The sequence below is a fragment of the Ovis canadensis genome, chromosome 2 (assembly GCF_042477335.2).
Source record: "Ovis canadensis isolate MfBH-ARS-UI-01 breed Bighorn chromosome 2, ARS-UI_OviCan_v2, whole genome shotgun sequence".
Classification (NCBI taxonomy): Eukaryota; Metazoa; Chordata; class Mammalia; order Artiodactyla; family Bovidae; genus Ovis; species Ovis canadensis.
In genome coordinates, this window is record NC_091246.1 from 110,657,884 (window position 1) to 110,802,062 (window position 144,179).

The following is a 144,179-nucleotide window of genomic DNA, read 5'->3' on the forward strand; positions in this document are numbered from 1 at the left end:
CTGTCTTAAGTCTCCCTGCAGTTTCTACTCACAGTACATTTCATTAACTCCACCTTATTATGCACTTTTTTGATAATTACTTGGTTATTGTCTTTGATAAATTTTAGCCTCCGCGAGAGCAAAGGCCTTGTCTATCAATTTTACTGTTATCCTTACCTTTTGGTTATTGTAATACCTAGAAGACATAAGATGATCAAAAGTTTGTTCTCAGTAAATTCACAGATGGTTAAATGGATGAATTTCATCACCATCCCCTGAACTCATTTGCAACTGAATTGATCTTACTAATATTGGTATCTTTTTAAAATTTTGAATCTGTTTAATATTAATCCATTCATTCTTTCACATTAATTGCTGAGCTCTGAATATTTTGTGAGGAACTGGAATAGGTAATGTAAATTAATTAAGAAATTAATAAACATAAAATCTCATGTAGTTCACAGTCTACTTAACAAACAATAGAATATTCAAGTGAGATTTTAAATCAGTTTAAAACATAACAACTGTATGCTTGAGTTGGATGCCTTTTAATCATGTGGATACAATGAGGTATTATCCTCTGCTTTTTTAAACATTTCCATCTTTAAATTGTCATAATTTTCTCTATAAATTTGCCCATGTGGCTTATTTTCTAAGGAAATTCTGTCAAAACAAAATGAAGCAAATTCATCTCTGGTTCTTAGTGGCAAATTTTTGAAGAAGACTGGTGGTTGTTTTACGGGAAGTTATAAGGAGAAAATGTCCTTAGGCTGGTACTCCATAGAAGAAGCTATGTAGGTGTGGCCTTATTAAATCATGGCTTGAGTCCTTCCTCAAGAAAGTCAGCTTGCAAACATTGAGCTGAACGTGAAAATCAGACTTTCCTTTTTAATTGCTTCCAATGTCTAATTTCCTTTTGTCTCCTTCGGGAGATGCAGATTAAACTCTTCAGGCCGTCTTATGGCTGGAAATTGCTGCATTATTCTCTGCAATTTTAGCTTTCTTTGATCCCTATTTTAAGCATTATTTTAATATCTGTGAACATTCTATTGCTTTAAATTTGTATTGTTTTATATCTTAGTTTTATATTATTAAGAAAAGCAGGAAGGGTTGACACAAAGAAACAGTTCATTACAAAGCAGTTGAACAAAAAAGAAAAGCCAGAGAATGGTCCCTTTTCCAATGTTTGTTGTTGTTTCTTTGTGTTGATAACTCATGTCCAGCTCTTTGTGATCCCATGGACTGTAGCCTGCCAGGCTCTTCTGTCCATGGGATTTTCCAGGCAAGGATACTGGAGGGGGTTGCCATTTCCTTCTCCTGTGATCAAAACATGTCTCCTACATAGGCAGGTAGATTCTTTACCACTGTGCCCCCAGGTAAGCATTTCCTTTGTTTACACCTCGGGGTTTTCTTTGCAGCCTCAAATAGATCATCCAAACAAGTGTCTGTCTTGATCACCACATTAAAAGAATAACTAAAAAAGAACACAACAATATGTACTTATCTTCCTCAGTGACCTCCAATGATCCTTAGTGAGGACATATAGTTGATGTGTACAGCTTCCTTAATACATAACTTTAATCAAGGTAACTGTATACAATTCTTACTCCATTGTAATTTGTGGTATTTTCAATGAATCATTTCTATTGGCCTTAAAATGTCATTCGCTAAAATAACTCTAGATATTATTATAGATAAGGATCTCCAGGCACTAACTGACCTTTGACCTTAAGAAATTAGCATCAACAAAAGAATTTATTTACAGAACAGAAATAGACTTTTATGATTACCAAAGTGAGGAAGGAGGTGGGAGGGATACATTAAGAACTTGGGATTAACTGATACATAACCACTACATATAAAATAGATAAAAAAGAAGGACCTACTGTAAAGCACAAGGAAATATATTCAGTATCTTGTTGTTCAGTCAGTCATGTCCGAATCTTTGTGACCCAATGAACTGTAGCACGACAGGATCTTTTGTCCTTCACTATCTCCTAGAGCTGGCTCAGACTCACATCCATTGAGTCGGTGAGGCCACCAAACCATCTCATCTCTGTTGTCCTCTTCTCATCCTGCCTTCAATCTTTTCCAACTTCAGGGTCTTTTCCAGGGAGTCAGCTCTTCACATCAGGGGACAAAAGGACTGGAGCTTCAGCTTTAACATCAGTCCTTACAATGAATATTCAGGGTTGATTTCCTTTATGATTGACTGGTTTTATCTCCTTGCTATCCAAGGGAGTCCAAGAGTCTCCTCCAGCACCATAGTTTGAAAGCATAGGTTCTTCATTGCTCAGCCTTCTTTATAGTCTAACCCTTACATACATGCATGACTACTAGAGAAACAATAGCTTGGACTATAGGGACCTTTGCCAGCAAAGTGATATCTCTGCTTTTTAATACACAGTCTAGGTTTGTCATAGCTTTTCTTCCAAGGAGCAAGAGTCTTTTAATATTATGGCTGCAGTCACTATCTGCAGTGATTTTTTTGGGCCCAAGAAAAGAAAATCTGACACTGTTTCCATCTTTTCCCCCGTATATTTGCCATGAAGTGAACTCCGGTAGTTGGCAATGGACATGGAGGCCTGGGGTGCTGCGATTCATGGGGTCACAAAGAGTCAGACACTACTGAGCAACTGAACTGAACCGAACTGAACTGATGGGACTAGATGCCATGATCTTAGTTTTTTGAATGTTGAGTTTTAAGCCAGCTTTTTCAACTCTCCTCTTTCACCCTCATCCAGAGGCTCTTTAGTTTCTCTTCACTTTCTGCCATTAAGGTGGTGCCATCTACATATCTGAGGTTGTATTTTGTAATAACCTATAATGGAAGAGAAGTGAAAAAAGTACATATATATATATAAAGTATTTATATAACTGAACCACTTTGTTATATACCTGAAAATAGCATAGTGTTGTAAATCAACTATACTGCAGTTAAAAAATAAATAAGTTAGCCTCATCAGAGCTAGACAGATCAAGTAGACAATTTGTCTTCCAGGCAAAGTGTTGGAATGAGAACTAATCATGCAGCAGGCTGTGTTTAAAGCTTAGGAAGTCCTTTTTCCATCCCCCTTGTCCTCACTGCATTATATTGAATTGTGTAACTTTCTTGTTCGTAAGGATCTATGTCCTTCACATTATTGAATTCTTGGTTTCTTTTAGTGAAAATGTCTGGAAGTAGGATATATATTATATATATCTCCTGAATTAAGTCAGGGAAAGCATCTTATACAGAACAGCATGATCTAGGCCTGTTACTTTTTTACTATCTACATAAATTTTCGGAGGAAGATGTAGGTAATTTTGAGATTCAGGTCTTACTTTTTCTCTTTCTCTCTTTCACACACACACACAGACATAAGACACACACATATATTATATGCTAAATTGCAATACTATTAAATGGTATACCAAATCTATAGTACAGATAGTCTAGTTTTAGTTTGTTAAAATTAGACATTTTTATTCAGGCAAAAGAGGAAGACAAGACATAGCTATGATTATGCCACAACTAATTTAAAACCAAACTGTGTTAATACCCATAAACAGAGACAAGCTATTTTAGCATGGTTGAGTATTTTCAAGACAAATTAGAACTACCTCATTTTTCTTAAGGACTGTGTGTACTGTTAAATATTTCACACTTTTTTTTTTTTTTGGCTGGGCTAAATTGTGGAGACATTTAGATGGAAAAAAGACACTATCATGCTGAAAACATACTTATGTGTGGTATGTTTGTGTGTGTGTTAGTCACTCAGTCATGTCCAACTCTTTCTGACCCCACAGACCATAGCTTGCCAGGCTCCTCTGTCCATGAGGTTCTTCAGGAAAGAATCCTGGAGTGGATTGCCATTCCTTTCTCCAGGGGATCTTCCCTATCCAGGAACTGAATCCAGGTCTCCTACATTGCAGGCAGATTCTTTACTGTCTGAGCCACCAGGGAAGAAATATTCCATGTGGAGCATTTCATTTCACAGAGAAATGCATCATTTGGATGAGTCTGTAAAAAAACAACCTAAATTACCTACTTGGTTTGAAATTTTGGTTGCTGTTACCAAGTCCTCTTTATTTCAATGTTAAAGAAAGCTCACTGTTTACAAAAGTTTTTTGTGCTTATTCTGAAGTTGAGTTTAAACAAAACTATCTGTCTTGGTTTCAGATATACTGAGTTGTAAGGAAGTTGGTTCACCCAAAACAAATTTGTGTAATGCTGGTTAGTTAATGATCAGTTGGTCTAATGATTTGTTCACCATGTAAATTCACTGCAAAAGTTCTATTAATCATATCTGCACTTCACATGTGGATGAATAGTCTAGCCCCGCAGCAACTGGAAACACAAGTGTCTATCAAAGCCAACTTTTGATACTTCCATGTATTTTAAGTAATTTTGTGTAAGTTTATGAGTTGGCCTCTAAGTACAATATTAGATTCATTTCTCAACTTTCAGACTTATACAGAATCCAGTATTTATATTATTTAAACACAGGATCATTTTCGACAAAGGAAATTTGTTGTTGTTGTTGTTGTTGTTGTTTTTTAAGCTTCCGCTGAACCTCAGAGTTTAGCTTAACTTTTTAGCATCTGAGACTTCTATTCTGGGTCCTAGCTAGTACAGAATCTGGGACAGAGTAGAAATGAATTCATAAACAGAGAGAAGTGAACTAATATGTATTTGTTCTCTTAATTACAAATGAGTGACTTTTATTTGGCATATGCCCAATTTTTTAATAGCCTCAATTTCTTGGTATAGTAGTTTGAAATTCAAAGGTAAGTATCCTTAGGTTAATTATCTGAGGGAAAACAACTGCCCAAAGGAAGTCCTTATCACCATATTATGTTATATATCAAAATTTGAATATGCTAAAGCAAGCAATGTTAAATTTTACCTAATTCATTTTTTTTTTTTAATTTTAAAATCTTTAATTCTTACATGCATTCCCAAACATGAACCCCCCTCCCACCTCCCTCCCCAGAACATCTTTCTGGGTCATCCCCATGCACCAGCCCCAAGCATGCTGCATCCTGCGTCAGACAATAAACAAATGGGATCTAATTAAAATTAAAAGCTTCTGCACAACAAAGGAAAATATAAGCAAGGTGAAAAGACAGCCATCTGAATGGGAGAAAATAATAGCAAATGAAGCAACTGACAAACAACTAATCTCAAAAATATACAAGCAACTTATGCAGCTCAACTCCAGAAAAATAAACGACCCTATCAAAAAATGGGCCAAAGAACTAAATAGACATTTCTCCAAAGAAGACATACGGATGGCTAACAAACACATGAAAAGATGCTCAACATCACTCATTATTAGAGAAATGCAAATCAAAACCACAATGAGGTACCACTTCACACCAGTCAGAATGGCTGCGATCCAAAAATCTGCAAGCAATAAATGCTGGAGAGGGTGTGGAGAAAAGGGAACCCTCCTACACTGTTGGTGGGAATGCAAACTAGTACAGCCACTATGGAGAACAGTGTGGAGATTCCTTAAAAAATTGCAAATAGAACTACCTTATGACCCAGCAATCCCACTTCTGGGCATACACACCGAGGAAACCAGAATTGAAAGAGACACATGTACCCCAATGTTCATTGCAGCACTGTTTATAATAGCCAGGACATGGAAACAACCTAGATGTCCATCAGCAGATGAATGGATAAGAAAGCTGTGGTACATATACCTAATTCATTTAAAATACTCTATGATAGCTACCCAACTTATGTCTTTTTGATAGTCTCTATCCTTTATTTTTCATTAAAAATTTTAGTATAATAGTTAAAATGAAGCCTAAAACACTGTTTTTTATTTGAAATATATCAATTTTATTGTACAGTATTACTTTAGTTTCATGATTATGTTTAAAGTGTACTGCATAATGATTTGACATTTGCATACATTATGAAATGATCACCACAATTAGTCTGGGCTTCCTGGTGGCTCAGAAGATAAAGAATCTGCCTGCAATGTAGGAGACCCAGGTTCAATCCCTGGGTTGAGAAGGCTCCCTGGAGAAAAAGAAAATGGCAACCCACTCCAGTATTCTTGCCTGGGAAATCCCATAAACAGAGGACCCTGGTGGGCTGCAGTCCACGGGGTCAATATGTCTAGTAACTATCTGTCCCCATGCAAAGGTTTGACAATATTGCTGACCACTCAGTAACTTGAGTGAAGCTAAAATAGACATATTTATCAAACTGACCAAAGGCCCATACCATATGATGAAGAGATAAATATTTGAACTAGTTAGGCCCTTAGAATTACTTAACATGAATTGCCCAAGTTCTTTCCATATCTCCAAGCTACATTAATCAGTTTAACTAGGTACCATTCTCAATTTTTACTGTTGTTTAGTCGCTCAATTGTAACCAACTTTTGTGTGATCCCACAGACTGTAGCCTGACAGGCTCCTCTGTCCATGGGATTCTCCTGGCAAGAATACTGAAAGGCATTGCCATTTCCTCCTCCAGGGAATCTTCTTGACCCAGGGACCAAACCTGCATCAGATTCTTTATCACTGAGCCACCTGGGAAGCCCATTCTCAATAGTTTCATTGTATTCTGGAGCCTCCTCCTCAAAACTGCTCATTTATAAGTACATTTTGCTCCATTTTCTTCTTTTATAAGACCTTGGTTTTCTCCTTTTCTGCCTGTACTCTCTCTTCTATGGGGATTTTGAGGAAACCTGTTAAGGCCATATCTTTATTTTGTCTCAATTCAGTGCTATAATCTTTTTATCAACTATTTTCAGCAACATGCCAAGTTCAAGCAGTTGAAAGTCCTCAGATTAGTCTTTTTAATCTAATGAACTTTATTTAGAGTTGAGTAAGAGGAGCCTGGTGGGCTGCAGTCCATGAGGTAGCTGAGGGTCAGACATGACTGAGCGACTTCACTTTCACTTTTCACTTTCATGCATTGGAGAAGGAAATGGAAACTCACTCCAGTGTTCCTACCTGGAGAATCCCAGGGATGGGGGAGCCTGATGGGCTGCCATCTCTGGGGTCTCATAGAGTCAGACATGACTGACGCGACTTAGCAGCAGCAGCAGCAGCAGCAGTCATTAAATACATTATGATATGAATTCACTGATAACTCATTCTTTGTATACATTTTGTGTGAATTGCCCAAGAAAAGAGAATGTGTATTTTACGTCTAGGTCAACATCATCTAGGGCTTTCCAGGTGGTGCTACTGGTAAACAACCCATGTGCAATACAGCAGACCCAGGTTCAATCCCTGGATCAGGAAGATCCCCTGGAGGATGAATGACAACTCACTCCAGTATTCTTGCTGGAAAATTCTATGGGCAGAAAGCCTGGGTCGCAAGAGTTAGACACGACTGAGCACACAGCACACACATCGTCATCTAGAATGGTGTTCATAAAAACAACTAACACATTAAGCACTTATTGTCTATGAAGGACTTTACACATTTCTCCTCACAACTCTGTAAAATATGAACTGTTATTGTCCACCCTGCACAAATGGGGAAACTGAATGAGGATCTGATAAATGTCTGTTTCCATCATTCTCTAATCTTATGCCATTAAGGAAGGTGGACCTATATACATCAGCACAATAAAAATGCTTTTATGACTGAATTTGAAGGAATTAGAAACTTTCTCAGTAGTCTATAACTTCTGTTATTTGACATTTAATATTTATTATATTCACTCCCTAAGATTCATCTTTAAAAAGAAAATACCCATTGGCTTAGATAATTATTGGTCATCATTGACTAATGGGACTTAGTAATGGCAGGTGAAATTATAATATCATGCATCAGAAATAAGGTAAATAGATTGGATAGATGGTAAAAAATCCTGATGTTCGGGAACATGTCTGTTTATGATGTAGAAAGATAACTAAATTTGCTACTTATATAAAGGTCTTCGTTTTTTCAAAGAGAAACATGGAGACATCCATCAGTTTCCCAGGACTTGTTTTTTTTTTTTTTTTTTTTAAGAAGATGTTGACTCAGTTTGAATCAGTTGGAAATTTCTAGTTGGATGACCGATGTTCTCAGAAACACTTCCATCTCTTGCTGGAAGTGTTATGGTAAATATTCATTCCACTGTGATCCCAGCTGGGGAGGGAAATGACAGCCTCCACAGAGGTTTTGCCTGATGTCTCAGACATTTAGCTATTTGTTTCAAACACCTACATTTCTAAGGCGTGCACCTGCACCCTCACCATCAACATGGAAGTTCATTCCCTGATCAATAGTAAGTAGAGTTGATGGGATTGCCAGGTGGAGCTGTGGTAAAGAATCTGCCTGCCAATGCAACAGACTCAGGAGATTCAGGGCAAGTTTGATCCCTGGGTCAGGAAGATCCCCTGGAGAAGGGACTGGCAGCCCACTCCAGTATTGTTGCCTGGAGAATCCCATAAACAGAGGAGCCTGGTGGGCTACAGTCCATGGGGTCACAGAGAATTGGGCACAACTGAAATAACAGCACACACACAGATCACATATATATAATATCCATTACTAAAATAACCTGTGTGTATTTATGCACTCATGTGTTTGTGTCTGTAATATGTATGTATTTATATATGCATCAATATTTCTGTGCTTATATCCCTTCTCCACATGATACAAAGAGTCCACTCATTGGAAAAGACCCTGATGCTGGGAAAGATTGACAGCAGGAGGAGAAGTGGGCAACAGAGGATGAGATGGTTGGATGGCATCATTGACTCAGTGGACAGGAGTTTGCGCAAACTCCTGGAGATAGTGAGGAACAGGGAAGCCTAGTATGCTACAGACCATGGGGTTGCAAAGAGTCAGACACGACTGAACAACTGAACAACAAGAAATCCCTTCTCCATATTAAGAAATATGTCACCTCAACATTTACTTGTTAACACAATAAATTTCTTTGTTCAATATCTCAGCCATGCCAGAATGACAGCTCTCCATCAGTTCTAGATGCCCCCCTCCACTCCTCACACTGACTTTGTGCCAATGCTTCACAGACCCCCCTGCACCCCTAAACCCCACCAAGTTTCCAAAGTTCACTGATCACCAGTTACAATGCTGATATCCTTGTATCAGAAAGAAAGGCCAATAATATTTTTAAAATACAAAGAAGCAGTAAGTGGTGAGATGCACTCACATTCTGTATGTATTTTTAAGAGAGTTGACAGAATTTTCGGATAAATTAAATGCATGTTGAAAGAGAATAGTCAAGGATGACTCAGACTGTTGGCCTAAGTGGATTATTACATTTCCATGATTGATATAAGGAATATTGTGGGAGACATATATTGGAGTAGATTGGAAACTGAAAACTCCTCTTGGAGCATGTTGAGATTAAGATGTCTGTTAAGTATTCAAATGAAATAACAGAGCTGGCAGCTGAGTAAGTGAGCATAGGCTTGACAGAGAAGGCCAGGGAAGAAGATGTAAATTGAGATGCAACAGAATACCAATGATACTTATCACCATGGACTAGACAATTATCCAAGGGAATGGTTGAATGCAGACAGAGAATAGAAATACACTGCCAGATGCTAGTGAGCAGTGAAGAGAGGACTGAGAATTACATTTTAGATTAGACCTCTAATCTGCTTTTGTTATGGTTAGGGTGAGAGCTTGGTTAAGTGATAAAAGGAGAATGAACGTGGGGAATTTAAGACAAAGTGAAACAAGCCTTATAAGGTATTATACTGAAGAAGGGCAGAGGAGTCTAAGCTGCAAATAATACAGTTTTTAGGAATGAATACTACCATAGCATATTGGTATACTGATGAGACAATACATTCATCAAAGGAAAATTGATGAAACTAAAGAAAGATTAGGTGGGATTAAGTCCTTTTCTAGAAAGGTGATCATGACCCATGGAGTTTTTCATTATACTGGAAAATAGGAAGTGCATCTTTTCTAAAAATGTGCGTGTGTGTGCTCAGCCCCTCAGTCATGTCCTATGCTCATTCATGACTCCATGAGTGTAGTCCACCAGGCTCCTCTATCAGTGGAATTTCCCAGACAAGAATGCTGGAGTGGATTGTCATTTCTTCTTGCAGGGTATCTTCCTTATCCAAGGATCAAACCCATATTTCTTGAGTCTGATGCATTGGCAGGTAGATTCTTTACTACTGTGCCACCTGGGAAGCCCTTCTAAAGAGGTTTGTGCATCTAAATGTGGGTGAGTTGTTAGATTTAGAAATAGGATGAAAATTCATGGTTATTTTGTTCAGTTTTCTAAGAGGCAAAGATCAGCTGAGAGTCAGGAAGGAGAAATCTGTTGAATATTAATAAGAAGATGAGAAATTTTAAGTAACTCTCTGAGAGTGGGTGAGTGAATGATTTTGAAAAATAACAGTGGCTTAGAATAGAACTAAGGGCACAGTGGAAGTTGTAGTGATGAATTTAAACTATTAAAAGCATTATGTATTTGTTCAGATTCAGAAGTGGGAAGGCAGGAAGTTGAATAATGAGGGTTGGAGTTTGGGGCACATAAATTCTCTAGAAAGAAGTGTGTGGGAATTGAGAAAGTGCACAAGGCTGTGCTTTTAATTATAAACACTGAGTCACATGAAAAGGGATATTGACTATGGTATATATAATGCCACAAAAGCTGTCAGCTTCAGTGGGTTAGAGAGCCCACTTGGGGTGAAAATTTTAGGAATATGAATTCTAGAAAATTGTACTGAAAAGACAAGTAGGAAGTGGTGAATTACTTGTAATTCAGATTTTTTAAAAAACATTTATTGGAATATAGTTGATTTATGATGTTGTTTTAGTTTCAGGTATACAACAAAGTGATTCAGTTATACATATACATATATCCACTCTTTCAGATTCTTTTCTCATATAGGCCCCTACAGAGTATTGAGTAGAGTTCATTGTGCTATACAGTAGATCCTTGTTGTGTATCTATTTACAGTAGTGTGTATATGTTAATCCAAAACTTCTAATGTATCCCTCCTCCTCTTTTCCCTTTGGTAGCCATAAGTTTGCTTTCAAAATCTGTGAGTCTATTTCTGTTTTGTAAATAAGTTCATGTGTACCATTTTTTAGAATCCACATGGAAGTGATACCATATGATATTTGTCTTTCTCTTTCTGACTTACTTCACTCAGTATGATAACCTCTAGGTCCATCTGTGTTGCTCCAAATGGCATTATTTTGTTCTTTTTATGGTTGAATAATACTCCATACCACGTTGCATTTGCCCAATATCATCTAAAATACAGATTTTTGATATGATGTGGATATTGGTAATATCCAAATGGTTATATCTGTAGGGCATCACAGGGGAGGCATGGTGAGCAAACTCACTGGACAGGATGAAGCCAAATCGGAGATGCTAAACTCTGTCAGGTTCTGAGATGGGCAAGAACAATGACTTTGACCCAGCCAAAGTGGATTTTTGTTTATTTAAATATAGATACTGCTACCACACATCCAAGGTAAGAGAAACCCAAGTAAGATGGTAGGTGTTGTGAGAGGGCATCAGAGCAGACACACTGAAACCATAATCACGGAAAACTAGCCAATCTGATCACATGGACCACAGCCTTGTCTACTCAATGAAACTAAGCCATGCCGTGTGGGGCCACCCAAGATGGTCGGGTCATGGTTGAAAGGTCTGACAGAATGTGGTCCACTGGAGAAGGGAATGGCAAACCACTTCAGTTTTCTTCCCTTGAGAACCCCATGAACAGTATGAAAAGGCAAAATGATAGGATACTGAAAGGGGAATTCCCCGGATCAGTAGATGCCCAATATACTACTGGAGATCAGTGGAGAAATAACTCCAGAAAGAATGAAGGGATGAAACCAAAGCACAAACAATACCCAGTTGTGGATGTGACTAATGATAGAATTAAGGTCTGATGCTATAAAGAGCAGTATTGCATAGGAACCTGGAATGTCAGGGCCGAGAATCAAGGTAAGTTGGAAGTGGTCAAACAGGAGATGGCAAGAGTGAACGTCAACATTCTAGGAATCAGTGAACTAAAATGGACTGGAATGGGTGAATTTAACTCAGATGACCATTATTTCTATTACTGTGGCAGGAATCCCTTAGAAGAAATGGAGTAGCCATCATGGTCAACAAAAGAGTCCAAAATGCAGTACTTGGATGCAATCTCAAAAAAAGACAAAATGGTCTCTGTTTGTTTCCCAGGCAAAGAATTCAATATCATGGTAATCCAAGCCTATGCTCCAACCAGTAACACTAAAGAAGCTGAAGTTGCACAGTTCTGTGAAGACCTACAAGACCTTTTAGTACTAACACCAAAAAAAGATGTCCTTTTCGTTATAGGGAACTGGAATGCAAAAGTAGGAAGTCAAGAAACACCTAGAGTAACAGGCAAATTTGGCCTTGGAGTACAGAAAGAAGCAGGGAAAAGGCTAATAGAGTTTTGCCAAGAGAATGCACTGGTCATAGCAAAAACCCTCTTCCAATAACACAAGAGAAGACTCTACACATGGACATCATCAGATGGTCAACACCGAAATCAGATTGATTATATTTTTTGCAGCCAAAGATGGAGAAGCTCTATACAGTCAGCAAAAACAACCCAGGGACAAAAACAACAACTGTGGCACAGATCATGAACTCCTTATGGCCAAATTCAGATTTAAACTGAAGAAAGTAGGGAAAACCACTAGACCATTCAGATATGACTTAAATCAAATCCCTTATGATTACACAGTGGAAGTGAGAGATAGATTTAAGGGACTAGACCTGATAGAAAGAGTGCCTGATGAACTATGGACGGAGGTTCATGACAATGTACAGGAGATAGGGATCAAGACCATCCCCATGGAAAAGAAATGCAAAAAAACAAAATTGCTGTTTGAGGAGGCCTTACAAATAGCTGTGAAAAGAAGAGAAGTGAAAAGCAAAGGAGAAAAGGAAAGATATAAGCATCTGAATGCAGAGTTCCAAAGAATAGCAAGGAGAGATAAGAACATCTTCCTCAGCGATCAGTGCAATGAAACAGAGGAAAACAACAGAATGGGAAAGAGTAGAGATCTCTTCAAGAAAATTAGAGATACCAAGGGAACATTTCATGCAGAGATGGGCTCGATAAAGGACAGAAATGGTATGCACCTAACAGAAGCAGAAGATATGAAGAAGAGGTGGCAAGAATACACAGAAGAACTGTACAAAAAAGATCTTCACGACCAAGGTAATCACGATGGTGTGATCACTCACCTAGAGCCAGACATGCTGGAATGTGAAGACACCTGCGCCTGAGAAAGCATCACTATGAACAAAGCTAGTGGAGGTGATGCAATTCCAGTTGAGCTATTTCAAATCCTAAAAGATGATGCTGTGAAAGTGCTGCACTCAATATGCCAGCAAATTTGGAAAACTCAGCAGTGGCCACAGGACTGGAAAAGGCCACTATTCATTTCAATCCCAAAGAGAGGCAATGCCAAAGAATGTGCAAACTACCGCACAATTGCACTCATCTCACATGCTAGGAAAGTAATGCTCAAAACTGTGCAAGCCAGGCTTCAGCAGTACATGAACTGTGAACTTCCAGATGTTCAAGCTGCTTTTAGAAAAGGCAGAGGAACCAGAGATCAAATTGCCAACATCCGCTGGATCATCGAAAAAGCAAAAGAGTTCCAGAAACATATCTATTTCTGTTTTCTTGACTATACCAAAGCCTTTGACTGTGTGGATCATAATATACTGTGGAAAATTCTGAGAGAGATGGAACGTCAGACCATCTGACCTGCGTCTTGAGAAACCTATATGCAGGTCAGGAAGCAACAGTTAGAACTGGACATGGAACAACAGACTGGTTCCAAATAGGAAAAGAAGTAAGTCAAGCCTGTATATTGTCACCCTGCTTATTTAACTTATATGCAGAGTACATCATGAGAAACGCTGGGCTGGAAGAAACACAAGCTGGAATCAAGATTGCTGGGTGAAATATCAATAACCTCAGATATGCAGGTGACACCACCCTTATGGCAGAAAGTGAAGAGGATCTAAAAAGCTTCTTGATGAAAGTGAAAGAGGAGAGTGAAAAAGTTGGCTTAAAGCTCAACATTCAGAAAACGAAGATCATGGCATCTGGTCCCATCATTTCATGGGAAATAGATGGGGAAACAGTGGAAACAGTGTCAGACTTTATTTCTGGGGGCTTCAAAATCACTGCAGATGGTGATTGCAGCCATGAAATTAAAAGACACTTACTCCTTGGAAGGAAAGACGATCAACCTAGATAGCATATTGAAAAGCAGAGATATTACTTTGCCAACAAAGGTCCATCTAGTCAAGGCTATGGTTTTTCCAGTGGTCATGTATGGATGTGAGAGTTGGACTGTGAAGAAGGCTGAGCACTGAAGAATTGATGCTTTTGAACTGTGGTGTTGGAAAAGATGCTTGAGAGTCCCTTGGACTGCAAGGAGATCCAACCAGTCCATTCTGAAGGAGATCAGCCCTGTGTGTTCATTGGGAGGACTTAAGCTGAAGCTGAAACTCTGATACTTTAGCCACCTGATGCGAAGAGTTGACTCATTGGAAAATACCTTGATGCTGGGAGTGACTGGGGGCAGGAGGAGAAAGGGACAACAGAGGATGAGATGGCTGGATGGCATCACCGACTCGATGCACATGAGTTTGCGTGAACTCCAGGAGTTGGTGATGGACAGGGAGGCCTTGCGTGCTGTGATTCATGGGGTTGCAAAGAGTCGGACGTGACTGAACGACTGAACTGAATTGAACTGAACTGCAGCCAGTAAGTGAAAGAGATGTAAGAAAGCGAGTGAGTACATACTGCCCTCAGATGACTCCCTAATTCCTCAAAGTGGTGACTTGACATGTGGCAGACATGCAGCCCGCTGGCACCAAGGAGTCTAAAGATGTTACCTTCTCTGTTAACAGAGTGAGGGCCAGCTTTGTCAACATCCAGGAGTGGTTTATCACCAAATAAATACTTACCTTTACATATTCTGCATACATAAATATACATTTTGTGATTTTTGTACAAAGAAAGGCAATGCCAAAGAATGCTCAAACTACTGCACAATTGCACTCATCTCAGAGGCTAGTAAGTGATGCTTAAAATTCTCCAAGCCAGACTTCAAGAATACGTGAACCGTGAACTTCCAGATGTTCAAGCTGGTTTTAGAAAAGGCAGAGGAACCAGAGATCAAATTGCCAACATCTGCTGGATCATCAAAAAAGCAAGAGAGTTCCAGAAAAACATCTGTTTTTGCTCTCTTGGCTATGCCAGAGCCTTTGACTGTGTGGATCACAATAAACTGTGGAAAATTCTGAAAGAGATGGAAATATCAGACTACCTGACCTGCCTCTGGAGAAATCTGTATGCAGGTCAGGAAGCAATAATTAGAACTGGACCTGGAACAACAGACTGGTTCCAAAGAGGAAAAGAAGTACGTCAAGGTTGAATATTGTCACCCTACTTATTTTATTTATATGCAGAGTACATGATAAGAAACGCTGGGCTGGAAGAAGCACAAGCTGGAATCAAGATTGCTGGTAGAAATATCAATAACCTCAGATATGCAGTTGACACTACCCTTATGGCAGAAAGTGAAAAAGAACTAAAGAGCCTCTTGATGAAAGTGAAAGAGGAGAGTGAAAAAGTCGGCTTAAAGCTCAACATTCAGAAGACGAAGTTCATGGCATCCAGTCCCATCACTTCATGGGAAATAGAAGGGGAAACAGTGGAAAGAGTGGCTGATTTCATTTTTCTGGGCTCCAAAATCACTGCAGATGGTGATTGCAGCCAAGAAATTAAAAAAGTAGAGACATTACTTTGCCAACAAAGGTCTGTCTATTCAAGGCTATGGTTTTTCCAGTGGTTCTGAATGGATGTGAGAGTTCGACTATAAAGAAAGCTGAGCACAGAAGAATTGATGCTTTTGAACTGTGGTGTTGGAGAAGACTCTTGAGAGTCCCTTGGACTGCAACGAGATCCAACCAGTCCATCCTAAAGATCAGTCCTGGATGTTCATTGGAAGGACTGATGCTGAAGCTGAAGCTCCAGTACTTTGGCCACCTGATGCAAAGCGTTGATTCATTAGAAAAGACCCAGATCATGGGAAAGATTGAGAACAGGAGAAGGGGGTAACAGAGGATGAGATGATTGGATCGCAACATTGACTCAATGGACATGAGTTTGAGCCAACTCGGGCAGATAGTGAAGGACTGGGAATCCTGGAGTGCTGGTTCATGAGGTCATAATGAGTCAGACACGACTTAGTGACTGAACAACATTAGCACAAGTGGACTTGGCTAATGTAGAGGATCTATGTGGATACTGAAATCACCTGGAATTTTTATGTTAGCAATCCTGAGAAAGAAGATGGATTCAGAAGTTAACATGAGAAGGAGTTGGGCTTCCCAGGTGCCTCAGTGGTAAAGAACCTGCCTGCCAGTGCAGGAGATGCAGATTTGATCCCTGGGTCAGGAAGATCCCTAGGAAAAGGAAAATAAAACCTACTCCAGTATTCTTGCCTGGAGAATTCCATGGACAGAAGAGCCTGGGAGGATACAGTCCATGGGACTGCAAAGGGTCAAACACAACTGAGCAACAAAGCATGTGTATAAAGATAAAGGTGAAGTTGTTGAAAAATAAACTCTAGAGTGACCTGAATAACTTAATATGTAAATCATGATGAGATTAGACTTGATGGTCTCTTACATGGAGGAGGAAAACAGATCAAGTTATACTCTTCTACTGAAGAGAAGCCTCAGAGGTAGTGGTTCAGGTGAGATGATGACCACTGGGTGGGGTGGGGGGTCTCATCATATACAAGGAGCGATTTGGGGATTTTATTTTCATTGCAGTCAAAGACAGTGCTTGGATTCGATGAAGGCTTGTCTTCTCAGGAGCCCCATTTCAGGATGACTATACTTCATTCAATTCTTAGAGTATATTCAGACTTCATTTTCCATATTTTATCATCCTCAGTGCTTAGTCACTCAGTCGTGTCCAACTCCTTGTGACCCCATGGACTGTAGCCCACAGGCTCCCTTGTCCATGATTCTCCAGGCAAGAATACTGGAGTGGGTTGTCATGCCCTTCTCCAGGGGATCTTCCCAAACCAGGGATCAAACCCAGGTCTCCTGCATTGCAGTTGGATTCATTATTTTCCAAGCCACCACAGTAGAAGCTGGATATTAAAATGCAATGCTAACCAGAGATCAGTCCTGGGTGTTCACTGGAAGGACTGATGTTGAAACTGAAGCTCCAATACTCTGGGCACCTGATGTGAAGAGCTGACTGATTTGAAAAGACCCTGCTGCTAGGAAAGATTGAGGATGAGAGGAGAAAGGGATGATAGAGGATGAGATGGTTGGATGGCATCACCAAATCAATGGACATGAGTTTGGGTGAACCCTGGGAGTTGGTGATGGCCAGAGAGGCCTTGGTGTGCTGCAGTTCATGGGCTCGCAAAGAGTCAGATACGACTGAGTGACTGAACTGAACTGAACCTTCATTTAGAAGGAACACAGGCTATGTGTGGCCTTGGCAGTTCTCTCCCAAGTGACTTCAGGAAGACTTTTCTAGGTTTTAAGGTTTGGTTGATATTTCTAACCCAAGGAGATCGCCTTGTAACATAGAAGAGAGGATAAGTATTCAAAAATAGACCTGGTAAGAAGCATAAAAGGCCCAGAATTGCCAAAGCAATCTTGATGAAAAAGAACAAAGCAAGAGGCATAACCCTCCCAAATTTCAGACTACAAATCTATAGTAATTAAAATAGCATGGTATTGCCATAAAAACAGATGTTTGGCTCAACAGAACATAATAGAGAGCTCAGAAACAAACCTGTATACTTATGGTCAATTATTCTTCAACAAAAACAGCAAGAATATACAATGGAGAAAAGACTGTCTTTCAGCAAGTGGAGGTGGGAAAACTAGACAGCTTCATGTAAATCAGTGATGTTAGAATACATCCTAACACCATATACAAAAATAAGCTCAAACTGGCTTAAAGACAGACAGAAATAGACTGGGTAACCATAACGTATTAAGAAACTGGAATAGAAGAGGGGAATTTTGTTCTAAATGATCTATATCCACTTTCCTAAATTCACTGCAAAATGTAAATCTTTCTTTAGCTTTTAGAAACAGAGACATCAAGGAATTTTATTTTACATTTTAGGTGATAAATTGTAAAGTAACAAAGCAGCTCTGAACTGTAACAAATAGTGCTTGGCAAAGAAAAATACACCAGAATAATTCAATTTCTTCTGTTTGTTAAAGTAGTGTTCATGATGAAAGATTTAAAGATCTAAGTCCTCATTTCACGTATAATTTTCAATTTGGGCAATTCATCTTTACTTCTGAATAAAGCACTTTAAAATATATACAAATGTATTAAACACTGATAACAAAAGTAAACACCCCATTAGTCACATTGCTGTGTTTGGATTACACAAGCTGTGTTTATAATCCAAGAGCATTGTAATTTGTTGTGAGGTGTTGGGATCCTTTAATGGACTGCAACCTGGTGGTATGGAGTCGACGATAAGAAAATGAAAGAAAGACAGAAGCTAATATTCCCTGGGTTATTCTGAAAACCAATAAAGCCCTCGGACAGAGCTTGTACTGCTCATGTAGGCGCAGGGCGCCCTCTCAAGAAGTCTTGAGACGTCTTGGAAGCCAGGGCAGGAAAATGAGCTTGGTAGGCCTCGGTACTCCAGGGAATCAGCCAGAAAGAGAGAGAGAGAGAAAGAAGGACACAGGGACCCAAGTCTCTGGTGGAACAAGGGTGCTTTACTGAATTCTGTGTGGATATATATACCATATTACAAGGTAGCTTCTTCAGATAAAGATCAAAAGACCAGACTTTACAAGTTACCAGGAAATAAGGAGTAATAGAGGCCATAAAGCTAAAAGACAATCCATATCAAAAGAGGGTAGTAGATAATCCCTTTCACCATATGGAAAAGCTAATGAAGGAAATCTTATGCAAGAATCCCATCTCTTTGATCTCAGTCCTATCAGGAACTGGTAAGGAACAGAGGGCTCAAGAGAGATAGGAAACAGCACCAGGAATTCTACTGTTAAGCATTCCCTGACAGTGAGGAGTCGGGAGAAAGTCAGATGGATATTATTATGTCCTCATAGAAATGAACATGGCACAGAACCATATGTTTTATCTTGTTACATAAACACACTTAAGGGCCATATCCAGTCTTCTGGTCTCCTTAATCATATTTTTGTTCTCAAGTGTTTTCTAATTTTCAGAACTCATTTTTGAAATTTATCATGTTTATTATTTCCTGCCAGCTTCTTAAATCTCTTAAAATTCTGTTTCATTCCGTCTTTTTTAAATGTATCTAACAGGCATGTAGAGGTGTCTTGGGGGAGGAATGCAGAACTGTTTGGGAGAGTCCTTCCTTCAATCCTATCCATTTAAAAAATGGTCAGGATTATTTCTAACAGCATTTGCAAGGGCTCCATTTGTGTACACATTTTGAGGTTGTGTGGAGAGTTTATATTTCTAACAATATTAATTCCTTCTTTTTGAATATTTGAGCAGGGAATAAGGTTGGGTTCTACAAATACATAATTCTGATTCTGACACTGTATATTTATAATTGTGTGTGTATATGGGGATAGGATGAAGCAGTCATCAGGTAAGTATTCAATAAGGCAGACAAAGGTACATGCCACAAATTGAGGAACAAGATTTCATTTGGGTTTATCTCACAAATTTTAAAGATGTTAAAATGTTTTCCACTTTGGTTTTATTCTCATCTTACTATAAATGCATCTAGTAGGTTTTCTGAACTTTTTTCATATGAACAGTGACATTCTGTTACTTCTGAAAAATATTCTGTGAGGAGGCATTTCATTTAAGTGTGTTAAGGAAATAATAGATGAAGTGAAGCTAAATAGGTTACTTTTAGCTAAGTGATAGAATTGACCTTCCTGCAATCAGTGCAATGCCTAGGAATCATCCCAAACAACCTACTGGTAAAGAGGGCAAAACAATTTACGACATGACAGCACCTCTGTCATGAAGCTTGGTCTGATGAGGTGCAGCTAGGGTAAAGAGGTATATGGTTCTAGGTACATAGGAAAATTCTTATTCACTAGAAGCTGAATTTAAAGTATTACTTGAAAATGCCCTTTGATATGCTGAGACAAAATTGTTTCTCTCATATTATAAATGTCTCTACAACATTAATATTTTAATTACTTCCTCTGACAAGATTTTGTATATTAAAAAAAAACAGTTAGTGGAAAGTGTTTCACAGATTTGAGAATGTCACTTTAGGAGACACTTGCAGATAAAATATAAAAGATAAAGAGAAGGTAGACATTGTTCTTTCTCTTAGCTAGTATGCGAGGTAATACAGATAGCATAGTATATAACATAACATGTCAGGGAAACGCTACTTCTTTTTTTCATGTATGCATTTGAGAAACGCAGCAGGGAGTTTGCAGCTTCAGACTAAAGTGTGGAAAGCTAGAAAGAGCTTTGTTCCTCTTTTAACAGAGACAAGTTTGTACAATATACAAAATCTTGACTTTATAAAAATTTGTCAAATTTTGAAGTGTTTTTAGAAAAATTGTGCTTCAAATGTAGTTGATGTACAATTTCATGCGTTTCAGGTGTACAGCAAAGTGATTCATGTATATTCCCACCAGATTATTTTCCCTTATAGTTTATTAAATGCTATGGAGTATAGTTCTCTGGGCTGTATAGTAGGTCCTTCTTGGTTGTCTGTTTTACATTTAATAGTGTGTATCTTAATCCCACCCTCCTAGTTTATCCCTCCCCTCTACTTTCTCCTTTAGTAACCTTAAGTTTAGTTTCTGTGTCTTTTAGTCTATTTCTGTTTTGAAAATAAATTCATTTGTGTTTCTTTTAAGATTCCACATATAAATGATATGATATTTGTCTTTCTCTGTGTGACTAAGTTCACTTAAAATGATAATCTCCAGGTCTGTCTATATTCCTGCAAATAATATTATTTCATTTTTGGATGAGTAATATTCCATTGTATATATGTACCGGATCTTCTTTATTTATTTATCTATTTATTTAATTTATTTATTTTAATTGGGGGCTAATTACTTTAAAATGTTGTAATGGTTTTTGCCATACAGTGACATGAATCAGCCACATGCCGCATCTTTTTATTGATTCCTCTGTCAATGGGCATTTAAGTTGTTTCCATGCCTTGGCTCTCATGAATAGTGCTGCTATAGCATGTATCTTTTTGAATTATTGTTTTCTTTGGAAATATATCTAGGAGTGGGACTGCTGGAACATATTATTTCTATTTTTAGTTTTTTTAGGACACCCCCATACTGTTCTCCATAACGGCTGTACTGTTTTACATTGCCACCAGCAGCATAGGAGGGTTGCTTTTTCTCCACACCCTCTCTAGCATTTATTACTTGAGGAATTTTTGATGATGGCCATTCTGACCTGGGTGAAGTGATCCCTCATTGTGGTTTTGATTTGCATTTATCTGATAATTAGTGATGTTGACCATCTTTTCATGTGCCTTTTGGTCATTTCTATGTCTTTTTTGAAAGTGAAAGTCACCAGGAGTGAAAGTGAAAGATTTCCAGAAGTGGGAAAAAAATGAAAAATTGCTGGGAGAAATATCAGTAACCTCAGATACACAGATGACATCACCCTTATGGCAGAAAGCAAAGAACCAAAGAGCCTCATGATGAAAGTGAAACAGGAGAATGAAAAACTTGGCTTAAAACTCAACATTCAGAAAACTAAGATCATGGCATCTGGCCCCATCACTTCATGGCAAATAGATGGGGAAACAATGGAAACAGAGACTTTATTTTTTGGATTTCAAAATCACTGCAGATGGTGACTACAGCCATGAAATTAAAAGATGCTTGCTCCTTGGAAGAAAAGCTATGACCAACATAGACAGCATATTAAAAAGCAGAGACATTTCTTTGCTGACAATGGTCTGTCTAGTCAAAGCTATATTTTTTCCAGTAGCCATATATGGATGTGAGAGTTGGATCATAGAGAAAGCTGAGCACTGAAGAATGGATGCTTTAGAACTGCAGTGTTGGATTTGACTCTTGAGAGTCCCTTGGACTGCAAGGAGATCAAACCAGCCCATCCTAAAGGAAACCAGTCCTGAATATTCATTGGAAGGACTGATGTTGAAGTTGAAACTCCAATACTTTGGCCATCTGATGTGAAGAACTGACTCACTGTTAAAGACCCTGATGTTGGGAAAGATTGAAGGTGGGAGAAGGGGACAACAGAGGATGAGATGGTTGGATGCATCACTGACTCAATGGACATGAGTTTGAGCAAGCTCCGGGAGTTGGTGATGGACAGGGAAGCTTGGTGTGCTGCAGTCCATGGGGTCACAAAGATTCGGACACAACTGAGCAACTGAACTGACTGACAGACTAATGTCTTTTTTGGAGAAATGTCTATTTATGTCTTTTGTCAATTTTTTGGAGTGGGTTGTTTGTTTGGATATTGAGCTGTATGAGCTATTCATATATTTTGGAAATTGATCCCTTTTAGATCACATCATTTGAAAATATTTTCTCCCATTCTATGGATTTTGTTTTGGCTTTATTTATGGTTTCATTCGATGGCACAAAAACAGAAATATAAATCAAAATAACAGGACAGAAAGCCCAGAAAGAAATCCACTCACCTATGGTCAATTAATCTGTGACAAAGGAGGTAAGAATATGCATGGAAAAAAGATAGTCTCTTCATAAAGTGACTGGGAGAACTGGACAGCTACATGTAAAAGAATTAAATTACAATATTTTCTAATACCACACACAGAGATGAATTCAAAATGGATTAAAAACCTAAATGCAAGATCCAAATGGATTAAATACCTAAATGTGAGCTATTTTTAGAAATTAAAGAGAAATAAACACTATTTTTTAAACAAATAGAAAATGAGAAATTTCATTATTGAACTGAATAACTATATGGTTAAATTTTCAAAAAATTAGATAGAAATAATATAAGATAAAACTGGATCAATGCTAAGATATGAAAATCATTGTTAATATTTAAGTTATAAATATAAAATATTTGGCTTCTTTTTATTTCTCTGATGAAATATTGAGTACAGATAAAAGTAGAAAAATGCAGTGGGCTTATAAGATACAAAAGTAAAAATTTATTTAAATAGCAACTAAAAAATAGAAAAAAAGAAATTAAGAGCAGTTGACTAAAATTCTTACATTACATGTGAAGTCAGATCATTATTAAGGAAGGAGTGAAAAGTGTACTTTATAGATACATGATCTATACAATCATTAAATTTATTTGAAAAAAACAGTAAAATTAATTACCAAATCATGGAAATGTATTACAACTTATTGGAATCATAAAAAATATTAAATTAGTTCATTTGCAAGAAGAACATGAGGCAAGGCAATGAAGCAAATTTTTAAAAAAACTAGAAAAATGGCAAATTCTGTTTCACCAAATCAGTAAATAACTATAAATACTCTAATATTTACATCTAGATGCTCAAATTAGATAAAAAATCAAGACTCAAGACTCTTATGGATTATAATCCCAATTTAAATACAAATACACATGTAGATTAAAAGTAAAAGTCTTTGAAAACAATATAAAATGCCAACATGAATTTTTAAAACTAGAGTAAATACATAAGCATAAAATTAACTAAACATTTAAACTAGTAATACTAGTGCAGATTAAGAGGGACATTATGTAATGATAAAAGGACTGAATCAATACAGTAGAAATCACAGTCTTGTGTTTGTGCCTAACAATTTTCAAATAACTTGAGTAAAAAAATGGTAAAATATAAAGATCAAGCCACAACTCTCTCTCATAACTTATTGAAAAAAAAAATAAGTAGTTTGAAAATCAGTAAGGCTATGAAACAATAGATCACTGCAATTGTCAAACTAAACCTAAAGGACATTTATAGATCCCTTGAGTCAAGATCCCTTGGGCTGGAAGAAGCACAAGCTGGAATCAAGATGGCCGGGAGAAATATCAATAACCTCAGATATGAAGATGACACCAACCTTATAGCAGAAAGTGAAGAGGAACTAAAAAACCTCTTGACAAAAGTGAAGGAGGAGAGCGAAAAAGTTGGCTTAAAGCTCAACATTCAGAAAATGAAGATCATGGCATCTGGTCCCATCACTTCATGGGAAATAGATGGGGAAACAGTGGAAACAGTGTCAGACTTTACTTTGGGGAGCTCCAAAATCACTGCAGATGGTGATTGCAGCCATGAAATTAAAGGACATTTACTTCTTAGAAGGAAAGTTATGACCAACCTAGACAGCATATTAAAAAGCAGAGACATTACTTTTCCAACAAAGGTCCATCTAGTCAAGGCTATGGTTTTTCCTGTGGTCATGTATGGATGTGAGAGTTGGACTGTGAAGAAGGTAGAGTGCTGAAGATTGATGCTTTTGAACTGTGGTGTTGGAGAAGGCTCTTGAGAGTTCTTTGGACAGCAAGGAGATCCAACCACTCCACCCTAAAGGAGATCAGTCCTGGGTGTTCATTGGAAGGACTCATGCTAAAACTGAAACTACAGTACTTTGGTCACCTCATGAGAAGAGTTGACTCACTGGAAAAGACTCTGATGCTGGAAGGGATTGGGGGCAGGAGGAGAAGGGGACAACAGAGGATGAGATGGCTGGATGGCATCACTGACTCGATGGACGTGAGTCTGAGTGAACTCTGGGAGTTGGTGATGGACAGGGAGGCCTGGCGTGCTGTGATTCATGGGGTTGCAAAAAGTTGGACACGACTGAGCAACTGAACTGAACTGAATTGAACTGAGTCAACACATGATAATAAGCATTCTTGACACATGCACATAGAACATTTTCAAAGATAGATGATATTCTGGGCCATAAAACAATCATTTAAAAATCAGCAAGAACTGAGATACTACAATGTCTATTTTCTGATGATGAAAGCATTGTATTAGAAATCAATAATAGAAGTTATATGCTGCTGCTGCTGCTGCTGCTGTGTTGCTTCAATCTTGTCTGACTCTTCGCAACCCCATGGACTGTAGCCTACCAGGCTCCCCCGTCCACGGGATTTTCCAGGCACGAGTACTGGAGAGGGTTGCCATTTCCTTCTCTAAGAAGTTATATGAAAGATCCCTAAACATTTAGAAATTAACATCCTTCTAAAAGATGTATGACTGTATAGGCAAATTATAAAGAAAATTAGAAAATATTTTAGATGAAGTAAAACTCTGTGAATCAAAATTTATGGGATGCACAAAGAGTAGTATTTAGTAAGAAACATAACATTAAATGGTTAGATTATGAAAGAAGAAAGTTCTGAAATTAAGTATTTATATACCACACTAAGAAAATAGAAGGAAAAAGGTAAGCAGAAAGAATAAGATTATACAGATAAGATGAGTCAATCAAATTGCAAGAGGAAAACAGTAAAGAAAAATCCAAGAAAACATTTCTGATTCTTTGAAAAGATTAATTAAACAAACTAGTATAACATTATTAAAAGACAAAATAATCAAAATCAGGATTGAAAGATTAGAACACAACCAATCCTAATAATATTAAAAGAATAACTTTATGGAATTATTGTGAAGAACTTTATGCCCATACATTTGACAACTTAGATTAAATGGACAAATTCCTTAAAAGGCACTAACAAAGCTCACCTGAGAATAGTTAGGTAACTGCTGCTGCTAAGTCACTTCAGTCGTGTACAACTCTGTGCAACCCCATAGACAGCAGCCCACCAGGCTTCTCCATCCATGGGATTTTCCAGGCACGAGTACTGGAGTGGGGTGCCTATTGCCTTCTCTGATATATATCAATAAAAGTAACTGCACTTGTAGTTAAAAAGTTTCTAGTTTCTAGCAAGTTTAACTTTTTTCCAACATAGAAAATTCTCTTCCAGTCACATCTTTCTCCAGCTCACTTTCCCTTCCTTGAACATGGTAAATACAGTCTTTTCTGTGAGCTTTGCTTTTTTGCTTGAAATACCTTTTCCCCCAATACTTGGTTCACTAATATCTTCATCTCCTCTAGTCTTTGCTCAAATTATTGTGTTGGCTCAAGAGAGCTTATTTAATATTGTCTTTATCTCTCTCCCAGATCCCAGTTCCTTTTATTATCTCTTTTTCTTTTCCCATAGAACTTATTTACTTATATACTACAAAAATACATGTTAAGTGTCTCCCTTCCTTATCATCTCTCTCCCTTAGGGCAGAGTAGGATGGGAGACGGTCGGTGTCAGCGTGTCCTTTATTGATACACCCTGAGAACCTCAGTGGTGCCTGACATAGGAGCCAAATATGTTTGAATGGATGGATAAATTTCACTTTATACATTCCATTGTAGTAGCTATAATTTCATAATACAATTGTTGAGTTCGTTTGTGTTTCCTACTAGACCAAGGTCCCCTTGAGAAGATTTCTTTCCCACAGACATATATGAATTCAGAGTGCCTAGTACTAATAAAATTAGATATTATTTTTTGAATGAATGAGTGAGGAGAGAGAGTGAAACTGATTCTCTTATCTCCACTGGCTCTCATCTGCACAACGTACATCCTGTTTTAAGTTAAAACTTAAATTATCATTGTTAGAATTTATAAAATTACTTAGAATTGAAAACAGATTATTTCATCCAGTCAGTTTGTCTGCCTGCCTTTGATCCCTTTCTGAAAACATCTGTGATAAATTAGTATGAGTTTACTCCATAGAAATTACTTCCATTTATTCCAATGCTTCGTGACATTTCAGTGGTATACAGATTTTATCAGTTTGTCAGACATATACAATATAGCTAAGATACGTATGAAGAAAATGTGCTTTAGATGCAGGAGATGGGGATACTATACCACCTGACCTGCCTCTTGAGAAACCTGTATTCAGGTCAGGAAGCAACAGTTAGAACTGGACATGGAACAAAAGACTGATTCCAAATAGGAAAAGGAGTACGTCAAGGCTGTATATTGTCACTCTGCTTATATAACTTCTATGCAGAGTACATCATGAGAAATGCTGGGCTGGAGGAAGCACAAGCTGGAATCAAGATTGCCAGGAGAAATGTCAATAACCTCAGATATGCAGATGATACCACTCTTATGACAGAAAGTGAAGAAGAACTAAAGAGCCTCTTGATGAAAGTGAAAGAGGAGAGTGAAAAAGTTGGCTTAGAGCTCAACATTCAGAAAATGAACATCATGGCATTCAGTCCCATCACTTCATGGAAAGTAGATGGGGTAACAGTGGAAAGAGTGGCTGACTTTATTTTTCGGGGCTCCTAAATCACTACAGATATTGATTGCAGCCATGAAATTAAAAGATGCTTACTCCTTGGAAGGAAAGTTATGACCAACTTAGACAGCATATTAAAAAGTAGAGACATTGCTTTGCCAACAAAGTTCCATCTAGTCAAGGCTATGGTTTTTCCAGTAGTCATGTATGGATGTGAGAGTTGGACTATAAAGAAACCTGAGTGCCAAAGAATTGATGCTATTGGAGAAGACTCTTGAGAGTCTTTGGACTGCAAGGAGACCCAACCGTTCCAATCCTAAAGGAGATCAGTCCTGGATGTTCATTGGAAGGACTGATGTTGAAGCTGAAACTCCAGTTCTTTAGCCACCTGATGTGAAGAGCTGACTCATTTGAAACAGCCCTTATGCTGGGAAAGATTGAGGGCAGGAGGAGAAGGGGACAACAGACAATGAGATGGTTGGATGGCATCACCAGCTCAATGGGCATGAATTTGGGTGGACTCCAGGAGTTGGTGATGGACAGGGAGGCCTGATGTGCTGTGGTTCATGGGGTCCCAGAGAGTCAGAGATGACTGAGCAAATGAACTGAACTGAACTGAACTGTACCTATACAGTTTAATGGACTTGATAGTTTTCAGTTCTCCATATCTAATTTTTAAATATGCATGGGCTGGTTGAACACATACCATTTCAGAGAAAACTGGTCAAGTTCTTGGTATAGTCCTTTCTACAGCCCATCTTCACCAGATCACTAAAGGATTTCAAGGTATCCTTAGTGGGACAGAAAGGAATGACCTCTTTGAATGTTTTCAGGGTAAAATAGTAAAATGTTGCATAGATCTAAGCCTGGAGGCACATACATGGTATTTTGATATCAGTTAATATTTTATTATAACTTCCTTCTGAAAGGTTAATTGTGGAAAACAAGGCAATTTATTTTATTTGCATAATTTGCTCATTTTTTTTTAATTTTTCAAAAGTCTGAGTTCAACACAGTCATAGTGCAGCATAAGACACTTAGCAAAATTACAATGAAGATATTATGTTATGACTAATGCTATTCATGGAATTGTGGAAATACATGCTCGTTCAAATACACTTATGTTTGCAATGATGCTCTTATATTTAAGTTATTGTTATCACTTAGAGTCATAAGACTAAGAACTAAACATTTAAAATTATAAAATACTTTAGATCACACATAGAGTTCATCACATTTGATAGCACATTAGCTTGGTCTTGGGCAAAGTACGTGAAATAAAAATATCAGTGGCGTTACATTTTAAGTTTTTATTTTTTGCCAGTTCTTATTACTTTGATTATAATAGTAAAAGATAATAATTTTATGCATTTCAAATAATAAATATACAGATATCATAATTTTGGCTACAATAAATTTTTGTTTAAATTTATTTAGTATTTTAAGATTTCATAAGCCTCATTCCTTTCATCTCAGTTGTGGGATTTTACTAAAATCTGTGAGCCTGTAAAATATAGCTGTTCTTTTTTCTACTCCATGTTTTGGTCATCTTTAAATCTACTTCAAGTCATCAAAGTGATGCATTATTAGAATGAAATCTGAATTTATGGTGCAGTGTTATTTTTAAACTGAAAGAAACAAATTTTCCATTATCATTTTATAAAAGACCTGATAACTAAGTTATACATGTTAGCCAGCATACAACTGGGATTGTATAAAAATAATACAAATGAAATTGGCTGTATTGCTTGCAATTATTTCAAAATTTCCAAAAGTTAAAATATAAACAGAACACTCTATTTTTAACATACACACAAATGATGTGCTAATGCTATGATTCATATATGAAATCCAGGTACATTTGTGGATGGCTTATGATTCACTGTATTGTGAAAAACAGATATTATCTAGCTATATACAATCATTTCTGATTAGCTACATATTGATAGGAGAGCAGTCATAAATGGAAAACAAATAGAGACTTCAGCTGATATCTGGATTACAGGTTTTGTTTTGTTTGTCTGAGTGTTTTGTATTATGCCTCCTTCTTCTAAATTTTAAGCTTTTTGAAGGCAGGAACTGTGATTTGTTCTCAATATTATGTTCCATGTCTTTTACTGTTTTCAGCCAAAAGTGAAGATTTAAGACCAGCTGAAGAACAGTAGGTACAAAAGATAATGGAGGTAATTTATAGACATTAGAGCTACCAAGAGATAGTACCTACTTGAGTTTTTCTAGTATGTATACATTTGTGTTAGGAATATTGCAGAAGAACATACTGAATTGATAGAGCTGGATTTGTATGTTTCTCAACACAAGTTGTGTAAGAAATGTCTCAGACTTATGTAATGAAATGTGTAAAGAATGGAAACATTTTTCTCCTCTGGATCCCTGGATAAAGGAGAGGAAGTCTCAGCAGGCGAGGTATGATGAACCTTAATAGAAGAAGAGAGATATTTGTGCAAAAAAAAAAAAAGAGATAAAGAAAAGAAAAGATAATCATATGGTTTTTATTTTTCAATTTGTTAATGTGGTGAATTACATTGATTGATTTGCGGATATTGAAGAATCCTTGCATCCCTGGGATAAAGCCCACTTGGTCATGGTGTATGATCTTTTTAATGTGTTGTTGGATTCTGATTGCTAGAATTTTGTTGAGGATTTTTGCATCTATGTTCATCAGAGATATTGGCCTGTAGTTTTCCTTTTTTGTGACATCTTTGTCAGGTTTTGGTATTAGGGTGATGGTGGCCTCATAGAATGAGTTTGGAAGTTTACCTTCCTCTGCAATTTTCTGGAAGAGTTTGAGGAGGATAGGTGTTAGCTCTTCTCTAAATTTTTGGTAGAATTCAGCTGTGAAGCCATCTGGACCTGGGCTTTTGTTTGCTGGAAGATTTCTGATTACAGTATCAATTTCCGTGCTTGTGATGGGTCTGTTAAGATTTTCTATTTCTTCCTGGTTCAGTTTTGGAAAATTGTACTTTTCTAAGAATTTGTCCATTTCTTCCACGTTGTCCATTTTATTGGCATACAACTGCTGATAGTAGTCTCTTATGATCCTTTGTATTTCTGTGTTGTCTGTTGTGATCTCTCCATTTTCATTTCTAATTTTAATAAAAACCATATGATTATCTCAATAGATGCAGAGAAGGCCTTTGACAAAATTCAACATCCATTTATGATAAAAACTCTCCAGAAAGCAGGAATAGAAGGAACATACCTCAACATAATAAAAGCTATCTATGACAAACCCACAGCAAACATTATCCTCAATGGTGAAAAATTGAAAGCATTTCCCCTAAAGTCAGGAACAAGACAAGGGTGTCCACTTTCACCGCTACTATTCAACATAGTTCTGGAAGTTTTGGCCACAGCAATCAGAGCAGAAAAAGAAATAAAAGGAATCCAAATCGGAAAAGAAGAAGTAAAACTCTCACTGTTTGCAGATGACATGATCCTCTACATGGAAAACCCTAAAGACTCCACCAGAAATTTACTAGAGCTAATCAATGAATATAGTAAAGTTGCAGGATATAAAATCAACACACAGAAATCCCTTGCATTCCTATACACGAATAATGAGAAAGTAGAAAAAGAAATTAAGGAAACAATTCCATTCACCATTGCAACGAAAAGAATAAAATACTTAGGAATATATCTACCTAAAGAAACTAAAGACCTGTATATAGAAAACTATAAAACACTGATGAAAGAAATCAAAGAGGACACTAATAGATGGAGAAATATACCATGTTCATGGATTGGAAGAATCAATATAGTGAAAATGAGTATACTACCCAAAGCAATTTACAAATTCAATGCAATCCCTATCAAGCTACCAGCCACATTTTTCACAGAACTAGAACAAATAATTTCAAGATTTGTATGGAAATACAAAAAACCTCGAATAGCCAAAGCAATCTTGAGAAAGAAGAATGGAACTGGAGGAATCAACTTGCCTGACTTCAGGCTCTACTACAAAGCCACAGTCATCAAGACAGTATGGTACTGGCACAAAGACAGACATATAGATCAATGGAACAAAATAGAAAGCCCAGAGATAAATCCACACACATATGGACACCTTATCTTTGACAAAGGAGGCAAGAATATACAATGGAGTAAAGACAATCTGTTTAACAAGTGGTGCTGGGAAAACTGGTCAACCACTTGTAAAAGAATGAAACTAGATCACTTTCTAACACCGCACACAAAAATAAACTCAAAATGGATTAAAGATCTAAATGTAAGATCAGAAACTATAAAACTCCTAGAGGAGAACATAGGCAAAACACTCTCAGACATAAATCACAGCAGGATCCTCTATGATCCACCTCCCAGAATTCTGGAAATAAAAGCAAAAATAAACAAATGGGATCTAATTAAAATTAAAAGCTTCTGCACAACAAAGGAAACTATAAGCATGGTGAAAAGACAGCCTTCTGAATGGGAGAAAATAATAGCAAATGAAGCAACTGACAAACAACTAATCTCAAAAATATACAAGCAATTTATGAAGCTCAATTCCAGAAAAATAAACGACCCAATCAAAAAATGGGCCAAAAAACTAAATAGACATTTCTCCAAAGAAGACATACGGATGGCTAACAAACACATGAAAAGATGCTCAACATCACTCATTATTAGAGAAATGCAAATCAAAACCACAATGAGGTACCACTTCACACCAGTCAGAATGGCTGCGATCCAAAAATCTGCAAGCAATAAATGCTGGAGAGGGTGTGGAGAAAAGGGAACCCTCCTACACTGTTGGTGGGAATGCAAACTAGTACAGCCACTATGGAGAACGGTGTGGAGATTCCTTAAAAAATTGCAAATAGAACTACCTTATGACCCAGCAATCCCACTGCTGGGCATACACACCGAGGAAACCAGAATTGAAAGAGACACATGTACCCCAATGTTCATTGCAGCACTGTTTATAATAGCCAGGACATGGAAACAACCTAGATGTCCATCAGCAGATGAATGGATAAGAAAGCTGTGGTACATATACACAATGGAGTATTACTCAGCCGTTAAAAAGAATTCATTTGAATCAGTTCTGATGAGATGGATGAAACTGGAGCCGATTATACAGAGTGAAGTAAGCCAGAAAGAAAAACACCAATACAGTATACTAACACATATATATGGAATTTAGGAAGATGGCAATGACGACCCTGTATGCAAGACAGGGAAAGAGACACAGATGTGTATAACAGACTTTTGGACTCAGAGGGAGAGGGAGAGGGTGGGATGATTTGGGAGAATGACATTCTAACATGTATACTATCATGTGAATTGAATCGCCAGTCTATGTCTGACGCAGGATGCAGCATGCTTGGGGCTGGTGCATGGGGATGACCCAGAAAGTTGTTATGGGGAGGGAGGTGGGAGGGGGGTTCATGTCTGGGAATGCATGTAAGAATTAAAGATTTTAAAATTTAAAAAATAAAAAACTAAAATTAAAAAAAAAAAAAAAGAAAAGAAAAGAAACCACCAGAATTAGAGGGAAGGGATGTAAGACATGACTGATCCTAGGGTGATAAGTCTTTGGGGAAAAAGTCTGCAGAGAACCTGAGTCACCCACCAGCTCCCAAATTCCAACTGTAAGAGAAATCATCCTTAAATGTGAGACAATAATATGCAATAGAAATTATTTTTTTAAGTCATCGACTTGTTTTGTCATTTTATCCTACCTGATAAAAAAGAAAATTCAGCTTTGGCAAAAAGCCGAGGTCCTCAAGCTGAAGAGTGATAGGAAATGTCCTTGATGATTTTTGTATTTCTCAATTCTGGTCTCTAGTCTCAAAATCATCAAAGATACACAGTGTGATCTTACGTTAAGAAGTATTTTTAGTAGAGAGGTCTTGATCTTAGAGGTGAAACAGAAACATGGCTTCTCTAAGTTCCTTCTGTTTCCTGCACCATCCAGTCCTGCTGCTTCTCTTTCCAAGGATCCATCTCTCAGGACTTCATTATATGGGCTGTTTGATGACCCCTCCCCGGCCTTGCCTGCTGAGGCACCTGAGGCGTGTCGGGCACAGCTCTTTACATGTTCTCTTTTGAAATTGCCGAAGTCACACCTTTGACACCATCATCTCAGATGTCCCTGCTATACTCTTTCTGACGGTGCTACCTACACTTTCATCACATTCGACTTCTTTCTCTCAAGCTCCAAACTCTATGCCTCTCTCTTGTTTCCCACCCTTGACTCATTCCTCTTCCTGGCACTTCAGAATGTGCACGTGGCCTTCCCAACTCTAGGTGGTATTGACACAGGATGCAAATGTGGAGAGTCTGGTCATCATGTATAAATGCATTCTTTTGTCTGATTTCTGACTTTCCTTGATCCATTTCAATAGAAAATTGTGCAGATAATATGGAACTCAATTTTCTTTAGTATCTGCAAAGATATCAAAATGCTTTTGATGTTACTGATACCTCTTAGAAAAATTATATTTTTTAGTCTAAGATTTGGAAGTAAAACATTCCTAGTTAACAAATATTAATATATCTGTTTTTATTACACATGCCTACACATGTGTATATGCATATGCAACATGTGTCAATGTATGGGAACACATATGTGCATATAGAAGGCTTCATAGTTAAAATTCTACAATATAAGCTTCTATGAAATATTTTTGAAAGACACTCAGTTAGAGATGTGGTTGTGTGGGATTTTTAAAATTAATTTATTTACTTCAATTGGAGGCTAATTACTTTAAATATTGTGGTGGTTTTTGCCATACATTGACATGAATCAGCCACGGGTGTACGTATGTTCCCCATCCCAAACCTCCCCCCCCCCAACACCTCCCTCCTCATCCCATCCCTCTGGGTCATCGCAGTGCAGTGGCTTTGAGTGCCCTGTTTCATGCATCAAACTTAAACTGGCAATCTATTTCACGTATGATAATATAAATATACACATTTCAATGCTATTCTCTCAAATCATCCCACCCTCACCTTCTCCCACAGAGTTAAAAAGTCTGCTCTTTATATCTGTGCTTCTTTTGCTGTCTTGCATATAGGGTCATCATTACCATCTTTCTAAATTCCATATATATGCATTAATATACTATATTGGTATTTTTCTTTCTGACTTATTTCACTCTGTATAATAGGTTCCAGTTTCACCCACCTCATTAGAACTGATTCAAATGCTGAGTTGTGTGGCATTTTAATCAATCATCCAAAAGCAGAATTGCAAACAGGTTAATGAATTTGCCACTACTCAAGATACAGAAATTTGTACATTAATGACAGTATAATTTGCAACTTTTATAAATTAAAATGAGACCAGAAATGAATTAACACTGTTACCTAATAAATTTCATTGAGAATTATGATAAGTTATGGAAATAAAATAATATATAATTTGAGACTTTTTACAACTTATGCAAAATGTTCACTAAATATTATTCACTTTAATCTCAAGACAATTGAAAGCAGTGGGTAACACTGATTATATTTATAATTGAATATATTTTACTGTAATTCACATGGATAAAAGCAACAGCATTTATAATTTTAAAAATTAAATACAAGTATGACTATTATTTTAGGTTAATCCTTTTTATATTACAAATATAAATCTGGGTAATACACACATAAACAGTCCAAGTAGTACCTAAATTTCAATACATAAAGTATAGTAACTTGTGCTTTTGTATAACTTAAATTATACTCAGTGTATTCATAAATGTTTGATGTCCAAATACGGCTTTATGACTTCTCATTTATTTAAAATATGAAACTATATGTTTGTTGCTGTGCATAAAAATATGAGTATTATTAATGCATGCATGCGAAGTTGCTTCAGTCATGTCTGACTCTTTGTGACTCCATGGACTGTAGCTTGCCAGGCTCCTCTGTCCATGGGATTTTCCAGTTAAGATTACTGGAACAGGCTGCCATTCCCTTCTCCAGGGGCTCTTCCTGACCCAGGGGGTGAACCCAAGTCTCTTATGTCTCCTGCAATGGCAAGAAGGCTTTTTACCACTAGCATCACCTGGGAAGCACCAATACTAATAGTAAGAGCAAATTAATAAATTGGATTCTAAAATGAACACAGTTGTGATTAAAACATTGAATGCATTGTGTGTGAACTCTGTGTATATAATGGAGCAAATTTCTGTAAGTTCAAGTGTTCTTCCGTATACATAGAAAATCTTTACTTGAATTTTAACCATTGATTGATGATTGTTGATTTTGAAAACTGGAAAATTTAGTTAAAGGCAAGAATAGTATGGGATTGCCTGGAGAATGCCATGAACAGAGGAGCCCAGCAGGCTACAGTCCATGGGTTACAGAATCGGATATAACGGAAGCGACTTTGCACACTCATGCATGCATATAATATATGTATTATATACATTCTATATATAATAGCATGGCAGATCTTGTATTATGGACTAATGTATGTTTGTTTTAAATGATGTTCTACTGTCCACTGGGATCCTGGGCAGGTAGTTTAACTCACAGCCTAGGAGAGAGAGGACACATAACTCTCTGTCTTGAGCTGTGTCCCCTGTGACAACTCAACACGGTCAGTCTGAGGCCAAGTGAGCATCAGGCTGTCCGTGCAGCTCCGTGTTTCACTTCTGCAGCCACCTTTCTGCTGATTGGAGCTGCACCACCGACTACAACAGAAATTGAAGCACTCATAGGTAATCCCTCTTTAGACAAGAGTATGTCAAACACCCTTCTGGGAATATTTAAGTCAAAATCCCATATCCTCTCTCTCCCCTGTACTTTGACTATGACCATATGTATACTGCTGAGTGGACTGACCACTGGCTATTAAACCTACTTTGTTGGCAAAAAAAAAAATCTAAGTAATAAATGTAGTTTCTCCTAGTAGTGAAATTCAGTTCAAGATCCAAGGTTTATATATATAGAAGGGGTTTTGATCTCATTTCTATGGGGCCAGGCAGGTAGCCAAGTGGCACTCAAAACTGACATTCTACAATTAACTGTATATTTATGGCCCTGCCTTGCAAAATAAGAGAAAAAAATAGAATATATTTTGAGAAATTATTAATGGCCACATTAAGATACATTAAACAAAGTAATCACACCTTCAGGTCAGTGGGGATATTACCTTCCAGAACACTGTGCCCTGGCGCCAGCCCACATCTAATGGGACTCACTGGAAAATCTCAGACACCAAGAGTTGTTCATGATGGAGCCTAGCGGGGGAAATAAAAGAAAGAAACATATGACCAGTGGAAGCAGTATACTTTTCTCACAGGAAGGGGCCTGCACATGCCAGCAGCATCCACTGTGAAAACTAATCACTGACATAGTTCTAGGATCCTTTATTATTATTTTTTTTCCCCCAATGGACTTTTCTTTTTTTTCTTTTTTTTTTAATTTTAATTTTTACTTTATTTTACTTTACAATACTGTATTGGTTTTGCCATACATTGACATGAATCCACCATGGGTGTATATGAATTCTAGGATCCTTTATATCAAGAAGACTAAAGTATGATAGACTCGAAGTCTTACATGCTATTTGATTATTCAAATGCATAAAGGAAAGCTTGAAAATTCAAATTTAAAAAGTCAATTATTTTTCCATTTTTGAGAAAGGCAAAAATGTCATCTTAGAAGTACAGATTCAGCCCTTTGTGGCATTAAGATTGAAAAGTCTCGATACTATTTTTGGTAAGACTTCTTCTAGCTCTGTCGCTTAAAGGTGTGTGACGCTGGAAAATTACCAAACTTGCTTGGGATTCATTTTTTAAAATTAATTTTTATTGGAGTATAGCTGATTTACAGTTTTGTGTTTCTGCTGTACAGCATAGTGAATCAGTTATACATATATATATGTATATATATATATACATATATATATACATATATATGTATACATATATACATATATATGTATGTTCATTCTTTTCTAGGTTCTTTTCCCAGATAGGTCATTACAGAGTATTACATAGAGTTCTATGTGCTGTATACAGCAGACCCCTATAAGTTAGCTATTTGATGTATAGTAGTATGGCTATATTAATCCCAGTCTCCCAATCTGTCCCTCATGCCATTTCCGCCTTGGTAACCACAAGTGTGTTTTCTACATCCATGACTCTTCCGCTTTTGCACATAAGTTCACTTGTACCATTGTTTCAGATTCTGCATACAAGTGATATCATATCATATGTCTTTCTCTGTCTGATTTACTTCAACTCAGTATGAGTCTCTAGATTCATCCATGTTGCTGCAAAGAGCATGATTCTGTTCTTTTTATGGCTGAGTAATATCCCATTGTATACATGCACCTCATCTTCTTTATCCATCTTCTGTCAATGGACATTTAGGTTGCTTCCATGTCTTGGCTGCTGTAAATCATGCCGCAGTGAACACTGCAGTGCATGTATCTTTTCAAACTATGATTTTCTCCAGGTATAATTGGCTTCATTCTTTAAAAACTTCACTGGCTTATATACGGTGTATGGTTTCCTTCCTCAATAAATTATACCAATCTCTTTCCAAAGAGAAGTCTTACAAAGAAAGTCTTTGCCCTTTCTCAATTTAGATCAAATTATGGCAGGAATACTTTTACTTGCTCCATATGCTTCAAAGCATTTCTAGCTTTTTTCTTCCCTCTACTATAGTTGATAAAGTAAGTACATATTTTCCCAGACTCCCTTACATTTATACGTAAACATGTACAAAGATCTTCACCAGCATACATATTTATACCTATATCTGTCTATCCACTCGTCTATTCGTCTAGCTATTTACAACCATGAGTTTACACAAATACCTCCAATTGCAGTCAGACTCGACAGAATATCCCCTCGCCTTGCCCCTTCTGTGTCGGCAGGAAACTCGTATTTCATTACCACCACCGTACGCAGTTGAACGCTCACGCCTCCTTCTGTAACCAAGCGGCCCTCTAAGTCCCAGAAACCTCCTCAGCTGCTCACCTCCTGCCTCCTCACCCCGAACACCTCCTCAGCTTGGCCCCATCAGAGCTGCCAGCCTCCTAAGCTTCAGCTGTCCTCTCAGTATGCTCACCTGCGCCCTGGAGGACCCGCCACCTCCTGTCGCCTCACCCCCCTTCTCGTGCAGCCCAGGCGTCCTCCCCGCGCTGACCACATCCTCCGCCCCAGCCCCATATGCCAGGTCAGAGGCAGAGGCATCAAGAAACGCAGTCCTCAGACATTTAAGGGCTCACCGTGCCAGATAGCTGAAAGAGTATACAATCCGTAGTCACATTTGAAGCTAGATGTGGTGGTGTAAATAAATGCCTTTTAATTTAATGAAAATATTGTTTGGCAGTTCCAGAAATTCTACCTGTTATGTGGATATAAACACTTTCTTCAGGGTATCTTCCAACTTGATCCATTTCCACTGTTCTCAGCGTGCTCTGAGAGCCAGAAAGTTGGCTAGTACAGACTGCCTCAGTGGACTGGCTTTTATTCTTCCTCTTACCTTCCATTTTGACAGTTGGAAACCCTGAGGGAGAGGGAGGAAAACGCTTTTCCTTTGCTTTCCCCTCTGCCTGTCTGTGCAGCTGCCTCTGGTCCTTTGTGCCTCCTGCCTGCATGCTCCTCCATCCCACTAGGTATCTGCTCCTACCTTTCTCCAAGAATCTCTCTCCTGCACGTCAAAGACTGTTTGTCCCCCTCAGGCCTTCAGGTGTATGGACTGTAACAACTCTGTTTTACAAGTCCTGGGAGGTGAAATTTCAGCCTGTGTTTTACCTAAATCTTCCCCCCACATTTGCTCTATTCCTCTAATAAGTCCACTTTGATTATTCTGACGTGAGACTACCACTGTTCCTGTTGGGACATCTACTGATACTTTTATTGGTATCAAGTTGGCATCCAAGACATGGATCAGAACAGGCTTACCCGGTTAGGTTGCTCCTGTATTGGAGAAGCACAAGGATAGCCTATTTCCTGAGGAGATGAGGGCACTCCATAAACCCAGGTGGCGTCAAGTTTTGTGAAGTTACTACAGGCGGCATGATGTGTACTGCTCTGGAATGGTTGCCATGGCAGTAGCAATGGTGACAAAGATCATGTAATCACTGCGCTTCTGGCTGTAGCCCTAGGGACAGTTCTTAGAGAAAAAGAGGGACAAATACACAAGAATCGAGGTTAAAGCAAAGGACCAGTGATGTCTCCATAAGCAGAGATCACCTGGGGATTGAGACCAAGCCTCGGACATGATGATTATCTGGCAAAATGCCACTAAAGCCACTTAGGGTGAGATGGGAGTACTGGTGAGAAAGGAGTAAGGCACAGAGAGATGATATTGGGACTCTTGAGCAGACATAAATAATGTGTAGAACTGGACTCTCCAAATTCCCCTCAAATTATTCTGCTGGAAGAGGCAGCCCTGCCCCTCTCTAGTCTGAATCATCTGTTATCTGCACGGAAGCCTCTCAGTCATGACGCCCGGGGCACCTGCACCATTTCCTCTCAAGTCCCATCCCACACACACATCATTTTCTATTTCAGACTCCTGAGGAAATGTATATATTTAGAGCATCTAGACAGAGTTGTGCAAGGTCTTCTTTAAAAAGAGATAGCCTCTGTACTTGGGGACTTATGGGATATAATCCCAATACCATTGTATACTAAGGAGAATATCAGATGTGGAATCTAAGGCTAAGCCAGATGAATTTACTGGCAAGTGGAGATTCACTCAGGATTAAGGATTGGCTGTATTGTGCTCAATTTTGGGTGGATGGCATTGTGGTTTAGCAGGGGGCTAATTAAACTCATGACTAAATGTATAAGTTACCTAAGGAAGATGGTATAAGAAAGATGGTATAAGATGTATATGAAAGACAGTCACATTTTTTATTTTTTAAAGGAAAAAAATGCAGAGAAACAGGGAGATAGAAATACTAGCTGGAGCTGTTTGCTGAAACTTGCTCACGCATCCGTTAACTACACTTAGAAGATTTGATAGATACTCCATCCGATTTATCAAAATCAGCGGTAAGAGACAATCTTTGGAGATCTTTCTGAGAGTTGCCCTCTGTGAGCTTAAGAGGATTGAAAGAGATTTTGTAATACAAGTGGGTGTTTGGACTGGAGTCAGAATAAAGGACATCAGCATGATAGGAAGGGCTGGGGGAAGCTCCCGAATGACTCTGACTCCAGAGGAACTGCAGAAAGTAGTGCCATGTGAAAGGTACGAGTGGGGTATGGATGTTGATTCTTTTTATACCCCATTTAGGGAGTCTTTTTGCCAAGGGATAAAATTAAATGAGGCTTGGATGGTGACCATAATTTTATGAAATCTGATTCTGTGACTATAGCTGTGTTTCTAGATAGTTAAGACTTAATAAGTAACTGTCTGCCTCCCTAGTATTTATCCCCACTTATAAAAAACAGCCAGAGAAAGCCAAATATATGCAAACAGGCTCCCCAAATCAATCACATGCTATGATGCCCCTCTTAAATTAATCCACCTCCATCTTCACTGCTAGCAACTTCCACATCAAACGTGTTTGATGATCCGTTTCTTCTCACTGTAGGGCTTCCTTGGTGGCTGAGATGGTAAAGAATCTGTCTGCAATGCAGGAGACCCAAGTTTGACCCCTGGATTGGGAAGATTCCCTGGAGAAGGGAATGGCTACCCACTCCAGTATTCTTGCCTGGAGAATCCCATGGACAGAGGAGCCTAGTGGGCTACAGTCCTTGGGGTCGCAAAGAGTAGGACAAAAATAAGCGACTTTCACTTTCACTTTTTTTTTTTCTTCTCATTATAAGACTTTTCCATTCTTTCGCCCACCTGAGTCCATTATGATAGCTGACTCTTGCTGTAGCAAACGTTTGGATGGCTTCATCTGTTCTTATTCATAAGGTCTTTTTTAATTTCTGCAGGTTTCCCAGAGGCTCCAAGATGAGGTTTTTACTTTTTGCTGCTGCCTTCAGCCAAGTGTGGAGATGCCTTTTGAGTGGTCAATTAGCAGCCTTTGCTTTGAGTTCCTCAGTCATTTATTCTCAGTTTTGTTTCTGGGTTTAATTTTTGGTTTCCACTTTTTGGGTGCCCTTCTGAGAACCAGGCCATTTCTTTTCATCTCCTTTGGTTCTCTAGTTTGCTTCCATTTTGCATTTGCTGGGTAAAAATGTTTGTTGTATGGAGAATCACAGAGATTGGTAGATGCTGTGCTTTCTAAACTAATTAAATCCTCTAAATTTTGCTCAACTTCTTTCTCAGAGTAAACTTGTAACACCAGTGGTAAGTACTCCAATAATCCACAGACTCTCTATCTCCAGCCTTTAAACACAAACACTGGACCCTTCAGCACACATGTCCCTTCTTGTGCTTTAATACCTTCCCTGTAAGTCTAATAGGGGATGGTGGGGAGAATAATGCCCCCCAAGAATGTGAATGTCCTAATCCATGGGCAATTAAGGTCGCTGCTAGAGCTAAAGTTGCTTATAACTGACCTTAGTGAAAGTCAGTCAGTCGTGTCCGACTCTCTGTGACCCCATGGCCTATGCAGTCCATAGAATTCTCCAGGCCAGAATACTGGAGTGGGTATCCTTTCCCTTCTCTAGGAGATCTTCCCAACCCGGGGATCGAAACTTGGTCTCCCGCATTGCGGAGAGATTCTTTACCAGATGAGCCATAAGGAAGCCCATAACTGACCTTAATATTTGGAGATTAGCCTGAATGATCCAGGTGGGCATAGTTTATTCCCGAGAATCGTTCAAATGGGAAAGACAGTCAGAAGAGATTCAGAAGGAGACACAACAGAAGAAGAACGTCAGAGATGCAGCGCTGATCACACCGATGATGACAGAAGGGGACCATTGCTGAGTAGGGTGGGCAGCTCTGCCAGCTGGGAAAGGCAAGGAGACGTTCTTCATCGGAGCCTCTGGCACTGAACGCCTCCCAGTTGGTTCCTAGTCTTGAGTTTTTAGCTTGGTGAAACCACTGTCAGACTGCTAACTTATAGAACTATATGAAGTTTGAGTTGTTATATGCTACTAAGTTGATTACGTAAGAAATAGAAAAGTATTACATAGGGAGAGACTCGCTTTATGAATGAAAATTGTACATAGAGTGCACACTAGATGAGATATGGAGAAAGCAGTGACACCCCACTCCAGTACTCTTGCCTGGAAAATCCCATGGACAAAGGAGCCTGGTGGGCTGCAGTCCATGGGGTCAAAAACAGTCGGACACGACTGAGCGACTTCACTTTCACTTTTCACTTTAATGCATTGGAGAAGGAAATGGCAACCCACTCCAGTGTTCGTGCCTGGAGAATCCCAGGGACGGGGGAGCCTGGTGGGCTGCCGTCTATGGGGTCGCACAGAGTCGGACACGACTGGAGTGACTTAGCCGCAGCAGCAGATGAGGTATTGCTTTGAGTGTTTTGGATCTCAGGTTTCCAGTCTGCAGAACGATCAGACAATGAATTTCTGTTGTCTCAGGCACGTAGATGTGGTGCTTTGTTTTGGCAGCTTAACAAGCTAATGCAGTCACCAAGTGATTTCAAACAGATACTAGCTAAATTTCCCCATGAAAATGCTTATTATGGTGGAAAATTGGTTACCATTTTAACTTGACTTTAGATGAACTTTAAAAAGACAGGTGAAGTTATTTGGGGATACGTGTCATCTTTTAGAATTTAATTCTTCTTTAAAATTAATTTTTGTTGTAGTATAGTTGCTTCACAATGTTGTGTTGGTTTCTGCTGTACAGCAAACTGAATCAGCTGTATGTATACATTTATGCCCTCTTGTTTGAATTTCCTTCCTATTTAGGTCACCACAGAGCACTGAATAGAGTTCCCTGTGCTATACAGTAGCTTCTCATTAATTATCTATTTTATACATAGTATCAATAGTGTATATATGTCAGTCCCAATCTCCCAATTCATCCCACCCACCACTTTCTCCCCTTGGTGTCCATAAATTTGTTCTCCAAATCTGAGTCTGTATTTCAGTTTTGCAAAAGATATCATCTATTTTCCCCACATATGCATTAATACACAACATTTGTTTTCCTCTTTCTGACATACTTAACTCTGAATGACAAGCTCTAGATTATTCACGTCTCTACAAATGGCCCCGTTCCACTCATTTTTATGATTGAATAGTGTTCCATTGTATAAATGTACTGCATCTTCTTTATCCGTTCATCTGTTGATGGTCATCCAGGTTGTTTCCCTGTCCTTCTGTTGTAAATAGTGCTGTAGTGAACACTGGGCTACATGTGTGTTTTGAATTGTGATTTTCTCAGGGTATATGCTCAGTGGTATTGCTGGGTCATATAGTACTCCTATTTTAGTTTTTTAAGGAACCTCCATACTCTTCTGCATAGTGGCTATATCGATTTACATTCCCATCAACAGTGCAAGATGGTTCCCCTTTCTCCACAAAAAGCTATACAACTGCCACATTGTTGAAAACCAAAGCCTTGAGGATACTGTGACACTTTCAGATAGAGACAGTCTAGCTTCCAGCTTTTGTAGGGTTTGTCTGCTTCTCCTTCAGTTTTCAGATGGATTAATGTATTTCCCTGTATAAACCTAAGGCCCTGAGTGATGTCAGTAGCGTGGCAGAGTGAGGTGCTTTCTTTGACACTCCCCTTCAATCTACAATCATAAAACATCTTCATGGTAACAAAGATGCCTCTGCTCAGCCCACCAGGATGCTGGAGAATTCCACACATCTGTACATGGGCCCAACAGGGGAGGTGGGACCAGGGAAACCATTGAGGCAGTGCTTGTGATCCCTGCCCTCTGGGTGTGGGATCTGAGTCCCCAGCCCAGGGAACCTGGGGAGGTGACACCCCTGACCCTGACCTCCTTGTCACAGTAGCACCCACAGCCATGGGGAGTAGAAGCAGGGGCACCAGGGACCCCGCCCCTTCAGTGCAGAGCTGCCTGTGACTCCAACTGCTATCTCCACACCTGCAGCAATGGAGCCCACAAACTTATATGTACAGCCCTGCACATAACATAGGTGCCCAAGTGACCCTGGCTGCCCGCCCCCCCTTCCCCTTCCCCTGTGGTTTGGAGCTTGTGAAGCGGAGGAGGATCCCAGGCCCTGCCAAAGACCATCCTTGCGCTGCAGGCAACAATCCTAGTGGCACCGGCAGCAGCGAGGCAGCAGCAGTCCCAAAGGCAAAGACGCAATAACCTGGTCCAGCGACAGCTGACAGGCAGAGTGGAGTGTGGGACGTGCCAATGCCCAAGCATAATCAGAGACAGGCCAGGCAACAGAGGGCTTCCTCCGCAGTTCAGTGGGTACAGAATCCGCCTGCAATGCAGGAGACCTGGGTTCTATCCCTGGGTTGGGAAGATCCCCTGGAGAAGGGTATGGAAACCCACTCCAGTTTTCTTGCCTGAAGAATCCCCATGGACAGAGGAACCTGGTGGGCTACAGTCTATGGGGTCCCAAAGAGTCGAACATGACTGAGTGACTAAGCACACACTGTAATCTGTTAAATTCTTAAAATCAACTAGAAAGGAGTTGGGGCTTCCCTGGTGGCTCAGATGGTAAAGAAACTGCCTGCAATGCAGGGGACGCAGGTTTGATCCCTGGGTCAGGAAGATCCCCTGGAGAAGGGAATGGCAACCCACTCCAGTATTCTTGCCTAGAGAATTCCATGGACAGAGGAGCCTGGCGAGTTAAAGTCCATGGGATTGCAAAGAGTGGCTAACACTCTCACTTCACTTTTCAGAAAGGTGTTAGCTACTTCAGCTACTTCAAGTGCACCTTCAGTCAAGTATATAGAAATGAAGAACCACAGTAATACTAGGGTGCAAAAAAGATAATGATGGTTCTTAAATAGCCAAACTGAAAGTCGCAGAATATTGTGATCTAAATACTGATAGAGAATACAAAATAGCTATCATGAAGAAACACGGTGATCTGTAAGAAAACTCACAAGGGCATATCAGTGAGCTCAGGAATAAAATTAATGAATATGAAGGAGTATTTCATCAGAGATTGAAACTCAAAAATAATATGTTGCAGAGTTGAAGAACTAAATAAATGAGATGAAGAAGGTATTAGAGAGCATTGGAAATAAAGCAAGCCACATGAAAGAGAGCATTAATGAGTTCATGATAAAAACCTAGAAATGATACAAGGACAAGAGTAATGAGAAATAAGATAGTTTTCAAAATGAAGACAATCTATTACAGCTGTCTGTCTCTTCTAGGAACAGCAGCATTATAGAAATGGGGGTCCCAGAGGGAAATAAACAGAAAGGAGTAGAAAGTTTATTTAAAGAAATAACCAGAGAGAACTTCCCAAACTTAGGAAGGAAACAGACACATGTGGGTCCATGAGGCTGAGAGACCACTTTAATTACCTCAGTACAAAAAGACCAACCTAGACAGCATATTAAAAAGCAGAGACATTACTTTGCCAACAAAGGTCTGTCTAGTCAAAGCTATGGTTTTTCCAGTGGTCATGTATAGATGTGAGAGTTGGACTGTGAAGAAAGCTGAGCACTGAAGAATTGATGCTTTTGAACTGTGGTGTTGGAGAAGACTCTTGAGAGTCCCTTGGACTGCAAGGTAATCTAACCAGTCTATGCTAAAGGAGATCAGTCCTGGGTGTTCATTGGAAGGGCTGATGTTGAAGTGGAAACTCCAGTACTTTGGCCACCTGATGAGAAGAGTTGAATCATTTCAAAAGACCCTGATGCTGGGAAAGATTGAAGGCAGGAGGAGAAGGGGACGACAGAGGATGAGATGGTTGGATGGCATCATCGTCTCAATGGACATGAGTTTGAGTGAGCTCCAGGAGTTGGTAATGGACAGGTAGACCCGGTGTGCTGCAGTTCATGGGGTCGCAAAGAGTTGGACATGACTGAGCAACTGAACTGAACTGACTGAACTGAAATGAACTGAATGCAAAAAGACATTTGCTGAGATTATGATGTTAAAACTATCAAAACTTAATAACAAAGATTTTTAAAAACAGGGAAAATGGTAACCTACAAAGGAATGCCTCTTAGGTTGTCAGGAGATTTCTCAGCAGAAACTCTACAGTCCAAGAGAGAGAATGAGGTAACATTCTCAAAATACTGAATGATAAAAACTGTCAGTCAAACATACTCCATCCAACAAAGTTATTACTCAGTTATGAAGGAGAAATAAAGACTTTGCTAGGCAAAAAAAAAAAAAAAAAAGAGAGAGAGAGAGAGAGAGCGAGAGAGAGAGAGAGAGAGAGAGAGAGGCTAAAGGAGTTTATCAACACTAGACCTACCTACCTACAGATATTAGAAGGAGCTCTTCTATCAGAAACAAAAGTAAGTAAAACGTTGAATAAGATGATAAAGAGTTGCAATTTTCTATGTATTTGAATAAGCTTTAAAACACTGTATCACAGGACTTCTCTGGTGGCTCAGACAGTAAAGAATCTGCCTGCAATGCAGGAGACCTAGGTTCAGTCCCTGGGTTGGGAAGATCCCCTGGAGAAAGGAATGGCTACCCACTCCAGGATTCTTGCCTAGAGAATGTCATGGACAGGGGAGCCTGGAAGGCTGTGGTCCATGAGGTCACAAAGAGCGAGATACAGCTGAGAGACTAACACTTTTACTTTCATAGCATAACTAGGAGGGGGAAAAGCAGAAAAAAAAATATAGCTACTTCAGTTTGGATTAAAAAACTGCAACATAAAAAGGAACAATTTGCGACAACACCACAATAGAGGAAGAGGAAAATGATGGGATCCATATATGTCAGGGAAGAGAAGATTAATCTCAGCATAAAAAGGAGTGTTTTACCTATGAGATATTTTATATAAGCCTCGTGGTAACCACACAGCGTAAATCTAAAGCAATGACACAAAACATAAAAAAAAAAAGAGGAAATTGAGAAAAACATAGCAGCCATCAAAGCAAAATGGCAGACAGAAGCACGAGGAAAAATAAATTAAAATGGTGACAGAGAGCAATAAGAAAGTAAAAGGTAAAATGGCAGTATAAGTCCTAATGTGTAAATAACGGCCCTAAGTATAAATGGATTGAATTTACCAATCAAAACACATAGGATCTCTGGGCCTTCCCTGGTAGTCCAGAGGTTAAGACTTCCCCTTCCAACACAGGGAGAGCAAGTTCAATCCCTGGTTGGGAAACTAGGATCCCACATGCCTCATGGCTGGAAAACCAAAACAGAAAGCAGAAATAATATTGTTACAAATCCAATAAAGACTTTAAAAATGGTCCATATAAAAAAAAGCAAAAACAAAAACCACAGAGAAGTCTGAGAATACTGTCCCTCAAGTGCTAAGTTGTTTGTCTAAAGCAAACAGAACCAGATCCTAGTCACAAAGCAAACAGTATCAGGTAGAGATACATGGGGACCCAGAAAAAATTGTTCATGGGAACTTTTTTGACACCAGGTGAGAACCAAAGCATTATGTTTGCAGGGTTACATACTTGAATTTCTGTTACTTTTTTCCAGATAGTTTTGGCCCATCACCTTATGAAGAGTATTGATTTCAAAATCAGAATTGTGACTAATAATAGAATATATTTTGATTAATAGAATATAATTAATATATTGATAGAATATGTTTATCTCTTCTTTTTAATAGACATATGAACACAAAAAAAGTCATAGGTTGATTTACGGTCATTTGTCCATGTAGGTAATTTCCAAATGGAAATTTCTTTTGCTGTAATTATTAATATATAAAAAAGTAAAGATTAGTTGCTCAGTCATGTCCAACTCTTTGTGACCCCATGGACCATAGCCTGCTAGGCTTCTCTGTCCATGGAGTTCTCCAGACAAGAATGCTGGAGTGAATTGCCATTTCCTTCTCCAGGGGATTTTGTAAGCCCAGGTCTCCTGCATGCAGGCAGATTCTTTACCTTCTGAGGCACTTCCCAGGTGGCAGACACCAGAGTGCCTGCAAATAAATGACACCATCCAGCAGTTGGTGAGATTGCTGGCAGTGACTACAGGCTGGAATAATCTAAGAATAACCTTAGAATAATTATACCATGACTTAAGAAAGATAATAAAGAAGAAAGGATAAAACAGAGTGCAGTTCACGAGTCTCTTATGATTTTTTTGCCATGTCTGTGTTCAGCAAGGATGTTAGAAGTAATATCCTTATGTGTAGACTGTAGTTATTAATTCATAAGTGCATAACTGATTTTTCCACAGGTGAAGAGGCCACACAGCCATAAGGGATTTAGGTATATGGACATTTTAATCATTTTAATTCTTCTAATTCATGAGCAAGAATTATCTTTCCATTTATTATGTTTCTTAAATGTTTTTCAACAAGTTATAGTTTTAAGTGTACAAGTCTTTCACCTCCTTGGTTAAATTTATTTCTAGGTATTTTATTCTTTTTTTTTTTTTTTTGCTATTGTAATTGTGATTGTTATCTTATTTTCTTTTTTGGCTAGCTCATTGTTAATGTATTGAAATGCAACAGATTTTTGTATGTTGATTTTGTATCCTTTAAATTTATTGTATTCATTATTTTAATGAATACAGCTTTTTGTGGAATCTTCAGGGTTTTCTCTATTTAATCATATCATCTGTAAATAGTGACAGCATTACTTCTCTTCTAATTTGAATGCCTTTTAATATTTGTTCTTACCTAATTGCTCTGCCTGAAACTTCCAATATTACCTTGAATAAGGGTGCAAATTTTCCACAGTTTGTGGTGATCCACACAGTCAAATTGGAGAAGGACATGGTAACCCACTCCAGTGTTCTTGCCTGGAGAATCCTGTGGATGGAGGAGCCTGGTGGGTTGCTGTCTCTGGGGTCACACAGAGTCAGACACAACTGGAGTGCCTTAGCTTCAAAGGCTTTGGTGTAGTCAATGAAGCAGAATTAGATTTTTTTTTTTTAATTCACTTGCTTTTCCTATGATCCAACAGATGTTGCAATTTGATCTCTGGTTCCTCTCCCTTTGGGCTTCCCTTATGGCTCAGCTGGTAAAGAATCCACCTGCAATGCCAGAGACCTGGGTTTGATCCCTGGGTTAGGAAGATCCCCTGGAGAAGGGAAAGGCTACCCACCCTAGTATTCTAGCCTGGAGAATTCCATGGACTGTTGAGTCAACGGGGTTGCAAAGAGTTGGACACAGCTGAGCTACTTTCACTTTCCTCTACCTTTTCTAAATCCAGCTTGTACATCTGGAAGTTCTTAGTTCATACATTGTTGGAGCCTAGCTTGAAGGATTTTATGCATTACCTTGCTAACATGTGAAATGAGTGCAATTGTGTGGTAGCTTGAACATTCTTAGGCATTTCTCTTCTTTGAGATTGGAATGAAAACTGACCTTTTCCAGTCCTATGGCCACTGCTGAGTTTTCCAACATGCAATTAAAGTTAACCAAAATTATTTTAAGGGTTTGTTAACATAATAATGAGTTTAAGAGAGGTTAGATGTTGTGCATAGGACATTGTGATCATAGATACATTAAGAAAATTAGGCATAGGGATTTGAGTTCCTATGATAAGTATTAGTTACTCAGTCATGTCCCACTCTTTGTGACTCCATGGACTGTAGTCCACCAAGCTCCTGTGTCCAAGGGACTCTCCAGGCAAGAATACTGAAGTGGGTTGCCATTCCTTTCTCTGGGGGGTCTTCTTGACCCAGGGATCAAACCCAGATATCCTGCATTGTAGGCAGATTCTTTACAATCTGAACCAGATAGATTCCACCTAACCTATTTCCCACAATTTTCAGTGATGTTTGCACATTCAAAAATCATTTGTAAGCAGACATTGTCATGAAAACGTACTAAATGGGGATGACTTGAACTTTAGTTACTCTAGAAAAAAAAGTCATTGAGCAGGGAAGTATACTGATCTAGTGTGTTAGTCAATCAGCCATGTCGACTCTTTGCAACCCCATGGATAGCCTGCCAGGCTCCTCTGTCTATGTGATAATGTTCTGTACACTGAAACATTTGCTTGTAGGTAGAACCTCAAAGCCGAAAATAACCACATTAATGTGAGTTGCCTAGAATGGTCCAAAACTTGGGAAGTGTGTTGGAATTTTCACAAATAGTAAGATAAGGAAGCAAGACATCTTATGTGAACTGGGAGCTGGTAAACACAGCCAGTATGTGGGTTGCATTTCTCTCTTCTTATCAACCACCAGTACCCTAGACCAAGTTACCTTTGTTTCTTAACTAGACCACAATGGCAGATTAATAAGTATTCCCATGTACTTCTTTCTTTCTCTGATCCAGAGTTGGCAAACTACAGTCTGAATTCCCACCTACCTAAAATTACAAATGAAATCTAACTGGACTTTAGCCACATCCATATATTTACAGGTTTGTTACAGGTGTTTTCTTCTTCAGAAGCCTTGCTGGGTAGGTGTGACAGAGACCTTGTGGCCCAGAAAAGCCCAACAAATGTATGATCTCACCCTTTTCAAAAAGTGTTTGCAAACCACCACTCTAATCTATTAGCATTTCTGTAGTAGAGGTGATGCGCTTAAATGTAGATTTGATAGGCTGTTTACTAACTTGTTAATGGAGTTCCATTGGTCTTTGTGGAGAAAGGCAATGTCCAACACAGCCTTCAGGGCCCTGTTGCGCAATCCTCTGCACACACAGAGACTGTTCCCTGAGCAGCACTCTTCAAAGTCCCCAGGTGGGCATTGTCATTGCCGTTCATCACTGTTCTTTCTGTCTTCAGTTTGTTGGTTCTCTTGCATCCTCAGAGTTCAGCTATAATTTCCTCTTTTTGAAAAAAGACCTTCCCCTGAGTCACCAGATGTGAGCAGGTCTCTTGGTATGTACTGAATAGAACTGAATAAGTCTCCAACATGGCACTTATTGTCATCATAAATACCCTGATGTCCAGTGTGTATCTTCTCCACAAGAAATGAGACTCCTTTAGAGGAGAAACAGGGCAAGGAGCTTTGCCCGGGCAAGGAGTTCTGCCAGGGTGAGGAGTTTTGTCTGCTCAGTGCCTACGATGGTGTCTGGTAAACAGTCGAGTTTGAATGTCTGCATTTTTTTTGGTATCATTTGCCACTCCTAGGGGCTTCCTGGGTGGTGCGGTGGTAAAGAACCCACCTGCCAATGCAGGAGATGCAAGAGATGTGGGTTTGATCCCTGGCTGGGGAAGCTCCCCTGGAGACAGAAATGGTGGCCCACTCCAATATTCTTGCCTGGAGAATCCCATGGACAGAGGAACCTGGCGGGCTACAGTCCATGGGGTCAGAAAGAGTCAGACAGGACTGAGCACACACATACACCATTCCTAGATGCATTACTGGGTGTGCATCTTTGGGTGCAGTATATGCCCAGGAGATATTAACTGAATGAAACAAAAAACTTTTTATAATGAACCTTTATTTGAATTATATAAACAAAAAAGTCTGCAAACAGGAAGTGTGTGTGGCTTGAAAATTATTAAAAAAGTGATCACTGTGATATAGTTACAGCTTAGATCAAAAAGTGAAGTAGCACCAGAACTCCTTCATCTCCCTTCCAATCAGTAACACCTCCCACAACGACTCACTGTCATAACTTGAAATAACATGGGTCAATTTTACTTTTTAAAATTTTTACACTATCTTTAAAGTTTGTACTTCATTTACAGCTATTGCAAAATACTAGCTATTTCCCCATGTTATACAATAAACCCTTGTAGTCTACCTGTTTTGTTTTTGTTTTTTTTTTTTGTAATTAAAAAAAAAAAATTTGGCCACATGGTAAGTGGGATCTTAGTTCCCTGAGGAGGAATTAAACACGTGTCCCCAGCATTGGAAGTGCAGTGTCTTAACCACTGGTTAATGGTTTTAACTACAAGAGAAAATTCTTCTGTAGCTCATCTTATTCCCAGTAGTTTGTCCCTTCCACTCCTTGACTCCATATCACCCCCTGACCCCTGCTGGTAACATCTGACTTGTTTTTAAACTTTATGTAAATGGAAGCTTGCAAAATACATTCTTCTGTATCTGGCATATTTTGTATCTAATATGTGTGAGATTTATCTATGTTATAGCTACAATAACAGTTCATTCATTTAATTGCAATATATTATTCAATTGTAGGATATGTATTTCTTCAACTGGTGAAGAAAGTTTGTATGGTCCCAGTTTATCACCACCCCAAAAAAACTGCTTATAAGAATACTCTTGAAAATAAATTATGAAGTGTGTATATGTGAGTTTAGTTAAGTATGTTTCTAGGATTTAATTTTTACTGGGTACACATATATTCAAAATTTAGCAGATATGACAGTTTTTGAAATAGATGGTACTGATTTTGATTCTCACAAGCATTAGATGAGAGTTCCATTTTTGGCAGCACCTGAAATCTTCACCATTTAAATTTTTAGTTATTCTCATAGGTTGTAGAATCACATTGTAGACTGGATCTGTGTTTCCTGATTACTAATGAGGTTGAACACATAAAGTGAAAGTGAAGTTGCTCAGTCATTTCCGACTCTTTGTGACCCCGTGGACTGTACTCTACCAGGCTCCTCCATCCATGGGATTCTCCAGGCAACAATACTGGAGTGAGTTGCCATTTTCTTCTCCAGGGGATTTTCCTGACCCAGCGATTGAACCCAGGTCTCCTGCATTGCAGGCAGACGCTTTATCCTTTGAGCCACCAGGGAAACCCACATTCATGATTAACTGAAAGAAAAATCTATTTGGATGTGCAAAAAAAGTATATATACCAACCAGTTAGGCTTGTAGAATAATTCTATGAGCTAAGATTTTGCCACTTTTCCAGAGGTAAGACTTGAGAATCTTTCTGAGAAAAGTCAGGGAGATAGTGAGGGACAGGAAAGCCTAGCAGGCTGCAGTCCATGGGGTCACAAAGAGTTGGACATGACTTAACAACTGAATAACATTTTTTAAAAAATCTTCAGTTGATTTGTTTTGAAGGATAGCTGACAAAATTTCAAACAACTTTCTCAACAGATATTTTCACTACCGCTTATATTTGTGGTTCTCTACAAATGAGAGTGGTTATCAATACTTTAAGACTGTTTCTGATTTAGTGTCAGTGACAATCATGTGTTCTTTTTCATGAGGCAGGAGGTAAAGGGTGATTCTTAAATAGGAAAATGGCAGTTATTGAAAATATATAGCTATTCTGAATAAAAAATTAATTTTGAATTTGGCAATAAAATACTAACCATTCATTGAAACTTGTTTCATATATACATATGTGCTTAAATGAAAGACCAAACACTAGTCTTTTGAGGAATGAGTACACTATTTTCAAATAAGATCTGGAGACATAATAACTGTCAATTTTTTCTTGCTCACCTGCCCTGAGAGAGCTTATGTAGATTTGCCCTTTGCAAGCAATATAAACCTTGTTGACTACTCTCCCCAGTGAAATGGCCTTTTGTAGTCTTAGAAATATGTCAGTATTACTCATATTATTGAGCTTTATCCTATCATCCATAAAATAGAGGGTAAATGTGGTCTTTTATCTGCTTTACCTTTAAAGAAACTTTTCCTTGAATTTCATTAACCTTTTGGAAGTTTATTGTCTACTCATTATATTTCTCAGAATTTTCAGTCTCTAGGGAAAATTTTAGTTATGTATGCTGAGTATTTTTGTGACATTGTTATAAAGTATGCCTAAAAGGAATGATATTTTTTTTTTCAGTATAAGGGGAATAGATAGGTTAGATAGAAAGAAATAATAGATAAAAATAAAGATAGGAAACAGATTAATAGATAGATAATAGATACATAGAAGGGATAAATAGAAAGACAGGATAGATGATATAGATGATAGATAATATCTATACATTATATCTAATATCTATACCTATATTAGAATTTAAACTAGGAAGTCTGAAAATTTATCCCTAATTCTTCATCAGTAATACAGGTTGTTAGCAGGCATTCAACCGTGATATTTGAATGAAATAGTAGGAAAAAAAATGAACACATAAGAAGTGAAAGTTGCTCAGTTGTGTCAGACTCTAACCCACCAGACTCCTTTTGTCCGTGGATTCTCTAGACGAAAGTCCTGGAGTGGGTTGCCATTTCCTTCTCCAGGAGATTGTCCCAGCCCAGAGAGAAGGCCTGGGTCTCCTGCATTGCAGGCAGATTCTTTACTGTCTGAGCCATGAACACACAGGCCTGTCATTTAATCGCCAAACTACAGAGAAGCCAGCTGTCCTCACGGTACCCTGGTCCCTACAGGGAAGACCGTCAGTGCTGAGCCAGTGCAGGGCCTTACTGTAGTCTGTATTCATTCAGTAGTTTTCTACTGTATTGATTATAGGAGCACAAAGGTGGCACTTTTGTACCTGCCCCCCTTGCTGTCATGCTTCCTCTCAAATTAGCCATAGTTGCAGCCGGCACTTCTAGGGAAGCATTCTGTGCCACATCCCAGGCTACTCGGCAGGGGTTTCTGCTTTCTGTATCAGGGCTTTCTCTAAACTACTCCAGTCAGTCTGTCCTCAAACAAGTGAGATGCTGACAAGCCCTTTGCAAACCATCCATAATCAGGGGACAGGAGTGAATGGATATATAGTCCCATGTTACATGCATCAAATGCACTTGTCGTGGGCCCTCATTTGGCTCCCTAAAATGTCTCGTGTAGTTGAATTCTTTGTGCCCATTGTAGTAACTCAGTACTTCTCCCTTACAGAGACTTTTCCTTCTTCATTTGCTCACCTCTATTTCCCCAGGTTCACCTCTATTTCTGGGGAATCCCAACTGCACTCAAATCCATGTCTTTAGCTCTGCTTCTTTCAGGATGTTGTTGTTTACTCACTAAGTCCTGTCTGACTCTTTGCAAACCCATGGACTACAGCATACCAGTTTTCCCTGTCCTTCACCATGTCCTGGAGTTTGCTCAAACTCATATCTACTGAGTCGGTGATGCCATCCAACCATCTCTTCCTCTGTCACTCTCTTCTTCTGCCTTCGATCTTTCCCAGCATCAGGATCTTTTCCATTAAGTCAGTTCTTTGCATCAGGTAGCCATAGTATTGGGGCTTTAGCTTTAGTATCAGTCCTTCCAATGAATATGCAGGGTTGATTTCCTTCAGTGACTGGTTTGACCTCCTTGCTGTTCAAAAGGCTCTCAAGACTCTTCTCCAGCACTACAGTTTGAAAGTATCAGTTATTCACTACTCTGCCTTCTTTATGGTCCAACTCTCACATCCATGCATGAATAAAATTTAAAATATTTGATACTGGCTGTGGCCCTAGAAAGCATAACCTCAAGATGATATTATGGAAGTGTATCGCGGACACATGCAATGACCCCAGTGATCCCACTCTTAGTCTTAGTGTGGTACTGGTACCCCTCAAGATGCTTCAGCATCAAATAGATTAATCATCTAAAGTGATTTGTGATGAAATACAGGTTAAAATAAAAGCATTGGTTTTTTCAATGTTTCTAGAAATTGACATTTTTTAAATTGAAATTATAAAGATTATGAAGACAGCTGGCTTTGTTAAATGCCTTGTGAGCCTTAAAGCAAGAAGATGATAGACTCAGGTCATCCAACTCTTAAATCAGAGTGAGCTGTACAAGTCCCAAAACTTTCACAGAGGCATTTAAATAAATCATTGGCTTTTATGTCTGGAGGAAGATTTTGCAGAAAATCAAGCCCAGATTTCACTGTAAAGGGAGTTAATCCAGGAAAGTAAATTGAATGTACAGTCTTTATGCTAAATTTGGATCTCAAAGAGAAGAGTGGCTAACCGAGGGGTGAGATCAGAATATTTGGTGCTTGATAATATTGAATATTTACGATTTGCTTGTGTTCTGGGCCAAAAGAAACTTTACTGTGGGACGGAGTTTCCCCTCGTTTGTTCAGTTCAGTTCAGTCGCTCAGTCGTGTCCAACTCTCTGAGACCCTATGAATCGCAACACACCAGGCCTCCCTGTCCATCACTAACTCCTGGAGTTCACTCAAACTCATGTCCATCGAGTTGGTGATGCATCCAGCCATCTCATCCTCTGTTGTCCCCTTTTCCTTCTGCCCCCAATCCCTCCCAGCATCAAAGTCTTTTCCAATGAGTCAACTCTTCACATGAGATGGCCAAAGTACTAGAGTTTCAACTTTAGCATCATTCCTTCCAAGAACACCAAGGACTGATCTCCTTTAGGCTGGATTGGTTGGATCTCCTTGCAGTCCAAGGGACTCTCAAGAGTCTTCTCGAATACCACAGTTCAAACGCATCAATTCTTTGGTGCTCAGCTTTCTTCACAGTCCAACTCACACATCCATACATGACCACTGGAAAAACCATAGCCTTGACTAGATGGACCTTAGTTGGCAAAGTAACATCTCTGCTTTTGAATATGATATCTAGGTTGGTCATAACTTTTCTTCCAAGGAGTAAGCGTCTTTTAATTTCAGGGCTTCAGTCACCATCTGCAGTGATTTTGGAGCCCCCCAAAATAAAGTCTGACACTGTTTCCACTGTTTCCCCACATATTTCCCATGAAGTGATTAACTCTCCCCAGATTTCTCCTTTTTATGCCAAGCCCTTAAAACAATGGACTTCCCTGAAGGTCAGCAGGTAAAGAACCTGCCTGCAATGCAGGAGACACAGGTTCAATCCCTAGGTCAGGAAGTTCCCCTGGAGAAGGAAATGGCAACACTCTCAAGTATTATTGCCTGGAGAATTCCATGGACATAGGAGCCTGGCTGGCTATAGTCCATGGGATCACAAAGAGTCAGACATGACTGAGCAAGTACACACACACATGTGAAAGAGTAAGCTTATACCCCCAAAGAAAATACAGTCCTTACCTGAACAAAATAGTTTTCCCAGGGAAATAAAATTGTTGAGGGACTAAGATAATGAATACTGGCAGGAAAAGGTCAAGATAGGTGAGAGTCTTCCTTGAGGGTGTATGGATAGAACATCAAATGCAACGTAAGGATGATTTCTTAGCATCGGTTCAGTTCAGCCGCTCAGTCGAGCCTGACTCTTTGTAACCCCATGGACTGCAGCATGCCAGGCTTCCTTTCCCATCACCAACTCCTGGAGCTTGCTCAAACTCATGTCCATTGAGTTGGTGATGTCATCCAACCATCTCAGCCTCTGTCATCCCCTTCTCCTCCTGCCTTCAACTTTCCCAGAATCAGGTTCTTTTCCAATGAGCCAGTTATTCCTATCAGGTGGCCAAAGTATTGGAGTTTCAGCTTCAGCATCAGTCCTTCCAATGTATATTCAGGACTGATTCCTTGAGGATTACTGGTTTGATCTCCTTGCAGCCCAAGGGACTATTAAGAGTTTTCTCCAACACCACAGTTCAAAAGCATCAATGTTTTAGCACTCAGCTTTCTTTACAGTCCAACTCTCACATGCATACATGACTACTGGAAAAATCATAGATTTGATCAGATGGTTGACATATACTTGAAGTATACTTCAAAAGTTCAGGTTCAAGTATACTTCAAAAATTCAAGTTCAAGTATACTTCAAAAGTTCACAGTTCAAAAGCATCAATTTTCAGCACTCAGCTTTCTCCAGGCCAACATTCTTGCCTGGAGAATCCCATGGACGGAGGAGCTTGGTGGGCGCTAAAGTCCACGGGTCGCAAAGAGTCAGACACGACTGAGCGACTTCACTTTCACTTTCTCTATAGTCCAGCTCTCACATCCATACATGACTATTGGAAAAACCATAGCTTTGACTAGATGAACCTTTGCTGACAAAATAATGTCTCTGCTTTTTAATAGGCTGTCTAAGTTTGGTCATAGCTTTTCTTCCAAGAAGCAAGCGTCTTTTAATTTCATGGCTGCAGTCACCATCTGCAGTGATTTTGGAGCCCAAGTTGTGTGTGACTCTTTGCAACCCCACGGACTGTACCTCTGTCCATGGAATTTCTCAGGCAAGAATACTGGTGTGGGTTGCTTTTTCCTTCTCCAGGGGATCTTCCCGAACCAGGGATCGAACCCAGGTCCCCTGCATTGCAGGCAGACTCTTACTGCCTGAGCCACCAGGGAAGCTCATTTTAAGCATGCGAACAGCTTATCCTCACCTCAGAGCTGCATCTACAGTCTGTCCTATCATACTGCTCCTTAAAACTGGGAGCCAGTAATCCTGTGTAATTGAAGTGAGGATGCTGGAAATGATTTGGCAGAGTCTTGAAAAAGGAATGAGGAGGGTGGTGTGAATGTTAGAAGTGCTATTTATAGGAGACCAGAAAATCTATCCCCTGATGCATTCTCTAGAGGATATGCCCATCTCATTAATGTAGAGGTCTGGAAGGTTGCCTCTTTCTGTATGTCTAAGAACTCATTTTATGTTTATTCAGTTCAGTTTAGTTACTCAGTTGTGTCCGATTCTTTTCGACCCCATGAATCGCAACACGCCAGGCCTCCCTGTCCATCACTAACTACTGGAGTTCACTCAAACTCACATCCATCGAGTCGGTGATGCCATCCAGCCATCTCATCCTCTGTCGTCCCCTTCTCCTGCTGCCCCCAATCCCTCACAGCATCAGAGTCTTTTTCAATGAGTTAACTCTTCACATGAGGTGACCAAAGTACTACAGTTTCAGCTTCAGCATCAGTCTTTCTAAGGAACACCCAGGACTGATCTCCTTTAGTATGGACTGGTTGGATCTCCTTGCTGTCCAAGGGACTCTCAAGAGTCTTCTCCAACACCACAGTTCAAAAGCATCAATTCTTCGGTGCTCAGCCTTCTTCACATTCCAACTCTCACATCCATACATGACCACTGGAAAAACCATAGCCTTGACTAGATGGTCCTTTGTTGACAAAGTAATGTCTCTGCTTTTTAATATGCTATCTAGGTTGGTCATAATTTTCCTTCCAAGGAGTGGAAGTGTCTTTTAATTTCATGACTGCAATCACCATCTGCAGTGACTTTGGAGCCCCCCAAAATAAAGTCTGACACTGTTTCCACTGTTTCCCCATCTATTTCCCATGAAGTGATGGGACCAGATGCCATGACCTTAGTTTTCTGAATGTTGAGCTTTAAGCCAACTTTTTCACTCTCCTCTTCCACTTTCATCAAGAGGCTTTTTAGTTCCTCTTCACTTTCTGCCATAAGGGTGGTGTCATCTGCATATCTGAGGTTATTGGTATTTCTCCCGGCAATCTTGATTCTAGCTTGTGCTTCTTCCAGCCCAGTGTTTCTCATGGTGCTGCTATTTGTGGGAGGAGAGTGTCAGGTCTATAGCAGAGAAGAAGAGCACTTCACGTGTCCTCTGCTGTCAGTGAGGCTGCATAGTGATCCCCCAGCGTGCACTGCTGGGCTTCCCTGGTGGTATCAGCAGTCATCCTATCCAACCAGGGAGAAAGAGTGTACCTGGAAACCTCTGAATGCCGAGCTTGAGTCCCTTTCTTACATGGGTGAGGGAATCATAGACACTTGCCACTATGTGGTTCCTCCAGTGTGTGTGGTTGTGCTCAGTCACATCCAACTCTTTGCAACCCCATAGACTGTAGCCCACCAGATTCCTCTGTCCATAGGATTTCCCAGGCAAAAATACTGGAGCAGATTGCCATTTTCTCCTCCAAGGGATCCTCCAGACCCAGGCATCTAACCCCCATCCTTTGGGTCTCCTCATTGGCAGACAGATTCTTTTACCACTGAGCCACGTGGGAAGCACCAGTTCCTCCAGTACTGGGATCTTTAACAAGCTACCTTTCTCTCTCCACCTTTCCAGTTTCTCTTTTGTTTTCTTTTGCATTGCTTTCTCTTGCCTTGGTTTGGGGATTTGTAGTTGCATTTAACAAAGAAGAGCAAGGATAAATGGGTCTATGTCAACTTGTCCAGACTAACTAGCCTCTCTTATGGTTTCAAACCCCTGAAAAATATGAAGGTTAAATTATTAGTTAAGAGATATATTTTAAAACTTTAAGAGAAAAATTGGCAGATTAGCTAAAATGTGATGAACCAATTGAAATTTGCAGTGATGTCATTTAGCTGGTCATATATATATATATATATATATATATATATATATATATATACAGCAACAGTTTTTTTTCATTTTGTTCTTACATCTTAAAATTCTAGATCTGTCAAGAAAAGAAACAATCTAAAATATTTCACCATAGTACTCATATACACAAAGATGTTTGGATAATTCATGGTGCTTCATACTTTTGTGTTTCATTAACAAATTTATGTAAGGTAATTATAACATTGGCCATGGTTTAGGAGAGCCTTCTGTAAGAGCTTCCTTAGGTAATATTAATATATTGTGTGTGTGTGTTTGCTCAGCCGTGTCTAACATTTTTGCACCCCATAGACTTTATAAACCCAACAGGCTCTTCTGCCCATGGGATTTCCAGGAAAGAATACTGGCGTGGGTTGTCTTTTTTTTTTTTTCTCCTAGTGATCTTCCCAACCCAGGAATTGAACCCCTGCATCTCCTACTTGGCGAATGAATTCTTTACCACTGAGTCACCTGGGAAGCCCTGATTAAGAATATCCTCCTTCAGTTCAGTTCAGTTCAGTCACTCAGTCGTGTCCGACTCTTTGTGACCCCATGAACTGTAGCACGCCAGGCCTCCCTGTCCATCCCCAACTCCTGGAGTTCACTCAGACTCACGTCCATTGAGTCAGTGATGCCATCCAGCCATCTCATCCTCTGTCGTCCCCTTCTCCTCCTGCCCCCAATCCCTCCCAGCATCAGAGTCTTTTCCAATGAGCCAACTCTTCGCATGAGGCGGGAGAGTATTGGAGTTTCAGCTTCAGCATCATTCCCTCCAAAAATATCCCAGGGCTGATCTCCTTCAGAATGGACTGGTTGGATCTCCTTGCAGTCCAAGGGATTCTCAAGAGTCTTCTCCAACACCACAGTTCAAAAGCATCAATTCTTTGGCGCTCAGCCTTCCTCACAGTCCAACTCTCACAACCATACATGACTACTGGAAAAACTGTAACCTTGATTAGATGGACCTTTGTTGGCAAAGTAATGTCTCTGCTTTTGAATATGCTATCTAGGTTGGTCATAACTTTTCTTCCAAGGAGTAAGCATCTTTTAATTTCATGGCTGCAATCGCCATCTGCCCTGATTTTGGAGCCCATCTCCAAATCACTGTTTTCCCATCTATTTGCCAAGAAGTGATGGGACCGGATGTCATGATCTTCGTTTTCTGAATGTTGAGCTTTAAGCCAACTATTTCACTCTCCTCTTTCACTTTCATCAAGAGGCTTTTTAGTTCCTCTTCACTTCTGCCATAAGGGTGGTGTCATCTGCATATCTGAGGTTATTGATATTTCTCCCGGTAATCCTGATTCCAGCTTGCGTTTCTTCCAGCCCAGCGTTTCTCATGATGTACTCTGCATATAAGTTAAATAAGCAGGGTGACAATATACAGCCTTGATGTACTCCTTTTCCTACTTGTAACCAGCCTATCGTTCCATGTCCAGTTCTAACTGTTGCTTCCTGACCTGCATATAGGTTTCTCAATCTCCTCCTTAAAACCCCTAAATGAGCAGTTCACAGTAATAACTCTAAAATAAAAACCCCTTTTAAAAAACGAGTAATATTCAGTGTAATGGAAGTTGTTGAGTATGTTTAAATTGAGTTTAGATATTGAATTTTGTTTGCTTGCTTTGTCTTGAATAAGGTGAAAGTGATTTACTTATAACTTTCAACAATTTGCATCATGTCTCTTTTTATTTCAGTGAAATGGATCGTTAAGAAACAATTAATTCTACTTTCCATTTAAGTTAAGATTTAGTCACCAACATTATACATACGATTTCAGTGCAAGAAGGAAAAATATTCCAAAATTCTAGACTACAAATCATAGTGCTGGGTAAGAAAGAGAGTTTGTTCTGTGGTTAAATGATATATTTTAATGGTTTGATTTATCAATGAATTCTATCTTCTATATTGCTTTTACACAGTGTTTCTGGTACTCTGTTGTGTGCATTAATTTTTAGTACACCATTCCCTACCTTTCACTCAGTACTTTTTTTCTTTAAGATTCATTGAGCAATACTTTGCTTATAGAAAATTTCATCTAAGTATCCAACTCAATAATTTTAGTATATTCAAGCTGTCTTCATTGCTATTAATTTTAGAATATTTTTTATCTCCTTCAATCTTTCCTTGGGCATATTTCCAGTCAATCCCTGCTCCTCACCCTTCCCTCAACAGTTATTAGTCTGATTTTTGGCTCAATAGATTTGTCTTTTCTAGTCATTTCTCGTCAGTGCAATCATGTAGCTTGCTTGGATACCTTCATTTAGTGTAGTGCTTTTGAGGTTCATCTGCATCATGGCATGTATTAGTATTTTGTTCATTTCTATTGCTGAATAATACTCCAATGCATAGAGAACACATTTTGTTCACGAGTTCACAAAATGATGGATATTTGGGTTGTTTCTGGGTTTTGGTTACTATGAATAATGTTGCTGAGAACATTTTCTTCCAAGTCTTATGTAGATGTATTTTTAGTTCTTGGGGACAGATGTCCTAAAATGGGATTACTAGGTTGTATGGTAAGTTTTTTCTTCTTAAGAAACTGCCAAATTAATTTACAAAGTGACTCTATCATTTTACATTTTCATCGGGAATATTTGAGGGTTACAGTTTTTCTGTATACTTGCCAATACTTGGTACTGAGTATCTTCTTATTGTGATATTATGAGTGTATTATTGTGGTCATTCTAGGGGATGTGCAACCCATCTCATTGTAGTTTTAATTTGCATTTCCCTAAAGTCTAAAGGTTTTAGAAAAGGCAGAGGAACCAGAGATCAAATTGCCAACATCCTCTGGATCATGGAAAAAGCAAGAGAGTTCCAGAAAAACATCTATTTCTGCTTTATTGACTATGCCAAAGCCTTTGACTGTGTGGATCACAATAAACTGTGGAAAATTCTGAAAGAGTTGGGAATACCAGACCACCTGACCTGCCTCTTGAGAAATCTGTATGCAGGTCAGGAAGCAATGGTTAGAACCAGACATGGAACAACAGACTGGTTCCAAATAGGAAAAGGTGTACGTCAAGGCTGTATATTGTCACCCTGCTTATTTAACTTATATGCAGAGTACATCATGAGAAATGCTGGACTGGAAGAAACACAAGCTGGAATCAAGATTGCTGGGAGAAATATCAATAACCTCAGATATGCAGATGACACCACCCTTATGGCAGAAAGTGAAGAGGAGCTAAAAAGCTTCTTGATGAAAGTGAAAGAGGAGAGTGAAAAAGTTGGCTTAAAGCTCAACATTCAGAAAATGAAGATCATGGCATCCGGTCCCATCACTTCATGGGAAATAGATGGGGAAACAGTGGAAACAGTGTCAGACTTTATTTTTGTGGGCTCCAAAATCACTGCAGATGGTGACTGTGGCCATGAAATTAAAAGACACTTACTCCTTGGAAGGAAAGTTATGACCAATCTAGATAGCATATTGAAAAGCAGAGACATTACTTTCCTGACTAAGGTCCATCTAGTCAAGGCTATGGTTTTTACTGTGATCATGTATGGATGTGAGAGGTGGACTGTGAAGAAGGCTGAGTGCCAAAGAATTGATGCTTTTGAACTCTGGTGTTGGAGAAGACTCTTGAGAGTCCCTTGGACTGCAAGGAGATCCAACCAGTCCATTCTGAAGGAGAGCAGCCCTGGGATTTCTTTGGAAAAAATGATGCTAAAGCTGAAACTCCAATACTTTGGCCACCTCATGAGAAGAGTTGACTCATTGGAAAAGACTCTGATACTGGGAGGGATTGGGGGCAGGAGGAGAAGGGGACAACAGGGGATGAGATGGCTGGATGGCATCACTGACTCGATGGACGTGAGTCTGAGTGAACTCCGGGAGTTGGTGATGGACAGGGAGGCCTGGCGTGCTGCGATTCCTGGAGTCTCAACGAGTCGGACAAGACTGAGCGACTGAACTCAACTGAGCTGAACTGAAGAGAACCTAGGAGAATACCTCTGCCACGTGGCTTGTAGTCTCGGGTTTTATGTTGATGGAATTAGTTTCCAGGTTGTACTTAGCCAATCATTCTGACTCAGAGTCCTTCCTGGTGGCGTAAGCCTTGGCCTTGTTCAGACAAGATTGATGCCAGAGAGAAGGATTCTGGTAGGTGGTCAGACAGGTGGTGTTTCCTTTTGACCTTTCCCGAACTCTTCTGGTTGGTGGAGACTTATTAGTTCCCTGTTCCTCATCAGGACCTCCTGTCATAAAACAACTCATGTAAATGGTTAACTATGGTGCCTGGCCAGGGTGGGTGGTTTCAGTCAGTGTGCTTCCCCTAACAAACCCCCTTCAGAGACTTCATATTCAAGATATTTCTTGGGAATTGGGGTGGAGGTCTCTTTCTTCTGAACTTCTTCCTGCTGTGCAAGTGTCTATGCCTGCCTAGCAGAACAGAAGTCTCTCTCCACCTGATCTAAGTCAAGTTATTTTTTTGTCTTGACTGAAACCAGCATTCATTCTTGTAATAACAGCACTTTAGTTTGAAACTGTTGACTCCTCTCAGAGATGAAGTAAACAGGGGCCAAACAGGAGACCTAACAGGATAGTCATTACTGGTCCCCAGAAACAGGAGGCAACATTTGGTGTGAGGGCTGCAGGGATTGTGACTTTTTTCTTTTTTTTGATTGGTTGGTGGTTAAGCAACAGAGCTGTGCTCCAGGAATCTTGTGTTTAGTCTGAAGTTACCATCCTCCACCTAGGTTGGGGCTCCAGTTCTGTAGAACTCAAAGAGATTGTTATGCATATTTCTTTGAGTAGGAACCAGGATCCTGTCTGGAGGCTGTACAAACCTTTGATTGTTTCTCCTCTGTTTCTGTATCCCCTCCTTTCCCTAATTAGCAATTGTTTGAATCCACCTTTTGAAACTCAGGGAAGATCAAGGAGGCTGAATGAAGCCTATATCCTACAGACAAAAAATGGAGAACACAGAATAGATCTGTACTCCAGAGCCCCACAGAGTCCTGTTCAGTTTTAATTTAGGGAACTGGGCAACTATGACTGTGATAACTTCCTGTCAAAATGGGGCATAGGACTGCCTCAACTTGGAGAATAGACACTGAATTGGAAGTATATCTGAGCTCCAAGTCCTAGATCTGAGCCTTGTATGATTAAAATCTCAATCTCTTGATCTGCCATTTTGTTGTAACAGACCCTATTAGAAGTAACTGGAGGAGGGATAACTGGAATTTTAATAGACAAAATAAATCTCATTTCTTTTTAGAAGAATAGGCCTGAAACCCAGTCTAGACTTGGCACTTTGGGGAGACTTGTAGCCAGGTAGCCAGTTGCCTAGTTTTATAAAAAGTAAGGTTGCAGTTACTAACTTCCAGCAGACATTGTTTTGAGAATGGCGGCATCTAAGCCTGACACAACTCAGAAAACTCACGTGTTTAGCAATACAAGGTCTAATCTGAAATTACACCCATAGTATCACCTTGTTATTTCCCAGGATGTCTGAACCATACCTACTCTATATTGACTTTTAATTGTAAAATTTTTCTTAATAGCCAAAGCAGATGTCACCATTAATGACATCAGTGTTTCTCTAGGTATGAGAAGATGCAAGAATTGGAACTCATAAAATCTGCTCCTGAAAAGATCTAACTATCTGAAGGCCTGTCTGCCAGTTTTTCCCAGAGAACAGAGTGCCTCATTCCTGATTTTCACCCTGAACTCCTTTCAGGGGCGTTGAAAGTCAGCAGCTGCAGTGGGCATTATTAAATCTTTGTAGACGTAGATGGCAAGTGTCAACTTTCAGAGCCCCTTTTTCCTCATGAACTTGACCATGATTTTGAGGGGGGCATTTCATGACCATTTTATCCCATGGTGCTGAGAATTTCCATTCTCAGGTTTGGCAAAGATTTTGTTGATAGGCCACTCAATGTGCTGTTACTGGACTAGGCCATAAAACTGTCCAAAATTTTCTGGACCACCTGTCTTACTAGCCTTTTGGTCCAGGAAAATATTCCCTCTTGTTTCTTCCCATATCTAGAGTTACACTGTTACAATCATCAGTCTCATATGGAACTATATGTTATTTTATTAGAGGCCTCAGTCACACGTTTGTCAGTGTAAGAAGCAGCAGTTTTGTAAAACAGTTGAAATACAAATAACATAGCCAGCAGTATTAGTAAAGTCACAAGTAAGACTTAAGAGCTTCCATTAGAGGTAGCCCAGTATATCTCAGGTCACCTGACTTAGTCTACTCTGTAGAATCTTTATCTTCCAGGGAAATAATATATTGGCACCACTGTCTATAAGGCATATAGCCCAGTTTTCTAGTGTTACTAGGCTGATTATCCTTCAGTTCAGTTCAGTTCAGTTCAGTTCAGTTCAGTCGCTCAGTCGTGTCCGACTCTTTGCAACCCCATGAATCGCCAGGCCTCCCTGTTCATCACCATCTCCCAGAGTTCACTTAGACTCATGTCCATCGAGTCCGTGATGCCATCCAGCCATCTCATCCTTGGTTGTCCCTTTCTTCTACTGCCCCCAATCCCTCCCAGCATCAGAGTCTTTCCCAATGAGTCAACTCTTCTCATGAGGTGGCCAAAGTACTATAGTCTCAGCTTCAGCATCATTCCCTCCAAAGAAATCCCAGGGTTGATCTCCTTCAGAATGGACTGGTTGGATCTCCTTGCAGTCCAAGGGACTCTCAAGAGTCTTCTCCAACACCAGAGTTCAAAAGCATCAATTTTTTGGCACTCAGCCTTCTCCACTGTTCAACTCTCATATCCGTACATGACCGCAGGGAAAACCATAGCCTTGACTAGATGGACCTTAGTCAGCAAAGTAATGTCCCTGCTTTTGAATATGCTATCTAGGTTGGTCATAACTTTTCTTCCAAGGAGTAAGCGTCTTTTAATTTCATGGCCGCAGTCACCATCTGCAGTGATTTTGGAGCCCACAAAAATAAAGTCTGACACTGTTTCCACTGTTTCCCCATCTATTTCCCATGAAGTGATGGGACCGCATGCCATGATCTTTGTTTTCTGAATGTTGAGCTTTAAGCCAACTTTTTCACTCTCTACTTTCACTTTCATCAAGAGGCTTTTTAGTTCCTCTTCACTTTCTGCCATAAGGGTGGTGTCATCTGCATATCTGAGGTTATTAATATTTCTCCCAGCAATCTTGATTCCAGCTTGTGTTTCTTCCATTCCAGCATTTCTCATGATGTATGTGCATATAAGTTAAATAATCAGGGTGACAATATACAGCCTTGACGTACACCTTTTCCTATTTGGAACCAGTCTGTTGTTCCATGTCCAGCTCTAACTGTTGCTTCCTGACCTGCATACAGATTTCTCAAGAGGCAGGTTAGGTGGTCTGGTATTCCTTAATATGATTTAATTGTTTCCAACACAGAGGTGACTTTAAAACTAAATTACCATAGCCTGGTGTTATCTATATAAATTCATCCCATAATTGTGGGAGATTTTTTTCTCCTTTGCTGAAATTTTGCCTGTTGCTCTGATTGAACTTGAGTAATAGAAGAAAGCTCAAATTTATGCCCAGAGTCAGAGCAGGCATTATTAATTGGCCTGGTGAGGGGATCCCATCTAGTAATATCACAGTGGCCTGAATATGACTATAATTTTTTTAAAGTAAATTTTCTCAGGGCCAACCAGTTAGAGCCTTGTAGTATAGAAATTTACCAAGGTAACCCAGAACTAGACACAGGTAATTGGCCACAAACGCAACAATTGGATTGATTTCTAAAACTAGCATAGGATCTGGCCTATGATAGAAAAGCATTAGCTTTACATGCAAAGGTCTAAAAAGTCAAGAAAACATTATAAATGGTCATACATAAATGATCATAAATGAATCAGGTCTAGCATCTTGGACAAGCTGTCTACCTCTGATGTCATCGTCTTCTCATCCTGGTGTAGTGTAGTTTCTCCTCTGTTTGAGCATCATTTTAAGGTGGACTCAGGTCATCTGTCTTCTCTATAGACCAATCCAGTGTAGGGGTCTTTGGGAGTGGGAATTAATCTAAGAGTTAATTTCCCTTCAGTTTCATTGTGCATGTGCCAGTGAAGAGTACCTGATAAAAAATGTCCTTCCATCCAGGTTGGAAATCCTTAAATTATGTCATTTTTCAGTCCTGGTTGCAGGTCATGAGGCATCTGATCTTCATCCAAAGATAGATTACTGAGATAAGCTTCAGAAACACACTTAGGGTGTTCTTTAAGAATTCAATTAAATTTTACATTAATATCACATAACAGCAAAGAACTATCCAAGAAATGAGTCTTACTACATGCAGACCTCCATTAGCAAACTAGGATTTAACATTTACTGAAACATCTTTTTCTCCCTAAAATTACCCTCATTTTTATCAAATGTAACCAAATTAAGGCTAGCTTGTTTGCAAAATAGGTCTGTTCTCACTAATTTTGGTCTGATGATTTATATAACCATAATTGAGCATAGATTTTTTATTTTGCTGAAACATTTATAGAGTCTCAGACTGAACTTTTAAAATAAACCAGGGCTGGGAAACTCACATCAAGGCTTATCACAGATTTTGCCTAACAAATCTAGGTGAATTCTTCCCTTTTTAAGGTCTTAAAAATTCCTTGAGATTTTTGTACTTGTTAGTGAGATAACCTTCCTAACTCATTTGATAAACTTACTGGAAATCTAAGAGTTTCAAATCTCTGAAGGAGTCAGATAGAGACAAAATATAATTATTTTGTTTATAACGTATAATTTTACCAAATCATTGTCATAATTAGTTTGAGAGGAAGGTTTTTTCTACTCCCAGAAAACACAAGACTCAAACCTGTTGTTTTTCAGATAGAAACCATAAAAGTTATAGGCATATTCGTTGGTTCATTCAGTTCTTCGTTAACTTTTGTGAAGTCATTAGGTTTTTCATTAGAATACAAGGACATATCAGAATGTTAAGAGCTCCATATAATTTCTAGAATATCTATATTACTAATATTTACAATATATTACAACATAAAAGGATTTATTACTCATTTGATAATATTTTTCATGTAATTTAACCTACTAAGTAAACAGTTTAATATATTTCTTTGAGATGTTTCAGGGGCCCTCTGAAGCACCCCAAAGTTAGCTAGAGGTCAAAGGAACTTCAAAAGAATTTGACTTAGGAAGTTTTGTCAAAAAAAAAAAACAATTAAAAGGGTTTAGAACATTTGGTCATATTTAGTCAACGTTGATGGGTATATCATTTAGCTTATTGATGTGTCACGATGGGCATATATACCCAGATTCAAGGTCTAGTGAAAGTTGACTCTGCCCTCTTTAACTTAACCAGTTTTGGCTCTAACCAATTTTCTTATGACTGTATCATTCCTAACAAATCTATTTATCTAACTAATTGTAATCCAATTTTAAAAAATCCTGATCATGCATAACTCTTTTTAGCATTTTTTGTAACTTTTTTTTTTTACTGAAAACACACTTCCTACTTTATTTTAGCAACCAAGAAGAACTCTTACATTAGCATTTTATAGATTTGTGAGCATAAATACCAGTGATAACTTTTAAAACCCTTGCTTTCTTAAAACATTTTAGAATGGCACCAAACATTATTCATTTATAGTCCCAAATCTCTTTAGTTTTTCTGTAAAAGGAAATCTGTGTTTAGTAGTAAATGTTTCAAAATCTTATTTTATTTGGGAATGACCTAATTATTCAATAGACTTCCAATACTTAGTTTAGCACAACCCTTAGAAATTCAAGTTATACCAATCTGGAGAGACTATTTTAGATAGATATTCCTAAAGCATAATTATTTGTAATATAGCTTATCTAAAAGCTCATATCTCATTTACTTTTTTTTTTGGAAAGTTTCTTCACTCAAGGTAATGTCCTTGTTGACAAGCTTGTAACAGATATGATAATATTTAGCTTATACTAAACCTAGATATAATGAAAATATTCTACTTAATATTAATTACTCTAAGACATGTCTATACTAGATAGGTCAACAAACAAACATTAATATCAGGTATTTCATACTGAATATTTACCAGTTCACATGAACCTGGGATTTATTAATTTAGAATTATTTGATTTGTAAGTGCTTACCTTTTTTAAGCCAATGAAATAGGGCTCATTTACAAATTAACCTCAAAAATATTACCTAGAAACAAAGACATAACAAGACATATTTAGACAGACACAGTGCAAGATCTAGCTTCATTTCCTAAGTTTAGTCATGAATTAGATATTATAATATAAAATTTACTAGTTTATAAAAACCATTTGGAATAAATAAAAATTTTAAAGGCTTTTTCCCTCAGCCTTAGGAGTTAGAGATGGTTTAGATAAGTGTTCCTGAGAGCCCTGGTCTCAAGGCACAGGGAAAGAAAATCAAGTTCTAACAAAATGGCAGCAGGTCTAAATGAAATGGTGGCCAGACAAAGAAAAATGGCCATCAAAAATCACAACACAGAACACAGAGTTAAAACACACACATAACCTGGCAGTCTTCATCAAACACTCCCTTAAATACAAGAATACAGTCTCTCAGAAAACTTCCTATAAAGATACAGAACTTCAGATCCAAGTACTAACAAAGTAAAGGAAAATATCTCAGGTCATCAAAGATTTCAAAGGGAGGAAAGGGAGCCAGGTTGAAAGAAGAAGGGGGAGGAAGAGGGAGAGAGGGGCAAAAGGGGTAGCCTTACAGACGTCTCCTGCCATTTGCAGATAACCAGGCATCATGGGACTTTACCCTATGCCTCCAGAGAAGGGAGGATTGGAACTCGGCCCTACCAGAAATCAGACCAGCCAGAACCAGAATTTCAGTTCTCTGCCAAGAGGAAGTGATCAGTCTCCAATCCTCAGCTCAGGCCAAGGCCCTTCGACCAGATTCCTGCATCCAGGACCAGGGGACCAGAAAAACAGGGAAGGATAGGAAAGGTTAAAGGAGAGGAAAGAGAGAGGGAAGGGGAGAGAGGTCAATAAAGTCTCTTGTTCCTTACCGGTCGGGGCACTCTGGCCAGTTGTCTGCATCAGGAGGAGACCAGGGACAAAAAGATCCCAGTTGCAGCTGCTGAGTCTGGTCCATTGACAGGCAAGCTGGTCCCTGAATACCCTGAGTGGTCTAGATGTCAGTCTCAGTGAAGAAGAGTCCCCTCCAGAGTCGCCATTTGCTGCAGGAAGGGGGGCCACTACCTGGGCCCCAAACTGAGCTCTTGTCTAACACTCAGAAATGAATTATCTGAGGAGACACATGTGCTGACAAAGCAAGAGTTTTTATTGGGAAAGGGCACCCGGGTGGAGAGCAGTAGGGTAAGGAAACACAGGAGAACAGCTCTGCCACGTGGCTCGTAGTCTCGGGTTTTATGGTGATGGGATTAGTTTCCAGGTTGTCCTTAGCCAATCATTCTGACTCAGAGTCCTTCCTGGTGGTGCACACCTTGTTCAGCCAAGATCAATGCCAGAGAGAAGGATTCTTGGAGGTGGTCGGACAGGTGGTGTCTCCTTTTGACCTTTCCCCAATTCTTCTGGTTGGTGGAGGCTTATTAGTTCCCTGTTCCTTACCAGGACCTCCTGTCATAAAACAACTCATGTAAATGGTTAACTATGGTGCCTGGTCAGGGTGGGTGGTTTCAGTCAGTGTGTGTCCCCTAACAGAATCAGGTAGGATCATAGCCTGAGCTCCCTGGACAGACAAAGTCATTGGCTTGACTCTAAAATGGTCGGTCGGTCAGTCAGCTCAAGTGCTGGTGGGCTCTGCAGCTTCCCAGGTGCTCTGGCCAGGTTTCCTGGTCAGGTGGGGCTGGGGGTGGCATTCTACATGGGCAGGGCTGTGAATCTGCCTTCCGGTGTGGGCATGGCAGCCGAATAGGCTCTAAGGCTGCAAAGATTCATTGTTTGGTGCCTTAAATCAGACAGAACTGAGAATCAAGTTACCTGGCAATACAAGTCACCATCGTGGCTTTTCCTCTGGGCAGAGTCACTGGCCAGGCTCTTGGTTTGAGGGTATTGATCTGTTCAGTTTGCCAAGTGTGCACACCAGGCTTCTTGGTCCGGTGTGGCCATGAGGATACACTCAGCAGTAGGCAGGGCTATGAATCAGTTTCCCTTCTGGGTGGGGTGGCATACCAGGCTCCAAAGCCAGAAGACTTGCCACTTGAAATCCAAAATGAGGCAGAACTGGGCACAGAGCTCCCTGGTCAACCAGAGCCAATGTCTTAGATCTGCAGATGGACAAGTTCACTCGCTGAGATTTATACTTGGGCACCATTGTGAGTAGGAACCCAGTCTGCCAAGATGAGAGCTCTGGTTGCTGTAATCCCCTCTTCACATCTCTGTCACAGTCTCATCTCTGGCAGTCCAGCCCTGCAGATTCACCCCCAGAACCCCCATGAGGTGAGACCAGATGGGCCTCCAAGGAAGTGGCTCATAATGGTAGCTGAACATCGACCTTGGGCTTTCTTTTAAAACTTTTCTTTTAATTAATTTTTTTATTGCCAAATAATTGCTTTGCAATATTGTGGTGGTTTCTGCCACACATCAACTGTCACTGGTGGCTCAGATGGTAAAGAATCTTCCCACAACTCAGAAGACATGGGTTCAATCACTGGGAGGGGAAGATCCCCTGGAAAAGGGAGTGGCAACCCACTTCAGTATTCTTGCCTGGAGAATGCCATGGACAGAGGAGACTAGTGGGCTATAGTCCATGGGGTCGCAAAGAGTCAGACACAACTAAGCAACTAACACTACACTATGTACTATATATATCACCTCCCTCTTGAACCACACCCCCGTGTCCCACTCCAGCCCACCCCCTAGGGTTGTTAAAAAGCTCCAGACTGAGCTCCCTTCGTCACACAACAAATTCCCACTGGTTATCTATCTTACATATGGTATATGTGTATACTATAGTATATATGTTACATAGTGTATATGTTTCCATGCTATTCCCTCAATCGTCCCAGCTTCTCCCGTCCATACTGTGTCCACAAGTCTGTTCTCTATGTCAGTGTCTCCATTAATTCAGTTCAGTTCAGTCACTCAGCTGAGTCCGACTCTTTGCAACCCCATAAATCGCAGCACACCAGGCCTCCCTGTCCATCACCAAACCCTGCAGTTCACTCAAACTCACCTCCATCGAGTCGGTGATGCCATCCAGCCACCTCATCCTCTGTCATCCCCTTCCCCTCCTGCCCCCAATCCCTCCCAGCTTCAGAGTCTTTTCCAATGAGTCAACTCTTCCCATGAGGTGGCCAAAGTACTGGAATTTCAGCTTTAGCATCATTCCTTCCAAAGAAATCCCAGGACTGATCTCCTTTAGAATGGACTGGTTGGATCTCCTTGCAGTCCAAGGGACTCTCAAGAGTCTTCTCCAACACCACAGTTCAAAGCATCAATTCTTCAGCTCTCAGCTTTCTTTACAGTCCACCTCTCACATCAATACATGACCACTGGAAAAACCATAGCCTTGACTAGACAGACCTTTGTTGACAAAGTAATGCCTCTGCTTTTGAATATGCTGTCTAGGTTGGTCATAACTTTCCTTCCAAGGAGTAAGAGTCTTTTAATTTCATGGCTGCAGTCACCATCTGCAGTGATGAATTTATAACATGTTTCACATGCTTCCATTATATTTCTACTTCTTTATACCCTACAATGTACTCAAGACCAAAAATGTAAATATATCCCATTCATCACCACATAAGCATGCATACTAAGTTGCTTCAGTTGTGTCTGACTCTTTGTGACCCTGTGGACTGCAGCCTACCAGGCTCTGTACATGGAATTTCCTAGGCAAGAGTACTGGAGTGGGTTGCTATGCCCTCCTCCAGGGGGTCTTCCTGATCCAGGTATTGAACCTGAGTCTCTTATGTCTCCTGAATTGGCAGGCAAGTTCTTTACCACCAGTGCCACCTCGTAAGCCCTAGGTTAACTATTTTGCCATCTTCTCTGCTCCTTCACTTCTGGTAGCCTCTCTATGTGTGTTTTTCTTTTCTTTCCTTCTTTTTTTTTTTTTTTGGTTTGTTCATTTTGTTTTGCTTATTAGTTTTTTGTATCCCACATATGAGTGAAATCTTGTCCCAGATATGTTCCATATATGAGTGAAAATTTGTCTTTCTTCATCTTGGCAAGATTTCAACATATTTCTAGCTGAATATGGTTACATGGTGTGTAACCTCTCATCTTTTTTATTCATCTATTGATAGGCCTTAGGTTGAGTCCATATCTTGGGACTTGTAAATATGCTCATGAGTAACATGGGTTAACACCTAAAATATGTAAAAGAAACATTATAACTCAGTTGTTTTTACTGCTTAGTTGCTCAGTCATGTCTGACTCTTTGCGACACCAGGAACGGTAGCATGTCAGGCCTCCCTGTCCTTCACCAGTTCCTGAAGTTTGCTCAAACTCATATCTACTGAGTTGATGACTTCATCTAAGCATATCATCCTCTGTTGTCCCCTTCTCCTACCATCTTCAGTCTTTCCCAGAAACCAGGTCTTTTCCAATGGTTTGGCTCTTCACAACAGGTGGCCAAAGTATTGGTGCTTCATCGTCGCTATCAGTCCTTCCAATGAATATTCAGAACTGATTTCCTTTAGAATTGCCTGGTGGGATCTCCTTGCAGTCCAAGGGACTCTCAAGAGTCTTCTCCAACACCACAGTCCAAAAGCATCAATTCTTCAGTGCTCAGTCTTCTTTATGGTCTAAATCTTACATCCATACATCACTACTGGAAAAAACATAGCTTTGACTAGGTGGACCTTTGTTGGCAAAGCGATGTCTGTACTGTTTAATATACTGTCTAGGTTTGTCATAGCTTATCTTCCAAGGAGCAAGCATCTTTTAATTTCATGGCTGCAGTCAGCATCTGAAGGATTTTGGAGCCCTAAGTCTCTCACTGTTTCGTTTCCCCATCTATTTGTCATGAAGTGATGGGACAGGATGCCATGATCTTCATTTTTTGAATGTTGAGCTTTAAGCCAACATTTCACTCTCCTCTTTCTTTCATCAAGGGGCTCTTTAGTTCTTCCTCACTTTCTGCCATAAGGGTGGTGCCATCTGCATATCTGAGGTTATTGATATTTCTCCCAGCAATCTTTTTTTTAAATTTTTATTTTTACTTTATTTTACTTTACAATACTGTATTGGTTTCGACATACATTGACCTGAATCCACCAAGGGTGTACATGCGATCCCAACATGAACCCCCCTCCCACCTCCCTCCCCACAACATCCCTCTGGGTCATCCCCATGCACCAGCCCCAAGCATGCTGTATCCTGCATCAGACATAGACTGGTGATTTGATTCTTACATGATAGTATACATGTTTCAATGCCATTCTCCCAAATCATCCCACCCTCTCCCTCTCCCTCTGAGTCCAAAAGTCCGCTCTACACATCTGTGTCTTTTTTGCTGTCTTGCATACAGGGTCATCATTGCCATCTTTCTAAATTCCATATATATGTGTTAGTATACTGTATTGATGTTTTTCTTTCTGGCTTACTTCACTCTGTATAATCAGCTCCAGTTTCATCCATCTCATCAGAACTGATTCAAATGAATTCTTTTTAAAGGCTGAGTAATACTCCATTGTGTATATGTACCACAGCTTTCTTATCCATTCATCTGCTGATGGACATCTAGGTTGTTTCCATGTCCTGGCTATTATAAACAGTCCTGCGATGAACATTGGGGTACATGTGTCTCTTTCAATTCTGGTTTCCTCGGTGTGTATGCCCAGCAGTGGGATTGCTGGGTCATATGGCAAACTGACAAATAACTAATCTCAAAAATATACAAGCAACTTATGCAACTCAATTCCAGAAAAATAAATGACCCAATCAAGAAATGGGCCAAAGAACTAAATAGACATTTCTCCATAGAAGACATACGGATGGCTAACAAACACATGATAAGATGCTCAACATCACTCATAATTAGAGAAATGCAAATCAAAACCACAATGAGATACCACTTCACACCAGTCAGAATGTCTGCAATCCAAAAATCTGCAAGCAATAAATGCTGGAGAGGGTGTGGAGAAAAGGGAACCCTCCTACACTGTTGGTGGGAATGCAAACTAGTGCAACCACTATGGAAAACAGTGTGGAGATTCCTTAAAAAATTGCAAATAGATCTCCCAGCAATCTTGATTCCAGCTTGTGCTTCATCCTGGCATTTCACAGGATGTACTCTGCATATAAGTTAAAAAAAGCAGGGTGACAATTACAGCCTTGACGTACTCCTTTCCCAATTTGGAACCAGTCTGTTGTTCCATCTCTGGTTCTAACCGCTGCTTACAGGTTTTGCAGGAGGCAGGTAAAGTGATCTGATATTCCCATCTCTTGAAAAATTTTCCACAGTTTACTGTGTGGATAACAGGCTTTGATATAGTCAATAAAGCAGAAGTAGATATTTTTCTGGAATTCTCTTACTTTTTCTATGATTCAACAGATGTTGGCAATTTGATCTCTGGTTCCTCTGCCTTTTCTAAAACCAGCTTGTACACCTGGACATTCTCAGTTCACATACTGTTGAAGCCTAGCTTGGAGAATTTTGAGCATTACTTTGCCAGCATGTGAAATGACTGCAATTGTGCGGTATTTTGAACATTCATTTGCATTGTCCTTCTTTGGGATTGGAATTAAAATTGACCTTTTCTAGTCCTGTGGCCGCTGCTGAGTTTTCCAAATTTGCTGACATGTTGAGTGCAGCACTTTCACAGCATCATCTTCCAGGATTTGAAATAACTCAAGTGGAATTATATTACTTCCTGTAGTTTTGTTTATAATGATGTTTCAACTAAAGTTCACTTGCCTTCACACTCAAGGTTGTGTGTGACTCTAGTTGAGTGATCACACCACCATGGTTTTCTGGGTCATTAGGATCTTTTTAGACTTGTCAACTTTTCATACCATTTGCTACTTTTTGGTCCATACCATTTCTGCCTTTTATTGTGTCCATCTTTGCATATATAAAGAAACATTATAACTCAGTAGCCAAAACCAAACAATCCAATTAAAAATTGAATAGATGATTTGTATAGATTCTTTCCCAAAGATATACAGGAGTTCATCAGGTACATGAAAAGATGCTCAACATCAATAACCATTGGGAAAATGTAAATAAATTGCAAATATTCTTCAGCCTTCCCACTGAGTTTGAGGGTTTCATAGTGCTGTCTTTTCTGTAAGTGGTTGCTAGCCACCTTTCTTTTGAGGGAAATTGAAGTCAGGAACATCCTTAGTCACCACCTTGATGATGTCACCCAGACTTAGATTTTCTCTTGCTATTTCATGTAAACCTTCTGCACCTCTCTTTCACTGTTAATTGTCAATATTATTGTGGATGCAATCACTACTTGTTGTCTAGTCATTAAGTGATATCCAACATTTTGCAACCCCAGGGACTGACTAGCCTTCCCAGGCAAGAATACTGGAATGGGTTGCCATTTCCTTCTCCACACGATCTTGTTGACCCCGGGATTGAACCTGCATCTTCTGCATTGGCAGCTACTAGGGAACCCCAGTCAACACTAGCGTACTATTTTATCTTGATCTTAGAACTATACCCTTTTTGCCATCTTCAGAGATCTCTGAAGTTCAAGGCAGCATGAACTGTTATCTCCACTTGCTGCCTCTGTATTTTAAGCTGTATCTCCTGGTCTGTACAATCGCCAATTGCAAATACCTCAGGTAAATCTAGGGAGCCCCATAACTTGGAGCATCTAAAATCATCCCTCTCAGGCTTTCTTAGAACAGTAATCACTAATTCCTCAGAGATTTCCCTGTACCCTTACCAGTGAAGAGAATGGCCTTGATGCCTTCCACAAGAGACAGGTTGGTTTCAATAGTAAACTCCTTGCTGTTCACTTACATAATTTGTTTTGAAAGTTTATAAGTAGGCTCTGAAATTTTAATCCCTCAACACTGGACATTGAAGTCTAGTGTATTCCTCATAAATCCTAGTGATAGTTATTTGACCCATCTGTGTTAATAGGATTAGTTAGTTAATCTTTTAATTGCATGACAAACAAAAATTTGAAGCATCAGAACTCACCCAAATATCCAAAGTTCTTGACCCCAAGTTAATATATGATCATGATAAAAGTTTGGGGTTGAATTCAAAACACAACTGAAATAGTGTAATCAGTTTTTAACATCTTAAATCTCTTACTGCTAGATGAAAGTTTTCTCCAAACTATATTCTGAACTGTGCTAACATTGTTCTAAAGCTTTTAATGATTTCTTTTTGAAAAGTATTCTTTAAAAGACCTCACAAGAACTATAAAATGTTTCATTATTCTGGTGTTATATGGCACTATTTAAAGTGTAATAATATCATGGTCTCTCTCCCTTCCCCTTATTTCTTTCTCTCCCCAATTTATACCTTAATATGACTCATCACACACATAAATGAGCCTCTGGATTTATAAAACGTGGGAATCTCTGCTATAAAATGAGCTGTTTTGGTATCTGAAGGAAAATCACCTGGGAAGTAAGATGAATGCTTATTATGGGGAAGAAAAAATAGAAATGCAAGAGTGTCGAAATTATTTGAATTCTCGATTATGCACGTATATGGTGATGATGAAGGACTCTGAGAATTAGCAATGTCTAGGGAGATTTGTGTTACCAAACAGCTGGAGGCTTATAATTGAAGGATGTCTCTATCAAACAAGGTCAAAATTATTCTGTTTGGAGATGAAAAGGCTGTGCTGTTAATTTGAATTTTATCTTTTTTTCAAGCTGAATGGAAAAAATAATTGGAAGTAGTTCATAAAATAATGTAACAGTAGAAAACTTTTTTGAGAATAATCACATGCAAACTAAGTGGTTGGGACACACAATGACAGAAATCATTTGAGTTTTGACACATGCTAACTTGGTTTCTGAGGTCAAATTCCTAACATTTACTCATGCTGTATTAGATTGATGACTATGTGATAATATCTCAGATATATGCTTCCTATCTTGTTTCATGACTATGTGGCAGGCATTGTGTTAGTGATTTTAGGGAACACAAAAGAACAATATAAATGCGTATCTGTAAGTTTGTTTCTTAGAGGAGGTGAGGCATGTAATGTCTAAATTCAGTGCCTTCTACTAAAAATTACTATCCTTGTAAAATTTGTAATTTTTTTCAGTAAAGTCAGAAAATTTAGAAATTATTGGAATGTTGACTTGTTTTATAAGATATTAATAAGATTGTCATTTACTGAGAACTGCTTACATACCAAGAATTATAACAATGGTTTGTATATATATATGTATATATATATACATATCTATATTTCACACAATTTTATGCAGAAATACTATTTTCATTTTCATTCCATAGATGAGAATATCCTTTTTAAAAATGTTAAGTATATGTGCTAGGTAGCTTCAGTCATGTCTGACTCTGTTTGTCCATGAGATTCTCCAGACAAGAATACTGCAGTGGGCTGCCATTTCCTCCTCTAAGGGATCTTCCGACCTAAGGATGGAACCCGTGTTTCTTAAGTCTCTGGTATTAACCGGTACATTCTTTACCACTAGTGCCATCTTGAAGAGATCTCTTCAAGAAAATTAGAGACACTCAAGGGAACATTTCATGCAAAGATGGACACAATAAAGGACAGAAATGGTCTGGACCTAACGGAAGAAGATATTAAGAAGTGGCAAGAATACAGAAAACTGTACAAAAAAGGTTTTCATGACCCAGATAACCACAATGGTGTGATCGCTCACCTAGAGCCAGACATCCTGGAATGTGAAGTCAAGTGGGCCTTAGGAATCATCACTATGAGCAAAGCTACTAGACGTGATGGGATTCCAGTTGAGCTATTTCAAATCCTAAAAGATGATGCTGTTAAAGTGCTGCACTCAATATTCAAGCAAATTTGGAAAACTCACCAGTGGCCACAGAACTGGAAAAGGTCAGTTTTCATTCCAATCCCAAAGAAGGGAAACTCTAAAGAATGTTCAGACTACTGCACAATTGCACTCATTTCACATGCTGGCAAAGTAATGCTCAAAATTCTCCAAGCTAGGCTTCAACAGTACATGAACTGAGAGTGTCCAGATGTACAAGCTGGTTTTAGAAAAGGCAGAGGAACCAGAGATCAAATTGCCAACATCTGTTGAATCATAGAAAAAGTAAGAGAATTCCAGAAAAACATCTGCTTCTGCTTTATTGACTATATCAAAGCCTGTTATTCACACAGTAAACTGTGGAAAATTTTTCAAGAGATGGGAATACGAGACCACCTACCTGCCTCCTAAGAAATCTGTATGCAGGTCAAGAAGCAATTGTTAGAACCAGACATGGAACAACAGACTGGTTCCAAATTGGGAAAAGCAGTATGTCAAGGCTGTATATTATCACCCTGCTTATTTAACTTATATGCAGAGTACATCATACGAAATGCTGGGCAGAATAAGCACAAGCTGGAATCAAGATGCTGGGAGAAATATCAATAACCTCAGATATGCAGATGACACCGCACTTATGGAAGAGTGAAGAGTAACTAAAGAGCTCCTTGATGAAAGTAAGAGCATAGTGAAAATGTTGGCTTGAAACTCAACATTCAGAAAACTAATATCATGGCATCTGGTCCAATCACTTAATGACAAATAGGTGGGGAAACAAAGGAAACAGTGAGAGACTTTATTTTTGGGGGGCTCTAAAATCCTGCAGATGTTGACTTCAGCCATGAAATTAAAAGATGCTTGCTCCTTGGAAGAAAAGCTATGACAAACCTAGACAGCATATTAAACAGTACAGACATCATTTTGCCAACAAAGGTCCATCTAGTCAAAGCTATGGTTTTTCCAGTTATCATATATGGATGTGAGAGTTGGACTATAAAGAAAGCTGAAGAATTGATACTTTTGAACTGTGATGCTGGAGAAGACTCTTGAGAGTCCCTTGGACTGCAAAGAAATTCAAATCAGTCCATCCTAAAGGAAATTATTCCTGAATATGCATTGGAAGGACTGATGCTGAGGCTGAAACTCCAATACTTTGGCCACCTGATATGAAGAACTGACTCAATGGAAAAGACCCTGATGCTGGAAAAGATTGAGGGCAGGAGGAGATGAGGATGACAGAGGATGAGATGGTTGTATGGCATCACTGACTCGATGGACATGTGTTTGTGTAAGCTCTAGGAGTTGGTGATGGACATGGAAACCTGGCATGCTGCAGTCCATGGGGTTGCAAAGAGTCTGAATTGACTGAGCGACTGAACTGAACTGAGCTGAACTGGGACCACCTGGGATGCCCTGTTGAAGTATATGGCCAAGTGTAATCAGTTGTTGACTGAGATCTATCAGACTTTGGATTAAGAAGGATAGCAATAGCCCCTGTAGTCAATAACCCTTCTGAGTTTCAGTGACTTGATACAGCGTAACTTTATTTTTCTTTTATTTAAGGTCCCACATGAATTCACTGTTAGGGGGCAGGCTTTGTGATTCAGAAACCCAACTCTTCCATTTCATGACTCTGTCTTCCATGCCTTTGAGGCCTTCAAAATGTTCTGCAGTCAGGGGCAGAAGGGAAAAGATGAATGGACATGCCAAACCCACTTTTAGAAATCCCAACCAGAAAATCAGCCACAATTCTTTAAATTTTTTCTATGAATGAAACTTATAACAGAGCCAGCCACACCCAGTTGTGTTGTGCAGTGAAGTGTGAAATATGTTCAGTTGTGTCCAATTTTTTGCAAACCCATGGACTATACAATCCATGGAATTCTCCAGGCCAGAATCCTGGAGTTGGTATCCTTTGCCTTCTCCAGGGGATCTTCCCAACCCAGTGATCAAACCCAGGTCTCTTTCATTGCAGGCAGATTCTATACCAGTTGAGCCACCAGCAAAACCCAAGAATACTGGAGTGGGTAGCCTATCCCTTCTCCAGCAGATCTTCCCAACCCAGAAATCAAACCAGGATCTCCTGCATTGCAGGTGGATTCTCTACCAGCTGAGCTGTTGTGCAGAGGGAACTCCAAATATAATCACCTCCATAATGACCCCACGCTGGAGCAGACAGTGCTGTTTTGGGACGGACAGAGTCATCTTCAGACTTCCCAGGTGGCACAAGAGGTAAGGAATCCACCTGACAATGCAGAAGATGCAGGAGATGCAGGTCCAATCCCTGGGTCGGGAAGATCCCCTGGAGGAGGAAATGGCAACCCACTCCAGTAATCTTGCCTGGGAAATCTCATGGACAGAGGAGCCTGGAGGGCTACAGACCATGGGGCCACAGAGTCAGACAGGACTGAACACATACACACAGAGTCATCTCGGTGAGACTGCTAATGTCATGTTAATTTTGCATTTCTAAAGTGTTTCCAATAAATAACTGAAAGTGCTCCTTTTAACTTTCTGTTTAACTGTCTTACTCAGTATGAAATTTTTACCTTACAGATACTTAATTGCAATTCATTAACTGCACACTGTGACATGATAGAGAAAAGGCTCAGGAGCAACATCCATTTAACTTCATCATCAAGAACATTCACAAGACCATTTATAACTTCTGCTACAGAGATATTACTTGCTAATAGTTTTCTGGAATCATACCAATGTCAGCCTCTAGAATTAAAATGTAAATAAACTTTCTCATCCTTTGAATTTGCCCTAATAGACAAAAACAGCTGGCTTGCTTTTGTGATCTGACGCATCATTTTTCATGTGTCTTTAATCATTAAAAATTCTATTATATATCATCAATAATTTCAAAACTCTGAAGTCCTTACTTTTTCTTTCACTTGTTATTTTACATTAGCAAGTTAAATGAACTTAAAAGTCTTATTTCTACTAATGTTTGCAGAGTGTAAGCTACTTTATTCCTTTAAAAAATACACATGTGTAAATACTATATCATGTTTTAAGTTAATTATGTGTGTTTATGTAATTTATATAATGTGTAATAATTATGTAATTATACAGAGAAAATATAAAAATATACAAGTCTAAGGATCATCCTCTAAAATCATGTTGTACAAAATGTATATTCCTTTATCACCTAATCAGTGGGTTCAGTTCAGTTCAGTTCAGTCACTCTGTCATGTCCGACTCTTTGCAACCCCATGAATTGTAGCATGCCAGGCCTTCCTGTCCATCACCAACTCCTGGAGTTCACTCAGACTCATGTGCATCGAGTTGGTGATGCCATCCAGCCATCTCATCCTCTGTCGTTCCCTTCTCCTCCTGACCCCAATTCCTCCCAGCATCAGAGTCTTTTCCAATGAGTCAACTCTTCGCATGAGGTGGCCAAAGTACTGGAGTTTCAGCTTTAGCATCATTCCTTCCAAAGATCTCCTTTAGAATGGACTGGTTGGATCTCCTTGTAGTCCAAGGGACTCTCAAGAGTCTTCTCCAACACCACAGTTCAAAGGCATCAATTCTTTGGCACTCAGCTTTCTTCACAGTCCAACTCAGTATTTTCCCACAAACCCAACTTAAGAGAAAATTTACTTTTCATGTATTTAGGTATATAACTATATACGTTTAGGTATATAACTAAGTAACTATAACTTAGTAAGCTATTATAGGAGAAAAGAATTTTGTCAGTCACCCCAGAAACTTACCCTAATCATGTTTCTTTTTCTCCTTGCAAAAGTAATCACCATTCTGATTTTAACTTTCTTAATGATTTTATCATCCGCATTCGACACTATGCTGTAATCTTGTCCATTAAAGTCATATCTTTAAAGCATTAATTTATTTTTTATTGAATGAAAGATTCTTTAAATTCTATAGGGCTTTACAATCTGTAAAAGTTTCACGGACATTTCATATAATCCCATAATAACCTTTATTTTCCCCACCCCTATCTTGCTTTGCCCACTTCCTTCTCCACTGGTAACCACTAGCTTGTTCTCTGTATCTGTGAGTCTATAAAGTATCGGTTTTTAATCTCTCCTGGTTATTCACATGTTGGAGGAGTGAGGCTGTCTCACCTGTAGGTGTTCCTCGTGTGTGTGTGTGTGTGTGTGTGTGTTGATTGCCTTATCATGATGCATTTCAACATCTATATTTTCTACAGTCTGTTGCTGGGTGCAGAGGCTGTGTTGAGTGACATTTGTGATGCTTTCTATGAAGGCACAGGTGGAACTGGGTTCTCTCACCAGGAGGCACATGCTGGCAGTCATTGATATTCACTACTTAGACCTGTTACTTCACTACTTCACTGGGGCTGTACAATGATAATACCCTATTATTAGTTGTGACTTATTAGCCACAATGCTTGTATAAGAAGATGTTTATTCTCAACATGTTTGTTTAACTGATATACAGTTAATTTGGGCCTAAAGATGCTCATTGCAACTAAGTTGTTTATTGTTTCTATGTTTTTGCAGTGGAAAGAACTAGGAAATGTATACATTTTCAAAGATCAGGTGCCATTTACATTCAAAACTACATATCTATATATATATACAAGTATATATATACACACATACATTTGTATATATATATATATATACTCAGATGGGCTTCCCTAGTGACTCAGATGAAAAAGAATCTGCCTACAATGCAGGAGACTTGGGTCCAATCCCTGGGTTGGGAAGATCCCCTGAAGGAGGGCATGGCAACCCACTCCAGTATTCTTGCCTGGAGAATCTCACGGACGGAAGAGCCTGGCGGGCTACAGTCCATGGGGTTGCAAAGAGTCAGACACGACTGAGTGCCTAACACACATAGTGTCTCCTCTATTCCTTAATAATGCTGGTTCTCACTAACACTGGGAATGGAAAGTTTAGAGTATCTCTTAATCACGCATTTGTTTTAACCCACTTTACCCATCATCACACTAATTTCAGAATAATGATACTTTTTTCAGTTTATTGACATAAAACATTGTGTAACTTTAAGGTGTGCAACCTGATTAGATTTTAAAAAGAGCAGTACTTCCACCACCGCAATCCATTAGATTACTGAAAGCAGGGACAAGTCTTGTATACATCTGAACCCGTCTCACATCGTGCATTAGTGGTGGTGCTAGATCTGCATTTTCAGAGACAGCAACCAACCCTGTTCTCTCTACCCTGGTGGTCGTGGTTTAGTCACTCAGTTGTATCCAGCTCTTTGCGACCCCATAGACTGTAGCCTCTGTCCATGGCATTCTCCAGATAAGAACGCTGGAGGATGTCGCCATGTCCTCTTCCAGGGGTTGCCATTTCCTCCTCCAGGAAGATCCCTGGGTCTTCCTGACCCAAGGATTGAACCCACATCTTCAGCCTTATAGGCAGATTCTTTACCAGTGAGTAATGTAATAACTATACATTTAATGTACACTCTCAATCTTTTTGTTGATGTCATCTACTCTTTTGATTGCACAAAGTTCATTCTCCAGGAGATTCATGAAAACTTTCTCTGATTTCTTGCATGCTGAAAACAGTCTTTCCTTCCCCTTTTTCTTTGGACACAATTTTTCCTGAACATAGAATTCTCAGCTTACATTGTATTTTCTTGAACTTCAGTTTCTCTGCCTTTGAATTAGTTTTGTCTGCAAGTCTGATGGGATTTCAGTTTTCTTTTTTTCTTTTAAGATAATGCCTCATCTGCCTATATGCCTGGAGAGGGATTATATTTTTCCACATTTTTAAAGCTAAGTGATGGTACTGCAGAATGCTTTGATGTTCATCATTCAGGCTTAATATTTCCAAACACACATTGGGTCTTAGAAGATAGTTGTTTTAGTTTCCTGTGTTCTTGAAAATTTTCTTGAATTATAATCTAAAATTTATTCTTTTCCCTTTTTTATTTTTTAAGGCTCCTATTATCTATATGATGGCTTTCTTATTTACAATAGTAGTCATTTTTCTCAAATTGTTTTTAATTACTTTCTTTGATTTTTTAAAATTTCCTCTTTATTGCCTTCTGTTTTTCTTAGACTATTACATATGATGTCTATTCAGTTCTAAACTCCTTAATTCAAAACCAAATGCTAGTATTTTTCTCATAATATTCTTTCTTTTTTCTCTCATCATATTTCTGGGCTTTTAAAATTCTTTTCCTTTTTGTATTTTTTCCTAAAGTAGTTTAGTTTGTTTTGTAATAACATTTAGTAGTTTTGAGCTGTCCACATAAAAAGCAGTCCTCAAATGTCCTAAGGAATGGGGCAGACCTGATATGGGGTGAAACAGTATGAACTAGGGAGCATGCCAGTTATGTACTTAAGAAATACAGACTTTTTATGATAGTCTAGGTATCATTCTTGCTTTTGTTGTTCGTTGCTAGGTTATGCCCTACTCTTTCTGACCCTGTGGACTGCAGCATTTCAGGCTTCCCTGTCCTTCACTGTCTCCCAGAGTTTGCTTGAATTCATGTCCATTCAGTCAGTGATGGCATCCAACCATCTCATCCTCTGTGACGCCGTTCTCTTTGTGCCTTCAAGTCTTTCCCAGCATCAGGGTCTTTTCCTGTGAGATGGCTCTTTGCATCACATGGCCTGTATATTGGAGCTTCAGTATCAGTCCTTCCAATGACTGCTTAAGGTTGATTTCCTTTAGGATCAACTGGTTTGATCTCCTTGCAGTCCAAGGGCCTCTCAAGAGTCTTCTCCAGAGCCACACAATTTGAAAGCATCAATTCTTTGGCATGCAGCCTTCTTTATGGTCCAACTCTCACATCCATAAATGACTGCTGGAAAAAACAAACTTTCAAATATAAAATCAGTTAATCTTCCTAATAGTTCCATAATTTAGTTTCAGTTATGCCCATTTTATGGATAAGGAAACTGAAACAGAAAGTGACTAGGCAACCTGCAGTGAATCAGACCTGGTGGAGACATCAAGGTTGCTTATGTGCAGTGTGTTTGCAGACAATGACTGTGCTCTTAATCATTAAGGGTTCACAAAGTCAAGAGTAGCAGAAAAGGCCATTTCATACTGAACACACAAAATATGTAGTTGAGGTTGCCTAAGTTCCTCCTCTCTTAAGATTCTTTCTAATAGTTTAGAGTAGAACCAAAAAAAAAAAAAATCTGATGACCACAATGTCAGTCATAATAAAAATACAGAGCTTAGGAAATCAAGCAATGTCTGAAGTTAGAAAGTAAAATTTTTCTACCTGGAAATCTAGAAGTACCCTCTCTGGTAAGAAATGCAAAATATTTGTCTTACTCATAAGACAGTAAGATACTAACCTAATCTGCAAGCAATGCCCATTTACTTACCTATAGATATTTTTGCAAAATCACCAAGTTCACATTGAGCAAGTAACAGTACTCTGACTGTCTCAGCTTAAAAAAACAGGGATTGAACAACTATTTTTTAAAGGAGAATTTCCTTTTTCTATCAAACTGAATGTGCTAAATACAAATGGATATTTAAATTGATTCCATGTTATGAGTTATTTGCAATTTTGAGATTATATAAATCTCAAAGGGATCATAAATTAAGATCTGAGTGATTGACACTTCTTGACATAAAGCATAATTTATCCACTTAGTGTCAAATTGCATTCAATAAATCATAAGTAACCTACATCACACACCAGATTTGAGATATTGCTTTTGTTTGAAATATGGAGAGGTGAGATATAGGATAGTTGTTGACAATATGCTTTGTCAGATCAGGTGTGCAAACCAGGTTTTAACAGCTACACTCGCAGTAGTGTTGGCTGATGCTATGGACTGAATTATATCCCCCAGAAGGCAAATGTTGAAGCCCCAACCTCAGTGTTATGATCTTCAGAGAGGGACCTCTGGGAGATAATTAGGTTTAGATGAAGATGTGAAGATAGGACCCTCAATATTTCAGTTCAGTCCTGTTCAGTCTCTCAGTCATGTCCGACTCTTTGCTACTCCATGGGCTGCAGCATGCCAGTCTTCCCTGTCCATCACCAACTCCCAAAGCTTACTCAAACTCATGTCCATTGAGTCAATGATGCCATTCAACCATCTCATCCTCTGTCATCCCCTTCTCTTCCTGCCTTCAATCTTTCCCAGCATCAGGGTCTTTTCCAATGAGTCAGTTCTTCGCATCAGGTGACCAAAGTATTGGAGTTTCAGCTTCAGCATCAGTCCTTCCAATGCATATTCAGGAATGATTTCTTTTAGGATGGACTGATTGGAATTTCCTTACAGTCCAAGGGACTCTCAAGAGTCTTCTCCAACATCACAGTTCAAAAGCATCAATTCTACGGCACTCAGCTTTCTTTATAGCCCAACTCTCACATCCATACATGACTACTGGAAAAAACAGGAGGGCTCAACTGTGTTGTCTGCTTTCTGAAGACACGATGAGAAGGTGGCCATCTGGAGGCCAAGTGGAGTGCTCACCAGAACTTGACCATACTGACCCAGTCATCTTGGACTTCAGCCTTGTGAGCGTTTAGAAAAAAATGTTGTTTCAGCTACCCAATCTGTGGTATTTCTAGCTTAAATTGATTAAAACAAATGCTTTCTAAGAAAAACATAATTTGCAATTTGGCTAAAAGTTTCAAACTTTCTATTATAATTTCTTTATACTATTATAATTTCTATCTATTGCTTTCTATTATAATTACAGATTTTCTCCTTTTGGAAGTCTTTTAGAGTGGATTCCATCTTCCATTGTACCACATTCTTTTTGAGATATCCCTGGAATGCAACCTTAGCTACCAATGGTAGCTGACTAACAAATAATGTGCAATGTTTACTATATGGGATGTGGTTGTGAATACTGTAAGGGAAAAACTTAAAATAACATACTTACAACACTATTCCAATTATTTTAAATTTCCATGTTAACTATGAAAGGGCAAAATGATAGGATAGTGAAAGAGGACCTCTCCAGGTCAGTAGGTGCCCAATATGCTACTGGAGAACAGTGGAGAAATAACTCTGGAAAGAATGAAGAGATGGAGCCAAAGCAAAAACAATATCCAGTTGTGGATGTGACTGGTGATAGAGGCAAGGTCCGATGCTGCAAAGAGCAATATTGCATCAGAATCTGGAATGTTAGGTCCATGAATCAAAGCAAATTGGAAGTGGTCAAACAAGAGATGGCAAGAGTGAACGTTGACCTTCTAGGAATCAGCGAACTACAATGGACTTGAATGGGTGATTTTAACTCAGATGACCATTATATCTACTACTGTGGCCAGGAATCCCTTAGAAGAAATGGAGAATGGTCAACAAAAGAGTCTGAAATGCAGTACTTGGATGCAATCTCAAAAATGACAGAATGATCTCTGTTTGTTTCCAAGGCAAACCATTCAATATCAGAGTTATCCAAGTCTATGTCCCAACTAGTAATGCTGAAGAAGCTGAAGTTGCATGCTTCTATGAAGGCCTATAAGACCTTTTAGAACTAACACAGAAATAAGATGTCCTTTTCATTATAGGGGACTGGAATGCAAAAGTAGGAAGTCAAGAAACACCTGGAGTAACAGGCAAATTTGGCCTTGGAATATGGAATGAAGCAGGGCAAAGGCTAATAGAGTTCTGCCAAGAGAACGCACTGGTCATAGCAAACACCCTCTTCCAACAGCACAAGAGAAGGCTCTACACATGGACCTTACCAGATGGTTAACACCAAAATCAGATTGATTATATTTTTTTGCAGCCAAAGATGGAGAAGCTCTATACAGTCAACAGAAATAAGACTGGGAGCTGACTGTGGCTCAGATCATGAGCTCCTTATTGCCAAATTCAGACTTAAAGTGAAAAAAGTAGGGGAAACCACTAGACCATTCAGGTATAACCTAAATCAAATCCCTTATGATTATACAGTGGAAGTGAGAAATACATTTAAAGGATTAAATCTGATAGATAGAGTACCTGATGAACTATGGACGTAGGTTCATGACATTGTAGAGGAGAGAGGGATCAACACCATCCCCATGGAAAAGAAATGAAAAAAGCAAAATGGCTGTATGGGGAGGCCTTACAAATAGCTGTGCAAAGAAGAGATGTGAAACGCAATGGAGAAAGGAAAGGTATAAGCGTCTGAATGCAGAGTTCCAAAGAATAGCAAGGAGAGATAAGAAAGCCTTCCTCAGCGATCAATGCAAAGAAATAGAGGAAAATAACAGAATGGGGAAGACTAGAGATCTCTTCAAGATAATTAGAGATAACAAGGGAACATTTCATGCAAAAATGGACTCGATAAAGGACAGAAATGGTATGTACCTACTAGAAGCAGAAGATATGAAGAAGAGTGGCAAGAATACACAGAAGAACCGTACAAAAAAAGATATTCATGACTCAGATAATCACGATGGTATGATCATTCACCTAGAGCCAGACATCCTGGAATGTGAAGTTAAGTGGGCCTTAGAAAGCATCACTAAGAACAAAACTAGTGGAGGTGATGGAATTCCAGTTGAGTTGTTTCAAATCCTGAAAGACGATGCTGTGAAAGTGCTGCACTCAAGATGCCAGCAAACTTGGAAAACTCAGCAGTGGCCACAGGACTGGAAAAGGTCAGTTTTCATTCCAATCCAAAGAAAGGCAATACCAAATAATGCGCAAACTACCACACAGTTGCACTCGTCTCACACACTAGCAAAGTAATGCTCAAAATTCTCTAAGCCAGGCTTCAGCAATACCTGAACCATGAACTTCCAGATATTCAAGCTGGTTTTAGAAAAGGCAGAGGAACCAGAGATCAAATTGCCAACATCCGCTGGAATATGGAAAAAGCAAGAGAGTTCTAGAAAAACATCTATTTCTGCTTTATTGACTATGCCAAAGTCTTTGACTGTGTGGATCACAATAAACTGTGGAAACTTCTTCAAGAGATCAGAATACCAGATCATCTGACCTACCTCTTGAGAAACCTATATTCAGGTCAGGAAGCAACAGTTAGAATGGGACATGGAACAACAGACCGGTTCCAAATAGGAAAAGGAGTACGTCAAGGCTGTATATTGTCACCCTGCTTATTTAACTTCTTTGCAGAGTACATCACGAGAAATGCTGGACTGGAAGAAGCACAAGCTGGAATCAAGATTGCCGGGAGAAGTATCAATAACCTCAGATAAGCAGGTAACACCAGCCTATGGCAGAAAGTGAAGAGGAGCTAAAAAGCCTCTTGATGAAAGTAAAAGAGGAGAGTGAAAAAGTTGGCTTAAAGCTCAATTTTCAGAAAACTAAGATCATGGAATCTGGTCCCATCACTTCATGGCAAATAGATGGGGAAACAGTGGAAACACTGTCAGACTTTATTTTTGTGGGCTCCAAAATCACTGCAGATGGTGACTGCGGCCATGAAATTAAAAGACGCTTACTTTTTGGAAGGAAAGTTATGACCAACCTAGATAGCTTATTCGAAAGCAGAGACATTACTTTACCAACAAAGGTCCATCTAGTCAAGGCTATGGTTTTTCCAGTGGTCATGTATGGATGTGAGAGTTAGAGTGTGAAGAAAGCTGAGCACCGAAGAATTGATGCTTTTGAACTGTGGTATTGGAGAAGACTCCTGAGAGTCCCTTGGTCTGCAAGGAGATCCAACCAGTCCATTCTGAAGGAGATTAGCCCTGGGTGTTCTTTGAGGGAATGATGGTAAAGCTGAAACTCCAGTACTTTGGCCACCTCACGCAAAGAGTTGACTCATTGGAAAAGACTCTGATGCTGGGAGGGACTGGGGGCAGGAGGAGAAGGGAACGACAGAGGATGAGGTGGCTGGATGGCATCACTGACTCGATGCACGTGAGTCTGAGCGAACTCCAGGAGTTGGTGATGGACAGGGAGGGAGGCCTGGTGTGCTGGGATTCATGGGGTCATAAAGAGTTGAACACGGCTGAGCAACTGAACTGAACTGAACTGAACTGAACTGAACTTATTGTAATTATTTTGCATCACTCCTTTACTAGAATTTTAACATTCTTGTGTTCTATTATTTTAGCATTGTGGTGTTCCATTGTTTGCTTTAAAAGTCATTTTCCAATAACTTTAAAATAAGAGTTACATAACACCATAAAAATATTTTAACACACTATTCTATGAGAGGAGTTTGCAGAAACAAATGCCTGTGGCCATAATATGTCTCAGGTCAATAATGTGTTAAAAGGAAATAGTTCACTCCTTGATATGTCCTGAATTTAAAAAAATAGTTGACCATTAATCTCTTTTGGTATATAGTGTTGTTCAATTTGATCTTATTTGGTATATAGCATTGTTCAACTCCACTGTCTCCTATCGGTTTTCTGTCTGGATAATCTGTCTCCTATGGAAAATAGGGTATTGAAGTATCTCACCACCATTATTATACTATCTTCAGTCACTATTCAGTCAGTGTTTGTTTTGTGGTGCTCTGGTGATTAGTGTATATGTTATTATAATTGTTACATCTTCCTGGTGAATTAACTTTTTTTTTTATTATATCTTTTCTGTCTTCCATGGCAGTTTCTGACAAAGTCTATTTTGTCCAATAAAATATAGGGACCTCTGCTGTCTTTTTTGTTCTTGTTTTATATCCATTTAACCACTGTCCTTTGATTGGGGTGTTCAATTCACTTAAGTTTAAAATAAATATTAATAAATAAGAGCTTACTACAGACATTCTGCTTCTTATTCTTTGTCATTCTTCCTTTGCTCCTATTTTCCATTCTTCCCCCTTTTTATTTGTGTTTCATTAATTTTCTGTTGCTGTGCCTCAAGTCCTTCCTCTTTTTCTATATGTAAATTTCTATAAGAATTTTCCTTGTGAATACCGTCAGGCTTACATAACATATCTTATAACAACCCATTATAAATTGGCAACATATTAACTTTACTCACATGTGAAAATTTATACTTTTATTTCTTTCCTCCCATAAACACAATTAATGTATTTTCCTACTTATAGTTGTTCTTAATACCTTGCCTTTTAACATTCTGCTAAATGGTACTGTGTAAATCACAGCAACGATACAATATAATAATATTTTGTATTTGATTCTATATTTACTCTTACCAGTAAGTTTTATATTTTCTTTCATTTTTTTATAAAAGTATAGTGGACTTATATTAATGTCATGGGTACAATATATTGCTGTCATGGTACACCATAGAGATTTAATGCTTGTATTGATTGTACTGCATTAAGTTATTATAAATATTGGCTATATCTCTGCGCTGCACAGTATATACTTCCCTTATTCATTCCTTTTAAGTAGTTTAATTATCTCTGAGTCCCCCCACCATGTTACCCCTACCCTCTCCCTATCTATAACCACTATCTGTTCTATTCACTAGTAAATCTGCTTCTAGTTTCTTATAGTCACTAATTTGTTTATTTTAGATTCTACATACAACTAATATCATACTGTATGTCTTTCTCTGTCTAACTAATTTCACTTATTATGATAATATCTAGGTCGACCCCAGTTGCTGCAAATGGCATTATTTCATTTTTATGGCTGAGTAGTATTCGATTATATATCATATACAAAAATCACATCTTCTTTATCTATCCAGCTGTTGATGGGCACTCAGTTTGCTTCCATATCTTGGCTATTGTAGGTAGTGCTGCTATCAACACTGGGGTTCAGGTACCTTTTCAAATAGGAGTTTTTGTTTTCTTTGGATGCATTCCCAAGAATGGAATTTCTGGGTCATAATGACAACTATAATTTTAGTTTCTGAGTGATCTTCTCACTGTTATCCATGATGGCTACACCAGTTTACCTTCTCGCCAACAGTATTGGGGCTCCTTTTTCTCCGCATCTTCACCAGTGTTTCTATTTGTAGATTATTTGATGATAGCTATTCTGATACGTGATTGGCGATCAGGTGATTAACTCATTATGATTTTGATCTTCATTTCCCTGAAGATTATTTTGAGCATCTTTTTTTTTATGTGCCTATTGGTCATCTGTATGTTTTCTTTGGAAAAATGTCTTTTCAGGTCTTCTGCCAATTTTAATAAGGCTTTTGTTTTTTGATGTTGATTTGTACAAGCTTTTGATATATTTTGGATATTAACCCTCTTTTGGTCATACCATTTGCAAATATTTCCCCATTCAGAAGGCTGTCCTTTTTTTTTTTTTTTTTGGTGGTCTTCTTTGCTATGTAAAAGTTTCTAAGTTTAATTAGATTGCATTTGATTATTTTTGCTTTTGTTTTCTTTGCCTGAAGGGATTCATCCCCCCAAAATTGTCAAAAAGTTCTCTGCCTATGTTCTCTTCTAGGTCTTTTATGAATTGCAGGTCCTCCATTTAGGTATTTAATCCATTTTGAATTGATTTTTTATATGATATGAGAAAATGTCCTAATTTCATTTTTTTATAAGTAGCTGTCCTGTTTTCTCAGTACAACTTATTGAGTAGACTGCTTTCCCCCATTATATATGTTTACTTTTTGTCGTAGATTAATTAAGCATATGCACATGGTTATTTCTGGACTTTCTGTTTCATTCCATTCATCTAAATGTCTGTTTTTGTGCCAGTGCTATGCTGTTTTGATTACTGTAGCTTCGTAGTCCTGTAAATGTCTATTAAGCCCAGCTGTTCTATGTAATTCAAGGCCACTGTTTCTTTACTGATTTTCTCTCTGAATGCTCTGTCCCTTGATATAAATGGGATTTAGGAGGCAAGAATATACAATGGAGTAAAGACAATCTCTTTAACAAGTGGTGCTGGGAAAACTGGTCAACCACTTGTAAAAGAATGAAACTAGATTACTTTCTAACACCGCACACGAAAATAAACTCAAAATGGATTAAAGATCTAAATGTAAGACCAGAAACTATAAAACTCCTAGAGGAGAACATAGGCAAAACACTCTCTGACATAAATCACAGCAGGATCCTCTATGATCCACCTCCCAGAATTCTGGAAATAAAAGCAAAAATAAACAAATGGGATCTAATTAAAATTAAAAGCTTCTGCACAACAAAGGAAAATATAAGCAAGGTGAAAAGACAGCTTTCTGAATGGGAGAAAATAATAGCAAATGAAACAACTGACAAACAACTAATCTCAAAAATATACAAGCAACTTATGAAGCTCAATTCCAGAAAAATAAACGACCCAATCAAAAAATGGGCCAAAGAACTAAATAGACATTTTTCCAAAGAAGACATATGGATGGCTAACAAACACATGAAAAGATGCTCAACATCACTCATTATTAGAGAAATGCAAATCAAAACCACAATGAGGTACCACTTCACACCAGTCAGAATGGGTGTGATCCAAAAATCTGCAAGCAATAAATGCTGGAGAGGTTGTGGAGGAAAGGGAACCCTCCTACACTGTTGGTGGGAATGCAAACTAGTGCAACCACTATGGAAAACAGTGTGGAGATTCCTTAAAAAATTGCAAATAGAACTGCCATATGACCCAGCAATCCCTCTGCTGGGCATACACGTCAAGGAAACCAGAATTGAAAGAGACACAAGTACTCCAATGTTCATCGCAGCACTGTTTATAATAGCCAGGACATGGAAACAACCTAGATGTCCATCAGCAGATGAATGGATAAGAAAGCTGTGGTACATATACACAATGGAGTATTACTCAGCCGTTAAAAAGAATACATTTGAATCAGTTCTATTGAGATGGATGAAACTGGAGCCGATTATACAGAGTGAAGTAAGCCAGAAAGAAAAACATCAATACAGTATACTAACACATATATATGGAATTTAGAAAGATGGCAATGATGACCCTGTATGCAAGACAGCAAAAAAGACACAGATGTGTAGAGCGGACTTTTGGACTCAGAGGGAGAGAGAGAGGGTGGGATGATTTGGGAGAATGGCATTGAAACATGTATACTATCATGTAAGAATTGAATCACCAGTCTATGTCTGATGCAGGATACAGCATGCTTGGGGCTGGTGCATGGGGATGACCCAGAGGGATGTTGTGGGGAGGGAGGTGGGAGGGAGGGAGGTGGGAGGGAGGGGGGGGGGTTCATGTTTGGGATCTCATGTACACCCGTGGTGGATTCATGTCAATGTATGGCAAAACCAATACAGTATTGTAAAGTAAAATAAAGTAAAAATAAAAATTAAATAAAATAAAATAAAAATAAAAAAATAAAGTCCCCTACTAATATTTTATTACTGTCAATTTATCCCATTATGTCTGTTAATATTTGCTCTATATAAGTGCTAATAGGTATATGTATTAGGTGCATATATGCTAAAGAATGTTATATTCTATCTTTGTATTGATCCCTTTATCATTATGTAATACTCTGTGTCTTTTGGTATAGACTATGTTTTAAAGTCTACTTTGGCTGATATGACTATGTAACCCCCAGGTTTCTTGTGCTTTTGTTTTCTACAAAATATCTTATTTCATCCTCTCATGTTCATGCTCTGAAGTAAGTCTCTTGTGATAATACATACATGAGTATTTTGAAATCCAATCAGCCACCCATCACTTTGGACTGGAACATTCAGTCCAGGACATTTAAAGTGATTATTGATAGATATGTTCTTATTGCCATTTTGCTAATTGTTTTCTGAGAGTTTTTTTTAATAGTTCTGTGTTTCTCCCCTGTTCTTTCTTCTTCTTCTTCTTTTAGTTTCTTCCCTTGTGGTTTGATGGGTTTTCTAATTCATGAGGCAGAAAGTGGTCCCTTGGGCAGCATATCAAGAAGTCAGGGATTGATGCCCCACTCTCTCCCTTCTCCTACCCCCTTCCCCAAGAAAGAAGTTGTCGGTGGAGGCGGTATTTCCCAGAATTAAATCGTGTCAACTTGGGTAGGGGCTGAGGTGGGTAAAGTGAAATTAAGTTTCTTAGACATTCCAGTATGATTGTTCTCAGTTCTGTGCTCATTTGGGGTATTTCAGATTCTTACTGGAGTCCGGATTACTTCTAAAGGTATTTGTGTCTGTACATTATTGGTAAATTGGTATTTTTAGGGGGAACACGTCCTGGACTTCCTATTCTGCCATCTTGCTGACATTACTCTCTTCGGCTGACATTTCTGTCCTGTGAATTTTCAGTGGGATTTTCTAATTTCCTTACACTTATTAATAATATAATAATATGAAGAAGCTATATTAAAAATAGGTTAGAATTATTGATAACAAACCTTGAGCCAGCAGTTTTCTAGTCAGATGCAACAGTTTTCTCTACAGAAATAAGTCATCACTGACAATTTTAACAATGTAGCTAAAGCAAATCTTTTGGGGAGGTTACTTTAGTAGTTATGTAAGCTCAGTATTAATTAGAAGTAATTTATAATTAATGGAAATACTAGTGATTTCAAAAAGTGTTTAAAAATGAACCTGCTGCTTTGTATATTATGAAATTTTGATGGTTTTGAGAAAGCAGTTGTTATTATTAAATAACTAAATAATTGTAAATTATTAGTTTGCATTGTCATGTTTCCAGAAAACTTTTCCTAACTAAGAACCTAAAATGTAGCTACTGAAGATCTTGATTTGACCAAATTTGAAACTGATTATACTTTCAAACACAAGTAAGAGTGCATACTGACACACACATCTAACAACACAATTAATGACTTATATGTTATGCTGAACAGATCTTATCTAATGTCATGTCATGTATTCTATTTACCTTAACTATATTCTTGAAAGAATTTAACTCTTTTCTAAATGCACTTTAACATCAATCATTCGTGATTTATCATTCAGCTATTCATTCCACAACTTATTTACCATGAAATTTACCATGAAATATGAAAGTATTACTAAATTATAAAATGGTATGCTAATAGACTTTCTTGTTTCCTTTTCTATCACAGTGTGAAAATGGATACCATTGTGTAAAGCTGCAGAATGTGAACTTCAGAAGTAAACTGACTCGGAGTAGAAGCCTAAGCAGCAGAGTGAGTGACTTTTCTGTATCATCAGGGATCAGACATGGAAACAGAGTCAGTATGCATGTTATGGATGAAGGGATTTACTCTAAGGAGTAAGTGTGGGTTGAGTTAGATGAGCGAAAGTTTGGAAGGGAGGGGTAAAGAGGCCAAAAAGGAGACACTAAACCAGTCTTCTGAGGCAGGTGCACAAATCAGAGCCATGCATACTTTGGCCACCTCATGCGAAGAGTTGACTCATTGGAAAAGACGCTGATGCTGGGAAGGACTGGGGGCAGGAGGAGAAAGGGACGACAGAGGATGAGATGGCTGGATGGCATCACTGACTCGATGGACGTGAGTCTGAGTGAACTCCGGGAGTTGTTGATGGACAGGGAGGCCTAGCGTGCTGCAATTCATGGGGTCGCAAAGAGTCGGACAGGACTGAGTGACTGAACTGAACTGAAACCAGTCCTCTGAGGCAGGTGCACAAGTCAGAGCCATGCATGCCAAACAGCAAAGTGGGGGAGACGGAGTAAAAGGTCATGGAGTGGTCAGTGTAGCCCGGAGCAGTACGGGCCTCTGTCCAAGTGTCTCATGGGGGAGGCGGGGCTGCTGTTGGTGGTCAGGGCCAACAGCTAAGCAGCTGGAAGCAGAGAGAAGAGCAGAGACCAAGGAAAGCACACTAAGTGACTCTACAGCCTCCTCTCAGTGTCTCTGCTCATGGAGACCTTCAGGAATAATGTGTGTGGCTGCGTCCTTCTAATCTTACACCAGCTATTATTTTCTGTTTTAATTTTGTTGAAGTATAGCTGATTTACAATATTGTGTTTACAATTTCTTCAGTAAAGCAAACTATATATATATATATATATATATATATATATATATATATATATATGTAGCTTTGACTAGATAGACCTTTGTCGGCAAGGTGATATCTCTGACTTTTAACTTGCTATCTAGGTTGGTCTTAGCTGTTCTTCCAAGGAGCAAGCATCTTTTCATTTCATGGCTGGAGTCACCATCTGCAGTGATTTTGGAACCTAAGAAAATAAAGTCTGCCACTGTTTCCACTGTTTCCCCATCTATTTGCCATGAAGCTATGGGACTGGATGCCATGATCTTAGCTTTTGAATGCTGAGCTTTAAGCCCAGCTTTTTCACTCTTGCTTTCTACCATAAAGATGCCATGATCTTAGCTTTTTGAATATTGAGCTTTAAGCCAGCTTTTTCCTCTTTGCTTTCTACCATAAGGGTGGTGTCATCTGCATGTCTGAGGTTATTGATATTTATTCCCCAATCTTGATTCTAGCTTGTGCTTAATCTAGCCCAGCATTTTGCATGATGTACTCTGAATAGAAGTTAAATAAGCAGGGTGACAATATACAGCCTTGGTGTACTCCTTTCCCAGTTTTCAACCAGCCTATTGCTCCATGTCCAGTCATAACTGTTGCTTCTTGACCTGTATACAGATTTCTCTGGAGGCAGATAAAGTGGTCTGGTATTCCCATCTTTTGAAGAATTTTCCAATTAGTTGTGATCTACACAGTCAAAGGCTTTGGCGTAGTCAGTGAAGCAGAAGTAGATGTTTTCCTGGAATTCTCTTGCTTTTTCTATGATCCAATGGATACTGGCCATTTGATCTCTGGTTCCTCTGCCTCTTATAAATCCAGCTTGTACACCTGGAATTTTGCAGTTCATGTACTGTTGAAGCCTAACTTGGAGAATTTTGAGCATTACTTTGCTTGCATGAGAAATGAGAGCAAATCTGTAGTAGCTTAAACATCTTTAGTATTGCTTTTCTTTGGGTTTGGAATGAAAATTGACCTTTTGCAGTCCTGTGGCCACTGCTGAGTTTTCCAAATTTGCTGGCATATTGAGTGCAACACTTTAACAACATCATCTTTGAGGATTTGAAAGAGCTCAGCTGGAATTCCATCACCTCCACTAGCTTTGTTCGTAATGAGTTCACACTCCAGGATGTCTGGTTCCAGGTGAGTGGTCACATCATAGTGGTTATCTAGGTCATTAAGATCTTTTTTATAATTCTTCTGTGTATTCTTGCCACCTTTTCTTAATATCTTCTGCCTCTGTTAGGTCCATACCATTTCTGTCCTTAATTGGACCCATCTTTACATGAAATGTTCCCTTGGTATCTCTAATTTTATTGAAGAAATGTCTAGTCTTTCCTATTCTATTGTTTTCCTCTATTTCTTGGCATTTTTCACTCAAGAAGGGCTTTTTATATTTCCTTGCTGAACTCTCCAGAGTTCTTTGGAACTCTGGATTCAGATGGGTATATCTTTCGTTTTCTCCTTTGCCTTTTGCTTCTCTTCTTTTCTCAGTTATATGTAAGGCCTCCTCAGGGCCTTTTCACCTTTTTGCACTTCTTTTTCCTGGGGATGTTCTTGATCACTGCCTCCTGTTCAATGTTATGAACCTCCTTCCATAGTTTTCCATCTATCAGATCTAATCCCTTGAATCTATTTGTTACTTGTACTGTATAATCATAAGGGATTTGATTTAGGTCATAGGTGAATGACCTTGTTGTTTTCCCTACTTTCTTCAATTTAAGCCTGAATTTTGCAATAAGGATTCATGATCTGAGCCACAGTCAGTGTGTATATATGTGTCTGTGTGTATATACGTATATTCTGTTTCATATTCTTTTCCAGTATATTTTATCATAGAATAGTGATTATAAGTCCCTGTGCTATATAGGAGGACCTGTGTTTATACATTCTATGTACAATAATTTGTGTCTACTAATCTCAAGGTCCTAGTCCATCACTCTCCACCTGCCTCTCCCTTGGAAACCAGAAGTCTGTTCTCTGTGTCTGTGAGTCTGTTTCATAAATGTTCATTTGTGTCATATTTTAAATTACACATGTAAGTGATATCATATGATATTTGTCTTTCTCTGACTTACTTTGCTAAGTGTAACAATCTGTAAATCCACCCATGGAGTTGCAAATGGCATTATTTCATTGTTTTTTATGGCTGAGTAGTATTCCATTGTGTGTGTGTATGTGTGTATACCACATCTTCTTTATCCATTTTGCTGTCAATGAGGATTTAAGTTGTTTCCATTTCTTGGCTATTGTAAATAGTTACACCAGCAATTCTGGCCAACATCACTCTGAGAGATTAATGGAAGGGATATTTGAGAATGTAGTTCAAAGATTTTCTAGCAGAAATTTAGCCCAGTGTAATTTTTAAGCAAACAGAATTTATTAATGACTCTGTCTAAACTATGAAACTGATCAAGTACACTTCTTAGTTTTCAGGGAAATTTGGAAAACATTCATGTTGATTTTTACAAATACATTCTGGTAAGAGTAATTTAAGAAACCCCAAGGTTGAATTATGTCTCCAGACTTATCCATTTTTTCTATAACACCTTTTTTCACCCTAATATATAGAAAACTAGAGAAATGTTAAGTTTATGAAAAGTTGATTAAAAAAGATAGATTACTGAAATATATCTTTTAGAGATTATTCATTTCTTTGACTTTGTTCAATTAAAATTTGTTAAATAGAGCCCCCATGGTGTCAGATGATGGGTGAGTAGTGGTTCAACAAAAGACCACAAGAAGTGACGAAACGCAAGTCCTGAAGGATGAGGTGTACAGACTAACTGAGGGGCCGAGCAGGAAGGCCAAGGTAGGAGCAGGAAGTGGGAAGCGGGACTTGAGGCCCATTCGTTTATGAGGCTCTGAGTGGAGCATTTTGGGGTTGCCAGGCTAAGACTACATTGGTCAATTCAAACCAAAAAGAACAGGGATCTGCTGGGTTCTGTGGGGATCTGACCTAAGAAGTGCAATGGGGGAAGGCCCTAGGAAGTGGGGGAGACTGTTTCTCAGAAGGGCTCTTGGGGGTGTCACACCAGGAAACTACCCTTACTTGAATCCTTACAACTGTTATCTGAGGCATGTACCTGAGGGAGAGGCTAGAGTCAATGTTAAGGCCCCTATGGCCACTGGCCACACACAATGGATATGGAGGCAGCTCAGCTGAACTCTCAACAGCGCATTCTGTGATGTCTCAGCATCAGGACCATCATTACTCTGTAGCAGACATATTAAAGGGCATGGCTATCATTTTCTGAAGCCACTGTAAAACCCAGGTAACCAAGGTAACAAGGAGGAAGCCTATGAGGAACAGGCTCCCTACTGTTTGGACACTCATTCCCCATGTGAGAGCCAGGAGAACATATCAGGGACTCAGAGGGTGTGGGGATTTGTGGGGATAGCTTAGTTACATCATCATGACCAGTACACACTGAGGCATCTTCTGACACTTGTCCTGTACCTGTCCTGAGTTGTTCATGTACCTGCTCAGGGTTTCCTGTACAAAACAGGCTCTTCCCCTTCAGCCAACAGGACACCTAGGGCAGTCAGTTACCATCTCTGTTTGTTGCGAGTGAGTTATGTTTTAATAGAACAGGTTGTGGGGTCTTCACAGGTTGGTCAGCAAGGCTGACCACTGCAGGGTGGCTTTTAATACTCGAGCTGGCTGGCTTGGGTGGCTGCACCTTTTCTGTGTCTGCCAATCCAGGGTGATGGCCGGTCCCCACAGGACATGGATGGGCATGGCTGTCCTGGAGTGTGAGTAGGATGCTTCTAGTGGAGAGATGCTGGGGAGGAAAAAAGGGCACTGGAATATTAAAAGTATCAAGGTTGAGATACTTGAGGTCATCTCTGTGGACAGCTTGCAGACGGGACAGGGTCACATGAACTTGGCCCCGGCTCCTTGAATCAGGGCCATGACTGTGGACTTATTGGGTTGTTCCACAGTAATCTGAGCGAGGCACTGTTCACCTCTGGGGGCAGTGAATACACAGGATGTGGTATAGCTTCCGTGTTTGGGTATGTTGTGTAGCCTTTAGGATCCTCATGGTGAAGGGATTAGCTTTTCTGGCAGGTCCCCACATTGCCCTGTTTGGGGTCTAGATGAGGGGTTGGTCCAGCCTAAATTAGGTATTTGGGGGAAATTTAGCACAAAGCACTGATTCCTGGGCTTCCCCAGTGACTCAGTCAGTGAAGAGTCCTACAGTGCAGGAGATCTGGGTCCCATCCCTGTGTGGGAAAGATTCCCTGGAGGAGGGAATGACAACCCACTCCAGAATAGGAGCTGAGGGCTGGACAGAGAGATGGCTGCACGTCTGGCCCTGAGGGGTCACAGATCCAATATCACTTTGCTTGCACGGCCTGGAGTGCCCTCTTGGAGGTTTGGAGGAATTTGTCTCTCCTGAGGGGTCTGGTCCATGAGGTTGTGGGGAGGGAAGGTCAGGGCAGGGGGTGGAGAAGGTGTCTCAGGTCAGGCGGAGGAGCCAGCAGTTGGGGGATACGGAGCAGGGAGCAGGTCTGCCATGGATGTACCAGATGGAGGGCAAACCTGCACCCCAGTGCATCACAACACAGAGAGGCCCGGGCAATGGGCGCAGGAAGGCCCAGGTGGACGTGTTGCAAGCAAGGGCCCCCACTTTCTGTTATAGTTGAGAAAACCTTGACTGCCAGGAAGATGAACTGATGCTGCTGGGCAGTCTGCAGGGAATTCAGAGTCTTGCAACTTTGTGTGTGGTGCAGTGTCCACAGGGCAAGCAGTGGACAGATTCACAGGCTCCGTGGGGTCCTCAGGCAAATCCCCTGGAGGCATTTTTGCAACTCGGCCTCCAGGCTAACAGTCATCACCGTTGTTCCCCTCGTGTGGGAAGGTGACGGTCTTGGGGGGTCCTGCTGTCCATCGAAGCATCCAATCCCCAGATCCCACAAATAAACCCAGTGCCTGGTACGGCGGTACCCTGGCACCCTGGCAGTGCCCTTTGGGATTCTTAAAAAATTATGTTTCCTATTCTTTTCTTTTATGGTTTATTATAGGATACTGAATTTAGTACCCAGTGCTGCACAGCTGCTCCTTGCTGTTTATCCATTCTTTATATGCCACTCTGCATCTGCTAAGCCCAAACTCCCAGACCTTCCCTCCTCTACCAGGCAAACACAAGTCTGTTCTCTGTGTCTGGACCCAGAAGTTATCACATTTGGGGTGTGTTTTATGTTTGTGAGCAGCCCGCTAACTTTTTCGGACACTTTACCTGCGGCAGCTCCAAGTCCTCAGGCCACTTGCCTTGAGTCACTAGGTGCTGAGGCTTGAGTGGGGCTGAGCTGTCCCTTGGGTGGGGCTGAGGTGTAGAAGCAGGAGATACACAGAGCTTGACTTTGGGAGAGGCTTGATTCCCCTGGGAGGGTCCTGGTCATCTTGGTCAACACAGCCCTCACGGGGTGGGGGAAGGGGGTCTCTGTCTCCTCCCTTGAGAGCATCTTCATCCATCAGTTCATATGTGGGGTGGGGAAGGGATGCTGCTTTTGTGTCTGACCATTAACTAATGCACCCAGGATGTAATGGAAATCTGAGCTAACTTCTCAGAGGAGGCAGGCAGCGGCATCCATACTCAAAGACTGTTTGGAAACTCGCCCCAAGAGATGAGTTGCTGGGATAGCTACCCCACAGAGGACAGTAACAGTGGGAACAGGTCCTTGGCCCCTCAGTGGGCTCCAGTAAATAATTCCCGAGGCCCTGAGGACTCCAGTCATTTTTTGTGAAGCTGGCCCTTTGAATTGTGATGCACAAGGGGCGCACAGCAAGGCGACACCATGCATCCAAGGCCACAGAAGGAGCCCTCTAGATGCAGTCACCCTCTCCCTGAAGGAGGGCAGGAGCCGCCTGCAGCCTAGAGGCAGCCCCTCCGCTCAGCCTCGAGGCGACTCAGAGTCTCCTGACCACGACACCAGTTGTTGTGCCTGGGTTACATGACCGTTTATTAAGTCCAGCCCCTGGGGTGTCTGAGGTAAGTGCGAGGAGACCGGAATAGAGAAGCTTCTTGCTCACAGGTCGGGGAGGAGGAGGCCACAGCAGCACAGGGGCCTGGGGCGGGGTAGAGGGGTCAAGGCTGGTGTGACAGAGAGAGAGGCCGGACCTAGGGCCTTCTATTGGGGCCCCTAGGCAGAGAGCTTTGGGGTTCCCACCTAGGAAGCCCCCAGGCTAAGATGGGATTAGTCACTTCAGACCAAAAGGAGCAGGGTTAAGTGAGCTCCATGGGTCTTATCTAAGGGACACACACACTATAGGCCATGGGAAGGGGTAGATGGTTTGTCCCGAAGACTACTGGGGAGTCACATCAGGAACTCATATTGACTTGTGACCTTGAGGGCAGTTCTCAGGGGGAGGGGCTAAACTCAGATCCAGGCCCTGCCCACAACGTGGTCACACAGAATGGACAAGGAGGCAGCAATAGCATAAGGAGTCTAACTGCACTCTCATCATATTTACTAGTATGAGCATAACCATGTTATATGAACTTTGAAAGACAATCCAGAAAATCCCCTGGTATCCCAGTGGTTAGAACTCAACACTCTCACTGTGGAGGCCCCAGGTTCAGTCCCTGGTTGGGGAACTAAAATCCCTCAAGCTTCAAAGCATGGACCAAAAATATTCCAGATCTCTACACAGTCCAAATGTATGAAGGCAATGTTTTTCTGTTTTCTTCTTCTTTTCTTTATACACATTTTACAAAATTATAATAGCGATTGCTATGTTGCTGTGTTTTTTAACTTTGTATACACAGAATTCTGAAAAATATCACTTACCATTCTTTGTTCACTCTCAAAATGATCTCGCCCAGCCCATGTCATCAAACATCTCCACTCAATATCATATCAGCTGCGACTTCTCCCATGACCGTACACTCTGTATCCAAGCACCTGTCTGACATCCACATCTGGCACCTGATAAGCATCTCACACGGAGCTTGTCTGACACACATCTCTTATTTTCAGCCTCACCTTGATTCTGCACTTCACAAATTCCCACCTTTAAGTGAAAAACTCAGCCAGTTCTCGAGCAAAAATGTATATATCATTCATGAGTCCTCTATTTCTTACAACTCGCATGAATACATCAGTCAGGATGCTGACTCTCCCAGATGATACGAGATCATTTACATGATGGCCACTCCTGAAACTCCCAGCATTTTAACCAAAATATTGCAAATCCTCCTCGGAAAGTTTCCTGGTTTCAGCTCACACACCTCCAATAGTTAGCACTCCAGGGGGTGGGCAGAGAGATCAGTTTAAAATGCTAATGAGATTGTCATCTTCCCTGTGCAAAGTCATCCAAAATATTCCCAGAAGACAAATCAGAAATAAGATGGTCTGATATTCACATCTGTTTAAGAATTTTCCACAGTTTGTTGTGATCCACATACTCAAAGACTTTAGCGTAGTCAATGAAGCAGTAATAGATGTTTTTCTGTGATTCAGTGGATGTTGGCAATTTGATCTCTGGTTCCTCTGGCTTTTCTTATCTGGCTTGAACATGTGGAAGTTCTTGGTTCATGTACTGATGAAGCCCAACTTGGAGAATTTTGAGCATTACTTTGCTAGCATGTGAGATGAATACAATTGTGCAGTATTTTGAGCATTCCTTAGCATTACCTTTCTTTGGGATTGGAATGAAAACTGACCTTTTCCAGTCCTGTGGCCACTGCTGAGTTTTCCAAATTTGCTGGCATATTGAGTGCAGCACTTTAACAGCATCATCTTTTAGGATTTGAAATAGTTCAACTGGAATTCCATTACCTCTACTATCTTTGTTCGCAGTGATGCTTCCTAAGACCCACTTGACTTTGCACTCCAGAATTTCTGGCTCTAGATGAGTGATCACACCATCGTGGTTATCTGGGTCATGAAGATCTTTTTTGTATAGTTCTTCCATGTATTCTTGCCACCTCTTCTTAATATCTTCTGCTTCTGTTAGGTCCATACCATTTCTGTCCTTTATCGAGCCCATCTTTGCATGAAATGTTCCCTTGGTATCTTAATTTTCTTGAAGAGATCTCTAGTCTTTCCCATTGTATTGTTTTCCTCTATTTTTTTTGCATTGATCACTGAGGAAGGTTTCCTTATCTCTCCTTGCTATTCTTTGAAATACTGCATTCCAATGGGTATATCTTTCCTTTTTTCCCCTATCTATTGCTTCTCGGCTTTTCACAGCAATTTATAAGGCCTCCTCTGACAACCATTTTGCCTTTTTGCAATTCTTTTTCTTGGGGATGGTCTTGATCACTGCCTCCTGTACAGTGTCATGAACCTCCGTCCATAGTTCTTCAGGCACTCTATCAGATCTAATCCCTTGAATCTATTTGTCACTTCTACTGCATAATCGTAAGAGATTTGATTTAGATCATACCTGAATGGCCTAGTGATTTTCCCTCCTTTTTTCAATTTAAGTCTGAATTTGGCAATAAGGAGGGCATGATCTGAGCCACAGTCATGTTAGTCTCTATGTATTTGTGTTTTTCCCATTTTTCTTCCTGTTACTGATGTCCAGTTTTTAGGACATTGTTGAAAAAATGCTTAGTATAGTTTCTATAATTTTAAATTTGTTATGAATTGTTTTGTGACTAAACATGTTATCCATTATGGAGAAAGCTCTGTGTGCATTTGAAAAGGCCATGTATTCTGCTATTTTTGGATGGAATGTCTTGCAGATATTTATAAAATATGATTTATATATGCTCTTTTTAAACTGATGGTCATTTAATTACAAACGTATTCTAAAAAGACCTAGTTTTTTATTCCATTTCCACGTTTGGCTTTTGTAGTCCTATTTTACATCTTCACATCTATTCTTTGTCTTATTATAGTTATAATTGATATTATAGTTTCTTTTAATTTAATTTATAGTTTTCTTTTTAAGCTTATTTGAATGGTTTATCCACAGGCTTTACTATGGTTTGCTGTTTCTAGTGGGTGTTTTCCTTTCCTATAGATTCTTACTTCTTCTTGTAGCATCTTTTGTTTTCACTTAACAAAGATCCTTTAACATTTCTTTTAGAGTAGTTTTAGTATTGATGAACTTTTAGTTTTTGCCTGTCTGAGAAATTCTTTCTCTCTCCTTCTCTTTTGAATGATAATCTTGTTGGGTAGAGAATCCAATGTTGTAGGTTTTCCCTTTAATATATAATGCCACTCCCTTCTGGCCTGCAAAATTCCTGCAGATAATTCAGCTCGTAGTATTATGGGCTTCTCCTGTATGTAAGGGCTTCCCCAGTGGCTAAGTGGTAAAGAATCCTCCTGCCAAAGCAGGAACCACAGGAGATGCACATCTGATCCCTGGGTGGGGAAGATCCCCTGGAGGAGAAAATGGCAACCCACTGCAGTCTTCTTGCCTGGAGGATTCCAAGATCTGAGGAACCTTGTGGAGTTGTATAGAGTAGGACATGACTGAGTGACTGACACTTTCACAGGCTACCTGGGAAGCACCGCTTTGTCTTCTGCAAACACCCCAAGTAAACTGCTAGTAAAGAGTAAACCCGATCACATCAGAGTCACCCAAGATAATCTCCCATTCTCTTAATCTGCTGTGTCGTGTAACAAAATCCACACACAATAGGAGAGCAGTCCATCATACTCAGCCTCAGGGCTGTGCTGTCTGTGTACATCAGGAATCTGTTGCATTGTTTCTCTCTCTACACAGAGTAGACACAAGAGATGCCAGCTGGTTGGATTTTGACTGTGTCTAGTAAAGTCCAGAAACCTTGGAAAAAGCCAGACATCTAAGGGGAAGGAGGTGTCACTGCTGTGACAACATGCCTCCCACTAAGGATTATGGCCAAGAACATAACCCAGAGAGTTAGTGTTATTCTAGAGATACTCAAAAAGCCTTACCATGGGAAGAAATCATGAGTTTTAAATCAATTCCCTTCTGTCCCATCTGAAAAGCATGTTCTTTAAGACAACTATTAGAACATCCCTGCTGTTGTCAGCACTCTTTCTGATTTCCTATTGGCCTCCTGCCTCACAGCCTCGACACTGGCTTTTCCTAAGCATAGAATGGTCTTCCTCCAGAAGTCTAATAAAAGGGGAAGGTCATGACACTTAAAAGGCTATATATACTAATTATTATTGACTAGGCAACCCTTATGGCAGAAAGTGAAGAGGAACTAAAAAGCCTCTTGATGAAAGTGAAAGAGGAGAGTGAAAAAGTTGGCTTAAAGCTCAACATTCAGAAAACTAAGATCATGGCATCCAGTCCCATCACTTCATGGCAAATAGATGGGGAAACAGTGGAAACAGTGTCAGACTTTATTTTTTTGGGCTCCAAAATCACTGCAGCCATGCAGTGGTGATTGCAGCCACTGGTGATTGCAACCATGAAATTAAAAGATGCTTACTCCTTGGAAGGAATGTTATGACCCACCTAGATAGCATATTGAAAAGCAAAGACATTACTTTGCCAACAAAGATCTGTCTAGTCAAGGCTATGGTTTTCCCAGTGGTCATGTATGGATGTGAAAGTTGAACTATAAAGAAAGCTGAGCACCGAAGAATTGATGCTTTTGAACTGTGGTGTTGGAGAAGACTCTTGAGAGTCCCTTGGACTGCAAGGATATACAACCAGTCCATCCTAAAGGAGATCAGTCCTGGGTGTTCATTGGAAAGACTGATGCTGAAGCTGATACTCCAATACCTCATGTGAAGAGTTGACTCATTGGAAAAGACTCTGATGCTGGGAGGGATTTGGGGGCAGGAGGAGAATGGGACGACAGAGGACGAGATGGCTGGATGGCATCACCAATTTGATGGACATGAGTTTGAGTGAACTTTGGGAGTTGGTGATGGACAGGAAGGCCTGGCATGCTACGATTCATGGGGTTGCAAAGAGTAAGACACAACTGAACGACTGAACTGAACTAAAGTGAGGCAACTCTTCAGACTGGCAGTGAATGAATAATACTTAATCAAAAATAATTTATATATTTTACAAATGTATGAATATATACACTTATTTTACAATACTCCAGAGTGCGTATTTTACTCCAGTACTCCAGAATGTATATTTTACAATACTCCAGAGTATTAAAACAACCTTTGGAAACCTAGTCACCCTAGTTCATAAGTTCAAAATATTTTTCTCACCTCTTAGTATCTCTGAAGTAAGAAAAATTACTTCAGCCCATATTTGCTTGCTAGCTTGCTTATTTCACAAATCCTGTTTGCCAGGCGATAGTAATAATAGAGCTGCTAATTACATACAAGTTGGTCATAGCTGTTCATATTAGTGTAACTTCAGTTAGGTTTTGTGCACAATATATAAAAAGTCTGACTTCTCAGGGGGAGCAACCTCACTAGCATAACAGAATTTTTCAAAGAAACATGAAAGGGTAGAGATTTCCTTCATATAAGAGCAAGATTTTTTTCAGAGCTCAGGGAATATGAAAAAGAAATGAGGCTGGTTAGAATTCATTTTTGACCAGACTTCTAAGAAACCTGTTTAACCCAGCAAGTGTCTTAATTTCTTGGTGTGCTGCATGAACATGTATCTGAACAATTAAAACAATATCCTTGCCAAAAATAGATTTGGTTGTTATGCATTGTTCCTTAAATGGGCAACCATTAACACAGCACTGTTGTGCATAAAACAAAGATAACATCTCAAACTCAAAAAGGTATTCAGAAGAATTGATTCTAAAATTGAATATATTCTAGGAATAATTTAACCATATTATTTTGTGCACACTTAACATCTTATATCTGCTAATATTCATAGTCAAATAAAGCTTTTTAGAACTTAGAATCCAAATAACTTAGAATCCAAGTAACATGTATCTGCTTGCTGTAGAGTTAATTTTGGTTTAGGATATAGCTCTATAAAAGCAGTCCAAGAACAGAACTCAGAGCTACAGAATATACAGCATCATGGTGTCAATTCAATAAACTACTAACAAGGGTACTCTTTTGTATCTGATTTTATAATCTGAGCCTTTTACAATTTGTGTTTACTGTTTTTTAACTAATTAATTTATTTTAATTGGAGGCTAATTATTTTACAATATTGTAGTGGTTTTTGCCATACATTGACATGAATCAGCCATGGGTGTACATGTGTCTCCCATCCTGAACCCCCCTCCCACCTCACTCCCTATCCCATCCTTCTGGGTTGTCCCAGGGCACCAGCTTTGAGTGCCCTGTTTCAAACTTTGGACTGGTGATCTATTTCACATATGGTAATATATATGCTTCAATGCTATTCTCTTAAATCATCCCACTCTCGCCTTTTTCCACATAGTCCAAAAGTCTGTTCTTTACATCTGTGTCTCTTTTGCTATCTTGCATATAGGGTCATTGTGACCATCTTTCTAAATTCCATATATATGTGTTAATATATTGTACTGGTGTTTTTCTTTCTGGCTTACTTCACTCTGTATAATAGGCTCCTGTTTCATCCACCTCCTTAGAACTGATTCAAATGTGTATATGTTTAGTTTTTAAATATATAAAACTTGCTTCTACTCTCAAAAGGAAGAATAAGTAAGAAATTCTTAGGAAAGTCTTACTCTCATTCTTACTATTCTCAGTGTTCTGCTAATCCAGAATATATTCTTGAAATGACTCCATATTGATTCACAGTCATCTTCTTCATCCTTTTTTATGTTGTTGTTGTTCAATCACTTAGTCGTGTCCAATTTTTTGTGACCCAGTGGACTGCAGCATGCCAGGCTCCCCTGTCCTTCACTATCTCTCAGAGTTTGCTCATGTTCATGTCCACTGAGTCAGTGATGATATCTAGGCATCTCACCTTCTATCACCCTATTCTCCTCCTGCCCTCAGTTGGCCCTAGTATCAGGGTCTTTTCCAGGGAGTCAGTTCTTCGCATCCAGTGGCCAGAGTATTGGAGCTTCAGCTTCTGCATCAGTCCTTCCAATGAATATTCGGGACTGATTTCCTTTAGGATGGACAGGTTAGAGCTCCTTGCTGTCCATGGGACTCTCAAGAGTCTTCTCTAGCACTGCAGTTTGGAAGCATCAATTCTTCAGTGCTCAGCCATCTTTATGGTCCAAGTCTCAGGTTTGTACATAACTACTGGAAAAACCATAGATTTGACTATACAGACTGTTGCTGCCAAAGTGATATCTCTGTTCTCAATATGCTATCTAGGTTTGTCATAGCTTTCCTTCCAAGGAGCAAGTGTCGTTTAGTTTCATGGTTGCAGTCACCATCCACAGTGATTCTGGAGCCCAAGAAAATAGAGTCTGTCACTGTTTCCACTTTTTACCCTTCTGTTTGCCATAGAAGTGATGGGACCAGATGCTATGATCTTAGTTTTTGACTGTTTTAAACCATCTTTTCCACTCTTCTCTTTCACCATCATCAAGAGGCTCACTAGTTCCTATTCACTTGCCATTAGAGTGGTATCATCTGCATATTTGAGGTTGTTGATATTTCTCCCAGCAATCTTGATTTCAGCTTGTGATTCATCCAGCCTGGCATTTCGTATGATGTACTCTCCATATTAATTTAATAATCAGGGTGACAATATACAGTTCAATATGTTCCTCTCCCAGTTTTGAAGTAGACCATTGTTCCATGTCTGGTTTGAAATTTTTCTTCTTGAGCTGCATATAGGTTTCTCAGGAGACAGGCACAGTGATCTGGTACTCCCATCTCTCTTAGAATTTTCCACAGTTTGTTGTCATCCACACAGTCGATGGCTTTAGTGTGCCCCTTGAAGCATGGTTAAATCCTTTTTCATAGCTGCGTGCTATACACTATGCTGTTGTGACTGGGAGTTTGGGTTTTTTCCAACATTTACTGTTACACACAATATAATGAATCACTCTGCATATTTTGTTTCTATTTGTTCATCCATGTACCTCTACAAATAAAAATTGTGTTTATTCTTAAAAGTGAGATTGTGGTGTGAAAGGTTAAATATGTATCTCTTTTAAAACACTGCTAACTCCCTTCAGCAGCTCCAGCCTTTCTCTACAGATTTCTAAATTGCCTACTGTCACACTTTGAAATGTTTGTCTATGTGATGTGTGAGAAATAATACCTCCCTGAAGTCATAGGGTTTTTTTGTGGGTTTTTTTTTTTTGCCATTAAAAGCATAATTTATTGCTTACATTTCCCAAGAGAAAGGAGCATGCCATGCCAAGCCTCACCACACCTCAGGAAAAGCAGCAAGTTTTGGTCTGGATGTTGTCAAGATCCCACTGGGAAATTAGAGCCTGCTCAAGGGGCACAGTTCGTGGACACCCTGATGGGCTGTCTGGACTCTGACTGTATTTCCTTTCAGCAGAGGCAGGACTCTGGACACAGAAATACTTTCCATGAGTCTTGGGCTAGCAGTTTTCAAGCTGCAGGGCTGCATGAGCCTTGGAACCTGGAACATGAAGCAGTGGTTTTGACATGGACTGTGGAAACTGGTGTATTCTAGAGAGTGGGCTGTGAGCCTCCCTGTGCCCCATCTCTCCAGAGTTCTCCCCAAACTTCTCTTCATCTTAGCCTCTTCCTCCTCCGGGCACTCCTGACCCAAGCAGAGAAGTCACACTTCCTTATCTGTTGAACCATCAGTAATCAGAGTTTGTCTGCCCAAAGCTGTGTTTGATGCTGGGATAAACCTGAAGCTTCTAACCCTCGAGGTTGGGAAAACTGGACAGCTACATGTAAAATAATGAAATTAGGACACTTCCTAACACCATACACAAAGATAAAATCAAAATGGATTAAAGACCTAAATGTAAGACCAGAACCTATAAAACTCTTAGAGGAAAACATAGGCAGAACACTTGATGACATAAATGAAAGCAAGATACTCTATGATGCACCTCCTAGAGTAAGATGAATAAAAACAAAAGTAAACAAGTGGGACCTGATTAAACTTAAAAACTTTTGCACAGCAAAGAAAACTATAAGCAAGGTGAAAAGACAACCCTCAGAATGGGAGAAAATAATAGCAAATGAAACAATTGACAAAGGATTAATTTCCAAAATACACAAGTACCTCATACAACTCAATACCAGAAAAACAAACAACCCCATCAAAAAGTGGGAAAAAGACCTAAACAGACATTTCTCCAAAGAAGACATACAGATGACTAACAAACACATGAGAAGATGTTCAACATCACTCATTATTAGAGAAATGCAAATCAAAAGTACAATGAGATATGACCTCACACCAGTCAGAATGGCCCTCATCAAAAAGTCTACAAACGATAAACGCTGGAAAGGGTGTGGAGAAAAGAGAACGCTCTTGCATTGTTGGTGGGAATGTAAACTGCTACAACCACTGTGGAAGACACTACGGAGATACCTTAAAAACTAGGAAGGTGATAGGATCTTGATCTCTTCTTCTTGCATTGTTTTAAAGACAGTCATAAACTGGCATGAGCCACCCAGTAAGTGAGCCTGGCAGGTAGGTGGCTTCTGTAGCCTTCTTTCTGATGTGGAACTATGAAGGGAAGGGTGTTGTAAGGGTAAACTCCACGGAGAGGGTGTATTTAGCATAGAGTCCAAGGAAAATAAGTATGAAGTGTAGCTCCTGCAGAGTTAGGGGGCAGAAAAGCAAGCTTAGTTACTGAAAGGTGAGTTAGGAGCATTAAAGTAAAAAAAAAAAAAGAGAGAGAGAGAAAGAAAGAAAGCTAGGGATGTTCAGATCTGCCACTGTTCTCTTTGTATTCTTTGTTCTCAGGAAAGGGAAAGAGAAAAACTTATTCCTCCTTTTTCTTTTCACTGCAACAATATCTTATGATATTTGCCTTTTTATGTTTGACTTGCTTCACTTAGGGTGATCTCCAGGTCCATCCGTGTTGCTGCAGGTGGCATGAGTTCATTCATTTCCTAACTGAGTAATACTCCATTGTACACATGGACCACATCTTTATCCTTTCATCCACCTATGGACACATAGTCTGATTCCGAATTCTGGCTACTGTGAACAACGCTACAGTGAATATCAGGGAGCATGTATCTTTTCCAGTTGTTTTTCCCCAGAGAGATGCCCAGGAATGGAATTTTCAAGTCATCTAGTAACTCTCTAAAAAGACTTTTAAGGACCCTCCATTCTGCTCTTACTAATTCATGACCACACCCCCGGCCCCCCCAGTAGCACAGGAAGGGTCTCTTTTCTCCACATCCTCTCCAGCATTTCTTGTTTGTAGATATTTAGCCATGGCCTTTCTGTCTACAGCGAGGTGATACCCCACTGTAGTTTGGATTTGCATTTTGCTAGTAATAAGTGATGTTGAACATACTTTCATGTGCATGGTTTTTAAACAGTGTGAGTAAAATCTGCCTCCTGAAATTGGGGTTTTGAAAGTCTGCCCTGTTTAGAAGTCATTTTTGATTACCTACCCTAAGATATTTTTTGTAGGCTTGTCTCTTTTGCATCACCGACTCAATGGACATGAGTTTGAACAAACTCTGGGAGATGGTGAAGGACAGGGAAGCCTGGTGTGCTGCAGGCCCATGGGGTCACAGAGAGTCAGACATCATGGAGCGACTGAACAACAACAACTCTTTTGCAGGTCCAAAGGCCTTTGAAGTGCCCCTAAGCACAGGTTTAGAGTTGATGCTGTGGAAATGACCACAAGAGAGCAGGATCTCTTCATGCCCCATTCTGGCCTGTTCCCGGTTGTAAATTAGTGGAATGTACCTTACACCCAGCGGCTGTTTGGGTGTAAAGACTTCCTCTCCTTACCCCTCATCCCCCGAACCAATCCCAGTCTTGGCAACACCATCCATTAGGTGGACTGTTATCCAAAGGTGGAGTGGATCTAAGGAAGCTGGATGGACACAGGAACCCCAGCACAAGGGGGCATGCAGATGGGATAACTTCTCACATCTCTTCCAGGCTACAGGGTCCACCGTCCTTTGGGTGCACAAGGCTGGGTTTATCTGTAGGAGGACACTCCTGGGTTTGGAGGATGTGGACCCATGCAGAGAGAACAGGCACTCTAGGTCCAAGAGGGTGTATCTCTTGGCACACCCTCCATAACACCCTGTGTCCCTCGACAGCGCAGCCTTGGGACCCCACCCCACTCACCCTTGGAGATGTGACCCAGGCCAGGTTGACAGAGTCAGAAGGAATATATTAACAGTAGGCATTGCTTTTTTCTTTTTTAATTTATATTTTAAACTCGAGACTATTTCATTTACACTGTTGTGTTTGTTTTAGGTGTACAGAAATTTCACTCACATAAAGTTAGACATCCATATATTCTTTTACAGATTTTTTCCACATAGATTATTACAGTGTGCTGAATACAGTTCCCTGTGCTATACAGTAAGTCCTTATTGATTATCTCTTTTCCATGTAGAAAAGTGTATATATTAATTCCAACTTCCTAATTTATTCCTCTTTCCCATCTTTCCTGTTAGGAAACCAGTTTATTTTTTTCCTTTCTTTTTTTTTTCCTAAGTATGTGACTCTTTTTCTATTGTGCAAATTTGCTAATTTGTCAGTTTTTAGATTCCACCTGTAAATGATGTCATATGATAGTTGTCTTTCTCTGTCTGACACACTTCAGTTGGTGCAATCATCTCTGGTCCATTCCATGTTGCTGCAAATGGCATTATTTCTCCATTTTACCACTGAAAAGATTCCACTGTACACATGCACGACATTTTCTTCATCCACTTATCTATCGATCTGCATTTCCACTGCTTCCCAGTCGTGGCTGTATTTAATAGTGCTGCAGTGAATGCTGGGGTGTCTGTGTCTTTTCAAATTATGCTCTTCCCAGATATAACCCAGGAGAGGGATAGCAGAATCCCTCTGCTTCTATTCTTAGAAGCTTCTATTCTTAGACTTTTAAGGAACTTCCATGTTCATCTTCACGGCAACTCTTTTTAGTTTCCATTCCCACCAACAGTATAGGAAGATTTCCTCTTCTCCTCCCCCCTCCAGTATTTCTAGATTGTAGACTTTGTGATTGGGTCTATTCTGACTGGTGTGAGGTGATACCTCATTGTTAGCTTGGATTTTAATTTCCCCAAACATTAGCAATAAAAAATAATATTAAGCAATATGACAATATAAGATAAAGCAAAATAATATTAGCAATGAAAGTAATAAAAATGAAATAATCTTTTCATGTGCCTTGTTCTTATACAGTTTGAATAAGTTTTACCTGTTGAAATTGGGTTCTTAAAATATTATTGACTCGGGGATTGTTGCAGAAACTAAGGCCAGTGACAGGCAATTTGTTATGTAAGTAAATATTGAAAAGTCTCTGGTCAATAACATTTGGGTAACAAAAGCTATATTAATATGTCTCTGGTCAATAAGCTGTTAAAATAAAAGTGTGCCCCTTTTAAAAGTCGTTTTTCATTACCTACTCCAAGACATTTCTCGAGGGCAGATGTCCTTTCCTGCTCCACAGCTGTGAAGGTGAAAAACCCATCAGGGCTGGTTTTCATGTTGTTTTTAGAGGACAGGGCCACAAGACGACAGCATTTCTCTATGCCCCATTCTGAATTTCTCGCAGAACATCAGTTGAGTTCAGTTGCTCAGTTGTGTCCTACTCTTTGAGACCTCATGAATCGCACCACACCAGGCCTCCCTGTCCATCACTAACTCCCGGAGTTCACTCAAACTCATGTGCATCGAGTCGGTGATGCCATCCAGCCATCGTCCTCTGTCGTCCCCTTCTCCTCCTGCCCCCAATCCCTCCCAGGTTCAGAGTCTTTTCTAATGAGTCAACTCTTCACATGACGTGACAAAAGTATTGGAGTGTCAGCTTCAGCATCAATCCTTCCAATGAATACCTAGGACTGACCTGCTTTAGGATGGACTGGTTGGATCTCCTTGCAGTCCAAGGGACTCTCAAGAGCCTTCTGCAACACCACAGTTCAAAAGCATCAATTCTTCAGCTCTCAGCTTTCTTCTCAGTCAAACTCTCACATCCATACATGACCACTGGAAAAACCATAGCCTTGACTAGACAGACCATTGTTGGCAAGGTAATATCTCTGCTTCTCAATATGCTATATAGGTTGGTCATAACTTTCCTTCCAAGGAGTAAGCCTCTTTTAATTTCATGGCTACAATCACCATCTGGGGTGATTTTGGAGCACCCCAAAAAAGTCTGACACTGCTTCCACTGTTTCCCCATCTATTTCCCATGAAGTGATGGGACCATATGCCATGATCTTCATTTTCTGAATGTTGAGCTTTAAGCCAACTTTTTCACTCTCCTCTTTCACTTTCATCAAGAGGCTTTTTAGTTCCTCTTCACTTTCTGCCATAAGGGTGGTGTCATCTGCATATCTGAGGTGATTGATATTTCTCCCGGCAGTCTTGATTCCAGCTTGTGTTTCTTTCAGCCCAGCGTTTCTCATGATGTACTCTGCATATAAGTTAAATAAGCAGGGTGACAATACACAGCCTCGATGTACTCCTTTTCCTATTTGGAACCAATCTGTTGTTCCATGTCCAGTTCTAACTGTTGCTTCCTGACCTGCATATAGGTTTCTCAAGAGGCAGGTCAGATGGTCTGGTATTCCCATCTCTTGAAGAAGTTTCCACAGTTTATTGTGATCCACACAGTCAAAGGCTTTGGTATAGTCCATAAAGCAGAAATAGATGTTTTTCTGGAAATCTCTTGCTTTTTCAATGATACAGTGGATGTTGACAATTTGATCTCTGGTTCCTCTGCCTTTTCTAAAACCAGCTTGAACATCTGGAAGTTCATGGTTCATGTATTGCTGAAGCCTGGCTTGGAGAATTTTGAGCATTACTTTACTAGCTTGTGAGATCAGCCTTGGAGAAAGTCCTATTCCTGGGTTATACATTGAAGTGGAATGGTCTGACTAAATACCCAAGGTTTGTGTCTCATTCCTTCCCCACGCCCCTTAGCCTTTATCCCCCAGACATATCCCAACCCCTGGAGAGCTGCCTGTAAAGGCTGTGGTCATGTGGAAGTGGGGCGACCACAGCACAAGGAGCCATGGGCCAAGGGCCAGAGGGGCCACCACTCTTTGGGTGCCCAAGGCTCGTTTTATCTTCAGGAGGGTCCTCCCGGGCTTGGAGAGTGTGCACCCGTGCAGAGGGAACAGGCACTGCAAGTCCTGTTGGGGTTGGGGGTGGGGAGTTGATACATCATGTATGTCACCCCAGTCCAACCTTGGGACCCAAGTCGGCTCAGGCTCCAGGGGATGTGACACCCACCTTGGTCATGAGGCTTGAGGGCATAGAGTGTGTGTGTGTGTGAGTGTGTGAGTTGTGTGTGTATGTGTGTATGTGAGTGTGTGTTAGTGTTAGTCACTCAGTCATGTCCAACTCTTTGTGACCCCATGGACTGAAGCCCACCAGGCTCCTCTGTCCATGGAATTCTCCAGGCCAGAATACTGGAGTGGGTTGCTATTCCCTTCTCCAGGGGATCTTCCCAATCCAGGGATTGAACCTGGGTTTCCCACATTGCAGGTGGATTCTTTACTATCTGAGCCACCATGGAAGCCCCAAGGGCATAGAGTCGGTATGTCTTTTTTTCCTTTTTGAATTTAATTTGTGCTTTAAACTGGAGAACAGTTGATTTACAATCCTGTGTTTTCTTTAGTTGTACAACAATTTGATTGACTTACATATAGACATATATATATTCTTCTTAGAACTTTTTTTCCCATAGAGGTTATTACATAGTATTGAGTCCAGTTCCCATTTCTATTCAGTAGGTCCATATAGTGTATATATTAATCCCAGCCCCCTAATTAATCCCTCTCCACCACCTTTTGAGTCAGACATGACTGAGCAACTGAGCACAGCACACAGCTCACCACCTTTCCACTTTATAACGATAAATTTATGTGTATCTGTGACTCTATTTCTGTTTTATTTCCTTGTTGTTCAGTCACTAAGTCATATCCAACTCTGTGACCCCACAGACTGCAGTATGCCAGGCTATTATTTTTTAATATTTATTTATTTATGGCTTCTCCAGGTCTTAGTTGCAGCATATGGATCTAGTTCCTTGACCAAGGATCAAACCCAGGCTCTCTGCATTGGGAATGTGGAGTTTTAGCCCCTGGACCACCAAGGAAGTTCCTATTTATATTTTATAGATAAGTTCATTTTTACCATTTTTACATTCCATATTATTGCAGAAAATGAGGAGGAACTAAAGAGTTGGACATCACTGAATGACTGAACTAAACTGAATAAGTGATATACCGCATTTGTCTTTTTCTTATTTCATTTAGTATGATTTCATCTCTACATCCATTTGTATTGTTGCAAATGGCTTTATTATCATTTGTTTTATGACTGAGATTTATTCCACTGTATATATATGTATCACATTTTCCTTACCCATTCATTAACCAGTGGGTATTTTGATTTTTTCCAGCTTTGGCTATTCTAAACAATGCTGTAGTGAACACTGAGGTACATGTGTCTTTTCTAGCTACAGTTTTCCCAGGCTATGCACAAAGGAGTGAGGTTGCCAAGTCATCTGGCGGTTTTATTTTTAGATTTTTAAGGAGCATCCATACTGAACTCCATAGCATGTGCATGCTAAGTCGCTCAGTCATGTCTGACTCTTTGTGTCCCCATGGACTGTAGCCCATCAGGCTCCTCTGTTCATGAGACTTCCCAGCAAGAATACTGGAGTGGGTTGCCATGCCCTCCTCTAGGGGATCTTCCTGACCCAGGGATCGAACCTGCATCTCTCAGGTCTCCTGCTTTGGCAGGTGGGCTCTTAATAGCTATTATCATTAACATTGCCTCATTGTATATTTGAATTGTATTTCTTTAATAAATGATGTAGAATATATTTCCATGTGCTTTTTTAATCTGCACAATGTGAGTAAGATTTACCTCTTGAAATTGACTTCTTGTAAGCTGGCCCTGCTTTGAATTCTTCTCTGATGTTTGAAAGTGAAAGTGTTAGTCACTCAGTCATGTCAGACTCTTTGAAATCCCATGGAATGTAGCCATGAAATTCTCCAAGCAAGAAAACTGGGGTGGATTGCCATTCCCTTCTACTGGAGTAGGTAGCCTTTCCCTTCTCCAGGAGATCTTCCTGAATCGAACCCAGGTCTCCCGCATTGTGGGCAGATTCTTTACCTGCTGAGCCACCAGGGAAGCATACAAATTTGGCTACTGGAGTAGGTAGCCTTTCCCTTCTCCAGGGGATCTTTCCAACCAGAGATAGAACCCAGGTCTCCTGCATTACAGGTGGATTCTTTACCAGCTGATGATTTGTCCCCAGGACATTTCTTGAGGGCAGGTGTCCTTTCCAGCCCCACAGGCTTTTTGAATATTAAAAGCCCATAACCACTCACTTTCTGGTTGCTGTTACAGAAGATGGCCACAAAGCAGCAGCATGTCTTTATGCCCCCACTTTTTATTTTTTGCATTTTGATTTTTATATATGTTGGAAGTAGAGTTGATCTCTGTCTGATGTTTTCTTTTAGGTGTACAGGAACTTGATTCAGTTATGTATAGATCTTTTTTGGGTTCTTTTCCCATATAGACTATTAGTGTGTTCAGTAGAGTTCCATATACATTAGAGTGTATATGTTAACTCCAGCCTCTTAATTTATCCTTCCCCACTAACTTTCCTTTTTGATATTTATAAGTTGGTTTTCTATGTCTGTGAATCTGTTTCTCTTTCGTAAATCAGTGTGTATGGTTTGTTTGTTTTTGTTTTTGTTTTTGTTTTTTTTTACTTTTTAATTGGAGGATAATTACAATGTTATCTTGGTTCTGCCATACAATGTCAATCAGTTGTAATTATATATATACATATATATAGGCTTCTCTGGTGGCTCACTGGGTGAAGAATCCACCTGTACTGCAGGAGACCCACATTCAATCTCTGGGTCAGAAAGACCCCCCTGGAGAAGGGCATGGCTACCCAGTATCCTTGCTGAGAATTCCATGGAGAGACACCTGGCAGTCTGTGGGATCACAAAGAATCTAACGTGACTGAGTGACTAACGCATCACTCTTGAGCCTCCTCCCATCCCACCCCGCTGGGTCATCACAGAGCACCAGGCTGGGCTCCCTGCGTCTTTCAGCAGCTTCTCTACCAGCTATCCATTTTACATACGGCAGTGTACATGTCAGTGCTACTTTCTCCATTTGTCCCAACCTCTCCCTCCTATGCTGTGGCCACAAGTCCATTCTTTACATTTTGGTCTCCATTCCTTCCTTGCAAATAGGTTCATCAGTATTATTTTTTCTAGATTCCATATATATGCATTAATATGTATTTGTTTTTCTGATTTACTTCACTCTGTGTAACAGGCTGTAGGTTCATCCTAGAGCTGACTCAAATTTGTTCCTTTTTCTGGCTGAATAATATTCCACTGTATATATGCACTACACTGTATGAGTTTATAGATTCCTCTATAATGAATTTATAGATTCCCCTGTAAGTGAAATCTTATATTTGTATTTCTCTGTCTGACTTACTTCACTTGGTATGCTACTCTCTTGTCTACCCATGGTGTGGCATTATTTCATTATTTTTAATGGCTGAATAGTATCTCATTGTATATATGCATCACTTAGTCTTCATTTACTGAATTCATTTACTAATAGTTTTCTGGTGGTGTCTTTAGGGTTTTCTATACATAGTATCATGTCACCTGCAAATCATAACAGTTTTACTCAATTTTTCTTTTAATGTGCTTAATGGACATATGTGTATCTTTGTCTTTGAATTTTGTTTTAACATATTTTGCTTACTTGTCTACATAAATTTTCTGTTCTCTTATCTCAATTTTAAAAATATTTTCTGTTTTTGGTTTTCCCTTTGACTTCTATTATGTTGCTTTCTTGAAACATTAGGGAAAATACCTTTCCTTATTCTTGTTTCCTTTCAGTAGAAAAGGGTCAGACAAGGAAAAGAAAATGAGTGAAATTAAGGTCATTATATCCTGTTCAGTGCTAGAGGGGACAGAGGACAATGAAATTTTTAGAAGCTGATATAAATTGATGTTATAAGTGAAGAAAAAGAGGACCGAAAATGCTTTTACCTGAAAATTGCAAAAAGGATAGATTCAACCCAATATTGTACTGGCCAGTGAGAAGGAAGGCAACAGCGTGGGCATGAGGGATGAATGGGGCAGGGAAGACAAATGATCAGCAACAAATGAAGACCATTCAGTTCTGTAACCTGCCAATTGCAGACTGCTTGTAAGCTACATTATGTACTAACACATAGGAGAGACCGTCTAATGAAATGACAAAAAAACTATTAAGTATTCCATGAATAATCAAAACACAGCAAACTTTGAAAACAGTTTTATTTTATACAGAGTAAAGTTGATTAACAATGTTGTTAGTTTCAGGTGTACAGCAGTGTGATTCAGTTATACATGTATCTACACATTTTCAAATTCTTTTCCCATTTACAGAGTATTGAGCAGAGTTCCCTGTACTGTACAGTAGGTCCTTGTTGGTTATCTATTTTAAATACAGTAGTATGTACATGCCCATCCCAAACTCCTATCTATCACTCCTCATCCTTTCCCTCTGGTAGACATAAGTTTGTTCTGTAAGTCTGGATCTGTAAGTCTGTTTTGTAAGTAAGTTCATTGGTACCATTTTTTTTTTCCTGAGATTTTGCATGTAAGTGATATCATATTTGTCTTTCTCTTTCTGACTTCATTTAGTATGATAATCTTTAGGTGCATCCATGTTGCTGCAGAAGGCGTTATTTCATTTCCTTTTTGCAGCTAATACTCCGCTGCATATATGTACCGCATCTTTATCTGTTCCTGTCATGGACATTTAGGTTACTTCCATGTCTTGGCTGCTGTAAACAGTGCTGTGAACACTGAGGTACATGTATCTTTTTGAATTAGAGTTTTCATCTTTTCCAGATATATGTCCAGGAGAGGGACCGCTGGATCGTACGGTAGCTCTACTCCTAGTTTTCTAAGGAATTTCCATACTGTTCTCCATAGTGGCTGCATCAACTTCTTTCATAAATGGTGTACGAGGGTTCCCTTTGCTCTACCCTCTTTCCAGCATTTATGTTTGTAGACTTGTTGATGATGGCCATTCTGACTGGTGTGAGGTAATATCTTATTGTAGTTTTTACTTGCATTGCTCTATTGTTAATATTGAACATCTTTTCATGCACCTGTGGTCATCTGTATGTCTTCTCTGGTGAAATGTCTCTTAGGTCTTCTACCCATTTTTCATTTGTATTGATTTTTGTTATCAAATTGTATGGGCTGTTTATATGTTTAGGAGACTAGTTCCTTCTCGGTCACATCACGCACAAATATTTTCTCCCATTCTTCAGGTTGTCTTCTCATTTTGTTTATAGTTCCCTTTGCTGCACAAAAGCTTTTGAGTTTAATTATGTCCCATTTGTCTATTTTTACTTTTATTTCCATTACTTTAAGAGAGATCAAAAAGATATTACTGCAGTGTTGTCAAATATTTTCCTCTAAGTATTCCCTGAATTATCAAAATGCAGGTACTTTTTTATTTCAAGTTACTCTGCAGTTTTTACTTTAAATGACTTTAAATGAGCTTGTATCACTTAACAATAACAAAATGAGGCATCAAAAAATAGAGTCAATATGAAGTAGCATAATGGTAATGATGTATTTACATAGTTCGTACTAGTCTTATATTCCTATATGCTTAATAAGAATACTATTTTTGAAAAATTAAAATATCAAATTGGCCTAGGTGATAACAATATCTTTATTCTTCCCACACATTGAAGTATGAACTCAAAACCATATAGTATTATATGATTCATCTGATAAATTATTAAACATATTTTAAGGAGAAAGTTTGAGTTTTCTTTCAGTAAACATCCAGAAGCTAATGTTAAAAATAACTTACTAACAAGATGATTACTTATATTTAAAATTTATAGTGTATACTAAAGAATGCTTATGTGTTCATATGCTGTATAAATGTGGTGAAAGTGAAGTTGTGACTCAGCACTGCTGGTAGTATTATGCTTATTGAGTTATAAGTTATAAAGTCAACATAACATACAATGGGAGTGGAAGAGTCTGATCAGATAGTATGTTGTAAATATATCATAAAAAATAAAAGACCATCAATTATTCAATGTAGTTATAAAAGTATTTAAAATCTATCTTATCATAAATAATTCCTCTGAAAGATGATGAGTTGAATATCTTCTTTTTGATAAAATAATTAACAAATTAATGGTAATATGTACTCCTCAATTCTTCATCTGAACCTCAATTGTCTTAATCAGTGCTGATTAAATTAGTTTAATTTTTAATAAGGATTGCAGATATTTAACAGCTATGGAAATAGACAGTAAATGGTAAGGCAAAAGGGGTGCTTGCATTGTTACCAGAAGTAACCTCAACTATCTCATGTTCAAAGAATTTTCTAATAATGTAGAATAGTAGGTGGTAAATGAGCTAATAAAGTAAGTAATAGAATTCTATGTTGGAATCCAAGCACAAGTGTTAAAATAACATTTAAGATTGCAGTAATCTATATAAAATGCTTGGCAAGAGAAAAGTAAGGTGTTATAACAGAAATTATAGCAGGAATAACCTCATTATTTGTCTCATTCAACCTCAAATTCTGGATTACGGTATTTGGAAAGTGTTAAAATAGTGTCTGGAAAAACGGTATCAAACAAGACTTGCAAGGTACAGTATACAAATTACATATACGGTATACAAGATACACATGGATTATTAATAATTCATTGCTTCTCCATGTTTAGCAGGATACCATACTGAACAAAACTTTCAAAAATGAACAAATTTTTCATTTAGACATAAGCTTTGTTTGGCCAGTGACTGATTTTACACAATTGCCCCTTGTTCTTTCTTCAGTCTCAGAACACATCTGCCTGGTCCTTGTCTCTGAAGCTTTTCACCACTGTGCCTGACTATGGGCAGTCCTCAAGATTCAACCGCAACCTCCTACTCTTTCCTGCCCTAATTCTCTAAAAGTGAGTGAATTCAGTATTCACATCTTCAAAGAACAATTCTCAATCTTCCTGACAGCAGCAAGTTCTTCCTGTAATGGGCTTTCTAGAATGAGGAGCCTCTCCTTTTTAAGCTTAATTGAGTTTGTGATTTTACATCTCGTTTAAGTTATTTAGTAAATGCACCATTTGCCCACCAAATTTAAATTCCACCAGAGCACAAACACATCTAGTCTTTACCTTTTCATCTGCATCATACAGCACAGTTCCTTGTGTATAGTAGAAACACGGTTCTTGCTGGATGAATGAAAGGATAAAATCTTTTTTCTTAGGTCCTTCACTTCTATTGCTGATGCCTCGATTTTCCCATTCTCCTTTTTTTGGAGAACATGGAGTTATTGGTTCTCTATTTTACTTCCCATTTGAAATTGCCACTCAGTATTTTTGTTTTTCAAACAGTCAGTATTTTTATTTTTCAAAAACACCTACATATACTAATCATATAGTACCTTTCAGTGCTCAGATAATTTTATTATTTGTGTTACTACTATTGTTATAACTCGAAATATCACATTTCCCTCCTTAGCTTATAATACCCCCCAACCTTGGGTTGTTGCATTAGGCTCCAAATGAATCTCTCTCCCTCTTCCTTTCCATCATTAGCTAGAACCTGCCCAACTCATTTCATATATCTTTCCCTCTATTAAATGTTACTTCTGTTACTTATCAAACCACATGCAAATAACCCGCCTTTAAGTCACATGATTTTGTGTTGATATATATGTACTGATCTTAAATACCATATAATTAGCATTCAGGCTTCTTCCCTAGAGATTATGCCCTCTTCTTAATGCCATTTTTTCTTGCCTTTATTTATACTGTGCTATCTGCTCAGAATTATTTGTTCTCTCCACCATACATCATTTTACCCAAACAAGGCATTTATGAGTTACTACACTATGTTTGAAAAAAAAAAAAAAGCTAAATAGTAAAAATCCTTTCATAAAATACTAGAATTAACTAGTCTGTGATTTAAGTATATACATTAAATGTAATGAGAAACAGTATATATATATGTGTGTGTGTGTGTGTGTGTGTGTGTGCTATTTTCTTAAATACTATAGTTCATAGTTCAGTCACTCAGTCGTGTCTGATTCTTCATGACCCCATGAATCGCAGCACACCAGGCCTCCCTGTCCATCAGGAAGTTCACAGTTCACGTATTGCTGAAGCCTGGCTTGGACAATTTTGAGCATTATTTTACTAGCATGTGAGATGAGTGCAATTGTGTGGTTGTTTGAGCATTCTTTTGCATTGCCTTTCTTTGGAATTGGAATGAAAACGGACCTTTTGCAGTCCTGTGGCCACTGCTGAGTTTTCCAAATTTGCTGGCGTGTTGAGTGCAGCACTTTCACAGCATCATCTTTCAGTGTTTGAAACAGCTCACCTGGAATTCCATCACCTCCACTAGCTTTGTTCATAGTGATGCTCTCTAAGGCCCACTTGACTTCACATTCCAAGATGTTTGGCTTGAGATTAGTGATCACATCATCATGATTATCTGGGTCGTAAAGATCTTTTTTGTACAGTTCTTCTGTGTATTCTTGCCACCTCTTCTTAATATCTTCTGCTCCTGTTAGGTCCATAACATTTCTGTCCTTTATCGAGCTCATCTTTGCATGAAATGTTCCCTTGGTATCTCTAATTTTCTTGAAGAGATCTCTAGTCTTTCCCATTTTGTTCTTTTCCTCTATTTCTTTGCATTGATCACTGAAGAAGGCTTTCTTATCTCTTCTTGCTCTTCTTTGGAATTCTGCATTCAAATGCTTATATCTTTCCTTTTCTCCTTTGCTTTTTGCCTCTCTTCTTTTCACAGCTATTTGTAAGGCCTCCCCAGACAGCCATTTTGCTTTTTTGCATTTCTTTTCCATGGGGATGGTCTTGATCCCTGTCTCCTGTACAATGTCACGAACCTCATTCCATAGTTCATCATAGCATTTATTAAATGCTATTTTAATAAAACATTGATGATGTTTTAATGAAAGATCATAACACATGAAATACTGTCTACATAAGCAAGCATTTACTCTTCAGTCAAATAGCTTACAAATTGTAAAGAAGTGACATTAGTAAATTTCATCCACTGATAGGTATTTGGAACATATTGCAGATGGGAATAGTTCTAACTCAAGCATGAATTGTCTGTTAATCATATGGGGAAGAAACCTAATGTAAGTAGGCAGATGAATCGATAAAGAAGATGTGTTGTATATATACAATGGAATGTTACTCAGCCATAAAACAGAAGGAAACGGATGGACCTAGAGAATATCATACTAAGTGAAATAAGTCAAAGAAAGACAAATATGATATCACTAATATGTGAAATCTAAAAAAAAAATGATACAAATGAAATTGCAAAGCAGAAACAGACCCGTAGACATAGAAATTCATGGTTATGAAAGAGGAAAGTAGGGAGGAGAGATAAATTAAGAGTTTGAGATTAACAGATGCAAACCACTATACATAAAGTAAACAAGGTCCAGCTATAGCACAAGAACTATATTCAATATCTTGTAATAATATACACTGGAAAAGAATATATATGTGCATATGTGTGTGTGTATAAAACTGAACCACTGCTGTATACCAGAAATATGGTAAATCAACAATATTTCAGTTTGAATGAATGAATGAATCTCTAGCTCTGATTGAGCTCTTTGCTGAATGTCACCAAGTACTCCAGTTTACCAGCGTGGCAATGAAGGATCTGAAGCTATGATATTGATCACTTAGCCTTGCTCATTGAAAATATCTTGATGCCCATCAGAACTCAACTATCTTAAACTAAAAGCAAATGATGGTAAACAATCACTTACTCATGAGTTTCAAGGACTATGTTCAATTCATCTTAATGGTGATAATAAATCTTTAAACTTAGATTTATAACTTGTAACTACTATATTACACAGCTTTCTGTTCAATTCAGTTGTTCAGTCATGTCTGACTCTGCGATCCCATGACTGCAGACACCAGGCTTCCCTACATATTCCCCCCAAAAAAGTAGAAAACTATTAAGAGAACCACTACTGAGGAATGTTTTCCATCATAAAACATTAAATCCTTAATTATGAATTAATGTACTAATCATCTGTGTGGGAAGAGGAAGAAGGTTAAGCTGTCAAGAAGCACCGCCATTATTTTACCTACACAAACAAAGTGATTTTTTATCTTTTTCAGTTTGATGTTCTCATTTTTTTGCTCTTCATTACTTCATGTAGGGACAATTGTCACTGGAATAATTTCCTGTTACCTGAATGAAATACACTCTAGAGAATTTCCTTTAGAGTGGGATCTCCTGCAGTGAACTTTCCTACGTTTGTTGTTTGTTTGTTTGTTTATTGTTGTATTCCCACCACGTGTTTGGCAAATAGTAGGTGGTCACTAAATATTTGTTATTTAATTGAAAGATACAGCAAAGCTGGAAAACTTCCATATGTCATGAATATTTTGTTCACAGTGAAACAGGAATTCTAAAAGGCAAGGGAAGTCTTGGTTTTTTTCTAGGCTAGGGTATAAAGCAACAAGAAAATTCAATAAATACTTGAGAATTTAATTAACCCATGCTCTTTATATGTGTTATTGCCTAATGATACTTCCTCTTTAGCTGAAATGTTTCCAGCTTGAACTCACAAACCATCTAGGATCCACAGTAAAACCTGTAGTTCTGTTACATCTTCTAGTCACCTGCCCTCTTGTGAGCTTAGCTTGCCCAGAAGAGCAGTGCCCATTGAGTAACACATGGATGGACCAGGTAAAGCTTGTGGACTTCAGCAGCTATAAGTGATTCTATTTCTTCCATCACTGTTGAGCCTGAGGGGTATGTTTATTTCATTCATGTCAGCAAGAGCCAAAAGCTCGTCTTTGTGGTAAGTACTTTAGATATTTCTACCAAAGGTTGACAGATGAAATTGTGGTTTGCATCATCACTTTTCTTTGTAAATGATGACAAAAAGCAACCAAATAACAAACAAGTAAACAACTCTTGCCTAGTTTTTTATCTTAATGTTATTTTTCTTCCAAGCTTGACATGTTATCACTGGTTATAGAATTCTAACTTGGTCATTTTTCTTTTCAGCAGATGGAAGATACTGTACTGTCTTCTTGCTGTCAGATGTCAGTCATTTGAAGGTAATTATCTTATTTTGTTTCTATATTTTTCTCTTTGATTTTCTGTGAGTTCAAGCAAATGTGTCTAGCTGTTCATTTGCTGTTGTCCCTTTGACACATTGCTCTTATGATTTATTTATTCTTGTTGATGTGTTAACATGTGAGTTTGTGTGTGTGTGTGTTCTCAGTTATATCTGACTCTTTGAGACCCCATGGACTGTAGCCTGCCAGGCTCCTCTGTCCATGGCATTTCCCAGACAAGAATGCTGGAGTGGATTGTCACTTCCTTCTCCAGTGGATTTTCCCGACCCAGGGATTGAACCATCGGCTCCTGCCTATTCTTTACTACTGAGCCACCTGGGAAGCCAATATGTGAGTTATACAGTTATTAATAATTCCATTAAACTAGGCTGCCACTACTAGAAAAAGGAAGCCCCATATGTTTTCTGTTAATGTTTTGGATAATTTTAAAACTGTGATTTTTTTTTCAGAAAAGTTGAAACCTGGCACTTTTATGTTGTTAGCATAAAAGTTACAATTATTTTAATTTATTTGCTTCCAAAATAATAAAGATTTCAAGGATTTCTGAAAAATTGGTTATCCTCAAATCATAACTTGAAATAGAAGGAAGACACTACATTTCAAAATTTGAAAGTATTTCTGTGAAATGTAAGGAGTTAACTATATGTTGTAAGAAAGTACATGTTTATGGTATTTAAAAACTAAAATGTTAAAATAATTGACTAGTTTGCATAATGGTTTTGAATTTCTCCTCCTACTTTCAACTTTTCTGTATGTTTTTCTAGATACAAACATGTGAAATATTATTCAGTTTAGTTCAATCACTCAGTAAAGTTCAACTCTTTGCAACCCCATGAATTGCAGCAAGCCAGCCCTCCCTGTCCATCACCATCTCCGGAGTTCACTCAAACTCACATCCATCAAGTCGGTGATGCCATCCAGCCGTCTCATCCTCTGCCATCCCCTTTTCCTCCTGCCCCCAATCTCTCCCAAAATCAGAGTCTTTTCCAATGAGTCAATTCTTCGAATGAGGTGGCCAAAGTACTGGAGTTTCAGCTTTAGCATCATTCCTTCCAATGAAGACTCAAGGCTGATCTCATTTAGAATGGGCTGGTTGGATTTCCTTACAGTCCAAGGGACTCCCAAGAGTCTTCTCCAACACCACAGTTCAAAAGCATCAATTCTTCGGTGCTCAGCTTTCTTCAGAGTCCAACTCTCATATCCATACATGACCACTGGAAAAACCATAGCCTTGACTAGACAGACCTTTTTTGGCCAAGTAATGTCTCTGTTTTCAATATGCTATCTATGTTGGTCATAACTTTTCTTCCAAGGAGTAAGTGTCGTTTAATTTCATGGCTGCAGTCACTATCTGCACTGATTTTGGAGCCCAAAAAATTAAAGTCTGATACTGTTTCCACTGTTTCCCCATCTATTTCCCATGAAGTGATGGGACCAGATGCCATGATCTTTGTTTTCTGAATGTTGAGCTTTAAGCCAACTTTTCACTCTCTTCTTTTACTTTCATCAAGAAGCTTTTAAGTTCCTCTTCAATTTCTGCCATAAGGGTGGTGTCACCTGCATATCTGAGGTTATTGATATATCTCCCAGCAGTCTTGATTCCAGTGTGTATTCTTCCAGCCCAGCGTTTCTCATGATGTACTCTGCATAGAAGTTAAATAAGCAAGGTGACAGTATACAGCCTTGACATACTCCTTTTTCTATTTGGAACCAGTTTGTTGGTCCATGTCCGGTTCTACCTGTTGCTTCCTAAACTGCATATAGGTTTCCCAAGAGGCAGGTCTGATAGAGTGTGGTCCACTGGAGAAGGGAATGGCAAACCACTTCAGTATTCTTGCCTTGATAATCTCATGAACAGTATGAAAAGGCAAAATGATAGGATACCAAAAGAGGAAATCCCCAGGTCAGTAGGTGCCCAATATGCTACTGAAGATCAGTGGAGAAATAACTCCAGAAAGAAGGATGGAGCGAAAGCAAAAACAATACCCAGTTGTGGATGTGACTGGTGATAGAAGCAAGGTCCGATGCTGTAAAGAGCAATATTGCATAGGAACCTGGAATGTCAGGTCCATGAATCAAGGCAAATTGGAAGTGGTCAAACAAGAGATGGCAAGAGTGAACGTTGACATTCTAGGAATCAGAGAACTACAATGGACTGGAATGGGTGAATTTAACTCAGATGACCATTATATCTACTACTGTGGGCAGGAATCCCTTAGAAGAAATGGAGTAGCCATCATGATCAGCAAAAGAGTCCGAGATGCAGTACTTGGATACAATCTCAAAAACGACAGAATGATCTCTGTTTGTTTCCAGGGCAAGCCATTCAATATCACAGTTATCCAAGTCTATGCCCCAAACAGTAATGCTGAAGAAGCTGAAGTGGAACGGTTCTATGAAGACCTATAAGATCTTTTAGAACTAACACACAAAAAAGATGTACTTTTCATTATAGGGGACTGGAATGCAAAAATAGGAAGTCACAAAACACCTGGAGTAACAGACAAATTTGGCCTTGGAATATGGAATGAAGCAGGGCAAAGGCTAATAGAGTTCTGCCAAGAGAATGCAAACACCCTCTTCCAACAACACAAGAGAAGACTCTACACATGGGCATCACCAGATGGTCAACACCGAAATCAGATCGATTATATTCTTTGCAGCCAAAGATGGAGAAGCTCTATACAGTCAGCAAAAACAAGACTGGGAGCTGACTGTGGCTCAGATCATGAGCTCCTTATTGCCAAATTTAGACTTAAATTGAAGAAAGTAGGCAAAACCACTGGACTATTCAGCTATGACCTAAATCAAATCCCTTATGATTATACAGTGGAAGTGAGAAATAGATTTAAGGGACTGAATCTGATAGATAAAGTGCCTGATGAACTATGGACTGAGGTTCATGACATTGTACAGGAGACAGGGATCAAGACCATCCCCATGGAAAAGAAATGCAAAAAAGCAAAATGGCTGTCTGGGGAGGCCTTACAAATAGCTGTGCAAAGAAGAGAAGCAAAAAACAAAGGAGAAAAGGAAAGGTATAAGTATCTGAATGCAGAGTTCCAAAGAATAGCAAGAAGAGATAAGAAAGCCTTTCTCAGTGATCAATGCAAAGCAATAGAGGAAAAGAACAGAATGGGAAAGACTAGAGATCTCTTCAAGAAAATTAGAGATACCAAGGGAACATTTCATGCAAAGATGAGCTCGATAAAGGACAGCAATTGTATGGACCTAACAGGAGCAGAAGATATTAAGAAGAGGTGGCAAGAATACACAGAAGAACTGTACAAAGAAGATTTTCATGACCAAGATAATCACGATGGTGTGATCACTCACCTAGAGCCAGACATCCTGGAATGTGAAGTCAAATGGACCTTAGAAAACATTTCTATGAACAAAGCTAGTGGAGGTGATAGAATTCCACTTGAGCTATTTCAAATCCTGGAAGATGATGCTGTGAAAGTCTTACACTCAATATGCCAGCAAATTTGGAAAACTCAGCAGTGGCCACAGCACTGGAAAAGGTCAGTTTTCATTCCAATCCCTAAGAAACACAATGCCAAAGAATGCTCAAACTAAGGCACAATTGCACTCATCTCACACGCTAGTAAAGTAATGCTCAAAATTCTCCAAGCCAGGCTTCAGCAATACCGAACCATGAACTTCCAGATGTTCAAGCTGTTTTAGAAAAGGCAGAGGAACCAGAGATCAAATTGCCAACATCTGCTGGATCATGGAAAAAGCAAGAGAGTTCCAGATAAACATCTATTTCTGCTTTATTGACTATGTTAAAACCTTTAACTGTTAAAATATCATTAGCATTATATAAATTTCTGAGTCAAAGAAGTCTGGAGGGATAGCATTCTTAGGAGGAAAATGGAAAAACTTCCCAGATGTAAATATCATGTATTTCATTTAGGAATTCACCTTTCATTTTAATTTTTCTGTTCATCTATGTTGCTTAAGGTCATGAATTAGCATTTTATTGAGTGAACAAAATTTTAAGTTGCATTTGCCAAAAGTGCAATATATATTTTAGGTAGTCAGTGACCAGATAACTTAAAATTATCTTGATGCCGATTTGAAAATGGGCGTCCCAGGTGGCTCAGTGGGAAAGAATGTACCTGCCAAGCAGGAGATGTGGGTTCAATCCCTGGATTGGGAAGATCCCCTGGAGAAGTAAATGGCAACCCACTCCAATATTCTTGCTTGGAAAATGCCATGGGCAGAGGAGCCTGGCAGGCTACAGTCCTTGTAGTTGCAAAGAGTCTGACACAACTGAGATATTAAACAAAAACTAGTTGAATAACTAGTTGAACCTATTATCTTTGAATATAGGTTGTCTTTGAAAATCATAGTGTATCCTGAATTAAATATATTCTCAGTCATCATTAAGACCACTGAGGCATCTACACAAGGAATTTAAGAGAGCTTTATAAGGAATCAGTCACTTGTTGCCTAAAAGTACTATGTTGTATCTGGTAAGGATTGAAAAGATCTTTATATCATTTATGTATCTTATATAGTCCCGTAAGGATTGTATCTGACAAAGCATCAAAAGAGAATCATTTTGGGGGGAGGGAAAGATGGCGGAGGAATAGGACGGGAAGATCACTTTCTCCCTCACAAATTCCTCAAAAGAACATTTCAACGCTGAGCAAACTCCACAAAACAACTTCTGTAGGCTGGCAGAGGACATCAGGCAACCAGAAAAGCAGACCATTGTCTTCAAAAACAGGTAGGAAAAAATATAAAAGACAAAAAAGGAGACAAAGGAGGTGGGGAGGGAGCTCCGTCCCGGGAAGGGAAGCCCGTCCCGGGAAGGGAATTTTAAGAAGAGAGGTTTCCAAACACCAGGAAACACTCTCCCTGCCGAGTCTGTGGCGAGCCTTGGAAACACAGAGGGCAACATAACAGGAAGGAAAAATAGATAAATAATTAAAACCAACAGATTACAAGCCCAACAGTAACTCCCCCAGCGGAAAAGCAGCACAGACGCCTGCATCCGCCATTGGGAAGTGGGGGCAGGGCAGGGACGCGCGAGAGGCACGGGCTGCAGTGCTTTGTAAGAATCGGGCAGGAATGCCCCACGCGCATCCAGAACGATCTAACTTGGGCTAGCAAACCAGACTGTGGGATAGCTACCACGCGAAAAGCTTGAACATAAGGAACCGCCAGGACCGAGCACAGAACAAAGGACAGAACAGAAAAAGCCGGCTGCAGACCATTCCCCGCCGGGGACAGGCAGCCAGAGCCATAAGGACTGGAAAGGGGCAATTGCAGACCCAGAGAGACTTTACGTACCTAACTGCAAACAGGCTCCTTTGCTAAGACTTCTGGGGGTGCTGGGCAGTCACAGTCTGCCTCACAGGGTGCGCCAGCAGTCCACCCAGAGAGCTGAGCGGCAGCGGCGGAAAAGGCAACAAGCCGCAGCGATCGCGCTCACCAAACTCCTGAGCTACTCGGTCCTGGGAAGGGCACAAAGTGCAGTCCCAGCCGCATTTGTGCCTCTGAGGGCTGCCTGAGGGCCGAACCTGAGCGGCTTGGACCGGGGAAGTGCACGCAGCCTAGGGCCGGCCCCAGACGGTTCCCGGCTGAGCATCATAGAGCCGGAGCAGTTTGTGCGCCGAGAGAAAGGACAGGTCAAGCGGAGCAGAGATTCTGTGTGCACACGACAGTGCTATTTGTTTGCAGCATCCCCCCTCCCCACAGCGCGACTGAACTAGTGAGCCTAAAAAATCAGCAAACAGAAGAAGTTAAACAGAGAGAACCACCTTGGAAGTGATCCCACATGGCCCACAACATCAGAGAAGGGCCAAAAATATTTTTACTATTTTTAAAATCATTCTTTTTGTTTTGTTTTATTTTTGTTTTTTGTTTGTTTTTTCTTTTTTTTCTAACTTCTTTTTAATTGTTAAGTCTTCTATTTCTCCTCTAATTTTTATTTCTATAACCTATTATTACTATTTTTAAAAAAAAGACTTTTTTTTTTTTTAAGGCAAACACCATATATACTCTTTGGATGGTTGTTGGTGTTTTTTGTTTGTTTGTTTGTTTGTTTTTTAATAATTCTTTTTTTTTCTTTCTTCCTTTTTCCTTCTGCTTTTCTTTAATATTGTATCTTTGAAAATCCAACCTCTACTCTAGATTTTTAATCTTTGCTCTTAGGTTTGTTGTCAATTTTATACACTTAAAAACCCAAACTTCACTACCCAAGTTTACCTGAGAGCGAGATTACTGGCTTGACCACTCTCTCCTCCTCTGGACTCTCCTTTTTCTCCACCAGGTGGCCTCTGTCTCTTTTCTCCCCCATCTCTTCTCTATCCAACTCTGTGAATCTCTGTGTGTTCCAGATGGTAGAGAACACCTAAGGAACTGGTTACTGGCAGGATTTGTCTCTCTCCTACTCATTCCCCTCTCTTATCCTCCTGGTCTCCTCTGTCTACTTCCTCCCTCTCCTCTTCCCCGTATAACTCTGTAAATACCTCTGAGCGGTCCAGACTATACAGCGCACATAAGGAAGTGACTACTGGCTAGCTTGCTCTCTCCTCTTTTGATCTCACCACATCTCATTCCAGCTACCTCTAACTACCCCCTCCATCTTCTCTTCTCCTTGTAACTCAGTGAACCTCTCTGAGTGTCCCTCAATGTGGAGAAACTTTTCATCTTTAACCTAGATGTTTTTTCATCGGTGCTGTATAGATGGAGAAGTCTAGAGGCTACTGTAAAAATAAAACTGAAAACCAGAAGCAGGAAGCTTAAATCCAAAGCCTGAAAACACTAGAGAACTCTTGAATTCAGGGAACATTAAGCAATAGGAGCTCATCAAATGCCTTCATACCTACACCGAAACCAAGCTCCACCCAAGGGCCAACAAGTTCCAAAACAAGACATACCACGCAAATTCGCCAGCAACACAGGAACACTCCCCTGAGCCTCAATATACAGGCAGCTCAAAATTATCCCAAAACCTTTGATGTCTCATAACCCATTACGGGTCACTCCACTGCACTCCAGAGAGAAGAAACCCAGCTCCACCTACCAAAACTCCAACACAAGCCTCCCTAACCAGGAAACCTTGACAAGCCACTGATAGAACCCCACCCACAGTGAGGAAGCTCCATAGTAAAGAGAACTCCACAAACTACCAGAATATAAAAAGGCCACCCCAAACGCAGCAATATAACCAAGATGAAGAGACAGAGGAATACTCAGCAGGCAAAGGAACAGGAGAGTTGCCCACCAAACCAAACAAAAGAGGAAGAAGTAGGGAATCTACCAGAGAAGGAATTCCAAATATTGATAGTGAAAATGATCTAAAATCTTGAAATCAAAATGGAATCACAGATAAATAGCCTAGAGACAAGGATTGAGAAGATGCAAGCAAGGTTTAACAAGGACCTAGAAGAAATAAAAAAGAGTCAAAATATAATGAATAATGCAATAAACGAGATCAGAAACACTCTGGAGGCAACAGATAGTAGAATAACGGAGGCAGAAGATAGGATTAGTGAAATAGAAGATAGAATGGTAGAAATAAATGAATCAGAGAGGAAACAAGAAAAACAAATTAAAAGAAACGAGGACAATCTCAGAGACCTCCAGGACAATATGAAACGCTCCCACATTCGAATTATAGGAGTCCCAGAAGAAGAAGACAGAAAGAAAGAGCATGAGAAAATCCTTGAGGAGATAATAGTTGAAAACTTCCCTAAAATGGGGAAGGAAATAATCACCCAAGTCCAAGAAACACAGAGAGTTCCAAATAGGATAAACCCAAGGCAAAACACCCCAAGACACATATTAATCAAATTAACAAAGATCAAACACAAAGAACAAATATTAAAAGCAGCAAGGGAAAAACAACAACACACAAGGGGTTCCCATAAGGATAACAGCTGATCGTTCAATAGAAACTCTTCAGGCCAGGAGGGAATGGCAAGACATACTTAAAGTGATGAAAGACAATAACCTACAGCCCAGATTACTGTACCCAGCAAGGATCTCATTCAAATACGAAGGAGAAATCAAAAGCTTTACAGACAAGCAAAAGCTGAGAGAATTCAGCACCACCAAACCAGCTCTCCAACAAATTCTAAAGGATATCCTCTAGACAGGAAACACGAAAAGGGTGTATAAACCCAAACCCAAAACAATAAAGTAAATGGTAACGGGATCATACTTGTCAATAATTACCTTAAACGTAAATGGGTTGAACGCTCCAACCAAAAGACAAAGACTGGCCGAATGGATACAAAAACAAGACCCCTCTATATGCTGCTTACAAGAGACCCACCTCAAAACAAGGGACACATACAGACTGAAAGTGAAGGGCTGGAAAAAGATATACCACGCAAATAGAGACCAAAAGAAAGCAGGAGTGGCAATACTCATATCCAATAAAATAGACTTTAAAACAAAGGCTGTGAAAAGAGACAAAGAAGGCCACTACGTAATGATCAAAGGAACAATCCAAGAAGAAGATATAACAATTATAAATATATATGCACCCAATATAGGAGCACCGCAATATGTAAGACAAATGCTAACAAGTATGAAAGGGGAAAATCAACAATGACACGATAATAGTGGGAGACTTTAATACCCCACTCACACCTATGGACAGATCAACTAAACAGAAAATTAACAAAGAAATGCAAACTTTAAATGATACATTAGATCAGTTAGACCTAATTGATATCTATAGGACATTTCACCCCAAAACAATGAATTTCACCTTTTTTTCAAGTGCTCATGGAACCTTCTCCAGGATAGATCACATCCTGGGCCATAAATCTAAACTTGATAAATTCAAAAAAATCAAAATCATTCCAAGCATCTTTTCTGACCATAATGCAGTAAGATTAGACCTCAATTACAGGAGAAAAACTATTAAAAATTCCAACATATGGAGGCTGAACAACACATTTCTGAATAACCAACAAATCACAGAAGAAATCAAAAAAGAAATCAAAATATGCATAGAAACTAATGAAAATGAAAACACAACAACCCAAAACCTGTGGGACACTATAAAAGCAGTGCTAAGAGGAAAGTTCATAGCAATACAGGCATACCTCAAGAAACAAGAAAAAAGTCAAATAAATAACCTAACTCTACACCTAAAGCAACTAGAAAAGGAAGAGTTGGAGAACCCCAGAGTTAGTAGAAGGAAAGAAATCTTAAAAATTAGGGCAGAAATAAATGCAAAAGAAACCAAAGAGACCATAGCAAAAATCAACAAAGCCAAAAGCTGGTTCTTTGAAAGGATAAATAAAATTGACAAACCATTAGCCAGGCTCATCAAGAAGCAAAGAGAGAAAAAATCAAATCAATAAAATTAGAAATGAAAATGGAGAGATCACAACAGACAACACAGAAATACAAAGGATCATACGAGACTACTATCAGCAGTTTTATGCCAATAAAATGGACAACGTGGTAGAAATGGACAAATTCTTATAAAAGTACAATTTTCCAAAACTGAACCAGGAAGAAATAGAAAATCTTAACAGACCCATCACAAGCACGGAAATTGAAACTGTAATCAGAAATCTTCCAGCAAACAAAAGCCCAGGTCCAGACGGCTTCACAGCTGAATTCTACCAAAAATTTCGAGAAGAGCTAACACCTATCCTCCTCAAACTCTTCCAGAAAATTGCAGAGGAAGGTAAACTTCCAAACTCATTCTATGAGGCCACCATCACCCTAATACCAAAACCTGACAAAGATGTCACAAAAAAAGAAAACTACAGGCCAATATCACTGATGAACATAGATGCAAAAATCCTCAACAAAATTCTAGCAATCAGAATCCAACAACACATTAAAAAGATCATACACCATGACCAAGTGGGCTTTATCCCAGGGATGCAAGGATTCTTCAATATCTGCAAATCAATCAATGTAATTCACCACATTAAGGGGCTGGTGCATGGGGATGACCCAGAAAGTTGTTATGGGGAGGGAGGTGGGAGGGGGGTTCATGTTTGGGAATGCATGTAAGAATTAAAGATTTTAAAATTTAAAAAAAAAAAAAATTGAAAAATAAAAACCATATGATTATCTCAATAGATGCAGAGAAGGCCTTTGACAAAATTCAACATCCATTTATGATAAAAACTCTCCAGAAAGCAGGAATAGAAGGAACATACCTCAACATAATAAAAGCTATCTATGACAAACCCACAGCAAACATTATCCTCAATGGTGAAAAATTGAAAGCCTTTCCCCTAAAGTCAGAAACAAGACAAGGGTGCCCACTTTCACCACTACTATTCAACATAGTTCTGGAAGTTTTGGCCAAGCAATCAGAGCAGAAAAAGAAATAAAAGGAATCCAAATTGGAAAAGAAGAAGTAAAACTCTCACTGTTTGCAGATGACATGATCCTCTACATGGAAAACCCTAAAGACTCCACCAGAAAATTACTAGAGCTAATCAATGAGTATAGTAAAGTTGCAGGATATAAAATCAACACACAGAAATCCCTTGCATTCCTATACGCGAATAATGAGAAAGTAGAAAAAGAAATTAAGGAAACAATTCCATTCACCATTGCAACAAAAAGAATAAAATACTTAGGAATGTATCTACCTAAAGAAACTAAAGACCTATATATAGAAAACTATAAAACACTGATGAAAGAAATCAAAGAGGACACTAATAGATGGAGAAATATACCATGTTCATGGATCGGAAGAATCAATATAGTGAAAATGAGTATACTACCCAAAGCAATTTACAAATTCAATGCAATCCCTATCAAGCTACCAGCCACATTTTTCACAGAACTAGAACAAATAATTTCAAGATTTGTATGGAAATACAAAAAACCTCGAATAGCCAAAGCAATCTTGAGAAAGAAGAATGGAACTGGAGGAATCAACTTGCCTGACTTTAGGCTCTACTACAAAGCCACAGTCATCAAGACAGTATGGTACTGGCACAAAGACAGACATATAGATCAATGGAACAAAATAGAAAGCCCAGAGATAAATCCACACACATATGGACACCTTATCTTTGACAAAGGAGGCAAGAATATACAATGGAGTAAAGACAATCTCTTTAACAAGTGGTGCTGGGAAAACTGGTCAACCACTTGTAAAAGAATGAAACTAGATCACTTTCTAACACCCCACACAAAAATAAACTCAAAATGGATTAAAGATCTAAATGTAAGATCAGAAACTATAAAACTCCTAGAGGAGAACATAGGCAAAACACTCTCAGACATAAATCACAGCAGGATCCTCTATGATCCACCTCCCAGAATTCTGGAAATAAAAGCAAAAATAAACAAATGGGATCTAATTAAAATTAAAAGCTTCTGCACAACAAAGGAAAATATAAGCAAGGTGAAAAGACAGCCTTCTGAATGGGAGAAAATAATAGCAAATGAAACAACTGACAAACAACTAATCTCAAAAATATACAAGCAATTTATGAAGCTCAATTCCAGAAAAATAAACGACCCAATCAAAAAATGGGCCAAAGAACTAAATAGACATTTCTCCAAAGAAGACATACGGATGGCTAACAAACACATGAAAAGATGCTCAACATCACTCATTATTAGAGAAATGCAAATCAACTCCACAATGAGGTACCACTTCACACCAGTCAGAATGGCTGCTATCCAAAAATCTGCAAGCAATAAATGCTGGAGAGGGTGTGGAGAAAAGGGAACCCTCCTACACTGTTGGTGGGAATGCAAACTAGTACAGCCACTATGGAGAACAGTGTGGAGATTCCTTAAAAAATTGCAGATGGAACTACCTTATGACCCAGCAATCCCACGGCTGGGCATACACACCGAGGAAACCAGAATTGAAAGAGACACATGTACCCCAATGTTCATCACAGCACTGTTTATAATAGCCAGGACATGGAAACAACCTAGATGTCCATCAGCAGATGAATGGATAAGAAAGCTGTGGGACATATACACAATGGAGTATTACTCAGCCATAAAAGAGAATTCATTTGAATCAGTTCTGATGAGATGGATGAAACTGGAGCCGATTATACAGAGTGAAGTAAGCCAGAAAGAAAAACACCAATATAGTATACTAACATATATATATGGAATTTAGGAAGATGGCAATGACGACCCTGTATGCAAGACAGGGAAAGAGACACAGATGTGTAGAGCGGACTTTTGGACTCAGAGGGAGAGAGAGAGGGTGGGATGATTTGGGAGAATGACATTCTAACATGTATACTATCATGTAAGTATTGAATCGCCAGTCTATGTCTGACGCAGGATGCAGCATGCTTGGGGCTGGTGCATGGGGATGACCCAAAGAGATGTTATGGGGAGGGAGGTGGGAGGGGGGTTCATGTTTGGGAACGCATGTAAGAATTAAAGATATTAAAATTTTTAAAAAAATAAAAAATAAAAAAAAATAAAAGATGTGTTGAGTCACAAAAAAAAGAGAATCATTTTGTAGAATGTAAAATTATATAAAAATTGAACTGTTATAACCTCTTACCACACTCCTATCCCTGAATGACATTATTTCAAAACTTTCAGAGAATCAAGAATGATTTGTTCCTAAGAAAAACTGAATATTCCAGTCTTATTTCTAATGAGACCCATACTGTCAGCCAAGTACTGTCATACTCTTACTTAAATGTTCTACTTTCCTTCTTTCCACCTTCATTTCTCTACTCATATTTTTCTTTTATTTCCAGGTTCTACATACAAACAGACAAGAATTTGTCTTTTTTAGAGAAGCATAACCATGTTTTTCTAAGTGAAATTAAATCCAGTGTGAGCACTTTACCTGGTATTAGCATGGATTTGGGGACATCTGATCTATCTCAGGGACCCTGCTCACCTCTACTGGACAAAACAGGAGGCCAGGGGTCTGTGGTCCCTGAAAGTTGAAAGAGGCCTCAGCACAGGATCCCTACCACTTCTCCCACCAGAAACTCCATGCCTGTCTTCTGTTCTAATATAACTCTGACATCTTTTAGGACATGGATCCACCCTTCATGCCATCTTCTCCATGACAAGACAACCGTAACTGTTCTTGCTGCTGTTAAACATTCTGAGCTGTGGTACATATACACAATGGAGTATTACTCAGCCGTTAAAAAGAATTCATTTGAATCAGTTCTGATGAGATGGATGAAACTGGAGCCGATTATACAGAGTGAAGTAAGCCAGAAAGAAAAACACCAATACAGTATACTAACACATATATATGGAATTTAGGAAGATGGCAATGATGACACTGTATGCAAGACAGGGAAAGAGACACAGATGTGTATAATGGACTTTTGGACTCAGAGGGAGAGGGAGAGGGTGGGATGATTTGGGAGAATGACATTCTAACATGTATACTATCATGTGAATTGAATCGCCAGTCTATGTCTGACGCAGGATGCAGCATGCTTGGGGCTGGTGCATGGGGATGACCCAGAAAGATGTTCTGGGGAGGGAGGTGGGAGGGGGGTTCATGTTTGGGAATGCATGTAAGAATTAAAGATTTTAAAATTTAAAAAATAAAAAACTAAAAATTAAAAAAAAAAAAAACATTCTGAGCTACTCACCAGCTGGTGCTAAGTTCCTTTCAATGGGCCCTGGAAATTCAAAGACTCGATTCCTCTGGCAATAAGAAAAGCCTCAACCCAAGAGAACCTTGGGTTTGTTTAGAATATTTTTAATAATAATAGGTGAGAAATGAGGAAGAAGAACATTAGAAAATATTCTTTTCAGTCTTTGTTTTACATGTTCAAGGAGATAGAAATGAGTGTCTCCACAGATGACCATGCCACATATACAAGTCATGTTTCAGGAAGCACAGGTGAGTGTTTCTCATTCTTCCCCAGAAGTAGCTTTCTGCAAGATGGGTCCAAAGCACACAGGTGGTTTTCTGTAGTCTAAGAACCAGTAGTTTCAGAGGAAAAAAATATGATTTTTTACATACTTTTAAAATATAAAATTAAGTATATTTCCCTCATTAACTGCATGTCTGATTTATAAATCAATTGTAACTGTTAGTCTATGCCATAATGATAGTTAAGAATGACTTTCTAATTAAAAAAAATGAAACCTCCTTTTTATTGTTAATTTTTTAAAAAGTTAACAATGTACAGTGTGAATCAGTATGTGCTGGAGGAACTCAAGAGAGTTATGCTTATTACAGAAGCACAGGAAAAAGAAGTGTGTATTTTTGATAAATGGATTTTATTGGACCAACAGTCACTAGTGCATTGGCTATTAAGATGTTTTATCCAATGGTGGGATAACACTTTGTGCAATTTTCTAACAAAACACAGTGGACTTTCTGGTAAATCATTTGATTTATTTTTTTCTGAGAAAGTGAAAAATAGTGTCTTCTAGGATTAAAGTTTTTAAATTTATCTATATAAAAGTAGAATCCCAAACTATATAATATCATTCTGAATTGCACTGACCCAGCAGAAACAGCAAAAGTAACATTATTACTAAGAGGGCTGCAAAGGAAAGCACATTATATGTGTTCAGAAAAAGAGTTAATTTCCAACT